This window comes from Tachypleus tridentatus, chromosome 7 (assembly GCF_004210375.1).
Source record: "Tachypleus tridentatus isolate NWPU-2018 chromosome 7, ASM421037v1, whole genome shotgun sequence".
NCBI classification, from domain to species: Eukaryota; Metazoa; Arthropoda; class Merostomata; order Xiphosura; family Limulidae; genus Tachypleus; species Tachypleus tridentatus.
In genome coordinates, this window is record NC_134831.1 from 3,489,956 (window position 1) to 3,634,134 (window position 144,179).

General features: G+C 34.6%; 1 protein-coding gene and 6 non-coding genes across 10 annotated transcripts; all 7 read left to right on the forward strand.

The window, feature by feature from the left end:
- Positions 1-1,708: 1,708 nt before the first annotated feature.
- Positions 1,709-1,779, forward strand: TRNAC-GCA (transfer RNA cysteine (anticodon GCA)). Its single transcript has one exon. It is a non-coding gene; the product is annotated as a tRNA-Cys (tRNA).
- Positions 1,780-7,106: 5,327 nt separating this feature from the next.
- Positions 7,107-7,178, forward strand: TRNAC-GCA (transfer RNA cysteine (anticodon GCA)). Its single transcript has one exon. It is a non-coding gene; the product is annotated as a tRNA-Cys (tRNA).
- Positions 7,179-12,506: 5,328 nt separating this feature from the next.
- On the forward strand, positions 12,507-12,577 carry TRNAC-GCA (transfer RNA cysteine (anticodon GCA)). The gene has a single exon. It is a non-coding gene; the product is annotated as a tRNA-Cys (tRNA).
- A 5,321-nt stretch (positions 12,578-17,898) lies between these two features.
- TRNAC-GCA (transfer RNA cysteine (anticodon GCA)) lies at positions 17,899-17,969 on the forward strand. Its single transcript has one exon. It is a non-coding gene; the product is annotated as a tRNA-Cys (tRNA).
- A 5,325-nt stretch (positions 17,970-23,294) lies between these two features.
- TRNAC-GCA (transfer RNA cysteine (anticodon GCA)) lies at positions 23,295-23,365 on the forward strand. Its single transcript has one exon. It is a non-coding gene; the product is annotated as a tRNA-Cys (tRNA).
- A 5,325-nt stretch (positions 23,366-28,690) lies between these two features.
- On the forward strand, positions 28,691-28,762 carry TRNAC-GCA (transfer RNA cysteine (anticodon GCA)). Its single transcript has one exon. It is a non-coding gene; the product is annotated as a tRNA-Cys (tRNA).
- A 21,162-nt stretch (positions 28,763-49,924) lies between these two features.
- LOC143255011 (uncharacterized) lies at positions 49,925-106,153 on the forward strand. 4 transcript variants are annotated; one of them, XM_076509999.1, is made up of 4 exons: positions 49,925-50,086; positions 73,408-73,672; positions 95,967-96,150; positions 103,235-106,153. In XM_076509999.1, exons 2-4 carry the CDS (start codon positions 73,483-73,485, stop codon positions 105,780-105,782), a joined length of 2,922 nt encoding a protein of 973 aa, XP_076366114.1. In that variant the 5' UTR covers positions 49,925-50,086; positions 73,408-73,482; the 3' UTR covers positions 105,783-106,153. The 4 variants fall into 4 exon arrangements, with proteins under 4 accessions (XP_076366114.1, XP_076366116.1, XP_076366115.1 ...); XM_076510001.1 differs by having other exon boundaries at positions 103,238-106,153; XM_076510000.1 differs by having other exon boundaries at positions 95,970-96,150.
- The last annotated feature ends 38,026 nt before the right edge of the window (positions 106,154-144,179 follow it).

A 144,179-nucleotide genomic window follows, 5' to 3' on the forward strand; every position in this document is an offset into this window, starting at 1 on the left:
TGACAAGGTTGCAGGATTCAGATCTACAGAACACACACTTACTTGTTTCAATCACATTAACTCTATACATCCCAACATTAATTTCACATGTGAACAGGAAGAAAGCAATCAAATATGTTTTCTTAACCTCAAAATTACAAGAACCGATACACAATTTAAAAGAGAAATCCACCGAAAAATCACCCATACTGGACTACACATTCCTTGGGACTCAGCACATGAAACAAAACAAAAACTCAACATACTAAGAAACCAAATAAACGCAACCATAGAACTGTGCTCACCAGATAAAATTAACGATGAATTAACTAAAATAAAACAATACTTCATCAACATCAATAAGATTCCTCCACAAACCGTAGAAAACTTTACACGCACACACCTAGACAGAAAGCAAAATCAACCAACAAAAGTAAATATATCTCACGAATCAAAAAATTTCGAAACCATATACTGCTACATACCATATATTCCCGACATCAGCAGACAAATAGCCAACATCTGGCAAAAACTAGTAACAAAATATGACATTCCAGTTAATACCAAATTTATTCAAAAACCAGGCACAAAACTGAGTTCTATACTATGTGAAAGCTACACTGACAAAGACCACACCAACATTATTTATAAAATACAATGTGATAACTGCCACGACTTCTATGTTGGAGGAACAAGTAGTAAAATGGAAACCAGATTCAAAGAACATAAAAAATTCATCTTCACACGTTCTCGAACACTGGAAATGAAATAAACACAACATACCCATAGAAAACGCCCAAATACTAAATAAAGAAACAAACATAAACAAACGCAAAATTAAAGAAGTCTTACTAATTCAACAACTCAAGCCCAAGATAAACCAATACAAAGTAAAACCTTTACACTTATTTTAAAAATAATATAATAAACAATAATAATAAAATAAATAAGATAAACTTATATATTCAAACATCTGAGCACGTCCTCTACATTCCGACACTCAGTTGCACAACCCCTTTCAAACATGTGGTCAGTTTCCGGTCAGTTACCTCTTCCTTTCTTTGTGAACCTGACGATGACAGAAGAATATCGAAACGTTGTTCGCTCCTCTACGTAAAAATTTTTCTAAACCAAAACGAGCCGTTTTTACATATATATGAAAGGGCGACTATTTTGGGTGTGACGGAGATTCGATTCCGCAACTATCAGATTGCAAGTGGAGTCCCCTAAATTTCTGGCCTCTGACACCATATACAAAATAAAATGTTTGATGGCACTTCCTAAAAAACCCGTGGCCTCTCCTTCCCAAATGTACGAATAGAGATAATCGAAACACCGTCACGTGATTTCGTTTAATTCAGTTTCTGTTGATTACTTGTTATTATATATACGTATGTCAACAAATCAGGTGGCATTGGACTTTATACTCATAGGTCGAAAGTATTACAAACGCGAAAACAAAGAGTCACAGTATGATATCTTCCTGAGACCAATAAATATTAAGTGTCAAGTAAATCATGTAACATTTGCATGTTATGTTATGTACTAAACATTATGATAAGCCTACTTGTTCAGTTGAATGTCATCTCTGTAAGAACTTTCAAGGAACTTCCTTCATAGGTACCACTTGAAATAATTTCAAACGTTCATCACTACGAAGGAAAAAAATCTCAAGAATATGGTTTCAAATTCATGTACTTTATCTTAACTGTTAGAAATAAATAATCGAGGGGGTGTAGCTCAGTGGTAGAGCATTCGACTGCAGATCGAGAGGTCCCTGGTTCAATCCCGGCGCCCCTATGTGTGTTCATTTGTCTAGTGTGCCAACATCATAAACGGTGACTGAGATTGTTAACATAATTTTACGTTGGAGGGGGAAAAAAAGATAATTCACAATTTTTTTTCGAAATTACTTGAATGCTTGTCTCGAATCTGTGATTCAAATATCGAAAAGTGGAATTTCTTCTCAACTAAATACGTAAAACTCTAGTCACTGGAAACTAATCAAGTTAAATGAATCTTAATAATTATATAATTTGGAATTAATTGAAGACAAGCCACTGGAACACACTTCTCACGATGTTTTATTCGTGCATTTTACAAAATTTTTGTCTCTGCGTTACATAGTTTTCTCTATGCACTGTTCCAAATAAAGAAATAGCCATACCTGTTTGTTAGTGACGCTGTACAATAAAACTTTTCATACTCGTCAAGCTTTTCGTTCGAAATATCGCGGAGTTTCATAACTCAAAACTGGCCAGTTCAAATCCTCGTATCGTTCAAATGGTTGTTTCGATGTGTACTTATTATGTACAAATTTTCTTAAAGTTTGTAAAACTGTGACAATATCATGTTGTGTGTGTGAGTTAGTAAATCAGGGTACACGAATAGTGTTTCTTTTTGTTCACTGAGTGTATACGACCATATCCGCGCCACGTCACTGTTAGATTGTTTGGAGGGTAGTGATAGTAGGCCTAACCTAAGAGGGCATTCTTATTTTCACTTGCGTCGCTTGATTTGCAGTGTCGAATGTAAAACAACGTCTTTAAGAAATTCTAGTCCATTACTATATTAAATTAAAGGGACTTGTTACATCACAGCTACATGAGGACATTTAAGTATTTCAGTATGTTTGGCGAAAATAATACAAAAGATAAAGTAACGAACGATGGTTCAAATACAGATGATATAGTATTTAAGCGAAAACGAATATTTCTCTTATTTTGGTAATTAGTGGTCTGATATATTATTACAAGCATACAGGTTTCAATTGGCCTTCTGGAGGATGTGAATTTCAATGCTGGTGATTCGCGTTAGATTTTAAACAATACCACATAATATTTCTTGCACATTAAGTTTTGGTTGTATTGTATCAGCAACAGTGAATCTTCTGGCGTGTGCTGTCGTACTAGAATGACTAATTTACAGAAACACATTTTAAAAGTCATTTCTAAGGAACTTCACGCAAAAATGGAACATTTTCTGGAATACAAAAAAAGTTTCCTACTTTTTTATACACAGATTTAGGGTTCGAATCTCCGCCTCACCACGCAGAATCTTCCTTTCAGCAGTGGGGACAGTATAAAGTGACGGTCAATTCCACTATTCAGCGCTTAAAGAGTAGCCTAAGAGTTGGCGGTAAGTAGTGAGGACTAACTGCCTTTCCTCTAGTCATTCACTGCTAAATTACGAAAGGGTAGAACAGACAACCTTGATGTCGCTTTGCGCGAAATTCATAACAAACCAAACCACAATCCTAAGAGAACTTGGTACAGTATTGTAGGAGAACCTACTTAACAACCAATAAGAACACATAAGATAGTACATTACTACACATCACAATTCTAAAACAGCCTGGTACAGTATTATAGGAGAACCTAATTAACAACCAATAAGAACACTTATAAAACAATACTCAACTACATTTCACAATTCTAAAACAGCCTGGTACAGTATTATAGGAGAACCTAATTAACAACCAATAACACACCTATCAGATAATACTTTACCACATTTCACAATTTTAAGACAACGTGGTACAGTATTGTAGGATAATTTAATTAACAACCAATAAGAACAACTATAAGATACTACCTTATTAAATTTCACAATTCTAAAACAACTTGGTACAATATTATAGGAGAAACTATTTAACAACCAATAACAACACTTACAAGACAAATTTCAACAACAATTAACAATTCTAAAACAGCCTGGTACAGTGTTATAGGAGAACCTAATTAACAACCAATAAGAACACTTATAAGATAGTTCATTACTAAATTTCGCAATCCTAAGACACCCTGGTAAAGTATTATAGGAGAACCCAATTAACAACCAATAAGAACAGCTATCAGATAATACTTTACTACATTTCACAATTTTAAGACAGCGTGGTACATTATTATAGGATAATTTAATTAACAATCAATAAAAATACTTCTTCTAAGGTTGCAATTTACTACTTTTCACAATTCCTAGCATTTCACACCAAACGTGAAGAATTTTGAAATCAAACTTTTCTCCCTAGTGAAGAAAGTACATCATTTTATTCATAGCTTGTTATAATTTCATATAGTATTCTTTTATTCCGATTGTTACCAAATAAAAGACAAGTTTCTAAGTGGAGTTTTAATTCTTTTCCAAGTATTTGGCAAACGTTGAAACTTAATAATCATAAACGAAATAAAATGAATCTGGTCGCTTTCTTTACGCACACTTTAAACTTTGAAGACTATTTTACTTTCCTATTTCAGTCTCCTTGTCTATAAATTCTAACCCCATGTTCTGTTTATTCAGTCCTCGAATATATAAGTCAAGACTTACAGCATTCGTGTTCGACTATTAGTGACGTAAATTGCTTTCATAATGTTTATAATAATACGGATCTGAAATAACTAGGATACTATTACCATATTTATTATGGTTATAATACACTTCTGTAGTCTTTCGTATATTTTTTTCCTCTAGATTCAGAGAACTAAGATCCATTTCTTTTTTGTTTCATGTGTGTGTGACACGGAATTGAATGGTCTCGAAATTATAAGTTGGTAACCAACTAGAAATACCAAGTTTGGATTAACCTAGAAAAGGCGTAAGATAAATTAGATAAGTCTTAAGCAAAGAAAAACGCTATAGTATTGGTTTCATTTTGTGTTACGTGACTGCTTACGTCACAGTGGAATAGTCTCGAAATCAGAAGTTAGTAACTAACTGGAAATGTCACGCACGCCCCAGAAAACCGTTAGCGGAAGTGAGGTAGGAGTTAGCTGTGAAAATATGACTGTATTTTCTTTGAAAATTTCTAGCCGAATTTTCGTGACATTGAATCGCGTCAAAACTTACAGTTTCAAAATGTCTGTCAGTAGTTATAGAAATGTACTTTTTATATTAAGCTTATGCTGACATAGAAATATAACTTTATCACTGGTGGACTAATTTTGGTCATCTGTCAGTCAAGGCAACAATGGAATATTCATATATATGTAAAAACGGCTCGTTTGCGTTGAGAAAATTTTTTAAGTAGAGGAGCGAACAACGTTTCGACCTTCTTCGGTCATCGTAAGGTTCACAAAGAAAGGAAGAGGTAACTGACCGGAGGCTAATCACATGTTTGAAAGGGGTTGTGTAACTGAGTGTTGGAATGTCGAGGGTGTGCTTAGATGTTTGAATATATAATTTTATATTATTTATTATTTATCTATAGACATTCCCAACAACCAATTAGCAACCCTCATAGAATTCACCACGATGAAGACAAACTTCATGTTCAACAACCACATCTATATACAAACAAATGGCCTATGCATGGGCAAGGCAGTATCACCAGCTCTGATCAATACTTTTATGACACAAATTGAAACACAAGCAATTAACACAGCATTACATCCACCACTATACTGGTACAGACAAATATGTAGATGACAAGGTTGCAGGATTCAGATCTACAGAACACACACTTACTTGTTTCAATCACATTAACTCTATACATCCCAACATTAATTTCACATGTGAACAGGAAGAAAGCAATCAAATATGTTTTCTTAACCTCAAAATTACAAGAACCGATACACAATTTAAAAGAGAAATCCACCGAAAAATCACCCATACTGGACTACACATTCCTTGGGACTCAGCACATGAAACAAAACAAAAACTCAACATACTAAGAAACCAAATAAACGCAACCATAGAACTGTGCTCACCAGATAAAATTAACGATGAATTAACTAAAATAAAACAATACTTCATCAACATCAATAAGATTCCTCCACAAACCGTAGAAAACTTTACACGCACACACCTAGACAGAAAGCAAAATCAACCAACAAAAGTAAATATATCTCACGAATCAAAAATTTCGAAACCATATACTGCTACATACCATATATTCCCGACATCAGCAGACAAATAGCCAACATCTGGCAAAAACTAGTAACAAAATATGACATTCCAGTTAATACCAAATTTATTCAAAAACCAGGCACAAAACTGAGTTCTATACTATGTGAAAGCTACACTGACAAAGACCACACCAACATTATTTATAAAATACAATGTGATAACTGCCACGACTTCTATGTTGGAGGAACAAGTAGTAAAATGGAAACCAGATTCAAAGAACATAAAAATTCATCTTCACACGTTCTCGAACACTGGAAATGAAATAAACACAACATACCCATAGAAAACGCCCAAATACTAAATAAAGAAACAAACATAAACAAACGCAAAATTAAAGAAGTCTTACTAATTCAACAACTCAAGCCCAAGATAAACCAATACAAAGTAAAACCTTTACACTTATTTTAAAAATAATATAATAAACAATAATAATAAAATAAATAAGATAAACTTATATATTCAAACATCTGAGCACGTCCTCTACATTCCGACACTCAGTTGCACAACCCCTTTCAAACATGTGGTCAGTTTCCGGTCAGTTACCTCTTCCTTTCTTTGTGAACCTGACGATGACAGAAGAATATCGAAACGTTGTTCGCTCCTCTACGTAAAAATTTTTCTAAACCAAAACGAGCCGTTTTTACATATATATGAAAGGGCGACTATTTTGGGTGTGACGGAGATTCGATTCCGCAACTATCAGATTGCAAGTGGAGTCCCCTAAATTTCTGGCCTCTGACACCATATACAAAATAAAATGTTTGATGGCACTTCCTAAAAAACCCGTGGCCTCTCCTTCCCAAATGTACGAATAGAGATAATCGAAACACCGTCACGTGATTTCGTTTAATTCAGTTTCTGTTGATTACTTGTTATTATATATACGTATGTCAACAAATCAGGTGGCATTGGACTTTATACTCATAGGTCGAAAGTATTACAAACGCGAAAACAAAGAGTCACAGTATGATATCTTCCTGAGACCAATAAATATTAAGTGTCAAGTAAATCATGTAACATTTGCATGTTATGTTATGTACTAAACATTATGATAAGCCTACTTGTTCAGTTGAATGTCATCTCTGTAAGAACTTTCAAGGAACTTCCTTCATAGGTACCACTTGAAATAATTTCAAACGTTCATCACTACGAAGGAAAAAAATCTCAAGAATATGGTTTCAAATTCATGTACTTTATCTTAACTGTTAGAAATAAATAATGGAGGGGGTGTAGCTCAGTGGTAGAGCATTCGACTGCAGATCGAGAGGTCCCTGGTTCAATCCCGGGCGCCCCCTATGTGTGTTCATTTGTCTAGTGTGCCAACATCATAAACGGTGACTGAGATTGTTAACATAATTTTACGTTGGAGGGGGAAAAAAAGATAATTCACAATTTTTTTTCGAAATTACTTGAATGCTTGTCTCGAATCTGTGATTCAAATATCGAAAAGTGGAATTTCTTCTCAACTAAATACGTAAAACTCTAGTCACTGGAAACTAATCAAGTTAAATGAATCTTAATAATTATATAATTTGGAATTAATTGAAGACAAGCCACTGGAACACACTTCTCACGATGTTTTATTCGTGCATTTTACAAAATTTTTGTCTCTGCGTTACATAGTTTTATCTATGCACTGTTCCAAATAAAGAAATAGCCATACCTGTCTGTTAGTGACGCTGTACAATAAAACTTTTCATACTCGTTAAGCTTTTCGTTCGAAATATCGCGGAGTTTCATAACTCAAAACTGGCCAGTTCAAATCCTCGTATCGTTCAAATGGTTGTTTCGATGTGTACTTATTATGTACAAATTTTCTTAAAGTTTGTAAAACTGTGACAATATCATGTTGTGTGTGTGAGTTAGTAAATCAGGGTACACGAATAGTGTTTCTTTTTGTTCACTGAGTGTATACGACCATATCCGCGCCACGTCACTGTTAGATTGTTTGGAGGGTAGTGATAGTAGGCCTAACCTAAGAGGGCATTCTTATTTTCACTTGCGTCGCTTGATTTGCAGTGTCGAATGTAAAACAACGTCTTTAAGAAATTCTAGTCCATTACTATATTAAATTAAAGGACTTGTTACATCACAGCTACATGAGGACATTTAAGTATTTCAGTATGTTTGGCGAAAATAATACAAAAGATAAAGTAACGAACGATGGTTCAAATACAGATGATATAGTATTTAAGCGAAAACGAATATTTCTCTTATTTTGGTAATTAGTGGTCTGATATATTATTACAAGCATACAGGTTTCAATTGGCCTTCTGGAGGATGTGAATTTCAATGCTGGTGATTCGCGTTAGATTTTAAACAATACCACATAATATTTCTTGCACATTAAGTTTTGGTTGTATTGTATCAGCAACAGTGAATCTTCTAGCGTGTGCTGTCGTACTAGAATGACTAATTTACAGAAACACATTTTAAAAGTCATTTCTAAGGAACTTCACGCAAAAATGGAACATTTTCTGGAATACAAAAAAAATTTCCTACTTTTTTATACACAGATTTAGGGTTCGAATCTCCGCCTCACCACGCAGAATCTTCCTTTCAGCAGTGGGGACAGTATAAAGTGACGGTCAATTCCACTATTCAGCGCTTAAAGAGTAGCCTAAGAGTTGGCGGTAAGTAGTGAGGACTAACTGCCTTTCCTCTAGTCATTCACTGCTAAATTACGAAAGGGTAGAACAGACAACCTTGATGTCGCTTTGCGCGAAATTCATAACAAACCAAACCACAATCCTAAGAGAACTTGGTACAGTATTGTAGGAGAACCTACTTAACAACCAATAAGAACACATTAGATAGTACATTACTACACATCACAATTCTAAAACAGCCTGGTACAGTATTATAGGAGAACCTAATTAACAACCAATAAGAACACTTATAAAACAATACTCAACTACATTTCACAATTCTAAAACAGCCTGGTACAGTATTATAGGAGAACCTAATTAACAACCAATAACACACCTATCAGATAATACTTTACCACATTTCACAATTTTAAGACAACGTGGTACAGTATTGTAGGATAATTTAATTAACAACCAATAAGAACAACTATAAGATACTACCTTATTAAATTTCACAATTCTAAAACAACTTGGTACAATATTATAGGAGAAACTATTTAACAACCAATAACAACACTTACAAGACAAGTTTCAACAACAATTAACAATTCTAAAACAGCCTGGTACAGTGTTATAGGAGAACCTAATTAACAACCAATAAGAACACTTATAAGATAGTTCATTACTAAATTTCGCAATCCTAAGACACCCTGGTAAAGTATTATAGGAGAACCCAATTAACAACCAATAAGAACAGCTATCAGATAATACTTTACTACATTTCACAATTTTAAGACAGCGTGGTACATTATTATAGGATAATTTAATTAACAATCAATAAAAATACTTCTTCTAAGGTTGCAATTTACTACTTTTCACAATTCCTAGCATTTCACACCAAACGTGAAGAATTTTGAAATCAAACTTTTCTCCCCTAGTGAAGAAAGTACATCATTTTATTCATAGCTTGTTATAATTTCATATAGTATTCTTTTATTCCGATTGTTACCAAATAAAAAGACAAGTTTCTAAGTGGAGTTTTAATTCTTTTCCAAGTATTTGGCAAACGTTGAAACTTAATAATCATAAACGAAATAAAATGAATCTGGTCGCTTTCTTTACGCACACTTTAAACTTTGAAGACTATTTTACTTTCCTATTTCAGTCTCCTTGTCTATAAATTCTAACCCCATGTTCTGTTTATTCAGTCCTCGAATATATAAGTCAAGACTTACAGCATTCGTGTTCGACTATTAGTGACGTAAATTGCTTTCATAATGTTTATAATAATACGGATCTGAAATAACTAGGATACTATTACCATATTTATTATGGTTATAATACACTTCTGTAGTCTTTCGTATATTTTTTTCCTCTAGATTCAGAGAACTAAGATCCATTTCTTTTTTGTTTCATGTGTGTGTGACACGGAATTGAATGGTCTCGAAATTATAAGTTGGTAACCAACTAGAAATACCAAGTTTGGATTAACCTAGAAAAGGCGTAAGATAAATTAGATAAGTCTTAAGCAAAGAAAAACGCTATAGTATTGGTTTCATTTTGTGTTACGTGACTGCTTACGTCACAGTGGAATAGTCTCGAAATCAGAAGTTAGTAACTAACTGGAAATGTCACGCACGCCCCAGAAAACCGTTAGCGGAAGTGAGGTAGGAGTTAGCTGTGAAAATATGACTGTATTTTCTTTGAAAATTTCTAGCCGAATTTTCGTGACATTGAATCGCGTCAAAACTTACAGTTTCAAAATGTCTGTCAGTAGTTATAGAAATGTACTTTTTATATTAAGCTTATGCTGACATAGAAATATAACTTTATCACTGGTGGACTAATTTTGGTCATCTGTCAGTCAAGGCAACAATGGAATATTCATATATATGTAAAAACGGCTCGTTTGCGTTGAGAAAATTTTTTAAGTAGAGGAGCGAACAACGTTTCGACCTTCTTCGGTCATCGTAAGGTTCACAAAGAAAGGAAGAGGTAACTGACCGGAGGCTAATCACATGTTTGAAAGGGGTTGTGTAACTGAGTGTTGGAATGTAGAGGGTGTGCTTAGATGTTTGAATATATAATTTTATATTATTTATTATTTATCTATAGACATTCCCAACAACCAATTAGCAACCCTCATAGAATTCACCACGATGAAGACAAACTTCATGTTCAACAACCACATCTATATACAAACAAATGGCCTATGCATGGGCAAGGCAGTATCACCAGCTCTGGTCAATACTTTTATGACACAAATTGAAACACAAGCAATTAACACAGCATTACATCCACCACTATACTGGTACAGACAAATATGTAGATGACAAGGTTGCAGGATTCAGATCTACAGAACACACACTTACTTGTTTCAATCACATTAACTCTATACATCCCAACATTAACTTCACATGTGAACAGGAAGAAAGCAATCAAATATGTTTTCTTAACCTCAAAATTACAAGAACCGATACACAATTTAAAAGAGAAATCCACCGAAAAATCACCCATACTGGACTACACATTCCTTGGGACTCAGCACATGAAACAAAACAAAACTCAACATACTAAGAAACCAAATAAACGCAACCATAGAACTGTGCTCACCAGATAAAATTAACGATGAATTAACTAAAATAAAACAATACTTCATCAACATCAATAAGATTCCTCCACAAACCGTAGAAAACTTTACACGCACACACCTAGACAGAAAGCAAAATCAACCAACAAAAGTAAATATATCTCACGAATCAAAAAATTTCGAAACCATATACTGCTACATACCATATATTCCCGACATCAGCAGACAAATAGCCAACATCTGGCAAAAACTAGTAACAAAATATGACATTCCAGTTAATACCAAATTTATTCAAAAACCAGGCACAAAACTGAGTTCTATACTATGTGAAAGCTACACTGACAAAGACCACACCAACATTATTTATAAAATACAATGTGATAACTGCCACGACTTCTATGTTGGAGGAACAAGTAGTAAAATGGAAACCAGATTCAAAGAACATAAAAATTCATCTTCACACGTTCTCGAACACTGGAAATGAAATAAACACAACTTACCCATAGAAAACGCCCAAATACTAAATAAAGAAACAAACATAAACAAACGCAAAATTAAAGAAGTCTTACTAATTCAACAACTCAAGCCCAAGATAAACCAATACAAAGTAAAACCTTTACACTTATTTTAAAAATAATATAATAAACAATAATAATAAAATAAATAAGATAAACTTATATATTCAAACATCTGAGCACGTCCTCTACATTCCGACACTCAGTTGCACAACCCCTTTCAAACATGTGGTCAGTTTCCGGTCAGTTACCTCTTCCTTTCTTTGTGAACCTGACGATGACAGAAGAATATCGAAACGTTGTTCGCTCCTCTACGTAAAAATTTTTCTAAACCAAAACGAGCCGTTTTTACATATATATGAAAGGGCGACTATTTTGGGTGTGACGGAGATTCGATTCCGCAACTATCAGATTGCAAGTGGAGTCCCCTAAATTTCTGGCCTCTGACACCATATAGAAAATAAAATGTTTGATGGCACTTCCTAAAAACCCGTGGCCTCTCCTTCCCAAATGTACGAATAGAGATAATCGAAACACCGTCACGTGATTTCGTTTAATTCAGTTTCTGTTGATTACTTGTTATTATATATACGTATGTCAACAAATCAGGTGGCATTGGACTTTATACTCATAGGTCGAAAGTATTACAAACGCGAAAACAAAGAGTCACAGTATGATATCTTCCTGAGACCAATAAATATTAAGTGTCAAGTAAATCATGTAACATTTGCATGTTATGTTATGTACTAAACATTATGATAAGCCTACTTGTTCAGTTGAATGTCATCTCTGTAAGAACTTTCAAGGAACTTCCTTCATAGGTACCACTTGAAATAATTTCAAACGTTCATCACTACCAAGGAAAAAAATCTCAAGAATATGGTTTCAAATTCATGTACTTTATCTTAACTGTTAGAAATAAATAATCGAGGGGGTGTAGCTCAGTGGTAGAGCATTCGACTGCAGATCGAGAGGTCCCTGGTTCAATCCCGGCGCCCCTATGTGTGTTCATTTGTCTAGTGTGCCAACATCATAAACGGTGACTGAGATTGTTAACATAATTTTACGTTGGAGGGGGAAAAAAAGATAATTCACAATTTTTTTTCGAAATTACTTGAATGCTTGTCTCGAATCTGTGATTCAAATATCGAAAAGTGGAATTTCTTCTCAACTAAATACGTAAAACTCTAGTCACTGGAAACTAATCAAGTTAAATGAATCTTAATAATTATATAATTTGGAATTAATTGAAGACAAGCCACTGGAACACACTTCTCACGATGTTTTATTCGTGCATTTTACAAAATTTTGTCTCTGCGTTACATAGTTTTCTCTATGCACTGTTCCAAATAAAGAAATAGCCATACCTGTTTGTTAGTGACGCTGTACAATAAAACTTTTCATACTCGTCAAGCTTTTCGTTCGAAATATCGCGGAGTTTCATAACTCAAAACTGGCCAGTTCAAATCCTCGTATCGTTCAAATGGTTGTTTCGATGTGTACTTATTATGTACAAATTTTCTTAAAGTTTGTAAAACTGTGACAATATCATGTTGTGTGTGTGAGTTAGTAAATCAGGGTACACGAATAGTGTTTCTTTTTGTTCACTGAGTGTATACGACCATATCCGCGCCACGTCACTGTTAGTTTGTTTGGAGGGTAGTGATAGTAGGCCTAACCTAAGAGGGCATTCTTATTTTCACTTGCGTCGCTTGATTTGCAGTGTCGAATGTAAAACAACGTCTTTAAGAAATTCTAGTCCATTACTATATTAAATTAAAGGACTTGTTACATCACAGCTACATGAGAACATTTAAGTATTTCAGTATGTTTGGCGAAAATAATACAAAAGATAAAGTAACGAACGATGGTTCAAATACAGATGATATAGTATTTAAGCGAAAACGAATATTTCTCTTATTTTGGTAATTAGTGGTCTGATATATTATTACAAGCATACAGGTTTCAATTGGCCTTCTGGAGGATGTGAATTTCAATGCTGGTGATTCGCGTTAGATTTTAAACAATACCACATAATATTTCTTGCACATTAAGTTTTGGTTGTATTGTATCAGCAACAGTGAATCTTCTAGCGTGTGCTGTCGTACTAGAATGACTAATTTACAGAAACACATTTTAAAAGTCATTTCTAAGAAACTTCACGCAAAAATGGAACATTTTCTGGAATACAAAAAAATTTCCTACTTTTTTTATACACAGATTTAGGGTTCGAATCTCCGCCTCACCACGCAGAATCTTCCTTTCAGCAGTGGGGACAGTATAAAGTGACGGTCAATTCCACTATTCAGCGCTTAAAGAGTAGCCTAAGAGTTGGCGGTAAGTAGTGAGGACTAACTGCCTTTCCTCTAGTCATTCACTGCTAAATTACGAAAGGGTAGAACAGACAACCTTGATGTCGCTTTGCGCGAAATTCATAACAAACCAAACCACAATCCTAAGAGAGCTTGGTACAGTATTGTAGGAGAACCTACTTAACAACCAATAAGAACACATTAGATAGTACATTACTACACATCACAATTCTAAAACGGCCTGGTACAGTATTATAGGAGAAGCTAATTAACAACCAATAAGAACACTTATAAAACAATACTCAACTACATTTCACAATTCTAAAACAGCCTGGTACAGTATTATAGGAGAACCTAATTAACAACCAATAACACACCTATCAGATAATACTTTACCACATTTCACAATTTTAAGACAACGTGGTACAGTATTGTAGGATAATTTAATTAACAACCAATAAGAACAACTATAAGATACTACCTTATTAAATTTCACAATTCTAAAACAACTTGGTACAATATTATAGGAGAAACTATTTAACAACCAATAACAACACTTACAAGACAAGTTTCAACAACAATTAACAATTCTAAAACAGCCTGGTACAGTGTTATAGGAGAACCTAATTAACAACCAATAAGAACACTTATAAGATAGTTCATTACTAAATTTCGCAATCCTAAGACACCCTGGTAAAGTATTATAGGAGAACCCAATTAACAACCAATAAGAACAGCTATCAGATAATACTTTACTACATTTCACAATTTTAAGACAGCGTGGTACATTATTATAGGATAATTTAATTAACAATCAATAAAAATACTTCTTCTAAGGTTGCAATTTACTACTATTCACAATTCCTAGCATTTCACACCAAACGTGAAGAATTTTGAAATCAAACTTTTCTCCCTAGTGAAGAAAGTACATCATTTTATTCATAGCTTGTTATAATTTCATATAGTATTCTTTTATTCCGATTGTTACCAAATAAAAGACAAGTTTCTAAGTGGAGTTTTAATTCTTTTCCAAGTATTTGGCAAACGTTGAAACTTAATAATCATAAACGAAATAAAATGAATCTGGTCGCTTTCTTTACGCACACTTTAAACTTTGAAGACTATTTTACTTTCCTATTTCAGTCTCCTTGTCTATAAATTCTAACCCCATGTTCTGTTTATTCAGTCCTCGAATATATAAGTCAAGACTTACAGCATTCGTGTTCGACTATTAGTGACGTAAATTGCTTTCATAATGTTTATAATAATACGGATCTGAAATAACTAGGATACTATTACCATATTTATTATGGTTATAATACACTTCTGTAGTCTTTCGTATATTTTTTTCCTCTAGATTCAGAGAACTAAGATCCATTTCTTTTTTGTTTCATGTGTGTGTGACACGGAATTGAATGGTCTCGAAATTATAAGTTGGTAACCAACTAGAAATACCAAGTTTGGATTAACCTAGAAAAGGCGTAAGATAAATTAGATAAGTCTTAAGCAAAGAAAAACGCTATAGTATTGGTTTCATTTTGTGTTACGTGACTGCTTACGTCACAGTGGAATAGTCTCGAAATCAGAAGTTAGTAACTAACTGGAAATGTCACGCACGCCCCAGAAAACCGTTAGCGGAAGTGAGGTAGGAGTTAGCTGTGAAAATATGACTGTATTTTCTTTGAAAATTTCTAGCCGAATTTTCGTGACATTGAATCGCGTCAAAACTTACAGTTTCAAAATGTCTGTCAGTAGTTATAGAAATATACTTTTATATTAAGCTTATGCTGACATAGAAATATAACTTTATCACTGGTGGACTAATTTTGGTCATCTGTCAGTCAAGGCAACAATGGAATATTCATATATATGTAAAACGGCTCGTTTGCGTTGAGAAAATTTTTTTAAGTAGAGGAGCGAACAACGTTTCGACCTTCTTCGGTCATCGTAAGGTTCACAAAGAAAGGAAGAGGTAACTGACCGGAGGCTAATCACATGTTTGAAAGGGGTTGTGTAACTGAGTGTTGGAATGTAGAGGGTGTGCTTAGATGTTTGAATATATAATTTTATATTATTTATTATTTATCTATAGACATTCCCAACAACCAATTAGCAACCCTCATAGAATTCACCACGATGAAGACAAACTTCATGTTCAACAACCACATCTATATACAAACAAATGGCCTATGCATGGGCAAGGCAGTATCACCAGCTCTGGTCAATACTTTTATGACACAAATTGAAACACAAGCAATTAACACAGCATTACATCCACCACTATACTGGTACAGACAAATATGTAGATGACAAGGTTGCAGGATTCAGAGCTACAGAACACACACTTACTTGTTTCAATCACATTAACTCTATACATCCCAACATTAATTTCACATGTGAACAGGAAGAAAGCAATCAAATATGTTTTCTTAACCTCAAAATTACAAGAACCGATACACAATTTAAAAGAGAAATCCACCGAAAAATCACCCATACTGGACTACACATTCCTTGGGACTCAGCACATGAAACAAAACAAAACTCAACATACTAAGAAACCAAATAAACACAACCATAGAACTGTGCTCACCAGATAAAATTAACGATGAATTAACTAAAATAAAACAATACTTCATCAACATCAATAAGATTCCTCCACAAACCGTAGAAAACTTTACACGCACACACCTAGACAGAAAGCAAAATCAACCAACAAAAGTAAATATATCTCACGAATCAAAAATTTCGAAACCATATACTGCTACATACCATATATTCCCGACATCAGCAGACAAATAGCCAACATCTGGCAAAACTAGTAACAAAATATGACATTCCAGTTAATACCAAATTTATTCAAAAACCAGGCACAAAACTGAGTTCTATACTATGTGAAAGCTACACTGACAAAGACCACACCAACATTATTTATAAAATACAATGTGATAACTGCCACGACTTCTATGTTGGAGGAACAAGTAGTAAAATGGAAACCAGATTCAAAGAACATAAAAATTCATCTTCACACGTTCTCGAACACTGGAAATGAAATAAACACAACTTACCCATAGAAAACGCCCAAATACTAAATAAAGAAACAAACATAAACAAACGCAAAATTAAAGAAGTCTTACTAATTCAACAACTCAAGCCCAAGATAAACCAATACAAAGTAAAACCTTTACACTTATTTTAAAAATAATATAATAAACAATAATAATAAAATAAATAAGATAAACTTATATATTCAAACATCTGAGCACGTCCTCTACATTCCGACACTCAGTTGCACAACCCCTTTCAAACATGTGGTCAGTTTCCGGTCAGTTACCTCTTCCTTTCTTTGTGAACCTGACGATGACAGAAGAATATCGAAACGTTGTTCGCTCCTCTACGTAAAAATTTTTCTAAACCAAAACGAGCCGTTTTTACATATATATGAAAGGGCGACTATTTTGGGTGTGACGGAGATTCGATTCCGCAACTATCAGATTGCAAGTGGAGTCCCCTAAATTTCTGGCCTCTGACACCATATACAAAATAAAATGTTTGATGGCACTTCCTAAAAACCCGTGGCCTCTCCTTCCCAAATGTACGAATAGAGATAATCGAAACACCGTCACGTGATTTCGTTTAATTCAGTTTCTGTTGATTACTTGTTATTATATATACGTATGTCAACAAATCAGGTGGCATTGGACTTTATACTCATAGGTCGAAAGTATTACAAACGCGAAAACAAAGAGTCACAGTATGATATCTTCCTGAGACCAATAAATATTAAGTGTCAAGTAAATCATGTAACATTTGCATGTTATGTTATGTACTAAACATTATGATAAGCCTACTTGTTCAGTTGAATGTCATCTCTGTAAGAACTTTCAAGGAACTTCCTTCATAGGTACCACTTGAAATAATTTCAAACGTTCATCACTACCAAGGAAAAAAATCTCAAGAATATGGTTTCAAATTCATGTACTTTATCTTAACTGTTAGAAATAAATAATCGAGGGGGTGTAGCTCAGTGGTAGAGCATTCGACTGCAGATCGAGAGGTCCCTGGTTCAATCCCGGCGCCCCTATGTGTGTTCATTTGTCTAGTGTGCCAACATCATAAACGGTGACTGAGATTGTTAACATAATTTTACGTTGGAGGGGAAAAAAGATAATTCACAATTTTTTTTCGAAATTACTTGAATGCTTGTCTCGAATCTGTGATTCAAATATCGAAAAGTGGAATTTCTTCTCAACTAAATACGTAAAACTCTAGTCACTGGAAACTAATCAAGTTAAATGAATCTTAATAATTATATAATTTGGAATTAATTGAAGACAAGCCACTGGAACACACTTCTCACGATGTTTTATTCGTGCATTTTACAAAATTTTTGTCTCTGCGTTACATAGTTTTATCTATGCACTGTTCCAAATAAAGAAATAGCCATACCTGTCTGTTAGTGACGCTGTACAATAAAACTTTTCATACTCGTTAAGCTTTTCGTTCGAAATATCGCGGAGTTTCATAACTCAAAACTGGCCAGTTCAAATCCTCGTATCGTTCAAATGGTTGTTTCGATGTGTACTTATTATGTACAAATTTTCTTAAAGTTTGTAAAACTGTGACAATATCATGTTGTGTGTGTGAGTTAGTAAATCAGGGTACACGAATAGTGTTTCTTTTTGTTCACTGAGTGTATACGACCATATCCGCGCCACGTCACTGTTAGATTGTTTGGAGGGTAGTGATAGTAGGCCTAACCTAAGAGGGCATTCTTATTTTCACTTGCGTCGCTTGATTTGCAGTGTCGAATGTAAAACAACGTCTTTAAGAAATTCTAGTCCATTACTATATTAAATTAAAGGGACTTGTTACATCACAGCTACATGAGGACATTTAAGTATTTCAGTATGTTTGGCGAAAATAATACAAAAGATAAAGTAACGAACGATGGTTCAAATACAGATGATATAGTATTTAAGCGAAAACGAATATTTCTCTTATTTTGGTAATTAGTGGTCTGATATATTATTACAAGCATACAGGTTTCAATTGGCCTTCTGGAGGATGTGAATTTCAATGCTGGTGATTCGCGTTAGATTTTAAACAATACCACATAATATTTCTTGCACATTAAGTTTTGGTTGTATTGTATCAGCAACAGTGAATCTTCTAGCGTGTGCTGTCGTACTAGAATGACTAATTTACAGAAACACATTTTAAAAGTCATTTCTAAGGAACTTCACGCAAAAATGGAACATTTTCTGGAATACAAAAAAGTTTCCTACTTTTTTTATACACAGATTTAGGGTTCGAATCTCCGCCTCACCACGCAGAATCTTCCTTTCAGCAGAGGGGACAGTATAAAGTGACGGTCAATTCCACTATTCAGCGCTTAAAGAGTAGCCTAAGAGTTGGCGGTAAGTAGTGAGGACTAACTGCCTTTCCTCTAGTCATTCACTGCTAAATTACGAAAGGGTAGAACAGACAACCTTGATGTCGCTTTGCGCGAAATTCATAACAAACCAAACCACAATCCTAAGAGAACTTGGTACAGTATTGTAGGAGAACCTACTTAACAACCAATAAGAACACATTAGATAGTACATTACTACACATCACAATTCTAAAACGGCCTGGTACAGTATTATAGGAAAAGCTAATTAACAACCAATAAGAACACTTATAAAACAATACTCAACTACATTTCACAATTCTAAAACAGCCTGGTACAGTATTATAGGAGAACCTAATTAACAACCAATAACACACCTATCAGATAATACTTTACCACATTTCACAATTTTAAGACAACGTGGTACAGTATTGTAGGATAATTTAATTAACAACCAATAAGAACAACTATAAGATACTACCTTATTAAATTTCACAATTCTAAAACAACTTGGTACAATATTATAGGAGAAACTATTTAACAACCAATAACAACACTTACAAGACAAATTTCAACAACAATTAACAATTCTAAAACAGCCTGGTACAGTGTTATAGGAGAACCTAATTAACAACCAATAAGAACACTTATAAGATAGTTCATTACTAAATTTCGCAATCCTAAGACACCCTGGTAAAGTATTATAGGAGAACCCAATTAACAACCAATAAGAACAGCTATCAGATAATACTTTACTACATTTCACAATTTTAAGACAGCGTGGTACATTATTATAGGATAATTTAATTAACAATCAATAAAAATACTTCTTCTAAGGTTGCAATTTACTACTTTTCACAATTCCTAGCATTTCACACCAAACGTGAAGAATTTTGAAATCAAACTTTTCTCCCCTAGTGAAGAAAGTACATCATTTTATTCATAGCTTGTTATAATTTCATATAGTATTCTTTTATTCCGATTGTTACCAAATAAAAAGACAAGTTTCTAAGTGGAGTTTTTAATTCTTTTCCAAGTATTTGGCAAACGTTGAAACTTAATAATCATAAACGAAATAAAATGAATCTGGTCGCTTTCTTTACGCACACTTTAAACTTTGAAGACTATTTTACTTTCCTATTTCAGTCTCCTTGTCTATAAATTCTAACCCCATGTTCTGTTTATTCAGTCCTCGAATATATAAGTCAAGACTTACAGCATTCGTGTTCGACTATTAGTGACGTAAATTGCTTTCATAATGTTTATAATAATACGGATCTGAAATAACTAGGATACTATTACCATATTTATTATGGTTATAATACACTTCTGTAGTCTTTCGTATATTTTTTCCTCTAGATTCAGAGAACTAAGATCCATTTCTTTTTTGTTTCATGTGTGTGTGACACGGAATTGAATGGTCTCGAAATTATAAGTTGGTAACCAACTAGAAATACCAAGTTTGGATTAACCTAGAAAAGGCGTAAGATAAATTAGATAAGTCTTAAGCAAAGAAAAACGCTATAGTATTGGTTTCATTTTGTGTTACGTGACTGCTTACGTCACAGTGGAATAGTCTCGAAATCAGAAGTTAGTAACTAACTGGAAATGTCACGCACGCCCCAGAAAACCGTTAGCGGAAGTGAGGTAGGAGTTAGCTGTGAAAATATGACTGTATTTTCTTTGAAAATTTCTAGCCGAATTTTCGTGACATTGAATCGCGTCAAAACTTACAGTTTCAAAATGTCTGTCAGTAGTTATAGAAATATACTTTTATATTAAGCTTATGCTGACATAGAAATATAACTTTATCACTGGTGGACTAATTTTGGTCATCTGTCAGTCAAGGCAACAATGGAATATTCATATATATGTAAAACGGCTCGTTTGCGTTGAGAAAATTTTTTAAGTAGAGGAGCGAACAACGTTTCGACCTTCTTCGGTCATCGTAAGGTTCACAAAGAAAGGAAGAGGTAACTGACCGGAGGCTAATCACATGTTTGAAAGGGGTTGTGTAACTGAGTGTTGGAATGTAGAGGGTGTGCTTAGATGTTTGAATATATAATTTTATATTATTTATTATTTATCTATAGACATTCCCAACAACCAATTAGCAACCCTCATAGAATTCACCACGATGAAGACAAACTTCATGTTCAACAACCACATCTATATACAAACAAATGGCCTATGCATGGGCAAGGCAGTATCACCAGCTCTGGTCAATACTTTTATGACACAAATTGAAACACAAGCAATTAACACAGCATTACATCCACCACTATACTGGTACAGACAAATATGTAGATGACAAGGTTGCAGGATTCAGATCTACAGAACACACACTTACTTGTTTCAATCACATTAACTCTATACATCCCAACATTAATTTCACATGTGAACAGGAAGAAAGCAATCAAATATGTTTTCTTAACCTCAAAATTACAAGAACCGATACACAATTTAAAAGAGAAATCCACCGAAAAATCACCCATACTGGACTACACATTCCTTGGGACTCAGCACATGAAACAAAACAAAAACTCAACATACTAAGAAACCAAATAAACACAACCATAGAACTGTGCTCACCAGATAAAATTAACGATGTATTAAATAAAATAAAACAATACTTCATCATTATCAATAAGATTCCTCCACAAACCGTAGAAAACTTTACACGCACACACCTAGACAGAAAGCAAAATCAACCAACAAAAGTAAATATATCTCACGAATCAAAAAATTTCGAAACCATATACTGCTACATACCATATATTCCCGACATCAGCAGACAAATAGCCAACATCTGGCAAAAACTAGTAACAAAATATGACATTCCAGTTAATACCAAATTTATTCAAAAACCAGGCACAAAACTGAGTTCTATACTATGTGAAAGCTACACTGACAAAGACCACACCAACATTATTTATAAAATACAATGTGATAACTGCCACGACTTCTATGTTGGAGGAACAAGTAGTAAAATGGAAACCAGATTCAAAGAACATAAAAATTCATCTTCACACGTTCTCGAACACTGGAAATGAAATAAACACAACATACCCATAGAAAACGCCCAAATACTAAATAAAGAAACAAACATAAACAAACGCAAAATTAAAGAAGTCTTACTAATTCAACAACTCAAGCCCAAGATAAACCAATACAAAGTAAAACCTTTACACTTATTTTAAAAATAATATAATAAACAATAATAATAAAATAAATAAGATAAACTTATATATTCAAACATCTGAGCACGTCCTCTACATTCCGACACTCAGTTGCACAACCCCTTTCAAACATGTGGTCAGTTTCCGGTCAGTTACCTCTTCCTTTCTTTGTGAACCTGACGATGACAGAAGAATATCGAAACGTTGTTCGCTCCTCTACGTAAAAATTTTTCTAAACCAAAACGAGCCGTTTTTACATATATATGAAAGGGCGACTATTTTGGGTGTGACGGAGATTCGATTCCGCAACTATCAGATTGCAAGTGGAGTCCCCTAAATTTCTGGCCTCTGACACCATATACAAAATAAAATGTTTGATGGCACTTCCTAAAAACCCGTGGCCTCTCCTTCCCAAATGTACGAATAGAGATAATCGAAACACCGTCACGTGATTTCGTTTAATTCAGTTTCTGTTGATTACTTGTTATTATATATACGTATGTCAACAAATCAGGTGGCATTGGACTTTATACTCATAGGTCGAAAGTATTACAAACGCGAAAACAAAGAGTCACAGTATGATATCTTCCTGAGACCAATAAATATTAAGTGTCAAGTAAATCATGTAACATTTGCATGTTATGTTATGTACTAAACATTATGATAAGCCTACTTGTTCAGTTGAATGTCATCTCTGTAAGAACTTTCAAGGAACTTCCTTCATAGGTACCACTTGAAATAATTTCAAACGTTCATCACTACCAAGGAAAAAAATCTCAAGAATATGGTTTCAAATTCATGTACTTTATCTTAACTGTTAGAAATAAATAATCGAGGGGGTGTAGCTCAGTGGTAGAGCATTCGACTGCAGATCGAGAGGTCCCTGGTTCAATCCCGGCGCCCCTATGTGTGTTCATTTGTCTAGTGTGCCAACATCATAAACGGTGACTGAGATTGTTAACATAATTTTACGTTGGAGGGGAAAAAAGATAATTCACAATTTTTTTTCGAAATTACTTGAATGCTTGTCTCGAATCTGTGATTCAAATATCGAAAAGTGGAATTTCTTCTCAACTAAATACGTAAAACTCTAGTCACTGGAAACTAATCAAGTTAAATGAATCTTAATAATTATATAATTTGGAATTAATTGAAGACAAGCCACTGGAACACACTTCTCACGATGTTTTATTCGTGCATTTTACAAAATTTTTGTCTCTGCGTTACATAGTTTTATCTATGCACTGTTCCAAATAAAGAAATAGCCATACCTGTCTGTTAGTGACGCTGTACAATAAAACTTTTCATACTCGTTAAGCTTTTCGTTCGAAATATCGCGGAGTTTCATAACTCAAAACTGGCCAGTTCAAATCCTCGTATCGTTCAAATGGTTGTTTCGATGTGTACTTATTATGTACAAATTTTCTTAAAGTTTGTAAAACTGTGACAATATCATGTTGTGTGTGTGAGTTAGTAAATCAGGGTACACGAATGGTGTTTCTTTTTGTTCACTGAGTGTATACGACCATATCCGCGCCACGTCACTGTTAGTTTGTTTGGAGGGTAGTGATAGTAGGCCTAACCTAAGAGGGCATTCTTATTTTCACTTGCGTCGCTTGATTTGCAGTGTCGAATGTAAAACAACGTCTTTAAGAAATTCTAGTCCATTACTATATTAAATTAAAGGGACTTGTTACATCACAGCTACATGAGGACATTTAAGTATTTCAGTATGTTTGGCGAAAATAATACAAAAGATAAAGTAACGAACGATGGTTCAAATACAGATGATATAGTATTTAAGCGAAAACGAATATTTCTCTTATTTTGGTAATTAGTGGTCTGATATATTATTACAAGCATACAGGTTTCAATTGGCCTTCTGGAGGATGTGAATTTCAATGCTGGTGATTCGCGTTAGATTTTAAACAATACCACATAATATTTCTTGCACATTAAGTTTTGGTTGTATTGTATCAGCAACAGTGAATCTTCTAGCGTGTGCTGTCGTACTAGAATGACTAATTTACAGAAACACATTTTAAAAGTCATTTCTAAGAAACTTCACGCAAAAATGGAACATTTTCTGGAATACAAAAAAAATTTCCTACTTTTTTATACACAGATTTAGGGTTCGAATCTCCGCCTCACCACGCAGAATCTTCCTTTCAGCAGTGGGGATAGTGTAAAGTGACGGTCAATTCCACTATTCAGCGCTTAAAGAGTAGCCTAAGAGTTGGCGGTAAGTAGTGAGGACTAACTGCCTTTCCTCTAGTCATTCACTGCTAAATTACGAAAGGGTAGAACAGACAACCTTGATGTCGCTTTGCGCGAAATTCATAACAAACCAAACCACAATCCTAAGAGAGCTTGGTACAGTATTGTAGGAGAACCTACTTAACAACCAATAAGAACACATAAGATAGTACATTACTACACATCACAATTCTAAAACAGCCTGGTACAGTATTATAGGAGAACCTAATTAACAACCAATAAGAACACTTATAAAACAATACTCAACTACATTTCACAATTCTAAAACAGCCTGGTACAGTATTATAGGAGAACCTAATTAACAACCAATAACACACCTATCAGATAATACTTTACCACATTTCACAATTTTAAGACAACGTGGTACAGTATTGTAGGATAATTTAATTAACAACCAATAAGAACAACTATAAGATACTACCTTATTAAATTTCACAATTCTAAAACAACTTGGTACAATATTATAGGAGAAACTATTTAACAACCAATAACAACACTTACAAGACAAATTTCAACAACAATTAACAATTCTAAAACAGCCTGGTACAGTGTTATAGGAGAACCTAATTAACAACCAATAAGAACACTTATAAGATAGTTCATTACTAAATTTCGCAATCCTAAGACACCCTGGTAAAGTATTATAGGAGAACCCAATTAACAACCAATAAGAACAGCTATCAGATAATACTTTACTACATTTCACAATTTTAAGACAGCGTGGTACATTATTATAGGATAATTTAATTAACAATCAATAAAAATACTTCTTCTAAGGTTGCAATTTACTACTTTTCACAATTCCTAGCATTTCACACCAAACGTGAAGAATTTTGAAATCAAACTTTTCTCCCTAGTGAAGAAAGTACATCATTTTATTCATAGCTTGTTATAATTTCATATAGTATTCTTTTATTCCGATTGTTACCAAATAAAAGACAAGTTTCTAAGTGGAGTTTTAATTCTTTTCCAAGTATTTGGCAAACGTTGAAACTTAATAATCATAAACGAAATAAAATGAATCTGGTCGCTTTCTTTACGCACACTTTAAACTTTGAAGACTATTTTACTTTCCTATTTCAGTCTCCTTGTCTATAAATTCTAACCCCATGTTCTGTTTATTCAGTCCTCGAATATATAAGTCAAGACTTACAGCATTCGTGTTCGACTATTAGTGACGTAAATTGCTTTCATAATGTTTATAATAATACGGATCTGAAATAACTAGGATACTATTACCATATTTATTATGGTTATAATACACTTCTGTAGTCTTTCGTATATTTTTTTCCTCTAGATTCAGAGAACTAAGATCCATTTCTTTTTTGTTTCATGTGTGTGTGACACGGAATTGAATGGTCTCGAAATTATAAGTTGGTAACCAACTAGAAATACCAAGTTTGGATTAACCTAGAAAAGGCGTAAGATAAATTAGATAAGTCTTAAGCAAAGAAAAACGCTATAGTATTGGTTTCATTTTGTGTTACGTGACTGCTTACGTCACAGTGGAATAGTCTCGAAATCAGAAGTTAGTAACTAACTGGAAATGTCACGCACGCCCCAGAAAACCGTTAGCGGAAGTGAGGTAGGAGTTAGCTGTGAAAATATGACTGTATTTTCTTTGAAAATTTCTAGCCGAATTTTCGTGACATTGAATCGCGTCAAAACTTACAGTTTCAAAATGTCTGTCAGTAGTTATAGAAATATACTTTTATATTAAGCTTATGCTGACATAGAAATATAACTTTATCACTGGTGGACTAATTTTGGTCATCTGTCAGTCAAGGCAACAATGGAATATTCATATATATGTAAAACGGCTCGTTTGCGTTGAGAAAATTTTTTAAGTAGAGGAGCGAACAACGTTTCGACCTTCTTCGGTCATCGTAAGGTTCACAAAGAAAGGAAGAGGTAACTGACCGGAGGCTAATCACATGTTTGAAAGGGGTTGTGTAACTGAGTGTTGGAATGTAGAGGGTGTGCTTAGATGTTTGAATATATAATTTTATATTATTTATTATTTATCTATAGACATTCCCAACAACCAATTAGCAACCCTCATAGAATTCACCACGATGAAGACAAACTTCATGTTCAACAACCACATCTATATACAAACAAATGGCCTATGCATGGGCAAGGCAGTATCACCAGCTCTGGTCAATACTTTTATGACACAAATTGAAACACAAGCAATTAACACAGCATTACATCCACCACTATACTGGTACAGACAAATATGTAGATGACAAGGTTGCAGGATTCAGATCTACAGAACACACACTTACTTGTTTCAATCACATTAACTCTATACATCCCAACATTAATTTCACATGTGAACAGGAAGAAAGCAATCAAATATGTTTTCTTAACCTCAAAATTACAAGAACCGATACACAATTTAAAAGAGAAATCCACCGAAAAATCACCCATACTGGACTACACATTCCTTGGGACTCAGCACATGAAACAAAACAAAAACTCAACATACTAAGAAACCAAATAAACACAACCATAGAACTGTGCTCACCAGATAAAATTAACGATGTATTAAATAAAATAAAACAATACTTCATCATTATCAGTAAGATTCCTCCACAAACCGTAGAAAACTTTACACGCACACACCTAGACAGAAAGCAAAATCAACCAACAAAAGTAAATATATCTCACGAATCAAAAAATTTCGAAACCATATACTGCTACATACCATATATTCCCGACATCAGCAGACAAATAGCCAACATCTGGCAAAAAACTAGTAACAAAATATGACATTCCAGTTAATACCAAATTTATTCAAAAACCAGGCACAAAACTGAGTTCTATACTATGTGAAAGCTACACTGACAAAGACCACACCAACATTATTTATAAAATACAATGTGATAACTGCCACGACTTCTATGTTGGAGGAACAAGTAGTAAAATGGAAACCAGATTCAAAGAACATAAAAAATTCATCTTCACACGTTCTCGAACACTGGAAATGAAATAAACACAACATACCCATAGAAAACGCCCAAATACTAAATAAAGAAACAAACATAAACAAACGCAAAATTAAAGAAGTCTTACTAATTCAACAACTCAAGCCCAAGATAAACCAATACAAAGTAAAACCTTTACACTTATTTTAAAAATAATATAATAAACAATAATAATAAAATAAATAAGATAAACTTATATATTCAAACATCTGAGCACGTCCTCTACATTCCGACACTCAGTTGCACAACCCCTTTCAAACATGTGGTCAGTTTCCGGTCAGTTACCTCTTCCTTTCTTTGTGAACCTGACGATGACAGAAGAATATCGAAACGTTGTTCGCTCCTCTACGTAAAAATTTTTCTAAACCAAAACGAGCCGTTTTTACATATATATGAAAGGGCGACTATTTTGGGTGTGACGGAGATTCGATTCCGCAACTATCAGATTGCAAGTGGAGTCCCCTAAATTTCTGGCCTCTGACACCATATACAAAATAAAATGTTTGATGGCACTTCCTAAAAACCCGTGGCCTCTCCTTCCCAAATGTACGAATAGAGATAATCGAAACACCGTCACGTGATTTCGTTTAATTCAGTTTCTGTTGATTACTTGTTATTATATATACGTATGTCAACAAATCAGGTGGCATTGGACTTTATACTCATAGGTCGAAAGTATTACAAACGCGAAAACAAAGAGTCACAGTATGATATCTTCCTGAGACCAATAAATATTAAGTGTCAAGTAAATCATGTAACATTTGCATGTTATGTTATGTACTAAACATTATGATAAGCCTACTTGTTCAGTTGAATGTCATCTCTGTAAGAACTTTCAAGGAACTTCCTTCATAGGTACCACTTGAAATAATTTCAAACGTTCATCACTACCAAGGAAAAAAATCTCAAGAATATGGTTTCAAATTCATGTACTTTATCTTAACTGTTAGAAATAAATAATCGAGGGGGTGTAGCTCAGTGGTAGAGCATTCGACTGCAGATCGAGAGGTCCCTGGTTCAATCCCGGGCGCCCCCTATGTGTGTTCCTTTGTCTAGTGTGCCAACATCATAAACGGTGACTGAGATTGTTAACATAATTTTACGTTGGAGGGGGAAAAAAAGATAATTCACAATTTTTTTTCGAAATTACTTGAATGCTTGTCTCGAATCTGTGATTCAAATATCGAAAAGTGGAATTTCTTCTCAACTAAATACGTAAAACTCTAGTCACTGGAAACTAATCAAGTTAAATGAATCTTAATAATTATATAATTTGGAATTAATTGAAGACAAGCCACTGGAACACACTTCTCACGATGTTTTATTCGTGCATTTTACAAAATTTTTGTCTCTGCGTTACATAGTTTTCTCTATGCACTGTTCCAAATAAAGAAATAGCCATACCTGTTTGTTAGTGACGCTGTACAATAAAACTTTTCATACTCGTCAAGCTTTTCGTTCGAAATATCGCGGAGTTTCATAACTCAAAACTGGCCAGTTCAAATCCTCGTATCGTTCAAATGGTTGTTTCGATGTGTACTTATTATGTACAAATTTTCTTAAAGTTTGTAAAACTGTGACAATATCATGTTGTGTGTGTGAGTTAGTAAATCAGGGTACACGAATAGTGTTTCTTTTTGTTCACTGAGTGTATACGACCATATCCGCGCCACGTCACTGTTAGTTTGTTTGGAGGGTAGTGATAGTAGGCCTAACCTAAGAGGGCATTCTTATTTTCACTTGCGTCGCTTGATTTGCAGTGTCGAATGTAAAACAACGTCTTTAAGAAATTCTAGTCCATTACTATATTAAATTAAAGGACTTGTTACATCACAGCTACATGAGGACATTTAAGTATTTCAGTATGTTTGGCGAAAATAATACAAAAGATAAAGTAACGAACGATGGTTCAAATACAGATGATATAGTATTTAAGCGAAAACGAATATTTCTCTTATTTTGGTAATTAGTGGTCTGATATATTATTACAAGCATACAGGTTTCAATTGGCCTTCTGGAGGATGTGAATTTCAATGCTGGTGATTCGCGTTAGATTTTAAACAATACCACATAATATTTCTTGCACATTAAGTTTTGGTTGTATTGTATCAGCAACAGTGAATCTTCTAGCGTGTGCTGTCGTACTAGAATGACTAATTTACAGAAACACATTTTAAAAGTCATTTCTAAGAAACTTCACGCAAAAATGGAACATTTTCTGGAATACAAAAAAAATTTCCTACTTTTTTTATACACAGATTTAGGGTTCGAATCTCCGCCTCACCACGCAGAATCTTCCTTTCAGCAGTGGGGACAGTATAAAGTGACGGTCAATTCCACTATTCAGCGCTTAAAGAGTAGCCTAAGAGTTGGCGGTAAGTAATGAGGACTAACTGCCTTTCCTCTAGTCATTCACTGCTAAATTACGAAAGGGTAGAACAGACAACCTTGATGTCGCTTTGCGCGAAATTCATAACAAACCAAACCACAATCCTAAGAGAACTTGGTACAGTATTGTAGGAGAACCTACTTAACAACCAATAAGAACACATTAGATAGTACATTACTACACATCACAATTCTAAAACGGCCTGGTACAGTATTATAGGAGAAGCTAATTAACAACCAATAAGAACACTTATAAAACAATACTCAACTACATTTCACAATTCTAAAACAGCCTGGTACAGTATTATAGGAGAACCTAATTAACAACCAATAACACACCTATCAGATAATACTTTACCACATTTCACAATTTTAAGACAACGTGGTACAGTATTGTAGGATAATTTAATTAACAACCAATAAGAACAACTATAAGATACTACCTTATTAAATTTCACAATTCTAAAACAACTTGGTACAATATTATAGGAGAAACTATTTAACAACCAATAACAACACTTACAAGACAAATTTCAACAACAATTAACAATTCTAAAACAGCCTGGTACAGTGTTATAGGAGAACCTAATTAACAACCAATAAGAACACTTATAAGATAGTTCATTACTAAATTTCGCAATCCTAAGACACCCTGGTAAAGTATTATAGGAGAACCCAATTAACAACCAATAAGAACAGCTATCAGAAAATACTTTACTACATTTCACAATTTTAAGACAGCGTGGTACATTATTATAGGATAATTTAATTAACAATCAATAAAAATACTTCTTGTAAGGTTGCAATTTACTACTATTCACAATTCCTAGCATTTCACACCAAACGTGAAGAATTTTGAAATCAAACTTTTCTCCCTAGTGAAGAAAGTACATCATTTTATTCATAGCTTGTTATAATTTCATATAGTATTCTTTTATTCCGATTGTTACCAAATAAAAAGACAAGTTTCTAAGTGGAGTTTTTAATTCTTTTCCAAGTATTTGGCAAACGTTGAAACTTAATAATCATAAACGAAATAAAATGAATCTGGTCGCTTTCTTTACGCACACTTTAAACTTTGAAGACTATTTTACTTTCCTATTTCAGTCTCCTTGTCTATAAATTCTAACCCCATGTTCTGTTTATTCAGTCCTCGAATATATAAGTCAAGACTTACAGCATTCGTGTTCGCTTATTAGTGACGTAAATTGCTTTCATAATGTTTATAATAATACGGATCTGAAATAACTAGGATACTATTACCATATTTATTATGGTTATAATACACTTCTGTAGTCTTTCGTATGTTTTTTTCCTCTAGAATCAGAGAACTAAGATCCATTTCTTTTTTGTTTCATGTGTGTGTGACACGGAATTGAATGGTGTCGAAATTATAAGTTGGTAACCAACTAGAAATACCAAGTTTGGATTAACCTAGAAAAGGCGTAAGATAAATTAGATAAGTCTTAAGCAAAGAAAAACGCTATAGTATTGGTTTCATTTTGTGTTACGTGACTGCTTACGTCACAGTGGAATAGTCTCGAAATCAGAAGTTAGTAACTAACTGGAAATGTCACGCACGCCCCAGAAAACCGTTAGCGGAAGTGAGGTAGGAGTTAGCTGTGAAAATATGACTGTATTTTCTTTGAAAATTTCTAGCCGAATTTTCGTGACATTGAATCGCGTCAAAACTTACAATTTCAAAATGTCTGTCAGTAGTTATAGAAATATACTTTTTTATATTAAGCTTATGCTGACATAGAAATATAACTTTATCACTGGTGGACTAATTTTGGTCATCTGTCAGTCAAGGCAACAATGGAATATTCATATATATGTAAAAACGGCTCGTTTGCGTTGAGAAAATTTTTTAAGTAGAGGAGCGAACAACGTTTCGACCTTCTTCGGTCATCGTAAGGTTCACAAAGAAAGGAAGAGGTAACTGACCGGAGGCTAATCACATGTTTGAAAGGGGTTGTGTAACTGAGTGTTGGAATGTAGAGGGTGTGCTTAGATGTTTGAATATATAATTTTATATTATTTATTATTTATCTATAGACATTCCCAACAACCAATTAGCAACCCTCATAGAATTCACCACGATGAAGACAAACTTCATGTTCAACAACCACATCTATATACAAACAAATGGCCTATGCATGGGCAAGGCAGTATCACCAGCTCTGGTCAATACTTTTATGACACAAATTGAAACACAAGCAATTAACACAGCATTACATCCACCACTATACTGGTACAGACAAATATGTAGATGACAAGGTTGCAGGATTCAGATCTACAGAACACACACTTACTTGTTTCAATCACATTAACTCTATACATCCCAACATTAATTTCACATGTGAACAGGAAGAAAGCAATCAAATATGTTTTCTTAACCTCAAAATTACAAGAACCGATACACAATTTAAAACAGAAATCCACCGAAAAATCACCCATACTGGACTACACATTCCTTGGGACTCAGCACATGAAACAAAACAAAAACTCAACATACTAAGAAACCAAATAAACACAACCATAGAACTGTGCTCACCAGATAAAATTAACGATGTATTAAATAAAATAAAACAATACTTCATCATTATCAGTAAGATTCCTCCACAAACCGTAGAAAACTTTACACGCACACACCTAGACAGAAAGCAAAATCAACCAACAAAAGTAAATATATCTCACGAATCAAAAAATTTCGAAACCATATACTGCTACATACCATATATTCCCGACATCAGCAGACAAATAGCCAACATCTGGCAAAAACTAGTAACAAAATATGACATTCCAGTTAATACCAAATTTATTCAAAAACCAGGCACAAAACTGAGTTCTATACTATGTGAAAGCTACACTGACAAAGACCACACCAACATTATTTATAAAATACAATGTGATAACTGCCACGACTTCTATGTTGGAGGAACAAGTAGTAAAATGGAAACCAGATTCAAAGAACATAAAAATTCATCTTCACACGTTCTCGAACACTGGAAATGAAATAAACACAACATACCCATAGAAAACGCCCAAATACTAAATAAAGAAACAAACATAAACAAACGCAAAATTAAAGAAGTCTTACTAATTCAACAACTCAAGCCAAAGATAAACCTTTACACTTATTTTAAAAATAATATAATAAACAATAATAATAAAATAAATAAGATAAACTTATATATTCAAACATCTAAGCACGTCCTCCACAACGTTTCGATATTCTTCGGTCATCGTCAGGTTCACAAAGAAAGGAAGAGGTAACTGACCGGAAGCTGACCACATATATATATATATATTTTTTTTCTCTAGAAGTGGGTTTTCTTGACATCAGTGAATGGAATATTCAAATGTACAAATTAGGGAAATGTTATTTGATGTTTATAACCTACAATTTTTTCATTAAAGACTCTTTATTGTTGGAATATGATTATAATAATTATAAAATGGTAAAGAGGGTTATTTTTGTTGGTTAAAACTATCTTAACAATACGAAGATTTATGTCTTGTGCTTGATACGAAATCTTAGTTTCTTAGGTGACGTAACTTTTCATTCTGAAACTGCAAATTCGAATACTCACATTTTGATTTTTGATTTTCATTATATGTTTTTCTTTAACAAAAAAGAGTTAGAGGGTATGTGATTGAGGTTTTTAATATTGTTAAGGAATTGCTAGTGTTAATTAATCAATTTTTCTTTCTTATTTAATGCTGAAAATGGTAAGACTAGAGTACACAGGATCGGAGACATCTTCAATTAAGACAGCTTTGCTTCATGTTTTTAACAGGATGATTTGTCCTTGCTATGGGCTGCCTTCGAATGTGGTAGATGCAGTTGATTTAAGGGCTTGTTTTGGTTTAACTTGTTTTGAATTTTGCGTAAAGCTACGCGAATGTTATTTGCACTAGCCGCCCCTAATTTAGAAGTGATAGACTGGGGGGAAGGTAGCCAGTCAACATCATCCACCGCTAATTTTTGAATTACTTTTTACCAATAAATAGTGGAATTGACTGCAGATTATAACACCTCCACGGCCTCTAGGGTAAGAATGCTCGAAGAGAGGGTTCATAATTTGTATTATTTGTTTTTAAAATTATTTTAAATAAAGTATTTCAATAAGTGCTTTCTTAGCAAACGTGCTCTTAGAAGAGTGACAGTCAGAACTTAAAATTAGGAACAAATAAACATGAACACTAAGGGCCTTTGACATGGCCCTTTATCCCATATGCGACTAAGATTCAGATTAGGTTGCAAATTCCATTTATTTTCAATTATTTATACTATATACTGTCCACATAATGCATTTTAAAACGTATTTTCTCACAACACGATTCTTGTAATCGGTAGCTGTTCTGACACAATGTTAGTACTCGTATTTTGTCCTTTAATTTTTAGACATCAGTGTAGAAACTTGTCACAGCAAACTTAGAGGTATGTTTGTAATTCGGATGTTTCTTGCCCTCTGGCGGCGTGGTTGGCAACAAGCTTTCTAACTAACTACTACTTACGTTGAGTGGCCCAGCATGGCCAGGTAGTTAAGGCACTCGACTCGTAATCCTAGGGTAACGGGTTCGAATCCCCGTCACACCAAACATGCTCGCTCTTTAAGCCGTTGGGACGTTATAATGTAACGGTCAATCCCACTATTCGCTGGCGGTGGGTGGTGATGACTAGCTGCCTTCCCCCTAGTCTTACACTGCTACATTAGGGACGGCTAGTGCAGATAGTCCTCGTATAGCTTTGAGCAAAATTCAAAATAAACCAAAACCAAAAACTTATGCTGAAAGTATGTTTTGTTTTGAGAAACTCTATCGTCTCGTGTTTATCTCTCCGAAAGTTTATGTCAAGGTAATAAAATCAAAGAAATCAAACAAAAAAACCAATTATTGTTTGCTTCTACTGAGTTTTTGCGCAAATATGGACAAGGTTATCTGTGCATAGTCCCTAATATTAAACTGATAGATTAAAAAGAAAGCAGCTAGTCAACAGTATTCGCAGTCATCTCTTGTACTTTTCGTGTCTGATCTAATTACTTAATTTTTCTGTCCCTCTTATGACGCACCCACTGTTCCGAAATTTTGCAATAACGAGACGTGAACTGAAAACTCGGATTGATAGATCTGACACAATAGCCTCTAGACCACGTCTGTATCTTTAAACTGAAACCCAAGAAAAATTACCGCGCAGTTCGACGACAACGTGTAGGTGGTGCATAGTACAATTCAATGACGTGTAGGTGATATATGTTATTTGTCTCTAGTAGTAAAACTCGTTAACAACAGAGCGTTCAGCACCTATAACAGCACTAATATATTTCCGTCTTTTATGGTGACTTTCTTATCTGCAGAATTTGAGCTTTCCGAGTGCTTAAAAATAAACGTTCCAGAGTGGCATGCTGCGTGAGAGACATAGGAGACTTATACTGTGCTCTTTAGAATGACATGTTTCTGAGCTTATACGACAACATTTCCAATTTTTAATGTTAAACAAAAGTTGAGTATAAGGGATGTTGGAAGGACAGAATTCCAGATCACGCCTCGAACATTTACTGTAATAGATTTCAAGCTTGAACGATCCTGGAGCGAGCCGAGCGACCATCGTCTTCTAGAGAATGCAGCACAATGCCAGGTTTCAAATTATGGACTTTATGTCGATTCAGGCTTCACTGCTATGTGATGAAATTCCCTGGGAAACGTTTATGCATTTACTAAATCAGTAGACAAAGGAAACCCGAATTCATAAAAGCACGCTTTTTTTTTTCTGCAAAGAAAATCTTAACTGTCTCCCCACATCGAAGGACAGAGGCGTTTTATTTCCTTTTATCTAAACAGAAATTGGTAGTTTAAGGGTTAGGCTTAGCATCCCCCTTATTTGCTTTACGAACGAGAACAGCACCTCAGACCTGTGATAGGTAGGAAGTTCACTGATTCAGAACATACTAGAAATAAACAACAACAAACCAACTGATATTGTAAAATAAAATAAAAATGTTAGATTTTTTTAATATGAATAACTATAAAAAACTGGATTAATATGTAAAAAAAAACACCTAAAGAAACTGTTCCTAACAAAAAATGGAATGAAAATAATGTCATTTACAGAAATTCAAAATGAAATTACGCTAGAAAAAAATTTCAAACTTTGAAAGGTGATTTGTCATTTATATGAACTATCAAACTTTGTCAAGTTTTTTAAAAAAATGACGAGATTTTCAAATTTACTACTTATATCTTGAAGCAAACAAATTTGAACAATGAGCCTCTGAAAGTCTTTTTTGTTCTTAAAAGGGATGAATAGTTATGCAAAAAATACAATTGTATTTTCGGTCCAAACACACATCTCTTCAGTATAGCTATTAACCAATCAGAATCGAAGGACTCTTCCAGCTTTTCAACAGTCTCTTATCCCCACACTGAGTTTTTAGTTGGCATTTTAAAAGTTTTTAAATTTATCTTTCGAAAACAATACCACAGAAGAGAATACGATCAGAGTTTAATAAACACATTTTGTTTTATAGTTTCAGTGCTAAATTTTTACATCTCTCTGTTACCTGTCCCTTGTGTTTCGCTGAAATAAAATAATTTAATTTTGTGAAAATTGGTTTGATTTGATTTTTGCTGAGCACAGTGCTATACAATGGACTATCTGTTCTCTGCCTATTTTTTAGCATAGTAAGTTTCTAAACTTATTGTTTATTTTGTGTAGAAGAGTTTAATTAAATTGGATAGATAAGTTACACGTTTATGATCTAGAGTCAAATATGAAATAGGAAATAAGTAAAAATTCGTTGAACGCAATAGGTTGTTGTATTTAAAAAAATTAAAAACAACTAAAATAGAAATGAACACAACAATTTGTTATATTGGAAAATCAAAAAAACTGTTTTGTTTGGTTACTTTGTATTAAGCATAAATTAATGAAAGAGCTATCTGTACTGTTCCTACTGCAGGTATCGGAACCCGGTATTTAGTGTTGTAAGTTGAGACACTGGCAGGCCTTAGAGAAAGAACGAGCACAAATGTTTGTTGTCACACTAAACAAGGACAACATAAGTTCCAAAGCTATACACTAAGCTGTCCGTACACTGTCTACCGCGGGAAAATAAACCTGAATTTTAGAGTTGTAAGTTCGAAAATCTACCACTGACCCACCGGGGGCATTAGAGTAACAATCAGGAAAAAAAGCAACATAATAATTTGTTGTATAGAATAAAAAACAAAAACAATTATTATTACAATAGCTTGTTGTACTTAAAAAAAGTAACAACCAGGAAAACAATAAACACAGTATTGTATTTTAAACTGCTTTATTATCACCATAAGTGAAGCTATGTTAATAGAAGATTTGAAGAATATATAGCAACATTTTTATTATTGTGTTTCATTCAACAAATACGTTGTGTGAGAGATTAGTATTAAACTTCAAGCTTAATACGAATTACTATTAAGAATTATCGGTAGTTGAATTTGAAGTTTCGTTAATTGCACTTCTAGAGTTATTTTGAGCTTAGTTTGATATATGTACGAGGCATCAACTACGAAACAGGGGCTATCGGCCCGGCATAGCCAAGCGCGTTAAGGCGTGCGACTCGTAATCCGAGGGTCGCGGGTTCGCATCCCCGTCGCGCCAAACATGCTCGCCCTTTCAGCCGTGGGGGGCGTTATAATATGACGGTCAATCCCACTATTCGTTGGTAAAAGAGTAGCCCAAGAGTTGGCTGTGGGTGGTGATGACTAGCTGCCTTCCCTCTAGTCTTACACTGCTAAATTGGGGACGGCTAGCACAGATAGCCCTCGAGTAGCTTTATGCGAAATTTCAAAACAAACAAACAAGCACAGATGTGTGTGTGTGTTTTCACACACACTGATTATTAGTGTCGTTTTCTATACAGTGTCACTAGAGACGCCGTGGGTGGAATTCTGTTATTTTTTACCTCTGTAATCATAATCTACAGAGAACGAAAGAGGCTACAACTCTTCTCTGTGTCTAACGAGCATCCACTACTATAACTCTCTTCAAGAATCACAACACGAATATCCTGGAAATCATATATTCTGAAAGAGCGAGAAATATAGTACGTGAATTATTTATGACGTAAAACTTGAGCACGAGAGACTCCCCGAGGTTTAAATATGTAACTGTAACAGATGAAGGCAACGTATCGCTATAACGTTGACTGTTGAAGTCTCTGTTTAAATTATGGAGTTGGTTGGAAAGTGTGCTACTTCGAGCCATGACTATGTTCTACAAACAACGACGTAATTCCAGTACACAAACATTTTGTACACTTGTGTTTTTTTTTCTTTCCGTCTGATGAACGTTTATATTGTTGTTGTTAATTATATAGCTCAGTCTTCTATTCCTGGTCCCAGCATGGCCAGGTGGTTAGGATCCTCGACTCGTAATCTGAGGGACGCGAGTTCGAATCCCCATCACACCAAACATGCTCGCTCTCTCAGCCGTAAGGGCGTTATAATGTGAAGGTCAATCCCATTATTCGTTGGTAAAAGAGTAGCTCAAGAGTTGGCTGTGGGTGGTGATGACTAACTGCCTTCCCTCCAGTTTTATACTGCTAAATTAGGGACGGCTAGCGCAGATAGCCCTCGTGCAGCTTTGTGCGAAATTCAAAAACAAACAAATAATCTATTCGTGGTCTATGAGATAACGATTTAATGAAAGCTTTAGTAAAGTTATCGATAATTTTCAAACAAATTATATGTTCGTCTATCTACCAGCTTTAGGAACTTTATTATGATTATTCTTTTATCAAATGTTCCAAAATCCTTCTTTCAGTCTGGCTCACAACAAAGAACTAAGTAAACATTAAAGTGAAACAAAATTTATCTATTTTATATCCAGAAACCATTGCCTGTCCTTATGCACGCTCTTGGCTGCTGACAATTCTCGCATGATGGTACATTGTTGAAAACAAAATGAGAAAAAGCATAGATATTAAAGACTTATGCAATTTTTTTTTTTCGTGAGGTTTGGTTTGATTGTTTGTTTTAATTCCGCACAAAGCTACACGAGGGCTATCTGCGCTAGCCGTCCCTAATTAACAGTGTAAGGCTAGAGAGAAAGCAGCTAGTCATCACCACCCACCGCTAACTCTCGAGCTACTTTTTTACCAACGAATAGTGGGAGTGACTGTCACTTTATAACGCACCCACGGCTGAAAGGGCGAGCATTTTTGTGTGATGGGGTTTGAACCCGCGACTTTCGGATTACGAGTCGAGTGCCTTAACCACTTGGCCATGCCGGGCCTTCCACAGGATGAACAATTTATTCAGCACCGGATTATTTTCATGAACAATGATTTTAATTTTCTTTCAATATCATTAATTATTCCATATGTATAATACTAGTTTATAGCAATGCTCATAAAGCTAATTTTAATGTTAAGTTTTAACACCGTCACCAGGGGGCAGGGGAAGGAGAATGTTTTTTTTTTTCCTTTCTGTGTTGCTGCTGGCAGATTCTGGATACAAAATAGACAATGAAGCGAAGCAGTCCTAAAACTGCTTTTAATATATCAAAAAATCTCCTTTCAGATAAAGAAAAACAAATCCAGAAAGTACTTTGCTGTACTTGAAAATTATTTAAACATAATTTCAATAAATACATTAAAAATATATATAACTTAGACGATACTTGACGTTCAGAGGTAAGCGTGAAGACTAATAATAATCAACATCAGGTTTCGATACCCGCTGTGGGCGGAACCGTTGTGTATTTTCGTGTTTAAGAAGAAACATACCGAATACATTAATACAGTTTTAGTTGCGCATGATTTACAATTTAAATCATTCATGGTAAGAATTCGAACACAAGAGTAGGAGGAAACTGTTATTGTTCTGTTTATTCATTTGTTCTCGGCTGCCGGGCATCAGCCAATGGTTAGCGTGCTTGGACTGTGCACTTGATGATTCAAGATTTGAGTCTTGTTCCCTGGAAAACTGTTATTGTTCTGTTTATTCACTTGTTCTCGGCTGCCGGACATCAGCCAATAGTTAGTGTGCTTGGACTGTGCACTTGATGATTCAAGATTTGAGTCTTGTTCCCTGGAAAACTGTTATTGTTCTGTTTATTCACTTGTTCTCGGCTGCCGGACATCAGCCAATAGTTAGTGTGCTTGGACTGTGCACTTGATGATTCAAGATTTGTGTCTCGTTCCCTGGAAAACTGTTATTGTTTTGTTTACTCATTTGTTCTCGGCTGCCGGGCATCAGCCAATGGTTAGCGTGCTTGGACTGTGCACTTGATGATTCAAGATTTGTGTCTCGTTCCCTGGAAAACTGTTATTATTCTGTTTATTCATTTGTTCTCGGCTGCCGGGCATCAGCCAATGGTTAGCGTGCTTGGACTGTGCACTTGATGATTCAAGATTTGAGTCTTGTTCCCTGGAAAACTGTTATTGTTCTGTTTATTCACTTGTTCTCGGCTGTCGGACATCAGCCAATAGTTAGTGTGCTTGGACTGTGCACTTGATGATTCAAGATTTGTGTCTCGTTCCCTGGAAAACTGTTATTGTTTTGTTTACTCATTTGTTCTCGGCTGCCGGGCATCAGCCAATGGTTAGCGTGCTTGGACTGTGCACTTGATGATTCAAGACTTGTGTTTCGTTCCCTGGAAAACTCGCTTCGCAATTTAGAGTTGTGAGAGCGCTATAAAAGAGACGGTCAGATAAGAACAGTCCAGGAAACGGCTGTAAGTGTTGTTGTTAGCTGCCTTCTATCTAGTCCGTAAGTTGAAAATTACCAACTAGACTCTTTAGTTAACGTGTCTGGCTGTGAATTTGAAGTATCTGAGGTTCGCGTCCCGTTAACGCTCCTTTTCCCAAACAAATAATAACAATCACCCTCTGTACTTTAGGGGTTGTAAGAGCGTTATAATAGTGACAGTCAGATTCTATTATTTGGTCTCACCAGAACAGAGCAAGTATTGTCCGTGTGTGTTGCCTTCTTTGTCTAGTCTGTAACTTCAAAATTAGAGATTGCTAGCGGCAGTGACCTTTTGTGTAGATTTATACGAGATGCAACAAATGATCAGTTCAAAATTAGAGACGGCTGAGTGCATTGAGATAACCCTTTGTGTAGCTCTGAATGAAAATTGTGAAAGAGATAAACAGTTTTTCGTTAATGGGTTAACTTGTGAGATGTGTACTTCAAAGCTCTGTTAATTTTTATGTGGAACTGTTTGGGCTTTGATATATTAATAAAGTTAGAATTTGTAGACCTAAAATTATCATTTTCCACGTTCAACTAATAAAATAATACTTTAAACACAGTTCCGTGAACTCTTTTGATTCTTTCTTATTCAAAGACATTAAAATAAAAAAAAGCTGCTACCATTTCTGTTATATCGTTTCGCACGTTATGAGGCGAGTTCTTGAGAAAAGATTCGAAAAACATGACAACTAAACTTTCTTTGAAACCGCGTATAGCTAGAGGTGACAAGTGTTTTACTCACGTGAAAATAAAATAAAATGGTTCGCTAAGCCTTTTATTAGTTATTAATAAGTTCTCTATAGTTTAATAGCCGTGTAGTAATATATTAATGTGTAAAGAAAAAACTCTTTCAGATGTGAGAAAAGAAAACATTAATTGGATCTACACTGATGAAAACCCATCGTTTCAATGGGTTGAAACATAATTTTAATCATTATGTGGTTGTTTTAAATTCAGATATTTAATTATATATATATTTTTAAAATTCATAAAATATTAATGGTTTTTCTGGTAGTTCCAGAAATATGTTACTAACTACAGACTGTCGTTATAGTTTTTCGTTACTAACTACAGACTGTCGTTATAGTTTTTCGTTACTAACTACAGACTCGTTATAGTTTTTCGTTACTAACTACAGACTGTCGTTATAGTTTTTCGTTACTAACTACAGACTGTCGTTATAGTTTCTCGTTACTAACTACAGACTGTCGTTATAGTTTTTCGTTACTAACTACAGACTGTCGTTATAGTTTTTCGTTACTAACTACAGACTGTCGTTATAGTTTTTCGTTACTAACTACAGACTCGTTATAGTTTTCGTTACTAACTACAGACTGTCGTTATAGTTTTTCGTTACTAACTACAGACTGTCGTTATAGTTTTTCGTTACTAACTACAGACTGTCGTTATAGTTTTTCGTTACTAACTACAGACTGTCGTTATAGTTTTTCGTTACTAACTACAGACTCGTTATAGTTTTTCGTTACTAACTACAGACTGTCGTTATAGTTTTTCGTTACTAACTACAGACTGTCGTTATAGTTTTTCGTTACTAACTACAGACTGTCGTTATAGTTTTTCGACTTTTGGTATGTGTTGGGTGCCCCCTACTGGCACAGCGGCATGTCTGCAGACTCACACCGCTGGAAACCGGGTTTCGATACGTGTGGTGAGCAGAGTATAGACAGCCCAATGTGCAGCTTTGTGCTTTATTCCAAGTAAACGAACAAGCAATCAAACTGGTATGTTTTGGTTCTTTCTTTGTAAATGATAATAGTAAATGAAGATTTTATGACACATTTGTGTTTGAAAAGGAAAGATTCTAGCTGAACGTCGTCTAGTACTTAGGGAGCCGGATGTTCACATCCCGTTGCTAAAAAAATCACTCTCAACATTTTGGACTTGTGGATTCATTATAAGAGTGACTGTCATATCCCAAGAGTTAGCTATGGGTGCTGTTGACTATCTGTTTAGTCTATCAATTCGAAATTTTGGAAGGTTAATGCAATTAACTTCTTTTTTTAACTTTACACGAATATCCGAAACAAACAGTCCTTAGGGAAACAAAATGTAGTGCCTTCTGATTGCCGAACGGATATTGAATTTGTTTGTTATTAAATGCAAGGTTACACATTGGGCAACCTGTTTTGTGGACGCAATAAGTTTTGAAATTTGTTATTTAGCCCTATAAGCTTTCAGACTTACAGTGAACTCCTACAGAAAGGCGTTATCTAGACAGCTGAATTACTTGGGTCTCTATTTAATAATAAAAGCATACAAAAGTGTACTATATAAATAAAACACCCACCGAGCCATTTTACACTCCTAAAGCCATAACATTTTTTACAGCATAAAAACCCTTCTAGTATTACTGACAAGAGCTGACAGTTTTCGAAACTTTAGCCTTTGTGGGCTTTTCTTTTCTTTACGTGTAAACCTCTTTTCTTCTTATCTTAGTGTGTTGGAGTTTATTGCTTCTGTCACAACCTACTTAGAGAACAAATTATTTTATGTACTGATTTTGTTTTGGAGAAATTAAATATACTGACTTTTTTACGTGTAGGCCTTTTTTATCTTAGTATGTTGGACATAACGACTTGTATCTGACCTATTCAGAGAACAAATTATTTCATGTACCGATTTTGTTTTGTAGAAATGAAACACTCTGGCTCTTTTCAGTAAAGGTAAAGATACTACAACACTATTTCCAATAATAAAGATAAAGTAAAAGTAAAGATACTACAACGCTATTTCCAATAATAAAGTAAAGGGAAAAATACTGCGACACTATTTCCAATAATAAAGATAAATTAAAGGTAAATATATTACAACACTATTTCCAATAATAAAGATAAAGTAAAGGTAAAGATACTACAACGCCATTTCCAATAATAAAGATAAAGTAAAGGTAAGGATACTACAACGCCATTTCCAATAATAAAGATAAAGTAAAGGTAAAGATACTAAAACACTATTTCCAATAATGAAGATAAGATAAAGGTAAAGATACTAAAACACTATTTCCAATAGTAAAGGTAAGATAAAGGTAAAGATACTACGACACTATTTCCAATAATGAAGGTAAGATAAAGGTAAAGATACTACAACACTATTTCTAATAATATCCGAGTTAATAAACTTCATCATGAACTTCAATGATGCTCTTCCCAGCAGTAGTTGAGCTTATAAAATAGGGTCGAACTTAATGACTGCCAACATGACGAATTCCTTGCCTCTGGCTGAAACAGTCGACAGTGGCTTTTTGTTTAATTAAACTACCAAACGATTCTGCTAACGACAATTTCTGAACGAAGCCAGTTATTAGCTTTCATCAATTCGCTCAAAGTTTCACAGCTACAATTTTTATTTCAATCTTTTTTGTTTGGTTATTCATTGTTAAGCCGTACATAATACATTGTCTGTGTTGTGTCTATTTCAGGTATTGAACCTCAAACTGTAGCATTGTATTTGTATGTTATTAAGTACAAAGCTACACAAGTGGTTATCAGTTATTGTCATAAGTATTTTAAGGCACTGAGCCCTCAAACTTATTGTTTAGTAACTGGGCGAGGACTTTTGCTCTTTACAAAGCAGAAGCAGGAGACACGTGTGTCAAGTTTGGCCAAATTTTTAAGCGTTCAAAGGTCGTCACATAAAGAAGTCATATTCAAAAATAATTATCTTTTACAATGGTGGGAGTCAAGATATGTTAACTCTGAATATCATTTCATTTTGATAATGAAAGAATCAGTTATGTGCTATTATTTTGCAATTATTCAGCCACATACACTGTTTAAAATGTTGAAAGGTAAAATCCAATACATCATTCGACTTACCGCTTTTTTGTTGTTGTTGTTTTTGAATTTCGCACAAAGCTACACAAGGACTATCTGCACTAGCAATCCCTAATTTAGCAGTGTAAGACTAGAGGGAAGGCAGCTAGTCATCACTAACCACCGCCAACTCTTGGGCTACTCTTTTACCAACGACTAGTGGGATTGACCTTCACATTATAACTCCCCCACGGCTGAGAGGGCAAGCATGTTTGGTGCGACGGGGATTCGAAACCACGAATTTTGATCAGAAAGCGAATAAACAAAATATTGAATAATTCTTATTACGAGAAATTTTCTAATAATATAAACATAGATAATGTAATATAATTAACATTGTTACTGGATACCAACGAATAGTGAGATTGACCATCACATTATAACGCCCCACACGGTTGAAAGGGCAAGCATGCTCGGTGTGACGGGGATTCGAACCCGCGACCATAGGATTACGAGTTCCTTAACCACCTGGTCATGCCGGGCCCTTATCACTTTTAACTTCATATTGTAACTTTTAACTCAGTTATATGGACTGAGTTTTTGAAATTCCTATGTAATGATAGAATCGGTATGCAAGTAAGTCTCGTAGATATAAAACACATCTCATCACTATATGAAGTCCTTTCTAGGGTCACTGAAGAATCTTCATAAAAGCCATGCACATCATGAACGGCTTTGTTAAATACGAGAAACTGTCCTTCGTTCGTTTTATTTCCTGATATCCTCACAGCTTCTTATATTTTAAAGCAATTCCACCAATTAGCTCTATATAAAAAATTCCTCTACGATAAATTTAGGTGTCATCCAATCTTAATTCAGCTTTCAATTCCAATTTATGGATAGAAGCTGATGAGGGTTGATATTTGGCCCAAACGCATAAACATAATACCAACTGATTTGAAAGATTAGACTTCAGAGGTATCTATTTCAAGTCAGTAGTTTAGTATATAATTTAGCTGTTTTTTTTTTTTTTGTAAAGGTATATGGTTATGTTCTAAAAACGCATAAAGTTGAAAAAAATCATATTTATTACGTAGGCGCTGTGAATCTTTGTTTTTTGTTGTTACAAACAATATTTTAAACACGTTCGTCTTAAAAACGTCCATCCAAAGATAAGAGAAAAAGGAAGAAATTAGAGGTGTAGCGAACAAGTATTCAAACATGTCAAGTTTCTTAGACACTCCGTGATGCTTCTGAGACAAAGTAGTAAAAAGATAAAATAAAACTCTGACAAGTACTGACAAACTACAAGCTTGAAAGAAAACCTAATTGTATCAGACTATCTGATAAGTAAACACAATCACAGAAAACAGTCAAACTAATATAAAGATTATAAGAAGCTAAATATTTTGATAGAATAAAAACGATACAAGTGTTTACTGGAACGTTCTGTTTAATGTTCTTGTTATGAAATATCTTATAATTAGCTTAAACCTTATACATTTATTAAATGTAACCGAACATTCGACAAAACCAATGGAAAATACCTTTATCACAGTAACTTAGTATATGTTTCTCTTTGTTAACTTAAGCAGACCTTTTGGGCCCGGCATGGCCAGGTGGTTAAGGCACTCGACTCGTAATCCGAAAGTCGCGGGTTCAAACCCCCGTCACACAAAAAATGCTCGCCCTTTCAGCAGTGGGGGCGTTAGAATATGACGGTCACTCCCACTATTCGTTGGTAAAAAGTAGCTCGAGAGTTAGCGGTGGGTGGTGATGACTAGCTGCTTTCTCTCTAGTCTTACACTGCTAAATTAGGGACGGCTAGCGCAGATAGCCCTCGTGTAGCTTTGCGCGAAATTAAAAAAAAACAAACACACAGACCTTTCATATGTTCATTAAAACTTCAAAAATTTATTTTATTTTTGTTTGTGTCATAGAAAATAAGAATGTCATGGATTATCGTAAATACGGGCGTAACTGTATTCCAAGAGTTATTGGTGTTTTCAACTTAAACAGCATCTTGCGACTAAACACTTAGATCATAGAATTATAAGATTCAGGTTCAGACATCCCCAAGTCAGAAACGTTAACTAGTAAGTAAAAACTATAAAATCGTTTTTTCTGGCAGACAATTCATGATTAATTTGTTTTCTGCTAAACCACGCGACATCAAGTTTATAACCAAACTGTTGTATTGTAAATAATTCGTCAGCAGTGAATAAGTTGTTGTTGTTTTGAATTAAGCACAAAGCTACACAATGGGCTATCTGTACTATGTCAACCATGGGTATCGAAACCCGGTTTTTAGCATTGTAAGTCCAGAGACATACCGCTGAACCACTGGAGGTAAGTGAAGAAGTAATACTTGAAATATAATTTATAATAAATAAATTATTTTTAATTTTTAAATCATGTAAGTAAAACATGATACCAGGAGTAACACTGCGAACAAATTATTCAAATAAACAAACTAATAATACCAGGCTACCCCAGGGAGCCGCCAAAAATGAGCCGAAAATATAGATGCTGAATTAATTTTAATTATAAACAAAGAATAAACCAATAAAAATTATTTTGGATTTTTTTAAAAGATAGAGTAAGTCGAAAGGAGATGTTATTGTTTTTAATACAACACTGTTATGCAATCACCATGTTAAAGTTATTGGTTTGGAAGGCCTCGAACTTTTCTATTGACATCAGGGGAGCCACAAACTTAGAGTCTGTTTTGAGTAATCTTGACAGACAGCGGAAGCAACTTGAAAAGTAAGCTGTGTTACGTTTACAAATGATACAAATAATTTTATTCTTAAAAACAGCGTTTTACATTAGGTTAAAATTAACGTTTTGTGTAGAATCAAATAATAAATTAAAAATTTCAAGTTTGTCTTCTGGCAGCGTTAGTTATGTTTCTTATCACTAGGTAGCGATGTGTTCTACAAATCAAATATATTTTCATATGAAAGTTAGTTTCTTCGAGGAATAATACAAATTCAGGTTTATTACTTTTAAAATAAGAAGAAAAACAAAGAGAAGATTTAATTCAGAAGATATGACTGAATAACTGACAAACAAACAGAAGTCATGTAAATATCAACAAGCATTTTATGGCCAAACGCAGTAGTGAAGCAAGAAATTCCGCTGTTAGCACTAAAACTGCTCACGTGATCACACAGCAAGAATTTATGTTATAAACTGTTCATAAGACTCAAATACTTTGACAGCTAGAGCCGATAAGGTTATTCACTTATGCATTTATCGTGTGTCATATAATTGTGTTTTTTTTTCACCGCGTATCAACACAACGATGCTCAATAATACGTTCTTATGTGTGTACAAATGTAAAATAATAATATCTATGCGCTTTAACAGACTTAGAGAGATTCCTGCATTACTCTTAGAAGAACGTCATTCTTGATAACAGAAGTTAACATTACCCTTAGAAGAACGACATTCTAGATAACAGAATGTAACATTACCCTAAGAAGAACGACATTCTAGATAACAGAATGTAACATTACTCTTAGAAGAACGACATTCTAGATAACAGAATGTAACATTACCCTAAGAAGAACGACATTCTAGATAACAGAATGTAACATTACTCTTAGAAGAACGACATTCTAGATAACAGAAATTAACAACTTTCTTAGATCACACACCACTTTGTTTGTGTAGCATGAGCTTCAGTGACGTCACACGACAACAGGTAGATTAATCTAAAGTTCAGTCAATGTTTTTCAAGTTGGATAAAGTATTCATTCCACCATACGGTACTCACGGGTGTGTGAAAGAACTATTTAGTCACGTTTAAAGTCACATTGTGACTTTCAATTCTTCTTCATAGTATATAGTATATGTTTAAATAGGCGAACTTGATATTTATTATTGCTGAAAGATACAGCGACGAAGATATAACCTTAGGCCTAATGTTTCTTAGCATTGTATAATTAGTGTACATTTAAGTTCTTCGTTTCAATGAAGATTCCTATGAGAATAGGGCCCTGGCATGGCCAGGTTGTTAGGGCACTCGACTCGTAATCCGAGAGTTGCAGGTTCGAATCCTCGTCACACCAAACATGCTCGCTTTTCCAGCCGTGGGGGCGTTATAAAGTGACGGTCAATCCCACTATATGTTGGTAAAAGAGTAGCCCAAGAGTTGGCGGTGGGTGGTGATGACTAACTGCCTTCCCACTAGTCTTACACTACTAAATTAGGGATGGCTAGCGTAGATAGCTCTTGTGTAGCTTTGCGCGAAATTCAAAACAAACTAAACCAATGAGAATTTATTTTTTTATTGATTTCAGAAATAACTAAACGTACGAAAGATTTGAAGAAACGAAAAGAGGAACGAAACAAACTTTCGTGACCCAACCAATAAGTTTGGCATCTTCATGTGACAATAAGTACATTTTAATATGCAATACAACTACATTTGTGTAAATGTAATTACACAACACATTGAATTCACGTGTTATAGATGCAAGAAAGGTTAAATAATTGGAACGTAAATATACTGTATTTAACCCTAGCAACCGTTAATGAGTCACGTGACTATACGTTTTCCATTAAAAGAGAGTTCGAATTTCCGACGCTGAGGACTAATTCTCCTTGACAACCAGACAGTTGAGTCGTACTGTAAAATTAATACTAGTTAGGAATCCCAACTAGATAGAAACGTGCTTTTTGCCTTAAGTTAATAATAGCTTTGATTAGTTAAGTATAGATATTTCACCTTTAAAATTTTAAGATGATAGTACTATATATATGTATATATATACATATTTATTATAATGTATGCTTGTTTTTTTTTGTTTGCTTATATTTACGCACAATGCTACAAAGTGGACTATCGCTGGAGTTTTTACCACGGGTTTCGAAGGCCAATTTTTAGCGTTATAAGTCTGCTATGCCACTGGAGGTTTGGGACAAATAGCCCTAAGAGGTACGTGTTTTGTGTCACAGGAAAATAAAAAAAAAATATCCAAAATAAAACAGGAAACACAGTTTGAAATATTATGTGAGATTCAGAGAATAATATTAAAAAACCAAACACCCAACAGAATTTGTAATGGAAAAAAAAAATCGTAGAACCATAGCAGTCATTCGATACGTAAACACCTAACTCGTGAAAACAACCTGTATTACATAGAGTATGTAGTTGAAACTAGATGGCGCGTCAAGAACATTGCTTTCCCGAGCACTCTGAAAATGAATTGATGACAGGCGCGTGTGCTCCAAGTCTCGCTATAAAAACGGTTGGATGATTCGATGTTGTTTCACAGTATGTTTAGAGTGTGAACGGGAGATTGGTCGGGATGATACGAACCGCTACTTACTCCATAACTGCATTTATGAACTCGTATCCTAATTTGTTCATGAGAGTGGCAACTGATAACAGTCAGTAAGGATGGAAATCTTACGATGTGGGTTAACTATGTTCGGGTGTTCACAAGGTAAGAATTTAAACTTCAGTATCTCTTGACAACAACCAATTTTATGTGTTTGAGCGGAAATCACAGAGGGAAGGGATAAGGGCTGCATTATAACCGCTAATCAGAGAAGGAAGGGATAAGGGCTGCATTACAACCGCTGATCACAGAGGAAAGGGATAAGGGCTGCATTACAACCGCTGATCAGAGAGGGAAGGGATAAGGGCTGCATTACAACTGCTGATCACAGAGGGAAGGGATAAGGGCTGCATTACAACCGCTGATCACAGAGAGAAGGGATAAGGACTGCATTACAACCGCTGATCAGAGAGGGAATGGATAAGGGCTGCATTACAACCGCTGATCAGAGAGGGAATGGATAAGGGCTGTATTACAACCGTTGATCACAGAGGGAAGGGATAAGGGCTGTATTACGACCGTTGATCACAGAGGGAAGGGATAAGGGCTGTATTACAACCGCTGATCACAGAGAGAAGGGATAAGGACTGCATTACAACCGCTGATCAGAGAGGGAATGGATAAGGGCTGCATTACAACCGCTGATCAGAGAGGGAATGGATAAGGGCTGTATTACAACCGTTGATCACAGAGGGAAGGGATAAGGGCTGTATTACGACCGTTGATCACAGAGGGAAGGGATAAGGGCTGTATTACAACCGCTGATCACAGAGGGAATGGATAAGGGCTGCATTACAACCGCTAATCAGAGAGAGAATGGATAAGGGCTGCATTACAACCGCTGATCAGAGAGGGAATGGATAAGGGCTGCATTACAACCGCTGATCACAGAGGGAAGGGATAAGGGCTGTGTGATAGTTTAGTTTAGGAGAGCTTATGGAAACGTAGAGTTTTGTGTGGAAGTTTAGTTGTATTAAAGACATTTATAATACATGTTGTCCGTGTTGCTTGCTGGTTTCAGGTGGAGTAAACATAAAACAAAAATAGGAGGCTAAGTCCTTATGTAACGTTAATATAAGCACATAAGTCCTAACATTTTCTTTAAGTTTCACGCTTACAGTGATATCACTGTAAACATGAGAATTAAAGAGAACGTTAGGACATTATGTGACATCACTGTAAACATGAGAGTTAAAGAGAAAGTTAGGACATTATGTGACATCACTGTAAACATGAGAATTAAAGAGAAGGTGAGGACATTATTGACATCACTGTAAACAAGAGAGTTAAAGAGAAGGTTAAAACATTATGTGACATCACTGTAAACAAGAGAGTTAAACAGAAGGTTAGAACATTATGTGACATCACTATAAACATGAAAGTTAAAGAGAAGGTTAGAACATTATTGACATCACTGTAAACATGAGAGTTAAAGAGAAAGTTAGGACATTATGTGGCATCACTATAAACATGAGAGTTAAAGAGAAGATTAGAACATTATGTGACATCACTGTAAACATGAGAGTTAAAGAGAAGGTTAGGGCATTATTGACATCATTGTAAACAAGAGAGTGAAACAGAAGGTTAGAACATTATTGACATCACTGTAAACATGAGAGTTAAACAGAAAGTTAGAACATTATGTGACATCACTGTAAACATGAGAGTTAAAGAGAAGGTTAGGACATTATGTGGCATCACTATAAACATGAGAGTTAAAGAGGTTAAAAGTTTATGTAACATCGTTGGTAAAATAGAAGAAAAGATTCAATAAATCTCCTACGTTACAATGTAACAAGTTACATTAACAGTCCCATCCAATCGCAACGGTTAAAGTCAGAGCAGTAACTTGGCCATTTAGCTACCAAGTCTGGTCATCAGTGTCATGTTGGGTCCTTTTTTGGCCTCAATTTATAACACCAATATGCAAAAACGATACAATACAATAAAAGAGAGCGTCTTTAGGGAATTTCTGCTGACTCTGGAATATAGACTGTAATCCAAGAGATTACTAAAGGTATATTTTTGTTATCCATACGCGTTTTTTTTAAATTAAAATGATTAAAGATAGAATATGTTTATTTATAAAGAGTGTTGGAGATAAAATTTTCAAACTATCTTAAATGCGAAAAGTGTATATTTTTGTGCGTGCATTTCTTTCTGTGTTACCACACTTGATAATGTGTGAATAAATATATATATTTCTATGAACAAATATCTTTATGTGATGGTATATATGTGTTATAGAGAAGTTAATAGATTATTATCTTTTATAACAGTAGTCTGTAGTGTCTTATTTCAATGTTAAGAAAACGTGTATATATTAATTGGTGTCGTTATGAGAACCTTTAATAACCACAACAAAATTACAAACGTTGCATAGGACTATTTCATTAATCACACTAGATGGCGCTACAACTGAACGACTCTTAAATCTAATTAAAATCACCCGAGGTGTGAAAAGAAGGTGCGATAAAAAAAAAAAAAAAAAGAGAGAGAAAAAGGATTGAGCTTTTCTTTCTGTCGATTTTGGTCCTTATAGATCTGGGTGAGTGAGGTCCAATACGACCGCTGTGGTTTTGCTTACAGATTAATGTTTATGGTGATATAACACGAGGGTCGGAGTTAACCATACTTCCTCCGACCCCTTTCATGGCAATGGCCATGTAAGATATCTGTGTTAACACTTGTTTCTTGTGCTTAACGTTTCTCGCATTTAACAAACAGTTAATTATATACAAATAACACATTTCGTTTGCTTTAAAACTAACAAAATAACATTTGATATATATAACCCTTTCTTAATGTTTTTATTTTAGTCTGAAACTTGTGTGGGTTTTATGGTCCAGTATTAAATGGCCTTATTAAATTTCTGTTTTTAAAATACGTGTAAACAGGAGAGAAGTACTTAGGCCTACTTTAATCATGTATATAGTAGCGATGAAATTCACAAAAGAACGACCTGCTTTAAGGAAACTGATTTCGAAAAGTATGCACGAGTCTGTCGGTAACGGTTTGAATGTTTTCTTAGTTATGCATAAAGTTTGATGATATGCTACAAGGGACTTCAGTAGCTGTAGTAATTAGATAGTTTTGTATTGATTGTAATTTATATATGTGTTTAGGTGCTATGTTTATCTATGCATATTCGATTATGGGGCGTATATAAGTTTTGTATATTTTTATGACATCATCTAGTGTGGTTTCATGGTTTTTACTGGTTAGACTTTTTGCATAGTTTGTACGTTTCCATATTCTTATTAGTATACTTTTGTGTGTTTTATCCACATTAGCTCAGTCAAAGGTTAAATCTAAAACCTTTTCCGAGGTTGTGGTCTGGAGAAATGTTCCATTCGTATATAATTTAGGTAGGTTTTCTTATGTTTTATGAAAGCTAGTAATTGGTTTTTGGGAACATTTATTTTTATATAATATGTTTTCACAGTATTATTCTATATTATTTAACAACGGTTGAAAATTTATCGCTGTTACGGATGGGAGGGGGACCACTTTTCGAGACCGCAACATCATTCAAAAATTGTGATGCAGACCCAAAGTTTGGATCTTTTACGGGTGTTTGCTCACATATATAATGAGTAGAGTAGAACTAACTACCTCTCCTTGAGGGACACCTGCTTGTGGGGTAAATGATTTAGAGAAGGTTTCTCTAACATTTATTTTATAACTTCTATTTTCCAAGGAGTTGGATAGCCACCAAATAATTCCTCGCGGTAGTTCCATTTCTGTTACGCGAAACCTAAGACCACACAGTGTCGAAAGCTTTCTCGACATCAAGAAAGCAGGCGACAGTGCATCTGTTTCTGTTGAAACTATCTACAATTGTTTGTTTTAATCTGACCAAATAGTCTGTTTAGATTTTCTAAATCCATTTTAAATTTCTGGTAATTTTAAAGTTGCTCTTCAGAAATTTTAGAGTTTATTGTTTGTTATTCTTTAAATAATTTTTCCCATACAGCTGATTGGGTGGTAGTTTATTTAGCTTATTTGCTGTATTTCCTTCTTTATGGAACGTAAAAACAATTACTTGCTTCCAAGAATCCGGGAGGTGTCCAGAACTTAGTGATGGGTTAAGGTGTTGTCATGTGTTCATACAGTTTCTAAGTGCCATTTTTGAGGAGGATAACTTATACGCCATTTTCTTTTTGTGCTTTGCTTTTGTAGATTCTATAGCTAGTTTTACTTCCGACAAATTTTACTTCCATTTCTCTGTATGCAAAAGATCTAAATATTCTCCTTCCTACACGTGTCTTACGGATACAACTGGAACAGTCTCATTTTATCCAATTAATCTTAATATTCTGATGTGTTGTTTGTTTTTGTTAGTTTATATTTAACCAATATGCCAAGTTCCAGGACTAAATGTCCTAGGACACAGTAAGATTTCCAATGTGTTCAACGTTATTTGGTCTACGTGGACAAGAAATGTGGATGTAGTCAACTTTGAAAGGATATATGTTGAGATGTGAATTTCATTAAGATGCAACAGCTAAACAGAAGAAACATACTGGTAAGCCTTCAGCCATCATCTTAAGAACTCTGATAACCCTTCAGCCATCATTTTAAGGACACTGACAACCCTTCAGCCATCATTTTAAGAATTTCATAATGTCTTGTACAACTAAATTTGTTTAGAGTTTTAGAAAATTGTCACAGATTTATAGTCGTGTTGGCAATTTTTTTGGCTAGATTCCCAGTAAAAAATATCTATTTTCGTTTCGGAAAATCAGTCTGAGCGTTTTGGTAAATATTTGGAAGGATTGAGCGTGCGACTTAAGGAATGAAGCTTCCCCAGTGGTGAGCAGAGCACAGATAGCCCATTGTGTAGCTTTGTGTTTAATTCTAAACAAAAAACAAAACAGTAAAGCAATAAATATTTAAAACACACGAATATTGTCAAAGCAAAAGCAAACAGAACAAACACAGGAACAGAAATGTCAAAACAAAAACAGACAGAACAAACACATGAACAGAAATGCCAAAACAAAAGTGATTGAATACTTCCTGACATTTAAACTAAATTGAAAAACACTTAAACTGCAGAAAGAAAGAAGCAAAGTAGGAATATTATATATTATCATAAACTTCCTCAAAAGATTTTATGATATAATTATGACAAATATTCCTCATGGTTTATGGTATAATATGATTATGGAGAATATTCCTCATGGCTCACATATAAAGGATTGTTTATTTGTTGTTTTTTTAAATTTTGCGCAAAGCTACTCGAGGGCTATCTGCGCTAGCCGTACCTGATTTAGCAGTTTAAGATTAGATGGAAGGCAGCTAGTCATCACCACCCACCGCTAACTCTTGGGCTACTTTTTTACCAATGAATAGTGGGATTGACCGTCACATTATAACACCTCCACGGCTGAAAAGGCGAGCATGTTTGGTGTGACGGGGATGCGAAACCGCGACCTTCAGATTTCGAGTCGCACGCCTTAACCCACCTGGCTATGCCGGTCCATCATATAAAGGAAATAGGCATGCTCTTCAAATTAAAATGGAATTTATGCTGAAGTGAATACTGCTACCAGCTAAGAAACTGAATGAGTTAATTTATGGTGGAAACCCATCATTTTCTGATTATTACAGAGAAAAAAATGTATAGTTTTTCTAACATGAAAGTCGCGGGACTGAAGTTAGTTGTCCAGAGATTGCGGCTGCATCAGTGCCATGCAAATATAAAGCATCCGGGTCGTTTTCTTTCGCTTTGACGGAATAAAATATGTAGGAATATCGTGCTTTTTGCTGTCTTCAGGGTAAAAGACTGGTAGTGGACATGTATTATGTACGCTGACAGATATGATGAAACAAACTGTGAGACAGGCTGGAATTTCTCAGAAAGAAGAAGAAAAACAAAAGACGACGTTAAGAAATAGAAGGAAATTAAATGTAAAATTAGAAAGAACTGTTTTGGATATGTTAAAACACAGAATGGAAAATAATGAACAAACGATTGAAAGGTAAGTAAACATAGTTTGTTTTTTGGTCTGAATTCCGTTCAAAGCTCCTCGATGGCCATCTGCTATTGATAGACTATAGGAAAGGCAGCTAGTCAAAACTACCTGCCGCCAACTCTTGGGTTATTCTTTACCACTGAATAGTGGGATTGATCCATACTTATAACGGCTCCTCCCCCACACAATTGAAAGGACGAGCACGTGTGGTGATGTGATTAAAACCTGCGACCCCAATACTCTATCCAACAGGCCATGCCAGGCTAAGTAAAAATAACACTTGTATTGTACAGCCTTTCTTTTGTCTTGTACTCAAATTAAAGATAACACTTGTATTCTACAGTCTTTCTTTTGTCTTGTACTCAAACTAAAGATAACACTTGTATTGTACAGCCTTTCTTTTGTCTTGTACTCAAATTATTGAGCCTGATTTCACTAGTTTGGTTATGAGAGGGAAATTACACCATCTCAAGTATAACATTTGTTTCGAATACAGTTATTTCAAAAGGCGCATGCGTTATCTGACATGCACCTGTTTGAACATGTTCACGTGATTTAACATACCTTACTGTGCAAAAATACTAGGAAAACGTCAAAAATTACATTTTAGTTTACATTCAGAGAACAGTGGAAGGTAAATCACAGGTAAAGCATCAACATTTTATTAATATTCATATTTAGTACAACAGAAACTCAGTGGAAGTGCATGAGTTCAGTAAATAGTTAATAACTGCGGACAGTCATTTAAGGGCCTGGCATGGCCAGATGGTTAAGGCACCTAATCTGAGAGTTGCAGATTCGAATCCTCGTCACACCAAGTATGCTCGCCTTTTCAGCCGTGGGGGCGTTATTATGTCACTGTCAATTCCACTATTCGATGATAAAAGAGTAGCTCAAGAGTTGGCGGTGGGTAGTGATCACTAGCTGCCTTCTCTCTAGTCTTACACTGCTAAATTAGTGACGGCTAGCGCAGATAACCCTCGTGTAGCTTTGCACGAAATTCAAACCAAAACCAAACCACTCTTTTAGGCATTTTTTCAACATATTCATTTAAAGTATCCTTTGGTATTTTACTCCAGATGTCTCTAATACACTCCCATAAATTATCTTTGGAAATAACTTTTGATTTGTCAGATTTTTGATCTATCAAATCGCAGATCTGTTCAACCAGGTTAAGATCGGGCCTCTGTGAGGGCCATTGCATCATTTGAATGACTCCAACAGCTTCTGTCTTAGCTAAGTAATTTCTGCGTATGTTGGTTGAGTGTTTGGAGTCATTACCTTCTTGGTAGTAACTAACGGATCAGTATCTGATGGTACTTGCGCTGACTTATTATTTCATCTATTTTGAAATACTCCTGCTGCCTTAACAGAAAAAACACCCCAAACCATCACACTGCCTTCCACATGGACTATAGTAAATACTATGTATTGAGATAATTATCTTTCACCTCTCTTCCGCCGGACCTACAACCTACGCTTTGAACAAAATATTTCAAACTTGGACTTATCCAATCATAACACCCTTTTTAATCATCAACAGTCCAAATTTTTTACTTTTTAAACAAATTTCAATCTTTTGAAAATATTTGAAGATCGCAGTAAAGGTTTTATTAACTGCTACATAACCAAATATTGCATTCTCGTTGAGTCTTTTTGATACTGTAGATCTGGACACTTTTCTGTCGTTTGGTAAATGGTATTTTATATCACGCTTAAGATGAATGGCAGCGTTCCTTCTGTTCTAAATGCTGCATACACGAAGATGCTTAACCTCAGTATCACTGAGTTTAGGATGTCTTGCCTCTTTCTTTTCTATTTTAAAATGTACCTATCTCAGTCTCACTATCTAGGATGTACTTGACATTGTTTGAGGAACATTCAGGTCTGCAGTAATTTGTCAGAGTCCAACCAGCATCATGTAAAGCTTTTATGCGAACTCACTGCTTTACTGACAATTATATACACTTTTTTTTTTAGTCGTGGCATGGCAACAAAACTTAATATGTACTGTTAAGTCTTGTTTTTATTAGGAGTTATTTGTGGAGTGGTATTCAATTGTTTTATTTTACCACGTGCTAGCTTCTATCTATATAGTTAAGACACATTACATAAGGAACCACGACAGTTATTTCAGACCCTAAATTGATCATCATGTTCATTCAGGCACAACTCTTATAACATGCCCTTGGTACAAGTATATTGGAATACACCCTGGTTCATTCATTTGTCAACACGAATTAGTGAATAATTACCATAATGTTGAAATTTACATTCTGTAATGGCATGGAATAATTAGCCACATAAAATGGAAATAATGATAAAATATTCTCTTGTCTTAACACTCTTACAGTGATGTATGTTACACTCTTACACAGTGATGTATGTTACACTCTTACACAGTGATGCATGTTACACTCTTACACAGTGATGTATGTTACAGTCTTACACAGTGATGTATGTTACACTCTTACACAGTGATGTATGTTACACTCTTACACAGTGATGTATGTTACACTCTTACACAGTACTGTATGTTACACTCTTACACAGTGATGTATGTTACACTCTTACACAGTGATGTATGTTACACTCTTACACAGTGATGTACGTTAACTCTTACACAGTACTGTATGTTACACTCTTACACAGTGATGTATGTTACACTCTTACACAGTGATGTATGTTACACTCTTACACAGTGATGTATGTTACACTCTTACACAGTACTGTATGTTACACTCTTACACAGTGATGTATGTTACACTCTTACACAGTGATGTATGTTACACTCTTACACAGTGATGTATGTTACACTCTTACACAGTGATGTATGTTACACTCTTACACAGTGATGTATGTTACACTCTTACACAGTACTGTATGTTACACTCTTACACAGTACTGTATGTTACACTCTTACACAGTGATGTATGTTACACTCTTACACAGTGATGTATGTTACACTCTTACGCAGTGATGTACGTTAACTCTTACACAGTACTGTATGTTACACTCTTACACAGTACTGTATGTTACACTCTTACACAGTGATGTATGTTACACTCTTACACAGTGATGTATGTTACACTCTTACACAGTGATGTATGTTACACTCTTACACAGTACTGTATGTTACACTCTTACACAGTGATGTATGTTACACTCTTACACAGTGATGTATGTTACACTCTTACACAGTACTGTATGTTACACTCTTACACAGTACTATATGTTACACTCTTACACAGTGATGTATGTTACACTCTTACACAGTGATATATGTTACAAATTCAACGTGACTGAAATATTAGTTCTGTGCTTTACATGTAATTACTGAGCTATAATTGTAAACAGGCTATTTGTGTTTCAATACTTTTTATTTGTACAAGTAACTCAGTTACATGAAGGAAACACAATAACATCACTGGCATTTGTAAAAACCTGTTATATATATATACATCAGGTTTACATCTGTATTTGATAGCAAGCAGACAATAGAAATTAGTTAGTTTCAGAGCTGTATGTATATCAGGTTTGATCAGATTTTATATGTATATTGGGAAAAGACAAAAAACGATTTTCTTCAACTAAAATTACAGGCGTTTGTTACTCAACGCGTTATTGAACGTTATCACCAATTTCGCTGTGTGTAACTTCGTGTTTATAGCCGAGAGAAGATGAAATTGATGCCCAAGAAAGAAAATTTCTTTGAGATACAAGAATCATAAAACCGTGCAATCACTTGTAGAGCTCAGTGGCTCGTGAAACAAGTATCCATGCATGTATAAATGTATACATTAACCTGGACTTTGTATCCTGCATGTGTTTATATTTTCAGAATAAAACAACAACTTTTGATTGAAGAAATGTAAAGAAGAAATAAATTCAGTATTTGGATCAGTGAAAAAAATAGTGGCCTTCCTTTCTCGCATTGGAAAGTAGATTATTGGTTTCAAGCGTTGTTGTAGACGATGGTTCTAGTGATGTGGTTATGGAAGAACCGTGAAAGAAAAAAGAAAAGAAAAGAAGTTGCCAGTCACGCAGTCAATTGCTTTATTAAGTATTTTATGACAATTTAAAGGAATCTAGTGAAAACACGAGAATTCCAAGTTGTTCTTGTATATAGATGACGAAAAGGCCTGTAAGAGAGACTATTTCAATACTATCAGTGATGGCTTGTTAGGCATAGGATGACCCAAGTATGCTGAGAATCTGACACTTGCTGAAGTTCCATGTTATTATTTGTCAATCATCAGCCAATGAGCATACAAATGATATTCTTTATGTTACCTTCACTGGATAATCCATTGTGATATTCAACACACAGTTTTATTGACATATGTTTACAGGTATTTTTCATTATAGCTTGTTTCATCCAGTAGGCTTGTTGAAGATTAGACCGACTTTTGCTGATTTACATATTGTAAACGTTTGCATTTAACGTGTGCTTTCTAATTTGAACATATGTAATAATTATAAGTTTTTTAAGGGAGTCCTAAGGTCGCCTGGAGAGGTTACTTGTTTTAACTACTCACACCGTTATACCGTAGTGGGTTGTTTGCCAGTCAGTCATTATACACTCAACTGACGTCACATAATGTTGTAGCTTGCAGCGTCGTGACGTCAGTAAAAAGTGTGCATGCTATGAATCACGAGAAGTATTATGTACTCGGTCAGCTACAACACAGCTTGACATATGAACATCTAAAGCAAGAAATAACAATATGGAAAGCAAGGATTTGGAGACACACATCAAACATACTATACTTTGTAACAACTGCTATTCACATATGATATTGTGTAACACATCTATTTTTGGTTTTGGAGTATTCTTTTGTATGGCTTGATGTTCATGAAAGGAGTTAGAGTTGTTTTATAAAATCAATGTACTCAAAATTTATAAATTATCTAAAAACCGATCATATATAAACAATTAAACATACTTTTTTCATCCTACATTCGTGTAAGTTTGGAAATATGTTTAGTCAGTGCAGAAAAATTATGCTTATTACTTTATCATAAATAATAGACTTTGCGACGAAGCTCAAAAGTGCCTCATCAAAAGACCAAATGAGTTTAAAGCGTATGTTAGAATGTACTCTCTTGTAGCGTTCAGCTTCTTGGAGGAATCTTTATGGTATTCTGATGTAACATACATAACTTAATAATGGCTTTCTGCCAAATAAATTTATTCCCTTTAGAAATATAAGCACAAGTAAATACGCATTTGAGTATGTATTACATATGTCCAACATACAGTAATAAGTACTCCAGGAAGATGTACAAGTATCAATACAGTTCTTCGTAAATAATTTTATAAAGAGTGAAAGAAGATTAATTATGGACTCGACAGTCTTGGAAACGCTCTGTTCAGTCTAAACGATGTTTCTTAAGATTGTTAGAGTTTATGGACTTTTTGAACCACCAACTATCCTTCATCAAGATGATGCTTCAAGGCTGTTGGAGTCCATGAACTTCTTTGGACCACTGAATATCTCTTATTAGAGGATGCTTTCAAAGCTTTTGGAATCCATGGATTTCTCTATTTCTCTGGACAACTAACCATCTCTTATAGAAAATATTTCTAAGGTTCATGGAGTCCGCTATCAACCTTTTCTAATCATATGCATACAGTCTAAACCATCCGCTCACTTCAAAAAACAAAAACAAGGAGAAATAAACATTTAGTTTCATTAGTAAATTTGATACAAAATATACGGTTGTGAATATTGTCATTCAAGCTTAGGAAGAAAAATGTCATGTTTAAGTTTACTTGACAGTATTTTGAGTAATTAGTCTAATTTGATCCAGATTCAGTGACATTAAAAATATAAAATTCGAAGATATATATGGAAACTAGTGAAACACTCACTAGGGTGCGCATCTTCTACACGCAGGGTTAATTTTATTCAGCTGCTATAAAAAAAACAACAAAACTTAAATGTGTTGTCCCGTCCGTCCTTTCTAACGGAGCGGACCATTTTTGGCTATATATGTCCATCAAATTTTACCAAAATCCAATCACCTTTTGTTCAAATTCTCTCTTTTGTTTTCGAGAAATTTTGCTGACAAACACACACACAAACAAACACACGTACAAATATGGGGTGAAAACATAACCTACGATGGTGAAGGTAATAAAACGATCGATTGTTAACTGAACAAAAGTTCAGTAAGGTGTTATCCAGGGGCTCTTATATGGCCTTCGTAGAATACATCAAGAACTGTTCATTAAGATTTATTGTTTTAAATATTGGGAACTGTAATCACGTTTTAGTTTAGTTGTTTTTGTAAAGGAGCATGTTACAATTGAATATACTTTTTAAAGATGCTTTAGAATTTTCCATCGAAACTCAAATGTGAAGTTTTATTGTGATAGTAATTGAGCCGTTTTTGCATATATATTTCTCTACAAGTAGGTTTTCTCGACATCACTGAGCTGTTTTTGATTGCAGGTTCATACCTATCAAGATTTTGGAGTGTGATGTGGTATGCTGGTTAGGGTTCCCAATCTCGTCTCCGAAAATGCTCGTCCTTTCAGTTGTAAGGACGTTTTATGTAATGTTCTATCTCAATTTTTGTTAGCTAAAAAGTACCCCAAGAGTTGGGTGATGGGTGATGTTGACAAGTTACCTTTTCTCTCTTTCTGATCTTTCATTTGTCAATTGGAGATGACAAGCGCAGATATCTCTTGTTTAGCTCTACGCGCAAATACAAACAACACACACAAAAATACTAAGATTCTATTGGAAGAAACGATCCAGACAGGCTTTTCAAATAAAGTCAGTGTGAGGTTTGTAGGCCTACATTGACCGGGAAGTATACATAGAGTGAGTTTATAATTATTATTTTTTAACTTTGTTAACAAAAAACCAACAACAACTATTTCTGTTCTCAGTAATTACTATGTTGTTTGGCGTATTAGGCTTAGTGTTTTATTTAACACCCTCGCTTAAAGGATATTTCCTCCAAGAAAAGTTTTAATACTTGTTATTATATTCTTTTGCTTGAACAGCAGAACCCAACCATAAAAGCTTGATTTATCGTGCTACAATAAGTAACGCAAATATTTTCATTCTGAGTTGATATAACTAGTGGTTTTATACCAACTAATCCAGTTCATCAGACAGAATTTAGCGTGTAATATACGTTGTCGCGTGTGTTTATACTCATAAATTAATGTCACAAAATGACATTTTATCATGACTGTATGACTTGAGGAAACCGAAATGTATTTAATCTCTGAACAAACTATGTTTTTCAAGGCGTGTTTGAGATCGACATGTCATAAAAAATTGTTCTTTATGAATACTTGGTGAACGTTACCACATAACATCCGGTACTGTGAGTTTGTTCTTTTGTCCAATGTGTAAATATTCGTAGCAACCAAAGAGTAGTTGTGCGCATCAATCAGCCACTTAGCGGTTTATTTTCGAAAAAAAAAAGAAGTAAGATTTTCTTTTGTAATTTCGCGTAAAGCTACACGAGGGCTATCTGCACTAGCCGTCCCTAATTTAGCAGTGTAAGATTAGAGGGAAGGTAACTAGTCATCACCACCCACCGCCAACTCTTGGGTTACTCTTTTACCAACGAATAGTGGGATTCAGCGTCACATTATAAAGCCTTCACGGCTGAAAGGGCGAGCATGTCTGGTGCGACGACGATTCGAACCCGCGACCCTCAAATTAGGAGTTGAGCGCCTTAACCACCTGTCCATGCCAGGGCCATTATAGTAAGACAAGACAGAATAATATATGTTCTTGTTTGTTTTGAACTTTTCGCGGAAAAGTACCACAAGGGCCTTCTGTATATAACCTTTCTTAATGCTGAACTGATATATGTATGTGCTAGAGCAAGGGCTGTTAGTCAAAAGTACCATCCACCAATCTTATTGCACGCCCTTATAGTGAGGAGCATGTTCTCATGGTAACAGCACACTATGAAATTCAGATTCATAGATTCCCACGAAGCCATGCCTTGCCCATAATTTCTGAAACATTAAAATTTCCTGTCTATATCTTTATTTGGGTTGGTGGATTTCATCTCTTCAATAACACAAGACAAGGTATCACTTTTACTATTTCATCAGAACAAAATAGCTCACCCCACCCCTCTGCAGCTCAGCGATAAGTCTCATGGCTTACGATGTTAAAACTCGGATTTCGATACCTGTGTTGGACACATTACAGGTAGGCTCTTGTGTAGCTTTGTCCTGACGAACAAACAAATACAACGGATAAAGATGTGTCTTTTATCGGTTCGTCAGAACAGCACAAGATGTGTTTCTTACTGTTTAGTAAGACCACAGATGAAGAAAATATTTTGATTTATGCATTAACGAATATATGAAAGTTTACTCAACATTTAGATTAATTAGTAATTAGATTCTAGTTATCCATACAAATACCTACTTATGCATCTATCAACACTTTAATTAGATATCATTATAATAAGTGCACGTGTAAGGTATATATATATATATATATTTGGTCAGGTGGCAACGACACTATTTCCGTATATTGTTTGTATTAATGGTTTTAGTCCCAAACAAATACGTTATATAATATGTCTGTTTTGATATAACAAAACCACATCTGGCTATCTGCTGAGTCCGCCGAGGGGAATTGAACCCTTGATTTTAGCAATGTAAATCCGTAGACTTACCACTGTACTAACGGGAGACGTTATATAATATGTAATGAAACTACGTGTAGCGTGTAACAAACAAGAAAAAATCTTTGTATGTAACTTTCAATGGGGTGTAGTATAATAATATATACAGAGGGATAGTGTAAGATCATCATATATACAGAAAAATATTTATTTTATTGAATAATAAAAAAATCTGTCATTTTAAAAATATTTTAACTTGATCACATTTTTGACGATTTTGGTACTAAGGCTAGTAACATTTTTAACGACTTTGGTAATAAGCCTATAACGTTTGCAATACTAAGAGTAGTAACGTTTTAACGATTTTGGTACTGAACTTAGTAACGTTTTTAATACTAAGAGTAGTAACATTTTTAACGATTTTGGCACTAAGCCAATAACGTTTTTAATATTAAGAGTAGTAACGTTTTTAAAGAGTTTGGTACTAAGCCTAGTATCATTAGCGCAGGATCATATTTACTTGACTCAATGTTGTAAAGGATGAACTTTGAATTTTTGAAAGGAGTAAACCACATAGTATGTTATCTGTTATTCACTAGTTTTATACTTTTTGATGTGTAAGACTTTCACGACTTCTTACATTTTAATAAAAGACTTATATTATGTTGAATATAAACTATAGTGGGAAAATTCCGAGAGTAACATGAGAACGTTATGGTTTGTTCGATCTTACGTTGTTATTGTTCAGTATTGTCGTGCTATACGAGGAGTTAACTGATTTGACACAAAAAATGCTGATGTGTTTTGATCTACCAATTTACTGATGTCGAAACTGTGGTTCGATATGTAATAAGAGAGAAAACAACAACAGAAAAACATAGTACTTTCAGGCTTACTGAATTTTGTTTCTAGATGACGATGCAACCGCTGCTTTGTTCACTATTTGGTTCTCTAATAAAACAAAATATTTTGGTTCCATCTACCAGAGGCGCTAGCTATGAGATTTTTAATCGTAATAGGCTTGTAATCCTTTTTTATTCATCGGGATTTGGTCTGTGTTTTGGACCAGAGAGGGTCAGGTTCAGGGTTGATCTTGTATTTTTGAACATTTGGGATATAATATAGTCCTATGTTTGAATATTTATTGTAGGATACAGCCCTATGTTTGACACTTGTGACAGGACATAACCCTAGATTTGGATACTTGTGACAGGACACTACTCTGTATTTGAATATTTGTAACAGGACACATCTTTATGTTTGGAATATAATATAATGTGACATGACACAGTCCTATGTTTGGATACTTGCGACGTCACATAACTCTATATTTGGATATTTGTGGCATGACATAGCCCTATGTTTAGTGACTTATAATCCACTATCTGCACTAACCATCCATAATTTAGCAGTGAAAGATTGGAGGGAAGATAGATAGTCTTCACCACCCATCGCCAAATCTTGGGTTCCGAAAAAAAAAAGTCATTTCCATGTTTCCACTAAGTTTAAATTGACTTTTCATGTGTCTGAGATTAAACTCATGAATGACTAACTGTAATATTTATCATAATTCGTGAAATGTTTAAAAATATCCATTTATATTAAAAAATTTCAAAAACGATGGTGTTTACTTTCTCTTAAAAATGATGGTAGTGATAATGAAAACATGTTTTTATCATTTTACGAGTAACAAGGCTATCGCAGTGTTTTGGGCTGTTATCATTGGTTCGGTGAATTCAACAGACACCCCGATGTGACTTTGTTATAAGAAAACACGCACACATTTACCATTGGTTGAATAATTTATTGTTAAAGAGCTCAAACTAAAATTCCTGAATGAAATAAATTCGTAAAAGAGTGGTTGGACTCCATTCTAAGGCGATTTGGAAAATGGACAGCCAAGAACGGTGTTTACACTAATCTAATGAATAATTAGGGTTTTGTAGGTTTATTAAAAACAAACAACAAGAAACGTTCTGACAAAGAAATGACTTGTTTGTTTTAACATAAAGCTATAGTTGGCCATCTTTATTCCGTACATTGCGGGAATCGAAACTCAGTTTATGGTATTATAAGTTTGTTAACCCAAAGGCGGACCGAATAAAATGAAATTAAATTTGAATTTTCAACCTGCACAACACCTAATGCACCCACAAGTAGTTCCGTAGGAGCATCCGCCCCCAAAAGAAGCTTTTGTTGGCCTTTTCAATTAAATAAAAGATTGACTGTCACTTTTATAACACACACGCAGCTGAAAGAGCGGACCGTGTCTCGAACCCTTGATTTTTCGATACACAGCCCGTTATGCTAACCACTAGACCAAAGTGTGAAATTACGTAAATTTATACGGACCACATGTAGTGAGTGACATGCGTATCGTCATAGTCTTAACACAGTTACGTTAAGCAGAATGCTTCGTTTTATTAATAATAAAAGTTTCACTCTTGGTCTTGGTTTAGGAGGCCTGGCATGGCCAAGCGCGTAAGGCGTGCGATTCGTAATCCGAGGGTCGCGGGTTCTCGCCCGCGTCGCGCTTAACATGCTCGCCCTCCCAGCCGTGGGGGTGTATAATGTGACGGTCAATCCCACTATTCGTTGGTAAAAGAGTAGCCCAAGAGTTGGTGGTGGGTGGTGATGACTAGCTGCCTTCCCTCTAGTCTTACACTGCTAAATTAGGGACGGCTAGCACAGATAGCCCTAGAGTAGCTTTGTGCGAAATTCCAAAAAACAAACAAAGTTGGTTTAGGTTTCAACGTATTTAGAAATTTGTTTTTATTGAGATTATTTAGTTTTAATATTAAACATAAAAACTCGAAAGCTCACATATACCATGTTATATGTTAACACATCACCAATGTAATAGTTACACATCACTGTAACGTTACAAACTACGTTAAAAGTTATACAACACTAATAGTTACACACCACTGCAATAGTTACACGTCACTGTAATGGTTACACATTACTGTAATAATCACAAATTACTATTATGGTTATACACCACTATAATAGTTTCTGGAAGTTTTGTCTTGAGACTCACGTGCACACGTTCTTTGAATTATGTAACATTATTAATAAGATTTTCTTCATCTTTCTGTTATGTAAACTGAAATCCTGTTGTAATAGTTACTATTGTCCATTTAGATTTTTCTATAAAAAATGTAAAGCTCGTTTCATTCACTAATAAAAAAATATTTTATTTTTTCGATTACAAGTTCAACTCGCTTCACGAACTATGTGAATGTAATTTATGGCTTAAGCAAAAACCAGTTACTTACTCGTTTTATATGACACTTCTTACAATAATCGCTAAGCTTCTGGAATAGACTCAATAAATAATCTTTTTTGGGCTCATTTAATTCGTGTTTAATATCGTTAGTTAAGCTTTCAAGAAAATTTTAGTCATTTTGCCACGCGCTCATCGTAGTTTTAAAAGCTCCCTGTAGCCCAAAGCAATACATACGTTTAAATTAAAGTAAATGTAGTCTACAGCATTAAGAAACAGCCCCACTCACAATGGATAGAAATATTACACGAGCATCTAACGCCTGTAGGTTCGATGAAAAGTGTTCTCACCAGGTTGATGAAAGAAAATGTCATTGCTTTTGAACCACGACTGCTCTAGAATCACATCGTCAACTAGAAACTTAGCATGAATTATCTAACCTAAAATTGTTTGTTTCTAATAAATGTTCAAAGCTATATAAAGGGTTATTTCCGCTATCCACCCTTAATTTTGAACTGATGACCTAAAGAAAGCCATCTAACGAACAGTATCCACTGTCCCTAAGTATGAAGCGCGAAATTTTAGCAACTGGAGCCCTAGACTCCCAGATTTACCGTGTAGCACGCTAACTACTAGGTACCTATACGTAAGAAAGACGGCTATATTAGAATAAGTGTATTATTACCATTTATAAACATCATGAGAAATATTAAAAGATAATATTAATTAAAGCAGTACATAAAATAAACAGTCGCTCAAAAAAAAAGTCAGAGGACACTTAAGAGAAATGTACATTATTCTGTCGTTTTTTGCTGTTCATATTTCAAAACTAGTTGAAGTTCGAACGATAACAATAAGACGATAACATTCATTCTACGATGACCTCACTGTGCTTGACCTTTTCTCGCCGTTTAGAGAACTAAAACTGTAAATCGCACGTGTGGGAACGACTGAGCGTTATCCATAAAAGGCAGATTATATTTCGGTGAAAGCTGAGACATGAGGCCTGCTGTAATACGCAAACCTTCTCTAGTTCTATGTTCACCGACCTTGTAAGGTTTATGAAGGTATACGTTGAACCTCCTCTCCATTTAGGCCCGGCATGGTCAGGTGGTTGGGGCGCTCTACTCGTAATCTGAGGGTCGCAGGTTCGAGTCCCCCTCGAATCAAACATGCACGCCTTCTCAGTCGTGGCGACGTTATAATGTGATGGTCAATCCCACTATTCGTTTGAAAAAGAGTAACCTAAGAGTTGGCGGTGGGTGGTGATGACTAACTACCTTTCCTCTAGTTTTACACTGCTAAATTAGGGACGGCTAGCGCAGATAGCCTTCGTGAAGTTTTGTGCGAAATTCAAAAACAGACAAACAAACATATCCTTTTATTGGCGGGAAAACATTTAGTTTATACAGTTCTTCGCGAACGTGTATTGAGTAATGTTATTATGACTGTGAAGAGAAGCAAAACTAAAACCTATTTTATATAAACATTCTAGTAGTCGTAAAGTAACGAAAGAAAGAGAAGCCAAAAACGCCAGTGTGATTTTTATAAATGTTATGTTTGTTTGTTTTTAAGACAAAGTTACATAATGGACTATCTGTGTTGCACCTCTCATGGGTATCAAAAATCTCGTGTATGGCGTTATAAGTCGTCAGACGTACCGATGAACTTCTGGAGAGAGGGCGAGCTCTAGCGATTTTTTAAAAAAACAAAATAGCCTCCTGTTTCTTTGTTTTTCTCTCTTGCACAGTGATGGATAAATTTGTTTCCGGTTTCTACACTGATTGTACACAAACATAAACATTCACAGAGGGGAGACTCACAAACAAAGTTTTATGCATGTAACACAATTTTTTCTGATTATATCTGAAGTATATAAAAATATAGAGGCTGATTTATATTTCGTAAAGGTGGAATCTATACCTTTGAAACAAACAATTAAATTTATTAACAACCTTCTAGTCTAAGGAAGAAATTTGACGGTTATCGATCATAAATGGAGTAGACTTGAGTTAGCGGTCAGAATGTCAGGTTGCAGGTAAGACGGGCTAAGGTTTGAGCCTCGACAATGATGAACACATACCTTACTTTCAGCTGTTATAAAAGCAACAGGCAAAACTTATGGGACGACATACTGCAGACTCATTATGTTACACTTGATCAAAATTTTAAACTTAATGATGGCTCTAGTTAACCCTAGAGATCCCTGACCTGTTCGTTTTGTCCACCTGCCAATAAGACATGCCACGCCAAACATAAATAATTACCGACAACTGCCCAAGAGCATGCCTAAGGCCGAAGGTTTGCTACTTTATTTCGTTATTTAGGGTTAGAGGTTAAGGACATCCAATGCGTGATTTATTTTATGTTGGTTAAACACGTGTATAAATACATTGAGAAGAGAGCGCTAAACTAATCCAGCTAACCTAACTACAAGGTGATTATTTAAACTGCGATAAATACTGTTAAACACGTTCTGTACTTTATTCGAGGTATTCATTTTAGGAAAGTGTAAAATGACGTGTTTTAAACCGATACCTTTGTTCAATTATTTACCAACTTGTGATTTATTTCGATATAACAATTAATTTAATTTTGTTTTATGCAATTTACAAGTCTTTGTGCATCGGTCCTTTAAATCTCCCCGGTGGGATTGCGGTACGTTGACAGACGTACAATATTATAATTCGAGGTTCGATTCCCCGCAGTGGACACAGCAGGGAGACCAGTGTGACTTGGCTCTAAAAACAACAGCAAAGAAATAAGCAATAGATCTCTTAAGTTTCCCAAGCAAAGTTAAGCATAGGGGCTTACAACACTAAAATCCAGGGTTTGATCCCCGCGTGAACACAACACATAGTTCATTGGAACTCTGCCAAATGAGTGGTATCCATTTTATTAACTAAATAATTTATGTATTTTTAGGTGAAACTAGAAATTATAAGTTATTTCTAAACTGAAAAAAAAGAAACAGTCAATAACACATCTTCATCGATAACAAAGTAAGAATGAAGTCGGTTTTAACCCTAAATTAACAGTGGAAACATTGTTGTCTTTTCAATAATCGTATTTCTCTAAGCTATTTATATACTAAATTGGTGGTAAGTTCTTGGTTGTGTTGGTTACATTTTCCCTTACAACAAGTGAACCGTACACAAGAATGTAAGCGAAAATACCAGCAATACCGTAATTAACCCAATTACTTACCGTATTTTACATAAAAAAATAACCATGTCCACTCAAATGTTTGGTCAGGTCTCTGCATCGAATGTTACAACTAGCAAAAACAAAACACTAACGCACGATTACTCTTTATGATATGTATGAAGTCCATAGGAAGCGAACGATGAACAATTCATTCAGTTATTTTACTATTAAAATACTCATATTAATACAAAAAATTATATTTATTTAGTATGCATAATGATTTTCAATATTCCATATAAGAGAAATAAATAACTGACTGGATAGAATTTTAATCTTTTGGACTTTTAACTGGTCAAAGCATTATTAGTCGACTGAAAAATACCATCAATAACTCGAATTTACTTATTTCGCCACCAGGTGGTTTTTGCCATTGTAGAGCTGATTTACTCGGAGAAGTACAGTAATTCTATTTAATATTAACATCACCAGGTGACTTCTGATTTTACTTTAAGAAAACTGCTAGTAACATCGGGTATCTTCGTCATCATTTAGCTTCTCACCAATGGACTGATAATTATATTCTTTGTGGTAAGATTAACTGTAGTCAAGATTGATTCCTTAAACGCTGATTGGCTTTTTATTAACCGGTGGATGATTTTGCGCCTTCAAAGAGACCCATTCATCATGAGTGTGATATAAAAACTCACAGACCTCCCTACATGCATCACTAAGCAAACTGTTCGCTTCACTTGATGTACTTCCTACTTTAAAAGAGTTAGAGAAGCCACATGTCACATTAATTTTACTTAATTATTCAACAACAACAGGAAAATAATAATGATAAAACTTATATTTCGATTCGTTTTTTCACGTCTGGAGTCCATAATATGTTTACTACTATAATATTTTAGACTAGTTTTGAAAGTACGTTTACGATACGTTTCTTTACAAAAGACGTGCTCCCAAGCGGTATGTCTGCGGACTCAAACCGCTAGAAACCAGGTTACCGATACCCATGGTAGGCAGAGCAACGATAGATCCATTGTGCAGCTTTGTTCTTAATTTCAAAAAACAAAACAAACTTAATTTCAAAAAACAAAACAAACTATAACTTAATAATAGAGTTTCTTATCACTCCTTCACTGATTGAATGACTCATTCCTTACTTTTATTAATAATCGATCAATTAATAACTCACTCTGATGCTTTATACAATGCTGCATGTTTAGGTATACAAGGTGCGTTTGGTATATATACTAGTAGGTTTAGGGATACAAGGTGTGTTTGGTATATATATCAGTATATTTAAGTATACCAGGTGTGTTTGGTATACACACAGTATGTTTATGTATACAAGATGTGTTTGGTTTGTTTGTTGTTGTTGTTTGTTTTTTTTTTAATTTCGCACAAAGCTACTCGAGGGCTATCTGTGCTAGCCGTCCCTAATTTACTAGTGTACGACTAGAGGGAAGGCAGGTAGTCATCACCACCCACCACCAACTCTTCGACTACTATTTTACCAACGAATAGTGGGATTGACCGTCACATTATAATGCCCCACAAGGTGTGTTTGGTATATCTAACAGTATGTTTAGGCACACAAGGTGTGTTTGGTGTATCTAAGAGCATGTTTGGTTGTACAGGATGTGTTTAGTGTATTTAACAATGTATTTAATTGTACAGGATGTATGCAGTGTATTTAACAATGTATTTAATTGTACAGGATGTATGCAGTGTATTTAACAATGTATTTAATTATACAGGATGTATGCAGTGTATTTAACAATGTATTTAATTCTACAGGATGTATGCAGTGTATTTCACTTATGTATTATGAGAATTGTTTCGAGATGTTCCATTTCATTTCCATGCATTCTTTTGTAGTCAGTAAGAATTTAATAAGTTAGTGTTAAGTACTGTAAAATGGTGGACATTGAACAAGTTTCTAACTATTCAGTCATTTTACTTCGTTTGATTGAGAAAGTTTTTAATTCTACAATCACTTAACTTGGCTTGCTTGAAAAAATATTCTAATAGTTCAGTCACTTTACTAGGCCTGACTGGAGAACCTTCTAATATTTCAGTCACATTACAAGATTTGTTTGAAAAAGTTTTTAATTTTACACTAACTTCACTAGGACTGATTCAAAAAGTTTCAACTGTTCAGTCAATTTACTAGGTTTAGTTAAAAATGTTTCGATTTTCCAGTCGCTTCACTAGGCTTAACTAAACAAGCTTTTATCTGCTCAACCATTTCACCGTGCTTGGTTGAATAAGTTTCTAACTGTCCAGTCACTTTACCAAACTAGAAACCGTGACTTTAAGGCTAGTATTAAACACGAACAGAGGTGGAGATCCAGTTTCTCTAAAATATTAAATTCGTTTTACGGTAGACAAAATTATTAATACGGTGAATGATAGGTTTTGTGAATAAACGTTTCCTTTCATTTTCAAAGAATTTCTGGAGCTCCACCAATGACCGTGGGGGAAGCCACAAAGTACCACAAGACAGAACGAGGAGTAATGACACAATGACGACGTCATGCACGTACACCCTTCTGCTTGCTTTCGTCATCTCCGAATTGAAGGCGCCAATGTCTTCTGCGTTGTGTGGAGTTTCAGAATTTTCCTGCGATAATGGCAAATGCGTACGGCAGAACATGTATTGTAACGGCCGGGAAGACTGTGGCGACGGCAGTGACGAGCCCCGTGGATGTGTAGGTAAGAACGACGTTATATAGATCAATACAACAACAAAAACACAGAACAATAAATATCAAATAAAAATAAATAGTTCTCTTTATTTACTGAGAAATGAAACTGTTTCTAATATACTGCATTATTTCTACTTACAAGATGGATGGGTTATTAAAACGTGAGATAAAAATATTAACAGATAAGTGTGTTTTCATATAGCATAGCCACATCGGGTAATCTGATGAGTCCGCCGAGGGAAATAAAACCCCTGATTTTAGCTATTTGAATCCGTAGACTTACCGTTGCATCAGCGGGGAACTAACACATTACTGATAAAGCATAATTGTTTCATCTAAGTGGAATATGAGAAAGGTAACATAAGGATCACCCCAAGAGGCAAATGGTTTGGTTTGTTTTGAATTTCGCGCAAAGCTACTCGAGGACTATCTGCGCTACCCGTCCCTAATTTAGTATTGTAATACCAGAGAGAAGGCAGCTAGTCATCACTACCCACTGCCAACTCTTGGGCTACTCTTTTACGAAGGCGAAACGTTTTCATTCACCTCTTGAGGTCCGGTATGGTCAGGTGGTTAAGGCAGTCTACCCGTAATCCGATAGTCATGGGTTCGAATCCCCATTACACCAAATATGCTTGTTCTTTCAGCTGCTGGGGCGCTATAAAGTGACGGTAAATGCCATTATTCCTTGGCGGTGGGTGGTGATGACTAGTTGCCTTTTCTCTAGTCTTACACTACTAAATTAGAGATGGCTAGCGCAGATAGCCCTTGTGTAGCTTTGCACCAAACAAATAAAACGTTTCGCCTATGTGATAGATAAAACTAAGTAGTTTTATAATTTTAGAATAACGTAGGAAGTAAGTAAAACCTTTTCGTCTATATACAGTTTTAGGTGGGTAAAATTGATTCACGGCATTTAACATTAATTGTTTTTAAATATTGCGTAAACGAGTATATTTTATCCTAGTTACTCTTAGAAATAAGAAAATGTGTTAACATGTTTAACAAATAAGTAACTGGAAAGGCGGAGTGGTTGAGTTTTAAACACATCTTACTTTCCTTGGTTCTGATGCTGGAGAGACAGAAAAGTCACGTGGTCCGAAAATACGTAGGATTTTCACGTAATATCGTTATTTTGTTGTTTCTGGAACCTCTTTGTAGCCCGACATGGCCAGGTGGTTAAGGCACTCTACTCGCAATACGAGATTCGCACGAAACATATTCGCCTTTTCAGCCGTGGGGACGTTATAATATACGGCCAATCCCATTCTTCGTTGGTAAAATAGTAGCCCAAGAGTTGGCGGTGGGTGGTGGTGACTAGCTAAATTAGGGATGGCTAGCTCAGATAACCCTCGTGTAGCTTTGCGCGAAATTCAAGAAACCAAACCATATGGTGTTTCAAAGTCAGAGATAGTTATGCTTGAGTGTTAAAGATCTTTGACCTGAATAATTGTCCATATAATATCATTTATTGTTGAAAACACTGAATACTAACTTATTGTTATCTTTATTGTTTTAGTATTGATAGATATTAAGATGTTTAAATACTTCAAAACAATATTTATGTATTTACGACATTTTTGAGAGGTTTAAGATAAATAGTGTACTCCCTTATACCTCTTTAATAAGTCAAACAAAGACAAAAACAAACACGAATACCCTCGTTGCATGCAGGCAAGGTAGAGCCTCGTCTACTACAATGGTATTTTGCAGTTAAAGTCGAAACATCCCTTGGCAACGTGAACAAGAGAACTCATACAAATTTAGTGTGATCAAAAATCACACGTATTCATAAATTTCTCCCGAAGTATATTTGGAAAGGAGCGACAAACCAATTGAAGTATGTTGTTGTATTAGACAAAACACACGTATTATCATGTATCAAAAATACGTACAGTAGTAATGAAACAGCATGGAATGTGTTTCTTAAGTAGATGTATAGTGTTTACAAGTTACAGATAGAATGGTTAATTACATTTCAGGAAAGTAAAATCTCCATGGTAAATATGGTGGAAGCACCACAATGTAGGGAAGTAGTCATGGTGAACATGATGGTTTCTTAGCAAGATTCAAGTACAAACGGAAATTCATGCTGGTTGTACCATCTGCTTTCATTTTTCACTCACTTCTAAGCGTTTGGTTTGGTCAAAATATCATCAGAACCGGTAGACTGCGCACAACTAATGGACTTTGGAGAGCATGTTAACTTACGTGTTATTAGGCTTATGTTTTATCACGGGACGTCACTTTGATAAAATATGCTTATAATATTAGATTTGAAGTTAAGGAGATATCTAGTTGGTAAAACAGTATTCCCATTGCGCGTGTTTATTGTTAGGCTTAGAGTACCTAATACCTAAACTTTGGTAAAACATGTTCCTGATTGTTTGTTTTTGAAATTAAGTATAAAACTATACAACGGAACATCGGTGTTCTTCCTACCACGGGTATCGAAATTAAGTTTCTTGCTGTGCGTGTCCGCAGACATGCGGTTGTGCTAGTGGGGGACATGTTTCTGGTATCGCGTATTTAATGTTAGGTTTCGAGTACCTATTACCTAAATTTGGTAAAACATGGTTCTCATATCTCCTGTTTATTGTTAAGTTCAGAGTACCTAATAACTAAATTTGATAAACGTGTTTCTGATATCGTGCTTTATTGTTAGGCTTAGAGAACATAATACTCAAAGTTGTAAAAACGTGATTTCAATATGACGTGTGCCCGGCTTATGCCTAACATATGGGTTAGTGCGTTCGACTCGTAATCTGAGGGTCGCGGGTTCGAATCTCCTTTGCACCAAACATGCTCACCCTTTCAGCTGTGGGGGCGTTATAATATGACGGTCAATCCCACTATTCGTTGGTAAAAGAGTAGCCCAAGAGTTGGCGGTGGATGGTGATGATTAGCTGCTTTCCCTTTAGTCTTACACTGCTAAATTAAGGACGGCTAGCGCAAATAGCCCTGGAGTAGCTTTGCGCGAAATTCAAAATACAAACAAACAGTATGACGTGTTTATTATTAGATTTTAACTATATGATATATCTCTTTGGTAAGACAGTTGTAACGTTATATGTTTATTGTTAGGCTGAGAGCAGTTAATACTTAACTTTGGCAAAACATTTTTGTTGAGTTTGAAGTTCGATGTATTTTACTTCGACACGACATTTTCCTAATATAATACGCTTATTGGTAGGCTTAGCTTACATATTACTACATACGTAATTTTGTTAGGCCTTAAATGCTTGGAATCCAATTTCGAACTTGTTTTTGCCATAATATACTTATAAAGAAACACGTAATATTTTTTGATTACTTTGAACTTTAAAAATTATACAAGGTTTTCAGTTAAGTCGCTTGAAATGTTTTTTAGTAACCCACACCCCTACGGTTTGAAATACAAGAAAAAATGCTTTCATTGGGCTGCAAACGTGTGTCCCATAAACAGTTTGAAATTATTATTCAAATAGATCAAATATTTATATTTATCCCAAGTATAAAGCTTTTTACAGTTTTATTGATTGTAGTCTAATATTATTTGACTAAATTATTATGTCTGTAATGTTAACGCCAGTTGTTGTCTAACATCAATAAAGTAAAATTATTAACAATTAACTTTTATTTTATCATAACCGTATATTACTCAGTTTTATCCAACGTTTCGTTTTTAATCAGGAAAGTCTCGAATAGAACTGTTTTCTGTATTGGTATTAGCTAGAATTCGATTTTGGGTTTTCTTGATGGAAATGTTCGTATTTTAGCCACTATATGACCCCGCTGATTGATAATATAGGCTACTAACCATTACAACGATCGCCGCAACCTTATCGCAAGTTGTTACTTGTTAATTTTTGCATTGAACGATTCGAGAAATACCTGCCCTGACTGTCCCTAATTTTTTAACTACTCAACTCTACTTACTGTCAACTCGTAGGCTACTCTAATCGAATAGGGGACTTGACCGTTGCTCTAACCCACCCACAGCCCCAACGTACGTAGCGCAATTCTATTTATTTTCCAGCAAATCCTCGGATCCACAGTCTGGCACGCTAATCACTGGGCCACGCTTGACCCTTACCATAAACACTTAGCAACAATCATATGAGTTGTTAAACTGGCATGGTGTATTTAACAGTTATGTTACATGTAAGTGATTCGTACAACTGGAAAATAAAGAGAGTTGATGTAAAAAGAAAAGTATTAGTAATTTGTTATCGAAACTCAGTTTCTAGCATTGTAAGTCCGCTGATATACCGCTGTGCCACGGGGGGGAAGGCTTCGTAAATAATGACTTTTATCGTGTGTCTTTGAATTACTTTAACGGATAATTGGTTTGTTTTTATGAACATCGTTCGTTGCTTAAATACCACAAAAATAACGTAATTAAAAGGCCCATTAATATTAAAGCTTTTCTGGAATTTACTTAATGAACTGATTACAAATTACTGAAGTTTAAGAGAAAAAAATATAAAAGGCCAACTCATTAGTAACCATATTGATTAACTGGCTGATGTTTTCATTAATGTTGTTTAGAATTTTACATTTTACTAAGAGTTAACATATTGTTCAATTAGGTATTTTAATGCGTTTTGTTAGCGAGTCATAAATCACCAGAAACTGTGCCATTCGTACATTCTCTTTTAAAAGTTTGTTTACTTTATTAATTTCGCGCAAAGTACGAGAGCTATCTGCGTTAGCTGTCCCTAATTTAGCCGTGTAAGACTAGATTGAAGGCAGTTAGTCATCACCACCCTCCGTAAACTCTTGGACTACTATTTTAAAAACGAATAGTGGGATTGACTGTCACATTATAACGCCCCCACGGCTGAAAGGGCGAGCATGTTTGGTGTGACAGGGATTCGAGTCCGCAGCCCTCAGATAACGAGTCTAACATCCCCAACCACCTGGAAATGTCGGGCTTATGTCCAGTTATTTATTCACAGTAATAATTAAATTTAAACAGCAAACTTAATGTATGTTTATTTCTTATTAAGCGCAAATTATATATATATGGTGGGCTGTCTATTTTCTGCCTATTTTTAATATTGAACTTAAAGGAGGATTACTGGCAGAAAAGTAGTATTTATCAAAAGTTTTTTCAAATTACACAAGAACCTCAAGAAGTAATTGTCGTTACTTTCGAGTCGTAATGATGTCAGTAGCAGTTTGAATATAGTGAAGATTAGGCTTATTTTAAAAATGGATCGAGGCTATTGTGTGATACGTAGTTTGTGGAGGACTTTTAGAAGAGTACTTTGAATTTGTCGTTTCGGTTACGTTGCGCACCGAAGAACGAATTTAAAAAAAGGTCAAATTTTAACAATTCTTTAAACTTTTGTTAAAAATATTAATTTAACATTCAATTAGTGTAGATTAAAACACATTTTATTTTTCTATAATGAAGATATATGAAGAATAGAAATACATAGCTAATTAAACTACAAGGATTTGCTTCACAAAAGAATTTCCGAAACGTATGTTTTTTTACTGTTTAACTTAAAGAAATATTTAAACATTAATGAATTTTCTGATACATCAACAGCTGACACTGATGATATCGTTAGATTAATAAAAAAAATTATTACCTTAAATTTTCATGTCTATATTGACGATGTTAGCAATTTTCTGCACTTATTTAGATAAGGTTTCGTTATGTAGTTTGTAATTATTAGACCACCTTAAGGGCTACTTTATTTTTCTTTTTTAGACTAATAGGAAAATCAGCACGAATTACATTATATTCTCTGTGTTTTGTTTCGTTGACGATTTGTTTGTTCATTCATAAGCTCAGGAAATGAAATTAATGTACTATGAAGAAAAAACCCAACAACAAACAATTTTATTTAATTCCAATTAAACTCATTAGGGTTAACAAATGTAATGAAAATCGCATTTGACGGCAGCTGTTAGGCCTAATGAGGTTTCTTGTTAAGCCTAATTTAGGTGTTCCACATCATTATATTAATTACAGTTATTCTTTTCCTTATCTATGGGATAATTCAAAATAACAATACTAACAACGTTTACGTTAGTTATATGTTGGTATGGTTCTAGTCATTAATCATTCAACTCAACGATAAGATGTTATCGAATAAAAGCAAGCATTTTCAACAGCTTCCTAATTGTACAATTATTCTTTTACTACTTTCCTTGTATATTTCAAAAAACGAAACTTTAAAAGCCTAAAACAACTGAGAATCATCGCATGAAAATGACAACAAACATTAAATTTAATTTCAAGTTCGGAATACGTAAAGAAACAGCCAGTATTAAAGTAATTTTCTCGATTCGTCTTTTTTATTTTTAAACATTCTAGTAGATGTCTCTGCTCAACAGCAGATTTTGAAGCGAAAGAATAGAAGTGAGACATCTAACTAGTAAAAAAAAACACTCATTGACCGACAGGGGCGTAGATTTTTTACACCCGATGGGGGGATGATTTTTGCAACCACTTATGTGGAATGTTCAATTTGCAAATTGGTAATCTCTGATTACGTGAACCTGAAAGCTATAAACATGCAGTCACAAAGTAATCCTGTTGCCACGATAGTTGGATGTATACTTAGGCCTACTGACTGATACTTACGAAGTTACGAACTATATATAACTTAGATCGAAAAGCTTAGAAGCATGCCTATATTAAAGATGTATATTTTGGCTACTGAAAAAGCCTACATCTAGGCCTAATTATGTAATTCGATTGATAAGAACACGAGAACCACAAGAACAAACATACAATTTGTAAGCTTGTGATACAATAAAATAATTCAACAGACCAAACTATAGGGGGGATGATTGTATGCACCATACCCCCACCTAAAATGAAGAGGGGATGTATACCCTCCATCCTCCCCCCAGGATCTATGCCCCTGTTGACCGATAACTTTTAGGTGAACACTACTGTCAGATTGATTACTGGGATATGACTGTCACTCTCATAAAGCATCCATAGTCCTAGAATACGAAGTATGATATCTTCTTTGTTTGTGGCGGTGAATAACAAGGTGCGAACCACAGATGCATCGTCTCCTACCCTAACGCCCCCAGCCCAGCATGGCCTGGTGGTTAGGGCGGTTGACTCGCAGTCGGAGGATCGCGGTTAAGAAACCCTGTAATATCAACATGCTCGCCTTTTCAGCTGTGGGGGCGTTATAATTTTACGGTCAATCCCATCATTTGTTAATAAAAGAGTTGGCGGTGAGTGGTGCTGACTAGCTGCCTTCCCTATAGTCTTACACTGCTAAATTAGGAACAGCTAGCACAGATAGCCCTCGTGTAGCTTTGCGCGAAATTCAAAATAAACAAACAAACAAATGAACGCCTCTACCCCAGTGGTATGTCTGTGGTCAGACACTTCTAAAACCAGATTTCGATACCTGTGGTGGGCACAGCACAGATAGCCCATTGTTTAGTTTTGTGCTTAATCCCAAATAAACTAAATAAGTAAACCATCCTACAGACTGCCAGGACTTGGCCGCCTCCTTTCTTTTATATATTTTTTATTCAAGTTAAACAGCCAAATTTTACTTTTAACCTAGTTTTATTTTGTAACTAAGTACAAAGCTACACAATTGGCTATCTGTGCTCTGCCCTCCACGGCTATTAAAACTCGGTTTTATTCTAATGTTGTAAGTCTGAAGACATACCGCGGTGCCATTGGGGACTCACTTTTGTTAAAAAGTTAAAACCAATTAACTTTATTCAGTAGTAGACCAAGTCTGACTTACAGTTCTTATGTATATTTGTAGCACGTGATTTTGTCACAAACATCCTAGAAACAATTATATCCATGTATGACTGTCTCTAGAACTGGCAGACAGCAGGATGTTGCTGTGGTAGAACTCTGGATTTTGGAGCTGTTGAACCGAGTTTAAATCCGTGTGATACTACAGAACATTTATTTTAATTCGAGTTGTAGGTACATTAAAAGAGTGGCAGGCGATCTCTTGTTGTGAGTATTAGGGTGCCTGCTGACTGGTTTCAAAAGTAGGGACTGCGGGAGATAGGATGAGTAGCTTTTCGTTATTAATTCATGTGTTTAATAGCTGTTATTTGTTCCTTTCGTTATGACTAATCAGAAACAAACATTCTCTTCTCCACTCAGAAAGCGGTAGACAAAGCATCTGTTTCTTGCAGAGATTACAATTTTGTAAAGTTTACATAGAAATAATATGGAAGCAGTTTATTACTGTACTAGCTTTGTTTGTTCTTAAGTACAAACAATGTGTTTGTCTGCTCTGCCTTCTACGAGTACCGAAATCCAGTTTTTGATCGTCGTAAGCCTATAAACTTACATTAAAGGTTTGTTAATGTATGGGTGGTGATAAATACATTATACACGCACGCATATATTTAATTCGTTGCTTGCAAAGTTTACATAGTTTGAGAGCCATTCCGAGATCTACTAGTTTGTAATTACATCCTTTATTGTAGCATGTCTAACCCAAGGGATTAAGTCTAAGTTTGTTTTGAATTTCGCGCAAAGCTAAACGAGGGCTTTCTGCGATAGCCGTCCCTAATTTAGCAGTGTAAGACTAAAGGGAAGGCAGCTAGTCATCACCACCCACTGCTAACTCTTGGGCTATTCTTTTATCAATGAACAGTCGGATTGACCGTCACATTATAACGCCCCCACGGCTGAAAGGGCGAGCATGTTTGATGCGACGGGGATTCAAACCTTCGACTCTCAAATTACGAGTCGAGTGCCTTAACTACCTGGCCATACCAGACATTAAGTCTAAGCAAGACATCAATAAAATTTGTTATTTAATATTATTCTCGAAAAAAATAGTTAGTTACAGAAACTGGTATACTGTACAGGGTATTTGGGACAGAATTTGGGTCTATCTTTTAAGCCCATGCTGTTTAAAATACAACACAAAAATTGAAAGACTGAATTTTACATTTTAAAATGTTTTCAAAGACTACATGTCAAATATTATATCCACAATAAAAATATTTTCACTAGAATATACATCTGGCTTCCAAGTGGCTCAGTGGTAAACCAGAAAGCTTATAATACTTTTAACCAAGAATCGATACCCGTGGTTGGCATATCACGGATGGTCTATTGTTTACGTTTGTGCTGAACAACAAACAAACAAAACTAAAATATACATTCAGATTACTGTTGTAAAAGCGGAACTCAATCTTTTTAAATAGCTTAGTGTCTCAGATCTGCTTAGAAAAAAATAAAAAAATGCAGATTCTGAGCAATTGGGTGTAAAGGAAAAAACTTTACTGTTGTTCATTCGTTTTACTACTCATACAACTGTGAAGCGAAGATTTACTATTGATAAAAACGTGTCAATAATGGCTGTATACAACTGTGAAACGAAGAGTTACTATTTATAAAAACGTGTCAATAATGGCTGTATACAACTGTGAAACGAAGAGTTACTATTTATAAAAACGTGTCAATAATGGCTGTATACAACTGTGAAACAAAGAGTTACTATTAATAAAAACGTGTCAATAATGGCTGTATACAACTGTGAAACGAAGAGTTACTATTGATAAAAACGTGTCAATAACGGCTGTATACAACTGTGAAACGAAGAGTTACTATTGATAAAAACGTGTCAATAATGGCTGTATACAACTGTGAAACGAAGAGTTACTATTGATAAAAACGTGTCAATAATGGCTGTATACAACTGTGAAACAAAGAGTTACTATTGATAAAAACGTGTCAATAATGGCTGTATACAACTGTGAAACGAAGAGTTACTATTGATAAAAACGTGTCAATAATGGCTGTATACAACTGTGAAACGAAGAGTTACTATTGATAAAAACGTGTCAATAATGGCTGTATACAACTGTGAAACGAAAAGTTACTATTGATAAAAACGTGTCAATAATGGCTGTATACAACTGTGCAACGAAGAGTTACTATTGATAAAAACGTGTCAATAATGGCTGTATACAACTGTGCAACGAAGAGTTACTATTGATAAAAACGTGTCAATAATGGCTGTATAAAACTATGAAACGAAGAGTTACTATTGATAAAAACGTGTCAATAATGGCTGTATACAACTGTGAAACGAAGAGTTACTATTGATAAAAACGTGTCAACAATGGCTGTATACAACTGTGAAACGAAGAGTTACTATTGATAAAAACGTGTCAACAATGGCTGTATACAACTATGAAACAAAGAGTTACTATTGATAAAAACGTGTCAATAATGACTGTATACAACTGTGAAACGAAGAGTTACTATTGATAAAAACGTGTCAATAATGGCTGTATACAACTGTGAAACGAAGAGTTACTATTTATAAAAACGTGTCAATAATGGCTTTATACAACTGTGAAACGAAGAGTTACTATTGATAAAAACGTGTCAATAATGGCTGTAAGATATTCTCTTTCAGAATCAACTCTTAAAACCGATATTTATTAGTTTATTAAAAATATAGGTTCCATTTTTTGAAATATAGCATAACATTTTATTTCGAACACTTTTCATATTGTCTTTCCTAAACAGGCTGGCTACTAGTAATACTACACGAAACAATATTAAAATAAAAAAATCCCCATAAGGTTTTATACAAAACACTAAACAAAAAATATTGTCTCGACAACTATTATTACACAAGTCTATCAATTTATTTATCTTATTTCCGATAAAAAAAAAAAAGAGAACATTGTACTGTTTGTTCTTGAAACGTTGACGATGTGACGGTAATCTTAGGGTAACTTAATAACTAATAGTAGTTGACACCCGCCTCTTTACCCTACGAAATTCATGTTTCCTACTGTTGCAGTGTAACTACGGAATACATAGGAAGAATAAAACGAGAAGAGAAGAAACTATATTTTATTAGTCCAGACAGAACTGACATACGAGGCTGAACGTGTTTTGTTACAGATTTTTTCTCCGCTACACACTGTAAAGTATAACAGATACGATCTTATGGGGAGTGGCTTGAGGAAAATAATATATATTTTGATAGTGCAGAGAAGCAGGTTTTAAACCTTCGCTTCAAGCTACTAAGTCTGTTTAGATAAGCAGAAGATGGTGTTGAGAGTATATAAAGCAAGCCGGTTTACGAGTTGTTCCCTGACGTGTCTGTTTTATTACCGATCGGAATACATCGACATCAACTTGTTTTTCTTCTACAATGAGATGATCATTATATGTCATGCGGAAATTGCGTGCGAAATATTCCATACGGCACGAGTATTCATGTCTCTCACGAATTCTGACCGTTAATTTTCAGTGTCGGTTAATTTTAAGAATGAAATTGCTGATAGTTTTATTATAATTTCCTCACCCACACATTACCTCATCCTTGGTTTACAATCTATACTTTATCGCTATGTGTAATACAATACAGCTTTTTCAGACGTCATAAAACCTCTAAGTTGACGGGTATTAGAGTCATAAGTATATCTAACAACTTCTAGACACGAAAAATCTACTGTAATAGTTATTAATATCACAAAATCTATATAAATAAACGTTAATATGTGTGTGTGTCTGTGTATCCGTTCCTCATGCGTTTTCACACTTCTTGACCAATCAGCATTAAACTTGACACAGTGAAACAAAATGATATAAGGAGAATCTTGATGGGGGGCTTAGCCCCTCACCTAACTGCATATCTAATTTTGGAAGAATTACCAGCTCCAGTTAGTATATCATAAGAGTTATTGACACCATATAAAATCTATCATGGTACTTGTGAATAGCATAAAGCATACCATTAAAGTTACTGATATAATGTCACAGGACTTTATGTCCGCCATGAAAACTATACATAAGTAAAGAGTATAGCATGGCAGAATAAACGATAGCTACACGAGGGCTATCTGCGCTAGCCATTTTTAATTTAGCAGTGAAAGACTAGAGGAAGGCAACTATTTTATCACCACCAGCCTCCATCTCTGGGACGCTTTTGTGCCAACGAATAAGGGGATTAACCGTAACATCATAACGCACCTGCAGATAGAGGGGAATGCATATCTTATGCAATCACATGAACATTCCCATGTAGATTTTTTCATTGCAGAGCGTTGATTGAAGAGAGGTGCTCTGAATGATTTAATTAATACAACAATACGTCAATAGCTACAAATAGGACATGACCCAAAGATGAAAAACTGCAACATTCTTCCACACCTTACCAAAACATATACAGCTAAATCTGGGAATTGAAGTAAAGATAACAACTGTAACGTTTGGACAAGTTGTGTATTCTCTAAAAATTGTACAACTACAAATTAAATGACTTTAAATAAATGGATAATCTTTAAGAGATAAGAGTTCAACATTTCGGCAAGTTAGTTTTGTGAGAAATGACCACAACGTATTGTAAAGGGCTTAAAGCGGGAAATGATATAAGGATAAAAATTATGACGTTTCAGTAAGATTCTATAAGCGACAACAAATCAATAAACACCTCTTGTGAGAGAAAGAAACAGTGACGTTCTGATATACTGAAATATTTTAGGGTGAGTAATGGGAGAATATAAAGCATTACCTCAGTAAGGAAGCACATTATGCTAATACTTTAACGATAAAGTAGCAACGAACGATTTTCTAGGCATAATGAAGAAACTTATTGTTATGGAAACACACTACTTCTTTTTCATAATACACTGTATTGATTTCTCTGCTGTCACAATAGTTAGTACGTTCCCCTCTAAAATATATCACTTCACTATGGTTATAAATTATTGTTTACAAACTCATTATTATTACTGGATAATTAATGATAGAATGTTTATTATTTCTTATTGGACATGTTCTTTAATTTTCTACTTATAGATAATATGTTTGTTTGTCATTAACAACAAACTTCCCCGTGGTGCAGCGGTATGTCTGTGGACTCATATAACGGTAGAAACTGGGTTTCGATACCCACGGTGTACAGAGCACAGCTAGCCCATTGTGTAGCTTTGTGCTTAATTCCAAACAAACACTAACCACAAACCTACACAACTGGATATCTGTGCTGTGCCCACCACGGGAATCTAAACACGGATTTTAACATGATAAGCCCGACAAACGTGCCACTAGAGGGCAGCACCAAATATGGAAATAGTAGACGATCGCATGAAAAGGTGCTAGGCTTTCTTGTTTCTCCTATATGATAACCAGAGCAGTTTGAATACTTAACTTCAAATAATATTAGGAATATAATTATTATAACTTTTTTTAGTTAAAAAAGTTCTCAGGTGTCTTACCTGAAATATAATTCAAGTTTTTGTTATTGAAATATGAAACACGAATCATTACTCCAGTGAACCCTTTAGAATAGAATGTACATAGAATGTTTTCTCGGTGGGTCAGCCTTTCAGCCGTAGAGGCGTTATTATGTGACCATTCGTTGGAATAAAAGAAACTCAAGAGTTAGCGGTGGATGGTAGTGACAAGCTGCATTCCCTATAGTATTACATTCGTACATTAGAGACGGCTATCGCAGGTAGTCCTCGAGTAACTTTGCGCGAAATTCAAACTAAACCAAGCCTTTAATTCGTGGGTGATGGCGGTGCTCAGTTTGCTGTGGCTGTGGCTTTGAAATGCTTGATTATACAGCAACAAAACACCTTGAGCAGTATGTTTAGTCAAACACTAAACAAAACCCCTTCAGTGGTATGTTTAGTCAAACAGCAACAAAACACCTGAAGTAAATGGTATATTTTATCATAAAAACGATCTTGAGTATTAAGCCAAATAGCAACAAAATGTCTCATTTGAAATGTTAATTGTTAAGAGTAAAGAACTGGGTTTAAATATAAGAGAAATGAAGGCAGTCCCTAGTAAAATACTTCAGTAAATAAAAGTTGGTTTTCATATGTTATTTGAAGAAGTATTTTCGTGATCTTAAAGGAAAAGAAAAAAGTAAAAAAACTTAAAACACCGTGTAATGGAAATTTGAGTGAAAAAAAACTAGATTCGTCACTACAGGAAACGAAAATGTCAAGTTTATAAGTTTGAATTTGAAGAAAGAAGGAATTTCAATGTGGAAGAAAAAAGAACAACACATGTTTTTTAGCCAAACTGGTGTTTGGCGATAACCTGAAAAAATATTTTCGTTTCTTTAGAAGAAATGTGAACGCCTGAAAGATTATAACGCTAAAATCAACAACCTGATAACCTGAAAAAATATTTTCTTTTCTTTAGAAGAAATGTGAAAGCCTGAAAGATTACAACGCTAAAATCCAAGTTTCGATCACCCCTTAGGTAGCTTTGCGCCTAACAAAAGCCAAACCTTAAAGAATTGTAACTGGTATGAGAGCACACCAATGAGAGCCAATATCAATTCTCTTAGCAATAGGATTACAAACAAAAAGAAAACACCATATATTTTCTCTTTATGCAAGGATTCCTGAATCTTTAGATAAACCTATTAGTAGCCTTGATGTTAAGTTGTGAGCTTAAAGGAAGGAGCGATCATTACGGCGGTGCTTTCTATACTGTACTGTTGACTCCAGAAACGTACGGTAAAGATAAATTCAGATTTGGGTCTCCTCTAAAAAGAAAGATGGATCGACAAAGCATTTATAATAGTGACGTAGAAGTTTTAATAAATGTTATGTCGTAAATGGAAGGAAGAACCCGTGTTATCTACACAGTACTAATAGGTCGTAATACATTCACGTTTGTATGCGAACGTTTAGTTACGTGAACGCAATTCCCAGTTTTATGTAAACAGAAAAAGGGTTTTTATGTCTGACAATTCTTGAGCGACTAATAACATTTTCCAACCCATATTTTCAATTCTATTATTTGTATACAATAAAAATACACAAAAACAACAATGACTACGTTTTAAATCGTCAACAATATCTGAAAATTGAAACAACAACAATGATAATTTTCATAAAACAATAAAAAAGATAAAAATTCATTACAGGTTGGCAAATACTTATTTTTACATAAAGTAGTGTAAATAACTAGGATAGCGAGAGAATTGGATACAGAAATATTCTGAGAACCACGAGAAAAAAATATTAAAAAATAATAGATGAAACGTAGTATTTGAAGGATGTAAAAATATAATATATTTTAAAAATGAAAAATGTACTATTTTGTTAATTAAATACAATTTAAAATTTGAAAAAATAGAAAATTTTAATTACCTGTGGAATTATATAGCATATTAGTTCAGAAAAAATGTGAAATTATTTTAACTACCTGTGAAATTACGAAATATACAAAATTAGAGCTGTTGAAACTTTTAACTGTTAGTGGAATTATGGAAAATGTAAGACATGAATAATTTATTTTTTAATTACATGTGGAATTATGAAATATATAAGATCAGAATAATTTATTTTTTAATTATATGTGGAATTATGAAAAATGTTAGAGTGTGTGTGTGTTTTGTTATAGCAAAGTCACATTAGGCTATCTGCTTACTCCACCGAGGGAATCGAACCCCTGATTTTAGCGTTGTAAATCCAGGAGACAAAAATATTAGACCTGCACAATTTATTTATTAATTACTTGTGGAATTATGAAAATTATAAGATCTGAATAACTTACTTTTTAATTACATGTGAAATTACGATAAATGTAAAGTCTGAATAAGGTAAACTTTTAATTTGCTTATCACTTATTTATGTAAGTTTTTCAATATATTTCTTAATTAATGTGTGTGGTCAAGAGGGAAAAGACCAACCACAAGTACAGCGGTATGTCTACAGATTTACAACGCTAAAATCAGTGGTTCGATTCCCGTCGGAAGACTCAGTAGATAGTCCGATGTGGCTTTGCAATGAGAAAACACACAAGACGGACCAATAGAGTGCGCTCCGTGTGTTAGAATAGTGTTGTTTTTGTTATTTGTATTCAACACATGAACATGCACAGAAGATTTGTTTAACATTTCTTTTTGATATGGTACAACCAAATGTAACCAGAATAGTTATTGAAAAACACACAGACTTTAACCATATAACAGTTTTTTTTAACATATCTTAGACGATTGAATGAAATGGACAACTGTCCTCTCGTTGTGCCAAAACTCAATATCATATGACGTCTATACCAGTACTTGACCGTCACTCTTATAACACACGTTTGGTCGCAAAGTAAAGAGCACGTTATTTTCGTTAATGAGTCATGAACCATGGGTCTTTGAATTCACAACCCGGGCATATTAACAACTTGGTCACACACAGATCATTTAGCAGAGGAACTGATAAAAATGATAGAATAAGCTTTAGGAGAAGAAGATAATGCTATTTTTATATAATGTTAAAGGTCAAGAATAAGCTAAGGCTAAAAAAATCACCAGTAAGTATAAGATAGTGAGAAATAACAACTTGAATTATAAGATGAAATAAAATATGTTATATTCAGTATCTAGACCTAGAATGATGTTTCTAAAATCTTAGTAAATTTAAAACCAGGAAGGAAGTACTGGAAGTCATGCATTTGGGTATAATTCTAATAATATTTCTTCGTATATTTTTACATGTCTTGTCTATTATATTGTGTGCCTGAAATAGCCTAGTTATTATGGCGCTCCACTCGCAATCTGCGGGTCGTAGGTTTGAATCCTCTTTATAAGCACGATAAGTCTTCCAGTTTTTGGCATGAGAATAGCCCAAGAGTTGATGGTTTTGAGTAACTGCTTTCCCACTAGTTTATAATTATTAAATTAGGGACGGCTAGTGGAGATAGCCTTTAAGTAGTTTTGCAGAAAATTTAAAGCAAACAAACCAATATTGTGACTCTCGTCTGCCCCAGTGGCTCAGCGGTATGTCTGCGGACTTACGACGCTAAAAACCTGGTTTCGATACCCGTGATGGGCAGAACACAGATAGTCCATTGTGTAGCTTTGTGCTTAATTCAAAACAACAACAACGACTCTCGTCTGCTGATTGTTTCCACTGTCATCTGGTGGAATTCTAAGGAGTGGGAGTAATGCTGATAATAACTAAAATAAAAATGAAAAGAGCCACTTTGGATGTTGATTAAATTTTGTTGAAATTGTATATTATGAATATATGTATATATATGCGTATCCTCACATTCATAAATAAATGTGTATTTAAACTACCGTATAGTGCGTTACCAAAAAAAATATAAACGTCGCTTGATAGAAACGATTTTATAAATTCAATTAAATATGTCTCGACACGTTCTACGACATCTCAGAACTTAAAGTGTTTTCTTACTTTCTGTGAACTTTGTTATTTCTCATGCTAGACAGTCTCTACAACGTAGCTAGCCAGCTGTAATGTAATTTGTTCCTCACCCAACTCCAGTGGCACAACGATATGTCCGCGGAAACATAAGGCTAGTAACCGGGTTTCGATACGCGTGGTGAGCAGGGTATAAACGTACCATTGTGTAGCTTTGCGCTAACCAAAAATTGTAATGGAATTTAATATATGTATAATTTTCATCAATCCTACACAAGCAAACACATTTAAGTTCTTAATTCTGCACGAGTTGGCATTTTAAATATAAAATATTATGGTGTATTTCAGCACTAACATAACATTTAACTGAATTTTCCAAAGGCAAAGCATATTCTTCTGTGTGGAAAAGTATACATGTATAAATATTTTTTTATATATAAAATCGGAAACATGATTGTTTGTTTTTGAATTTTGCGCAAAACTACATGAGGTCTATTTGCGCTAGCCGTCCCAAATTTAGCAGTGTATAACTAGAAGGAAGGCAGCTAGTCATCACCACCCACCGCAAACTCTTAGGCGACTCTTTTACCAACGAATAGTGGGATTGACCGTCACGTTAAAACGCCTTAACGGCTGAAAAGACGATCATGTTTGGTGTGACGGGGATTCGAACTCCCGGCCTTTAGATTACGAGTCAAGTGTCTTAACTACCTGGCCATGCCTCGAAAAACATAATAAATTACTAAACATTCAGAAGTTTATAAGGTATAATATCATACATGAGTGGATCATATACTTTGTTTCTGTGAAACGTAAGTTAGAGTAGACAACATCAGTTTTGATAACATTAATCGATTGCAACTGCTGGTTAAATAAAAAAAATAAAAAATGGACGACGTTTTTATAATGAAGCCTCCTTAACATGCTTTGTTCCCCATCATTCCCCTCAACTTCGTCCTTAAGTTGGTTATTAAAATATTAACAGCAAAAGACAAGCCTTAATGTAAACAGCCAATTAAAACTGCTGATCGTCGATACTAGCGCCCCCTATTTTCAATTACAAAGAAAATTCTAGGAGCAGCCTCGTTTTATTCCTGTGGTATCATCCCTCTAACCCAGTGGTTCTTAACCTTTTTCATCGTCTTACCCCCTGAGACTCTCCAGGGTATTACCGTGACCCCTATAATAATTTTTGTAATGGTGAACTTTGCGTAAAGGTAGAATAAAACAAAACTATATAAAAATCCTAATTTATTGAAAATGTTATAAATAAATGACCTTGAAAAAGGCTACAAGTGCTAAACAAATACAAAATCCATGGAATTACTGAACATCATACAAAATCTACTTATTCACTCAGTGTGAGGGTTGATATAATATAAATAAAGAGAAAATATGCTAAATACGATGGAAACTTTGATATTTAAATTTTAAATTTGATGCATTAATATTATATAGTTAAAAATCTAGGCAATTCAAAACGTTGTAATATATGAAATTTTTACTCAAAATTAGACAGGTGGTTGCGCAACAAGCATCTCGACGCGGTTCAACTGCCGCACTTCAGCGTGTTTCTCATTGGTGGGCAGTAGTTACAGACACTTGCCACAAAAACTACAAACTGTTCCCTGACTTCCCTAATAATTTCCAAGCCTTCCGTGACCCCCGAGAAACTTCAAACGACCCCACAGGGGCCATGACCCCCAGGTTAAGAACCACTAAAGTCTAATCCATTTCATCGATATCTTCATAGAATATTTTGTAGCCAGAATACAAAGGACGAATACATTTTAAAGAACCAAATGTAGTGTGTCATTTGATTGAACTATAACTACACCGCAACAGTAAACATTTTGACCACTTAAACTTTGTCATAAAGGGTGCCAGTCTCTGCTGGATATTCTCTGCATGTTTTGGATGTGATTTAAATCAACATCATCAGGGGAAGCCTGATTTGACTTCTAATGAAATGTATATAGAACTGTCAAAATGGGTTTGACATCCTTTCTCATAAAGTTGTATTCTGCAAAATATTTAAAGATGGCTGTGGTTTTTAGTCGCCGAATTAATTTATGCACAAGTATCGTTTAATCTTATTTACAATAAGCCACATTAAGCCATGTCATGTCTTTTTTTAGTGATTACTGTGTAGGCTGTGGATAGTACAAACCAAGGTTCGAACCGTGATTCCGCTGAAAACACTTCCAGTGACAGTCAATCTCGTTAATCGGTTCAAAGAGCCAGACAAAACCTTCGAGGCGGTGTGTTCTGTTGACTGGTTGTCCCTCTTTTGGTGAATAATTCTGAATTAGGGTTAGGTATTTATTAAACATTATATTAAATACGTTGAACCCACACCACTTCCTTCTTTTGTTTTACAGTATATCTTTAAAGTTTTATTAAATCTAAAAACCAACTTTAAGGTTAAATTTTTTCCCCGTAAATCATGTTAGGCAATAATATTGCATTTTTAACAATTTTTATACAGTGACGGAATTTTTATTTCTCATAAGGTTAGATGTTACATTTTATTACTGTTTCTAATAGTATTAGAATTTTATTTGTCACAAACTAATGTATTAAAGTAATTTTTTCTAACACTACTGTAAGTTTTCATTTCCCTCGAATATCGAACATACCTTATTTTACAACAGAAATCTTATATCGCTGATAAATACTGCACGAACTGTATCATTTCCTGTAAGTATAGAACAATAATATTTTTATCACATTTTTATATCGAATACATTTGTTGTTAGAAGTAATTGATTTTGGATTTCTTCCACGTATCTATATTTTCTAATTCAGTTTTTTGAAAGAACAGTTTCCTGTTAGTTAGTGTAGAAGTGTTTTTAAATAAAACATATGAATTTTATTATCGGTTCTAAGGCCATGTGCTGAAGAAGCGAAACTCGGAAGACTTTGGAAAGACTACACATAGTTTTTACTGTATATTTGATTAACGTCAACACATTTTTCTGTTAACACTTAATAGTTTTGATTGTTGAGATTCTTAGTTCAGCATTAACCTGTTGACTGCCAAGTATTTCAGCTGCTACAATACAACTGTAATGCTTTTTCATTTTGTAACTTTTTCGTGACGCCATTTTGGATCGAAAGTGAAACAGTTTGTAAGTAGGTCAAATGCATGTGTGGTGCTGACATCTAGCGTTGAAGTTAGTTATTTTTGAGAACGAATTAACTCATCCGTGGCACTGTGTTATCGATCAGCTTGGACGAGTTATCTCGTCTACGGCACTGAACAGGTTAAATAAACACTTCGATATCGTAATATGTATAATAAAACATCTGGCAACCGCATTTTTCAGTTATGGTAAATTTTAAAGATTCGAATGTATCCAGTGTCTTTTCATCACTATGTTATTGTTATTACAGCTTATGTATTTTGTGTTGTGAAGTTCTACTCTATATAATCTGTGCTCTGCTCACTGCTGATATCGAAACCCAATTTTTAGCTTTATAAGCTCTTAGACTTACTGCTGAGTCACTAGAGGGCTGACTATTACAAAAAAGTATATTTATTTTGAATTTCGAGCAAAACTACACGAGGGCTGTTTGCGCTAATCGTTCCGAATTTAACAAGATAAGACTAAAGGGAAAGCAGCTAGTCATCACCACCCAGCACTAACCCTGGGGCTACTCTTTTATCAACGACTAGTGGGATTAACTGCCATTATAATGCCCCCATGACTGAAAGGATGAGCATGTTTAGTATGACCGGGATTCGAACCCGCGACCCTTGGAATACGAGTTGAGCGCTCTAACCACCTGGCTCTTACAAATATTTGTACAACCACATATGTTGAAATGAATCGAAATTTTACTTTTTGTTTCCATGTTTGACCGGAAGAATCGAACCAGATAACAAACACAGAAAATTAGTGTGTCATAAAAATAACAACAGGTTAAAAATAGCCTGCGTAAAATAGTAAGTTATAGGGAACATTAGTGTTTATATTTTGTGTTAGTTGCACGGTTGGCCATCTGCGCTCTTTTCATAGGAAGGAATCGAGCTCCAGGTTCTAGCGTTGTGAGCCCATAAATTTACCACTGACCCACTGGATACTTACATTCCCTGACGTCAATATATTTATTTCATGTTGTTCAAAAGTAACACGTCTGGTCTAGTTTAAAGTTAATTTTATTCTTACATGAAAATCTTTTATTTCAGTCTTCTGGATCATGAAAGTAAAACCAACCATCTGCTAAACTACGTAACTTTGGGAGGTGCTATATTGTAGAGTGTCTGTGCAAAGTTGTGAAATTGAGTTATGTAAAGTGTATAGGTCTGTGGAAGATGTGAAATTGAGTTACGTAAAGTGTATAGGTCTGTGGAAGATGTGAATTTAGGTTATGTAAAGTGTATAGGTCTGTGGAAGATGTGAATTTAGGTTATGTAAAGTGTATAGGTCTGTGGAAGATGTGAATTTGAGTTATGTAAAGTATATAGGTCTGTGGAAGATGTGAAATTGAGTTATGTAAAGTGTATAGGTCTGTGGAAGATGTGAAATTGAGTTATGTAAAGTGTATAGGTCTGTGGAAGATGTAAATTTAGGTTATGTAAAGTGTATAGGTCTGTGAAAGATGTGAATTTGAATTATGTAAAGTGTATAGGTCTGTGGAAGATGTAAATTTAGGTTATGTAAAGTGTATAGGTCTGTGGAAGATGTGAATTTGAATTATGTAAAGTGTATAGGTCTGTGGAAGATGTGAATGCATTATAGAAGTTTATGGAAAGTTTATGGTGTAAGTTTAATCTCCCCCTTCTTCATATACATTTGTTACAATGAAAATTATAGTATCGGGATATGCTGGATAGTCGTGGCCACCAGATGGAGCATGAATGAATGGGTTCAAAGTGCAGTTGGGTAAACTTTTATAGAGTAAGATTTGCTCTCAGTATAAACATGTTTGTATACACTTGATAATGCTAAAAGTAACCAAAATCAAAGGGACAATTTTGGGGAAGAGACAGTGAATGTTTTTTTTTTGTAAACTTTTTATTATGGTGATATATCTTTCTGAATTTTCTTCCTCTGTCATTTTTGGTTTGGCCAGTGAACTTTATTGTAAGCAAAGTTCTGTAACTCTTGTAAGTATTATCTTATTGTTGGTACTAATGAGGTTATAAAAGAGTGAAAACACTTCTGGCTATAGAATTTCTCTGTTAGCAGCTTGCAACAGGACCTTCAATGGAGAAGTCAACGTAAAGTACAGACTTCACATCAGCGAGCCCTTCCATCGCCATATTCCCTTTTTATGTATAGTAAGCTTTGTTACTGATGGTGCCCAATATGGCGACTACGTAGAACTCCAGTTCCTTTCGTTCAACGTTGGATCGCTTGAGAAAGGGAGGTAATCTAAGTCAAAAATCACGTTTATTGGTGCAACTGTAGCCAAAGGTTTGAATCACCTTAGAATTAACTAATGTTGCTTCATGAAGCTGAATGAAACCTTTTTTAACATTGGCGTGGTTAAAGATTACACGGATCAGCAGTTTTCGAGCTTGAATAACTCCAGGACACCTTTTAATTTAAGTGTTTTTCGCGGACTCCCAAACCTATAGATGTTTTTTTGTTTTGAGAAAAAAAAATCCCATTTTGATGAAAATCGCTGCATTCCACAATTAAAGATAAATATAATTTTAAGAAAAATATTTTTTTAAAAAAGGAATTCTTATAAAATTTTGGACATGACACGCGGATCCAAGTTTAGGGGACGCTGACCTTAAAGAGGATTCAATCCTCACTGAACCTTTGCTTGAGATGACTACGTCTTAAAAACCCATCGATTGCACTGAAAGGCGTAAGTCACGCTATTACAATGTACTTTCACTGTAACATTCTGTTGGTTCTTTGATTAAATAACATTAAATAAAAAATTTAAAATATATTAACATGTTTTAAAATTGTCTCATTTCCAAAATTTTAAGGTGATGCAAATTTTCTGGCCATAAATCTGTGTCAACCTCAAAGCGTGAATATAAAAAATGTTTTTCTAGAGTACCATATCAGTATTTTTTAATTTTTAAGCTGAAAATTGTGAAGTTTTTACATTCTGGAATAAAATATTAAACTGTATTGAAATATTTGATAAAAACCTGAAAATTTTATTACACAAATCGACAAAAAATATTCAAGTTGAACAAAGATTTCCCTTATGACGTCATAACGCTCGGTAAACAGCTTTTACATTTTCCTCATTGCTACGGAAAGGAATGTATACACGTTCTAGTAATATAATATTAGGCTTCTTAATTCTAAAAACAAGTTGATATCTTTTATATACAAGTTTTACCTATCACACCAAAACAGTCTGTCTGTCATTTATATACACACATAGATATACAGATGTAACATAAGATGTATGATTTTAGACGTGTATATATGTATGTATCAGTTACAAATGTTTTATGTAGGCCAAAATCTTAAGACCAATGAACATAAAGAAAAAATATGCATTTTGTGTTGTTAGACTCAACCACTTATTTGAGAAGAGCTGTGAAAGATGAAAACGAGAAAAGGGGAAAAAAAAACATTTTTAACATTTAATAGGGAAAATGTGAACACTATGAAATTAGTCTAAATACTAGCTGGTCAAAAGTTTAAGACCATACTGAAACAAAGCGTTAATCGGTAAGCACGTAACGAAATTTAATCATTTTTGTTCAAGCTTTAGCGTTGTCAACATTTCCCACTGACATCTCCTGTGTTACATTGGATAAAAACATGGCAAAGGCTAAAAAGTTGACAGAGTTTGAACGTGGCAGAATTGTCGAGCTGCAAAAGCAAGGTTTCTCTCAACGTGCCATCGCTGGTGAGACTGGGCGTAGTAAAACTGCTGTTGCAAATTTCCTGAAAGACCCTGAGGGATACAGAACGAGAATTTCAAGCGGTCGGCCCAAGAAAATTTCGCCGGTGTTCAGCAGGAACATTCGACGGGTTGACCCGGCAAGACACCAACCGATCGTCGAACCAGATGAAAGCCCTTACGGACGCAAAATGCAGCTCAAGAACAATAAGGCTGCATCTACGAGAGAAAGGCTTTAAAAACCGTAAATGTCTTCAAAGGCCACGCCTCCTTCCACACAACAAAACAGTACGGTTAAACTTAGAAAAGTGGACGAAGGTTATGTTCTCTATTGAGAAACAAGTTAACCTGGTTGGTCCAGATGGCTTCCAACGTTACTGGCACGATAAGGATATCCCACCGAGACATTTACTACACGATACAGTGGAGGAGGTTCCATCATGATCTGGGGTGTTTTCTCCTTCCATGGAACAATGGAGCTTCAATTTATGCAGAGGCGTCAAACAGCAGTTGGTACATTGGAATGTTGGAGAGAGCATTCTTATTGATTGAAGGCCCTTGCTTATGTCGAGGATCTATCAGCAAGATAACGTTGCAATCCACAATGCCCGCAGGAGAAAGGACTTTTTCATGGCGAATAACGTGATTTTTTTGGGCCATCTAGCGTGTTCGCCCAAACTGAACCCCATTGAAAATGTTTGGAGGTGGATGGCAAGGGAAGTCTATAGAAATGGACGTCAATTCCAAACAGTGCATGATCTTCGTGAAGCCATCTTCACCACTTGGAATAATATTCCAGCCAGCCTTCTGCAAACGCTTATATCGACCATGCCAAAGTGAATGTTTGATGTTATTCGCAATGACGGCCGTGTAACTCACTACTGAGACCTCTTGTTGGGCATTTCCTACCCTGTTTAGGACTTTGTTTTGGTATGGTCTTAAACTTTTGACCAGCTAGTATTTAGGCTAATTTCATAGTGTTCACATTTTCCCTATTAAATGCTAAAAAAGTTTTTTATTTTCCCTTTTCTTATTTTCATATTTCAAATTTCTACTCAAATAAGTGGTTGAGTCTAACAACGCAAAATACATATTTTTTTCTTTATGCTTATTGGTCTTAAGATTTTGGCCAGCAGTGTATCTGTGAAACACACTGTAACCTCCACAAAGTGTCTAATAATACGCGTCTTAATAAGATGTTTCACTTAAAGTAAGGTCTAGAATGACCTGGTGGTTAGGGTTCCAATCTCTTTTTTAAATATACCAGCCTTTTCCAACGATAGGAGCGTCATAATATGCCGGTTAAATCCATATTTATTTGGCACAAAGAGTAGTAAAACGGTTTGCGGTTGGTGGGTTTGACTAGCTGCCTGGCTTGTAGTCTCTCTTCAAAATTAGGGACTGATAGCTTAGATAGTCCTCGAGTAACTTTGAATGAAATTCAAAAACACACAAACAAACATTTAAAATAACATCATTTATACATTTTTCGTTTTTATGGGCTTGGCATGGCCAGGTGGTTAAGACACTCGACTCGTACTCCGAGATTCGCGGGTTTGAATTCCCGTCACACCAAACATACTCGCCCTTTCAGCCTATTATATTATATTATTATATTAACCTACGTGCTTTCTGAAGATTAAAGCAATTTACCTACATTATTTTTTCTGCCTGTCTTGTTTTAGGAGAGATTATCTCTATTTTGTTTCAGTAAAAGGTCTTTTTTAGCCGCAATATAGTGGCTCATAGAATGACTCTTAGTTTTTCAAGTACAAGTTTTAAGCTGATAGCTCCGTCACCTCTTGATCGATTTGAGATCTAATTGCAGTTTCTCTCTCAGGAGGTTAAACCTCATCACGCTCAAGGCCTCATAGATTAATTTACTTTAATTCTGCCTAAAATAATTTCAAATGCCGCGGCTACTGAGGATTCTCTGTTGTTAAAGTTGAAATTCGCACAGTTTATTTAACTATTTGTACAACAATTGCTTCGCGTTTGTTTGTTTTATAAGCTAAACAGCTTCCTGCTTATACTTATCTCTCTGTTTTGCGGCATTAAGAGTTCGACGCGAATTTTCTGAAATGTTCAGAAATGGGGCCATATATTTAATAATTGATCCATTAATTACGGAAGATTGTCGTAGTTTCGAAATTCAAACGAAAAGATTTAATTATAGGTTGATATTTAAATAAGCAAAGAATAATTGTAGTTTATCAAGGCATTTTTATTTCGACAATATATCAACAAAATTTCCGATGTTGAAGCGGTCCATATGTGAATTAGTTCTGAAAATATCTACCAGGGGAAAATAACTGAAGCTTGTAAACGTGGAAACTTTTCACAACACCTGAAATATTTCGGAAAACTTCATCCATTCTATGAAACCAGTCAAACGTTTCAAGCTATATTTTATGAATAAGAAACGAACGGATTTTAGACCTGCAAAGAAAACAAAAATAACTGAATCACGACCAAAATACTTGTTTTAATGTTATATTTCAATTAGTAAAAAAAATTCCAATCCATTTTGACTGGCTCTCTCTTTCAGACAATATTTTTTACAAAACGTATTCTTAAGATGTTTTAATTTCATTTGGTATCTGGTTAATTCGAAAACTTCTATATCAAACTAGCTTAAAATATATATCACATTGGTTAGCGGTATGAAGTAATGATACTTTTGTACGAGTTTTATTTAAAAAGTCACACTGAGCTCTCTGCTGTGGCCACTGTGGAGAATCAAACCTCAGTTTTTTGCGTTGTCTGTAAATACACGGTTGACTCCCCGGGGGAGTTTAATCATGCTTAAAACACGTTATGCTCAACTTTTCAGCATTGCTGTGATTTGTAGATGACCCTCCAGTGGCAGAGCGACATATATGTCTGCGGACTACAATGCTAAAAACCGGGTTTCGATATCTGTAGTGGGCAGAACACAGATAGCTCATTGTGTAGCTTTGTGTTTAATTCAATACAATAAGAACAACAATTTGTGGATTGCAGTAAGTAATCCTTGTGGACAAAATCTTAAATATTAAAAAGAAATCGATTTATTATTTAACGATAGCGAACTGATGAAGTGTACTGATGGTGGTAGGTAGTGTTTGTTTTTTAGTACAAAACTACACAAATAGCTATCTGTGCTCTGTCCGTCGCAGAGAATCGAACTCCGTATTTTGGAGACATAGTTACCAAGACTTACCGCTGACACAACAAAGGACAATTATACAGATAAGTAAAAAATATTTATTACCAATCGCGTTGTACAACGGGTATATATGTATATATGCGTTGTGCCACTGTTGAGATCGAACCTCTAACTTTAGCATTATAATTTATAAATCTTTCCACTGAACCACCAGGCACAAAGGGCAAAAACAAACTTAACTGTTCCAAACAACATACAGAACTAAGACTATTTATTGATTTTTTTCATTTTTCAGAAGACCATTAGATGTCGCTAAAAGCAGAAAGACATTTTACACGCATATTGTTATAAGATGTTCTTAACATCCGTACACTGTGATAAGTGTTGGTAAAGCACTAACTTATACTGTACTTAAAGTTTATATCACTATTATTCGAGCCACTTCATTAAAAAGCTTTATTCGATTTATTCACCAATATTCATCTAATGTTTACAAATCAATTTACTTTTAAATTTAAAGTTTAATGAGTACTAATTTAGACAGGAATAATAAAATGTTTAGGTCATTAATGCCTTTGGAAATCGTATTACACACCTAGTGTTATTAAGAGTTTAAAACTGCCGTTGTTAATATGGCAAGATAAAAGTTTTTAAGTTGAGCATGTAGTTGTCGGGCCTTTAGTTTCAGGACAACTTATGGTGTTCGGGTTTCAGGGCACTTTGTGATACTGTGTTTTTCAGGGCAACTTGTGGTGTTATGATGGTTCATCATCCAGTACATCGCAAAGCCTGATAGTATGATAACTAAACGTTGTTACTATAGATACTATTAACCAGAATAGTTGTTTTGATGTTGCTTGTTTTTTCTAGAACAAAGCCACATTGGATTGGCTGCTGTGTTTACCACGAGGAATCGAACCCCAAATTTTAGCGTTGTAAGTCCATAAACTTACAGCTGCTTCCCGGGGAACGATATTTATCTAAATAGTAAACATTAAAACCTATAGTTTACACCTTTTTTTCTTTTTTGTACAGCACATATCTTGACGCACGGACACAGTTTTTAAATCTCGATTAATAAATAATGTTCAATAAATAAAATCAGTACGTAGTTACACTTAAACTTATCATTATAATAAAAATGTTCAAATAAAACCGTTTGGTAATATGTATCTAACATATATAAAAGTCTGGGTGTTGCGTCATGTCACGCCTAATTTCTCGATATAGGAGTCATAAAACCCACAATGCATTTATTCATATAGAATAAGTACGATTACTATCTTCTAATTGTGATTTTAGTAACTGGAATGCAAGGGGGTCGTATGGGTGTGTGTGTCGTAAAATCTTATAACTGTTTGTTTTTAAATTTCGGTCAAGGCTAAATGAGGGCTATCTGCGCTAGCCGTTCCTAATTTAGCAGTGTGAGGTTTGAGGGAAGGCAGCTGATCATTGCCAGTCACCGCCAACTCTTGGACTACTCTTTTACCAACGAATAGTAGGATTGACTGTCACATTATAACGCCCCCACGGCTAAAAGGGCGAGCATGTTTGACGCGATGGGGATGCGCACCTGCGACCCTCAGATTAGGAGTCGCACGCCTTAATACGCTTGGCCTTGCCGAGCCGAGAAGCAATAAGAATTATACAAACATAACATTCGATAACAATAACTGACCAACCTAGAAAGAGACATTTTAGCCATCTTATCACTTTATTGATTTTGAAACGAATTTCTCTATATTTATTCTGACAACATTTGTTGTGAAAAATGTTCGAATATTATATTAGTTACAAACCTTGCAGAAAGTTAATTGAAAATTAATGTACAGACGAAATAGTTCAAATAGTCACTCTTCTAAAATTACTTAAAGCCGCTCACCAAAAACGTTTGATGTTTTTCTTTCTGCTATAATTGTTTTTAACGTTAGTTCAAGAAAAACACCTTCACTCCAAGAATACTGATCAATTTTACACCTGAACTCCAACAATACTAATCCAGTTTTACATTTCAACTCCAAGAATACTGATCCATTTTTACACCTCAACTCCTAGAATACTGATCCAGTTTTACACCTCAACTCCAGAATACTGATCGATTTTTACACCTCATTTCCAAGAATACTAGTCCATTTTTGCTCAACTCCAAAAATACTGATCTAGTTTTACACCTCAACTCCAAAAATACTGATGCATTCTTTCTCATTGTGTTGTTGTTACTGTAAACCAAAATGTTTCTATTGTTTTAAAGACAGGTTAAATAGATTAGAATAAAGCTGGTATAAGTATTTTGTTTATTTCTAGATTTAATAGCTTGTGATCCATTTAATAAACATATTCATCATATTGTAGATGAAACAAAAAATAAATGTTTAAACCTTGTTTGACATCATTGTTATGTTTAAAGAACTTACAGTTTGTAATTTTATCTATTTCTCAATGGTTAACTGGTGTTAATGACGTTTCTTCTTTCCTTACCAGTAGCTCCAGCCCCACGTGCTACGGAGGCCACCTTCAGGTTATTGACTATAAGAGCACAGAAGGAGATATCAATCACCAACAAACACGTGGTCTCAGTCAACTCGTCTCTGCAATCAAACAGACTAACGGAATGTTGCCCAACTTGTATAACCTCACAGGAAGAAACACACCCCATTTTGGATTTTTTTGTGGCCAGATGGCAGGTCAAAGTGTCAACTATTTCTCAAGCGGAAACAACGTCACGTTGGCCATTTTTATGCCAAGTCGGACATCTTGGCGCTCCCAGTCTTTTAACGTCTTCCTTACATATAAATTTATGACAAAGAGGACAAACCTAGAAGTTCGGAAAGATGACATCAAGGATTTTGGGAAATCAATACCAAATTCTTTTTGTAATGTAGAATACCAAGACTGCGCCAATAAAATATGTGTTATTAGGTCTCCCAATTTTCCTGGCACGTTTTTACCAAATTTCACGTGTCTCTACCTAATCAAACAGAGAAATATTCCCAAAGGACTGCAGGCGCAGATTGTCCTGAGACAGGATAATGAATATAAAATTTCTATTGATAATGGACACTCAGGTATTGGGGCAATATCCAGTAGTTTACTAACTACTGATTGTTCCCAAGATATGGTGCGTGTCTTTGATGGTTCCACATCTACATCAACAATACTTACAGAGTTCTGTGGTTCGGGTCCTCTTCCACCAATAATATCTAGCCACTCCAGCGTTCTGATACAGCTGATCAGCGCCCCCTATCAACGCCTACATGATTCCAGACTTGAGATTGAAGCTCAAGTTAGATTTGTTAAGAGTCCCCTCTGGCGGATCTCGGGAAATAACTGTAAATTTTTATTGGATGGATCACACAAGACTTCGGGAATTATTCGGAACCCTCAACACACGGTATCACCCCAAACTACGTGCACTTACATTCTGAGAGGAAGAAATCCGTCTGATCGTGTGTGGATGTATCTAATGTCATATATGGTGGAGGACAAACATCCGTGGTCACTCACAGAACATTGCGACACTGGTCGTATGGAGATTTTAGGTTCAGCTTCTCCAGATTATTTTGGAATTTCCGAATTCAATTCCGTTAAGAATAATCATACTTACTGTGAGAAAAGCTTCCCACGACTATGTGCCCGTGCCACAGATGCCCCCAATTTAATCCCCCTCCATCCCTGTCGTTTTCCAGAAGAAAGCTACTTTTCCAAGGGACCACAGCTGGTGCTGCGACTACATTATCCGAAGACATCAGGAATCCCAGCTGTTCAACCTTTATTTATGGCTAGATATGAATTTGTAGATACGCGCCAACCGGGTGTGGCGGTTCCATCCTCACTTTGTGATCGGATTGTGAAGAGCCAGAGTTCAAGTAAAGGTAACATATTTTCCCCGCGGAATGTCTTATATTTTGGGAGAGGTGGTCGTAGCGACGTTTCTTGTCGGTATAATCTTCAAGGAAAAGGCTCAAGTAGAGTTAAACTTGCCTTTCAAAGCCTGCAACTCTTTTCATCATCGTGTAAAACAGTAGTAGATAACGTGTCTCATGAAAGAACTTGTGAAATCATCAAAACTCACAATGGGCCTCTTTCTTTCATAAAAGTTGTTGAAAACTGGCAGGGAGTTGAGCTGTCGATCGGCTGTTTCTGTAACATAAGTTTGACACCATTAGTCCATAATCCAGTCGAACTGACGTCTCTTGGTAACAATGTTTCAGTGATTTTTACTGTAAAAGGCATGAATTCTCTACAGGACTTTCGAAATTTTAATTTTGAGGCAAACTTTGAATTCTTCTTTTTTCCAGTCTGTGACGCAACATCAAATGAAAGACACGGTTCTAAAGGAATACTCACTTTTACTGTTTCCAGCTCAATGTTACTGAAATATGGCCAGTTTCGTTGTAGATGGACTTTGACAACTAGTGTGGGGAAACATTTTTACCTGACGTTCAGAGGAACGAACGGGTCAACGAAATGTGGCTCGAGTAACGTGCTCAAAGCTTACTCGGAGGTCAGTAATATGGCGGACTCAACAATATGTATTAACGAAAATGCTACAGAACGTAAAGTATTCTTGCCTTCCAGGTATATCGAAGGCGTAGTGTCTCACTCACGTGATCTCTTGGCACAAGAACCAAGTCATATCATTCTTGAAGCTTTCATTAAAGAACCCCAGACAGTGCGCGTGGAATGGGACGAGGTGACAAAACCCTTCATGAAGAGAAATACGGGACAGTCCTTAAGAAAGATCAACTGCCTCTTCAGGTGCCCAGAGATAAACGCCTGCATCAGCCCTGACCTCTGGTGTGATGGGAAAGAACACTGTCCGGCAGGTTACGACGAGGCAGCCGAACACTGTCACCGGTTTCCTTTGTTGTACGTCGCTGCCGGAGGTGGCGTCACTCTATTTCTCCTGGTATTGGTTCTTTTGGCGGTTATTGTCAGGTGCCAGAAGCACGAGCATCACGAAACCGTTGATCACTTTGAAATGGGCAACCGGTGTCGAGCCCAAGACGACCAGTATTTAAAGTACTAACCTGTAAACATATTTTCTCCAGTTCTTGGATTTCCACTAACTGTGATAAAAGTCGTACTTTAGTTCTGTTTTACGTTATGAAATAACTTTGCCTCAGCGACTGTCTTAAATTATCGATAATCTATTTCGTAAGAGGTTTGTCGTTTAACGTTCGTATATCAGAGCTCAAAGAAAGTGTTGATATCTTGTCTCACATAGTTGCATGAAAACAAACAGACGTTAAACGTGATGACCGTCTTGTAACCAGACTAGTAATATTATGCGCCACCACTGAATGTATATATATATATATATATCTTCATATTTTACTTTATTATAAACCACAGTTTCTATTTTAACTGTTTAGTACTGATAATAAAGTAAAACAAATATCTGCCATGCATTTTTGTCCCCACCCCCATGATGGGACAGTAATACATTTACGAACTTACAACGCTAAACACCGGGTGTCGATTCCCTGCGGAGGACATAGCAGAGAACCTAACGCGACTTTGGTATAAAAACAAAACGATAAAGCAGTATATTTAAGGCAATGTATCGGTTTTATATAGATAATTGTGTATCCAGTATGAAAGACAAGATATGAGGTCGCAGGTATTTCAAAGTCAAATATACTAAACAAATAATATTGTGTTTATTCACCTTTTTTCGACGTAAGTTGTCAGGTTAAACACATAACAAAAATATTGGTGTTCGTTTACAGTATTTATACAGCTCCATCTATAATCTCACAAATTTGATACGGTAAAGTGAACATATTAGGGCTGAGTTTTACAAGAAACACAAGTATAAAGTTTGGTAAAACTTTAACGTTAACTACAGAACTAGTTAGGGTTAAAATATATCTCAGAACGGATGGTATGGGTATTAACACTTTTACTAATAAAGCAGAGAACTACGTTTCGACCTTCTTAGGTCATCTTCAGGTCAAAACCTTGTTCTGTGCTTTGTTAGTAAAAGTGTAATACCCATACCAGCCGTCCTGAGATATATTTTTACTTCAAGTGGGTTTCTCGTCATCATGAATTAGTTAGGGTTAAGTCAACATGATATCTCCTGATACGCATCGTGCTTTACGTTGTTAAATACCGCTCCCATTAACAAACCGACCAAACTATTGTTACCATTGTCAGGAAAATAGTTTTACTAATAATCTTCTTGTAGTACAGTACAAATAACAATAATAGCAAAGTGTGGAATGTCTCGTCACACAAGAAATACAAACACGTGTACAAATGTAAGCAGTTCTACTTTGAGACTAACACAAACGCATCTAAATATTGCAACAACGAGAAAAATTGAAGCACACAAACATAAATGTAAGTGCTAAGACGTAAACACTTCAACGTTTGTGCTAACTTACAGAATACTAAATTTTTGTGACGCGTGGATTCACTCATAATAAACTGCTCTTGTTCATATTGGTCTATGTTAAGAATTTAAAATCTTAAATGGTAAGCCACTCCAAGCCGATCTGTATTTTTGTGCCATATTTGTATGTTAACTTCTGTGGCTGGTAAACATTTATAAGCTGATGAGTAATATTCGTTATTTTAAACTTGCAAAATATTGATTTCTATATTTCTAGTTGGATATACACCCGAGATGGATGTTTGGGGTTAGCTTCACAAAAAACTAGTTCTTTACAAACACAGAAAGATGTTCACGACCTTTGATAATAACCTGCATATTCAATCACCTTGTCTTTGGCCATCACCGTTTAGGAATATTGAATTTATAGAAATAAAAAAAAATACTAGTTAGAAATTATTTTTCCTAAGAACAAACTCGTACTGCTAATTCTTCACGTGCGAAGTAAAACGTCTGCTTCATCTAGAAACTATGGGGTGTGAAAACTACTGGCAAAGATTGTTTATTTTTGTTTCGTTTTTCGCGAAAAGCTACACGAGGACTATCTGCGTCAACCGTCCCTAATTTAGCAGTGTAAGACTAAAGCTATTCATCACCACCCACAGCCAACTCCTGGGTTACTCTTTTACCAACCAATAGTGGGATTAACCACACATTATAACGCCCCCATGACTGCGAGCATGTTTGGTGTGACGGGGATTCGAACCCGCGACCTTCGGATTATGAATTGAGTGCTTTGACCGCCTGGCCATGCCGACCCGACTGGTAAAGAATCGAGGAAATTGAAAGTTCTTGTTTTCAAAATGTATTTTAGTGCTGTGGTAATAAAACACAAACAACATCGCATATATTTCAGCATTGAAATGAATATACACTTAGGCCTAAATATATTTGTTTGTTGTCTCAAAAATCAAAGGCTGTAAAACTAAACAAACTGTGTGTGTGTGTTTTTTTCTTATGGGAAAGCTACATCAGGCTATCTGCTGAGTCCTTAAGCAAACTATGACTAGCGAAAGTAAAGACAGGCAAATTTATCTACAGGATAGGCCACTGGTTATAAAACTAACAAAAGTTATCAGAATATGGCTTGTTATTATTATACCAAACTTGAAAATGACCAAATTAAACAAACGGTAAAGATGGCCAAGTTTAACTCCAGGATAAGTAAATGGTTACTGTACTGGTCTAAATTATAAAAAGATGATTTAACATCATATCAAATTAGAGGATGGCCAAACTTAAACCACACTACTAAACACAAACTGACTGTCACACTAAACGTGAAGGCGACCAAACTCAATCAAACTGTTAAAAATTGACTGCCACACATTAGACTTGAAAGTGACCAAATTAAACTTCTGCAGAAAAAGTATACTGTACTGATAAAATGAATGAAACGAGTCTCGTGAACTTATCACTGAAACATATAATAATATTTGAAAGGTGCTTTACCCTTGCACATCTATTTACACTCAATATACCACGCTGTCTATAAATAACACACACTTTATAATTTTAAAAAAATATTTTATAATGTTAAATAATAATATGTGTCATTGCGTTACACTGGCTAGGAAAATTGACCTCTAAAGATATGATTACCAAAAAGGTTTTGCTAAGAGAAGTAAAAATAAAAACTTGGTTATGAGTTTTGAAAGTTCGATGTTAATGATATTTGTTTGTAGTTAAGCACATAGCTACACAATAGGCTATCTGTGTTATTTTAGTGGTAAAGAAATATTTAAGATTTTAAGAAGTATTTAAGTGTTAAGTTTATAAACAGATTTCTGAATTATTCATTAATTAATTTGTTTGCAGGTCTATGACAATTTTTGGCTACAAGGACCCTTCAATTATAATAATACAGAGTTATGTAAAAAATTGTTAAATAACGATGATCAATATTGTAATTATTTAAGCAATTGTTGCTGAGGGACTCTATTGTCTATAAAATAATGTGAATGGTTTAATTCAGCGGTTCTGATAAGTATTTTTTTTACATTATATGTTTTTAAGGTCAGGATATAAGATTACTTCCTATGAGGCCCGGCATGGCCTGGTGGTTAAGGCACTCCATTCGAAATCTGAGGATCGCGGGTTCGAATCCTACCGCACCAAACATGCTCGCTCTTTCATCCGTGGGGGCGTTATAATGAGATGGTCCATTCCACTATTCGTTGGTAAAAGAGTAGCCCAACAGTTAGCGGTGGGTAGTGATGACTAGCTGCCTTCCTTCTAGTCTTACACTGCTAAATTAGGGACGGCTAGCGCAGATAGCCCTCGTGTAGCTTTGCGCAAATTTCAAAAACAAACTTCCTATAGAAAGTAACGTGTGCCGAGGTAAGTAGGTGATATGAGAATAAAACAATATCTTAACCCTAAGTGACAATTTCTGTACCTGATTCACTGATTAATAACTGTTTTATTGTTGTTGTTTTAGACAAATTTAGCGAGAAAAATAGATACAAAAAATATATGACGTCAACATGACACTCAATTTATTATATTAATATATAATATAAATATAAATTAATATAATACGATTTATTATATTAATAAATTGAGAGAAAAACCCGAATAATAGACAAAATTTCAGTATGAGTACTAATAAAACAAAGAAAACAAATTTTGTAAAATGATGGAGGGATGGCAGTGTCAAAATTAATGAAAAGAAGAACACAGAGATGTGAGTAATAATATTTAATATTATGTGTGTACTGGGTTTTTACACGCCTTCTCTTCGTGCATAATAGAACGGTTAGTTTTCTGAAGAGATCGACTGAATAGTGTAAAAAGCAATGAGTATTTTACATGTTACATTGTCTAATATTCATTTATTATTGTTTTTTAACTTCTGATTCATTTTGTACATAAGTTTTTTAACAAAACACCAGATATCGGGACAGAAGCCAACTACAAGGGGTAAAAAATAATAACGTTGTTTACATTACAATTACGATTTCTTTTAATTACTACTAGTTATTACGACTAAGCGATGACACCGTAAACTGCCCATAAGCAGAGTGGATTTAGGCTTAAACTGGTGCTAGAGACAAAACAGTTGTAGAGGTATCTCGACTAAAACAAGAAGAAACATGAATAGTTTGGTTGGCTGGTCATTCTCTGGTTTGGTATCTTAGCGATGGTTTCTAACCTCGTTTTCAGGCTTCTTGGGCATAGAAACAACTGAAAGTGAGTGGCAACCATCTTAAAGTAAAACTCTCTGTCACTGTTAGTTTATACTGTGCATTTTTGTGTTTAGCCTATTGCATACCTTGGCCATCTCTACATATAGAGTCTACCGAGGAATTATTAATGATGAGAGAGAAAAGGACAGTGTGTTAAATCAACATAACAAAATTAAAATTCCACGGCGACTGATTTAATTTTATAAAAAATGTTTTAAGTTAATTAAAAGAACTAAAATCCTTTAAAATATTACGCTTCATTTCAATCATGTTTGAATATTTCAGAAAACGTTAGTTGTTCGGTTAAAATAATATATTTATTTGAATCAACAACGTACAAGAAGAAAGGTTAATATATAGCTACTACAACACACTATAAATTATAAAAGGTTAACTTATATTAATGTGTAGTTACTACAACACACTATAAATTATAAAAGGTTAACTTAAATTAATGAATAGTTACTACAACACACTATAAATTATAAAAGGCTAACATATATTAGTGTATAGCTGCTACGACACACTATAAATTATAAAAGGTTAACTTATATTAATGTATAGCTACTACAACACTATAACTTTATAAATGCATAGCTACTAATATAAATTATAAAAGGCTAATGCATAGCTACTACAACACACTATAAATTATAAAAGGTTAACTTATATTAATGCTTAGCTATTACGACACACTATAAATTATACAAGGTTAACTTATGCTAATGCATAGCTACTACAACTTATAAAAGGTTAACTTCTGTTAATATATAGCTACTACAACACACTATAAATTATAAAAGGTTAACTTATATTAATGTGTAGTTACTACAACACACTATAAATTATAAAAGGTTAACTTAAATTAATGAATAGTTACTACAACACACTATAAATTATAAAAGGTTAACTTAAATTAATGAATAGTTACTACAACACACTATAAATTATAAAAGGTTAACTTAAATTAATGAATAGTTACTACAACACACTATAAATTATAATGTTTTAATTTCTTGTGTCGATCAACTTGTATGAAAACGCGTTATTCAAGACTTTTTTTTCCTTTCTTTTAAAAAAAGGTACAGAAGAGAATAAGACACAAAGCTACCACAAGATGAAGCTACTCACGTACACCTGTAACTATAGAAACAATCAGGAAAGTTCATTGTGTTTTTCATGGATGCTCATAATCGTTGGTATTATCTGCTGGTATCAAGCTAAATACATCTAAAGATGTATGGATGCTTGCAGAATGAAGTACGCTATATCAAACCCTACATAATGGTTGGTGGTTATTTATTATTAAACCACATATATTAGGTCTGTGGATGCTCATATAAGATAAAACCCAAATCAAATCCAATATAACTTTGGCTTTTTATTATTAAATCACAGACATTAGATGTATAGATACTCATATCAAATTTAGAAGGCAATACACTTCATCTGTTCCAAAATAAAGGTCCTTGTTTATTATTAAACCAAAGGCATTTAGCTAGAATTTTAACCTGAAAAAAAACACTTTATATTTAAAAGGATCAGAGATAGAAATGAAGTAAGTTTCCTTCTGCTCTGAGTTCAACTTGTGATAGCTTTTTATCTAAGACTAAATGATTCTTAGCGTTTCTAACCTTCCATGTTTATTGTAAGTGTGAATGTGTTTTTATTCAATAAATATATCACAAATAATGTATCTACGTAGTTAACAATATTTTCAATTACTCAGATACATTCTTGTGTGTTGAAAACAGAAACACTGCTTCTACATAGGTAACAATATTTTTGAATACTCAGATACGTTCTTGTCTATTGAAGACAAAAACACTGCTTCTACATAGTTAACAATATTTTCGATTACTCATATACATTATTGTGTGTTGAAAACAAAAACACTGTTGTAATTCCTTCTCAGCTCATCCTCCCACAAGTGGATTAATTAATTTAATTTTTATTTACATTTATACATCCATTTGTTTTCAGGAGTTTTTCTCGTTAGGTCCGAGAATGTGAGTCTGCTGGAAGCGAGGATTAATTAATCAAGTTTGTACAGGCGTGATGTCATTAGGTTTACTATCGAATACTCTTAACACCAGAACAAAAGCAAGTTATTGGCTAAAGAGCATTTCTGCATGGAAAGAGTTTAGTTTTTATTTTAAACGAAACAACAGGTGTTTAATTTAGGTAAAACTAACTTCCTGTAAATAAACCAAACAGAGATTTTATGATCCTGCGTAGTTTTATCATTCAGTTTCTCGTCGGAAGTATGGAATTCGACTCAGGTACTCGTTTGATGTTCGAAATATCTGACAAAATAAATCGTTGAGTTTTAGTAAATGAGAAACATTTTACAGAACTTTGTTTGGCGATTTTCGTACAAAATACTCCCTAATTAAAGTCCTAATTTTGATTGGTAAATTAGCAGAATAATGGAGCTAGTTATCAGGGTAAAATGAGTTACTTGTCTCAGATATGATAATGGGATTTTTGTGACCTCAACCTCAAGGGCATTTTATTTTGTGGACGCAAACCAGGAATTTTCTCATTCATAGTTAGGAACGTTAATCATTATTCCACAATTAGCTCTTTTTAAAATTGTAGAGGAAGCTGTGTTGTATTTTAGAATTGATAACAAAATCGAAGGTTCAATCAGATATGATAAAGCGTCCACTGAGTCATAATGAAGTGCAGAATTTTTATTTTTAGTGCAGTTTACGAAAACAAATTAAACAATAATATTTTAGTAATCAATTGTAGTGAATGTGATTAATCAAAACATGCAATTATAGGTGAAACAAATACTGTTTTTTTAAGTACCATTATAGTCTTTCAATCAACTTTTTATTTACCACCAAAAATAATATATACTCTTCAAAAAAAAAGAAACGCAAAAGGCAAAATATGAGACACATTGTTAACAAGTTTATTCCGGGTAGTTCTGTATGACATGTGTGAAACTTTGCACATTCACTGCTGAACATCCAAAGTCTGCAAAGGCGAAGTCCACGCTCACTAGGTAAAGGTTAACGTCACCCAACGTCAATAACGAGTATGCTCCCGAGAGCATCAATAACTGCTTGGCATCTCCTGGCCATGGAAGCGATGAGATGACGAATCACATCCTGTGGAATGGCTGTCCACTCAGCCTGCAAAGCTGCTGCAAGCTGAGGTAGAGTCTGCGGTTGAGGTTGTTGCCGTCGCAGACGTCGGTCCAACTCGTCCCAAAGGTGTTCGATGGGGTTTAAATCTGGTGATCTGGAGGGCCAGGGAAGAACGTTGATGTTGTTGTGTCTCAAGAAGACAGTGCTGAATCGGGCTGTGTGAGGACGGGCGTTGTCATGTTGAAAAACGTCGTTGACGTTCACCATGATGGGTTGCACATAGGGCCTAAGAATCTCGTCGACGGTTGCATACGGTCTGATCGGAAATCCTACGCAGCTCTGGTATGGTTGAGGCAGTAGACGTCGCAGTGGTGGTCCTATCCCGAAGGTGACGTAACTGGATGTTGCGATCTTGTGCGGGCGTGGTCACACGAGGTCTGCCAGATCGTGGACGGTCACGAGTTGATCCATGTTGTTGGTAACGATTCCATAGCCTTGTGATGGTGCTTGGGTGGACATTCACAGCTCTGGAACATCTGATCGAGATTCGCCTGCTTCCAAGCGACCAATGACGTTGTTGCGTTTTGCTTCAGTCAGTCTTGGCGTAACTGTATTGCGTGTCGGTGACTTAACACTGAGCTATGGAAACCGAGAACCCGTCACTTTTATAGGGAATTTGCACATGTTGCACTTGCAGAACATGCAGATCTCTCAAACAAATGTATTGGACACGCATGCGTTTTGGCGAAAAATCCGATGTTTTCCTCCGTTTTCAAAGTGCACAACTTTTATTGTCATTTTGGTCTAACAATCAGTGCCTTAACACGTGTAATATCACATACTCTGAGCTTGTAACGTTATTACATATATTTCTCTTTAAAATAACAAAAATATCCCTTTTGCGTCTCTTTTTTTGAAGAGTATAAATTGTTTTATCGTGCAGAATGTAGCTTATAGTAGTAGTGTATGGGTGCCATGGTTCGAATCTTTAAAAGTCCAATGCATAACGTCACTGGTGCTTGTTTAATTTGATTGTAAACGGCCAAGTAGTGTTTTGATTAACCTCAATATTGCCTATGTATATTGACTGTAAACTGCAAAGCAACGCTCGGAGACTGGCAGAATGAGTAGAGATAGCCATATTTTTATTTTTTAAAACACAGATGATATACATTAACGGTTTTTTACCAGTTTAAATATAAATACTGAAATAAGATTAATGAACATTTGGTTTATTTCAATGTACAAGTTAACTTAAGACCAGTGAATTGTTGCTTTGTTTCAATATGCAAGTTAACTTAAGACCAGTGAATGGTTGGTTTGTTTTTATAAAGGAGTTTTGCAAAGAACAATGAGTGACTTATTTTTTAAATAAACGAGCATCAGATAAATGTTAATACGATAAATTGCTCAAGAAGTTTAATCTAATTTTATCGTGTAATAAAGAATTGGCAATTTTATTTTGAACCTTAATTATGCCCTATCCATACGTGGGTTAATGGACCCGATGTATTGGGGTTGGATATGGACTCGATGTATTCGGGTATAACTGTCTCGGGGGGGGGGGGGGGGGGGCTAAATGACCCATACAGTGCAGGGATATAGGCCTATTCAGTCTATCATCAACACCATCTACCGTTATGATTTTGTCCAAATAACTGGATTGTATGTACTTTGTGTAATGCCTCTACAACTGAAATTGCGTTCAGCGGCATCACGTATTAAATCCTGGACCTTCTTATCTGCAGCCCGACATGTTAACCTCTAGGCCTTGTCCGGCTCTCGTAAGATATAAAAATAAAAAGAGAAGTTTTATTTCATCAAGTATATAACATACACACACAAAATGGAATAAAAATAAAATAAAAAAGTTTTACTCAGCAACCACACCTACATGTACAAAACTTACAATACATTTGGTAGTATTTTTATTGTCTATTTTAGAGAACAAAGATAAAAATTAAAATAACTTTTAAATAAAACAGCCCAATAAATAAACAAAAAATAGATAAAATCTGTAAAGAATTAGATACATTTTCTCTTTCTTAAGCACTCTCTCCCCAGTAGTTCAGCTGAGGGTTCTCACAGCTATAAATCAGGTTTCGACACTAGTGGTGGGCATATCACAGACAGCCCATTGTGTAACTTTGTGTCTAACAACAAAAACAGTATCTTTCGAAAGTATATAGTAACGTCACCACTTAGTGTTGCAGTAAGTTATCCAAACATTAGAATAACTGAAGCCACGTTTATCGTTATCTGATTTGATCTCAGGCAGTAGTCGAAGGAGTTCTTGTGACAGTTGATTCACCCCTTTTAACCAACTCTAAATAACACATCGAGTTTTATTGATCCAGCCTGTCCCAAGGGAATGTTGCCTGTTAAGGGGATATTGCCTGTTCCACAGTGTTTATCTTAGCAAACATTTACATAGAAACCAACAATCAGAGCAAACGCCCATGGTGTTTTGTGGCACACTATAATACAGTGCGTGTCCATTCTTACCACACTGCATTAAGGAAAACTTTCCTTTCCATCTGTTTACTGCACCAAGGAAAGCCTTACCTTCCCGATTGTTTGCACTTCTTTTCATGTTTCTTAATTATTTAAAACCAAAGTTACTTTTTGGAAAGATATTTTGAGTTGTAAATTTCTGATGTAAAAAGTAGAAACTGTATCTATTTTATTTCAGAAACTCAGAAAAATCTTCTTCTCCGTATACTCAGGTTACTTAACAGTAATTATTTAAATTGAGGATTTAAGAATTCGGAAGACTAAACTTAAACTTATTCTACTCTTTAAGATTTTTAAACGGTATTTATTTGAAGTTTCTCTACACTTTTACGAGCAAACAAATTTCTCGTTGACGAAACTCAGTTGAATGTTTGATTTTTAATTAAGCACAAAGCTACACAATCTGTGCTCTGCCCATCACGGGTATTGAAACTAGGATTTTAGCTTTGTAAGTCCGCATATATTGCTGTGCCACTAGGGTGCCTTTATTGAATGACCGGCGATTGCCTCTTGTAGAAATACAAGTGTAGCAGAAAATGTTTCGAAAGTCTTTAACATTTCGTTTAATCATAAATATTCTGTCCAAACGACCTTAAAGAGAAAACTTTCACGTTGTCGTAAAATGAGAATAGTCAAGATATTTCAACATATTGAATTAATATATTGAGAAGAAGACAATATTAAGTTCAGCTGTGAACAGGAAAAAAACTAACCAAATAGCATTTCTCAACCTTAAGATTACAAGAATCGATACACAATTCAAAACAGAAATCCACAGAAAATCACCCATACTGGATTATACATTCCCTGGGAACTCAGCACATGAAACAAAACAAAAAACTCAACATATTAAGAAACCAAATAAACACAACCACAAAACTATGCTCACCCGATAAAATTAACGATGAAATAAACAAAATAAAACAACACTTTATCAACAACAACAAATTTCCTCCAAAACCCGTTGAAAAAATTATACAGTAAACTACAAAACCTTACACTACTGCATACCATATATTTCCAGCATCAGCGAAAAATAACCAACATTTGGAAAAAAAAATTTATAACAAATCAGAACATTCCAGTAAACACCAAATTTATTCAAAAAACCAGGTACAAAACTAAAGTCCATACTATATGAAAACTACACTGACAAAAACAACACTAACATAATTTATTAAATACAATGCAACAACTGCCACGACTTCTGTATTGGAGAAAAAAAATCAGAATAAATAGTTGGAGTCTGTATGTGTTTTCTTATAGCAAAGCTACCTCGGGCTATCTGTTGAGCCCACCGAGGAGAATCGCACCCCTAATTTTAGCGTTGTAAATCCGTCGACTTATCGCTGCACTAGCGAGGGGTAGAAAAAGCGTAAACCAGATTCAAAGAACATAAAAAACACCTTCACACGTTTTTTGAACACTGCAAAACACATAAACACAACATAACCATAGAAAACACCCAGATATTAAGTATGGAAACAAATATAAACAAACACAAAATCAAAGAAGCACTACTTATACAACAACTAAAACCAAAATTGAACCAATTTTAAGGAACATCTAATTAATAACCTAACATCCAATAACATCCAACTGCAACACCCCCTACAATCCCGTACCCGTTTATCTCTCTTCCCTAAGACGTATGCCCTGCAGCGGTCAGTTGTAAACTCTTTTTATTAACGTGAAGATGACCTAAGATGGCCGAAACGTTGTTCTCTATTTTATTTTTATAAAGAGATTTAATAGATTTCTATCGATTGTCACATTGAAAAGGAAAATATAGAACTGCAGGATTTAATAAAATTAATCAGAATCAAAAATCGATAGATTTTTGGTTTGTTATCTTTAGAATATAAGGTAAAGATTGTTGTAGTTAAAACACATCTTATATAATTTAAGATTTTCTTAAACATAATATATTTTGTTTATTAACCTAATAGGTTTTTGTTCCAGAGAAGTGTAAGAGAGTACAAGGGATAATAATATTCAATATCGATAACAGGTTCAATTTTGAAAATTAATTCTACGTTTACCTTTATTTTATTTTCAAGTGTGATTATTAAATCAATTTACTATTCGTTATTGAAAGCTAAAAATCAGGAGCTCGATTCCTCTCGGTTGATTCAGCCGATAGCCCGATAAGAAACACAAACACTCGTTATTGAAAATGAAGTTGTTTGAGCAAATATAAAAACTTACGTGAAAACTTTAGTCCGATTCCCTTCTCCCAGTGACTCAGCGATATGTCTGAAGTGTTTATAACGTTAAAACCGGGTTTCGATACCCGTGGTGGGTACCTAACGCTGGTAGCTCATTGTGAACGTAACTTTGTACTTTACTCAACTACACATCAAGAAACGCCCTGTCGATAAACGAATTATTTTAAACATAATTCAATAATAAGATCTTTAGCGATGTGTTTTTTCATATCCTATGCTAACCGAACTTTCCGATTTGTTTCGAATTTCTCATAGGTCATCCTCTCGAGACCACTTTTAAAGTAACCACGTGACGTTACTCTGTTCTTCCAGAAGGATTTCTTTCTACTAAATGTTGAATAAAAAAACAAACAACAGAATTTCGTCAGCGTAGGATACTTTAGACCCGGCATGGCCAGGTGGTTAAGGCGTTTGACTCATTATCTGAGGGTTGGTGGTTCAAATCCCCGTAACACCAAATATGCTTGCCCTTTCATCCGTGGGAGCGTTATAATGTCACAGTTAATCCTACTATTCGTCGGTAAAAGAGTAGCCCAAGAGTTGTCGGTAGATGGTGATGGCTAGCTGCTTTCCCTCTAATCTTTCGCTACTAAAGTAGGGACGGCTTGCACTGTCAGCCCTCGTGTAGCTTTGCGCGAAATTCCAAACAAACCAAAACCTCTATATGTAATTCCACGACTTTCTTCTCTCCTTCACAATCGCAAAAGGTTATTAAATTTTTTTCTATAGCTCGACCTGTGCTGCTTTCTTGTGTTATGGAAATAACATGTTCATGTTCGTGTGTTAAAATATGTCTTGTTTAAAGGATGACTTGGTTACAATACAGCATATAAAAATAAAGAGTGAATCTACACAGTACAGCTAAATTACACCTTTTATTTTATTACTTTTTCTTCTGAATTTCGCAGGTGGCGTCTCGGGTTTGAATACGTGCGATAGCACGGAATGTTTTACCCTCCCGCTTTCAGCTTGGGGCGCATTATAAGAGTGAAAGTCAGTCTCTTAGCGTCCATGATTGTTCTGTTGACTTTATCATCTTTGCATAAATCTGAAAACGGATATTATAGGGTTAAATGTACAAGGTAGTGACGTTTAAAACATACACTGACTCCTTGTTAAAGAATGCTAGTTGCTGGTAGTGACGTTTAAAACATACACTGACTCCTTGTTAAAGAATGCTAGTTGCTGGTAGTGACGTTTAAAACATACACTGACTCCTTGTTAAAGAATGCTAGTTGCTGGTAGTGACGTTTAAAACATACACTGACTCCTTGTTAAAGAATGCTAGTTGCTGGAACCAACCATTTGATCATCGTCATTTATTTCAAGTAATTTTAAAATCCATGTAAGTGATTTCTTGTTTCAAAGCAACTCGTTTTTAGAACGAAACCATATGTAACACAAAGAGTAGTGAAACGTTTTAGTTTAGAATTAAATGTGTAACACAATGCACATACGAAGACACAAATAAATGTATATATATATGTAACAGAATCAATAAATGAACACACACTCATATACATTACATAAGGGAATCTATATATGAACACACAAGCACGCATTTATATATAACAGAATAAATATATGAATACACACGTAACAAGAATCTATATATGAACACACAAGCATATATATATAATAATAAAATGTATATACAAACACGCTCACCTCTCTCTCTTTCTATAAATATATACATATATCTATGACAAAATCTATACATGAATACACACACACACACATATGTAACAGGACTTTATTCCTATCTGTTCCCATATATAAAACAGGTTTTTTTATAAATCTTGAGCTCAATTTTTTTTATTTCAACTAAGTATTACAAACTGAATAAAACTATTCTACAAACTCTGTTTAGTTCATCTTTAATTCTGTGTAATTCATGCAGTTCGTACAGAACACGATATAAAATGTCTGCTACAGTAATATAAAGGAGGATGAACAAAAGATAGCTGTACAATACAGTGGATATGTACAACCATCTTAGAGATGGATGTACAATACATTGGGTCTATACAACCGGCCGATAGATAGCTGTATAAAACAGTGAATATGTACAAACAACCTAAAGATAACTGTACAATACAGTGGATATGTACAACCATCTTAGAGATGGATGTACAATACATTGGGTCTATACAACCGGCCTATAGACAGCTGTAAAGAACAGTGGGTATATACAACTAGTCTAAAGATAGTTGTACAATACAGTGAATGCACACAGCTAACCAACTTCTGGCAGTTGACCATTAGGATAATAGACTCATCAAAGTGCACGTTTAGTGTTTCTTCTCAGGTCACAAAAGAACAGCGTATAGCATCAGGATGCCGATATTTCATCCCGTGAGATCGTTTTTCCGAAATGAAAAATGATATCACGAGGAAACTGGATGTAGATTATCTTGGATAGAAACACCAGGAAGAAAGGGATGTAGGATTCACTCTCTATTTAAATGAGAGTAAAAGTACACCTGACCACTTGGACACATGCCAAACTAATGCCTTCCTTTTCGTCTCTCAGAGAGTTAAATAAATTTATCTCTCCTTACGAAAGGAGAGTTCAAAGACTATGAATACGAAAAACAAACTGCAGTGCACGTAACAACGTATTTTTTTCCCCATAATGTTAAAAGAGACACGTGTTTGACCTTTCGTCGGTATCAATTTCCCCTTCAGCATGATTTATAAACTGTGAATGCGACCCGATAAGCAGTATCCTAGAAACGTTTCTAGCGTTTCTTTCTTCCTTTTTTTTATTTGTCAGTTGTTCTTCTTCTCGGAGTTATTATTAATTCTTTGTTCTTTAACGTGATTGGTTTTTATTTCTTCGGTGATTTTTAATACGAGTGGCTCTTTGTTGTCATTAAATAATTTACAGTTTCTTTGCACTTTAACTTATACTGTCCCTTGTTTTCCTTGCTATAAAACAGTTAATTTTCGGATTCATGGAGATATCGGATCCTGTGAGACGAATGACATAAATTAATGATCACATTTTGTACTGTCGAAAATTTGTAATTAACTTTTTATCTCTCGGGAATTCATCAGTCCCATTTATAGGAAATATAATAATGATTTATTGTATAAATTGTCAGAATTATCCGCATCTTCGTGATTCAAAGCCATGCGAACTCATTTTTAATGAAAGACGTCAGAAAAAAAACCCTGCAAATTTGTGCACTTAATATTTTAGTTTCTTTTAAAGATAAAACACGAGTGATGAAAATTTAATAAACAGTTACATGAAGTTATCTCCCAGTTGTCCAAACATCTGTGAAGGCAGAAATCGAAACGTATTTTTTTCGTGCGTCAATAACTAATTCAGCGAAACCTTATTAGCACGTGCTGTTACGCCAAGCTAAACATGTGGTTAAACATACGATGTTAACTTTATCTTTTTTTATGGTAGGTATACTGAGCTAAGATTTTATTTGCATAAGCGTAACTGTTATCTACAATATCATAGCGTACAACGATATACTCATTACAGAGTTTGTTAGTTTTAGAACAAAGCCACGTTGGGCAATATGCTGAGTCCACCGCGGAGAATCGAACTCTGGATTTTAGCGTTATTAATCCGGAGACTTTCCACTTTCCAGCTGAGGTTGGGGACTCATTGTTGAGTGTTTTATTCTGTGATGCCACTTAAACACTAGCCAGTTCCAGGAAGTGTTTTCATCTGTGAAACTGTAATATGGAGAATCACGGAATTTTTAAATCTTACTCTCCAAAACAAATCGCTGGGCAGTTCAAACCCCCGTCTTTCTTGACCTTGATATAATTTTGACTTTTTAAAAAAATTATAGTAAACAATAAGATTTTAATCTAACAAAATATGGAAATTATAAAATTATGTATCGTCCTTAAGGTAAAAACCATTTTTCTTTGGTATGGATGCACTACACTCATTAGGATTATACTATAGCGCTTTCTGTAACACTAGTAGAAGTTATAACATAGATTATATACTCATTAATTGTTATTCCAGAAACTAATGGAATTAGACACATTATATATCCATTAGTATTGCTTCCAATAGCAACAGTAATTTTTATTATAAACCGAAGCTTTCTCCGGGATAAATAACGTGTGTTTTTTACGGCAAACGGTTTTTTCGAAAGTTCAGTTCAGTAAGATTAGTCTTAAGGTACTTCAAAACCAGATAAATACTATCTATTATAGACATAATTATGAAGCACCTTCGTCATCTCCACTGTATAAAGGTTTTTACATTATAGAACTCAACAACAGAAAAAAATCGTTCTTTGATTCGATATCGAAAACGTATCCTACCCATTCAGATGAATCTGAGTCAATTTAACTTTTGTTCAATCTGTGACGTGGATCATAGGTTTGGAAGAAACATTCCACATAGTAATGACGAGATTATTTTAAGTAACTGTATTCTATAATTAAATAATCTTAATTTTGTTTAAATGACATGTAATTATAATAAATTATCTTTAATTATTTTATAAACAGGGCCAAGTGGTTAAAGCACTCGACTCGTAATCTGAGGGTCAAGGGTTCGAATCCCCATCGCGCCAAACATGCTTGCCCTTTCAGCCGTGGGGGCGTTATAATGTGACAGTCAATCCCACTATACGTTAGCAAAAGCGTAGCCCAAGTGTTGGCGGTGGGTGGTGATGACTAGCTGCCTTCCCTCTAGTCTTACACTGCTAAATTAGGGACGGCTAGCACAGATAGCCCTCGAGTAGCTTTGTGCGAAATTCAAAAACAAACAAACAAACAATCGAAACAAATACACTGATGATTCTTCCCGTCGCTGGATTTATTTTCCTGTACACATACGTGAGAGGTTTTAGTTTTGTTTGTGAGCGTAACGAGAACGTAGAAAACAAATACACCAAAACTACTTTAAAGTCGCCGAATCACAATAAACCGAGACATCAGTTAAAGTTATGTTCTGAACACATGACTGTTTTATTTCTAACTTTATATAATGAAAGAGAGGCTCCTGGATATAAAATTGAAAAATCTTATATTTTTATGTCTGATAGAAGATCAATTTAAGAAAATAAATAAATAAACAAGGCTTCTGTCAATGAAGACAGATAATGTTTTTAAAGGTGAAGTAAATTTCGCTTGTACAAAATAAGAGGACGACGAACGTGCTCGGTAAATGCAACTTTGAAATAGTGTTTGATTTCCTAAGTAAAATAATGAACTGTGTTTGATTTCTCGTGTTCATCGAAATATACACCTGCATCTTACACTGTTAAAACGATGTAGTTTCATTGTTCTATTGGACAAGACAACCTCTGATGGTGAAATACTTGTTTATAAAACTAGAAGGCAACGGTCTTGTTTCGAGGAACAACCTGATATACAAAGTTATTAGTTCGAAACTCGATTGCTAATCTTCAATAACCTAGAACAGATATAAGTAATATATCAGTTCTCGCAAATCCAGGTAAACGTAGTTGTTAGGTTTACCTTAGATACATACTTTACTACAGTTACGGGCATTAAAAATCTGTAATAGAAACTAATAAAAACAGCAACGATGTTTCAATATTTCGTGATCACCATTTATGTTAACCTGAAGATGACCCAAGTAGGCCGAAACTCTACTTTATTTTAATAAAAGTTTTAATACTCATACCAGCCGTCTTGAGATACAATATTTCATAATACTAAGAAATTAGATAAATCATACAATAAAAAATCCAATAACGAGAGCGCTTTCTAAAGGGGTGAAATTATCTCCATAAAAGGAGGATACGTGTATCTAAATCGCTCGGGTTATTGAATTATATTTTATAGTTTGATCAGTATTGGTTTGTTTGAAGTGAAGCACAAAAAACAGACTGGGCTATGTGTGCTCTGCTCACCATGGGTATCGAAACCCATATTATAGCGTTGTAAGTCCGCAGACATACCGCCGTGCCATTGGGGGGGCGATTAACATTAGTACCCTAGTCGCTATTAAACTTGCAACTGGTAAAATTAAGATTGTGATTCTAATAATATAACTTATTAATAAAGTTAAGATTGTGATTCTAATAATACAACCTGTTAATATAGTTAATACCAGAGAATAAGAATCACACGAACATTTTTTCAGACAGTGAACATTACTTACTTTATTTATACAGAAGAGCTGGACGAACGCATCAGTTTCACAAGTGTTCGAATTTAATTGATTTAATACAGCTGATGAAGGACCACATCCTGGTTTCGGCTTCTCAGTAATGCAAGTGATATTACCTGTTTAAAACTTTTACAAATGTAATTTCTATCAACATCCTACTTTTGGGATTAAACATATATTTTTTTTTGTGTTGCAAAGCGTATGTTATTAAAAATAAACAGTGAGAAACAAGAATTAGCAAGGCATTTGTAATGTTATTATATGCTACAACATAAGAGAAGTTAGGCTTAATAATTGGTAATTGTTAAACGGCTTTATTTCTCTTTGTTTAGCTCTAAATGTTATGCTATTTTGATTTTAAGATAACTTAACATGAAACATTAACCAAACACAAGAAACCGAAGTTATATTACGCTGTTGCACTGTGTAACTTTTTCCACCCTATATTCTAAAAGGACGAATTAGAAAGTTAAAAAATAAACTCTATCCCATTCTTCTATGGACTACACTTGTTGGACTACATTTGTTTTAGAGTTCTTCAATTGAATTCAGTTTTTCCATCTTAAGAAATAATCCAAAAAACTTTCTATTTTAAAAAGAGTTTTTCATTTGAAACATCTTTACGTTTTTACGTAGAATGAAACATCACGTATTTGTTTTGAGGGTAACGAGACTGAGATACTTACATTATGCTATGTAGTAACCTTCGTGACAACATCCATGATACTCGTATTTTAACGTGTGACACCTGAGATGTTTAATTTTTAACATGTGGTAACAATCGTGATAAGTAATGAGATATCTGTATTTGATCACGTAATGACTATCGCGACAATACCCAAGATACTTTTTTTTTAACATGTGGTAACCATCGTTACTATAACAGAGATACTTCTGGTGACCATATAGAGAGTGAAATGTACAAACCTTTTATCTTTAACTTTTGATTATGAAGTACTTTAAATACTTATACAATCCACGTGCATTAAATTTATAAAATCACAAAAGGGTCAGTTAGCCATTTTTAAATGCAAGGAACAAGATTAGAACAACACGAGTACATTACGTACGTCTGCGATCTGTTTCTGACGTCAAGGTGTTATGATCATTTCCGATCGGAGTCAAAAATTGAACCTCATTACGAAGTATACTCCCGCCACCAAATATAGGACTTGTAATCAGGCGTACACGAATCTTCGAACCCTCGTATACTATCGTCAGAGACACAGGTTGAGATAAGACTGTGATTGACGTCACGATTTTCTGTGGGTCATTCTTTATCTTTGTTCTTTAAAGTGGGAAGCATTATGAAAGGTAATCGGATAAAACATAAACTACGGAAACTGTCTTCAGCAGATCCAACTTTCTAATGAAGTTTAAAATTTTGATGGGCAAGTAATCCTACATCTATATTGAAGAATTAAACAAATGAAAATATAATATTTTTTAATATAGTGTGGACCGATAGTCTCATATATATATGTTCGTAACAGTAAAACCCTTTTCTTAACGTTTGTTTCCTTGTGTATTATTAACCATAATGAGCTATCTGCGTTAGGTCACTGCGGGTATCGAAACCCAGTTTTTAGCATTGTAAACCACCGGGTTTATCGTTGAGCCACTCAGGGGGGAGACTAGAACATTTCATAAGATAACAGTAGATAATGTCGTTTTTCAACGTCCTCTACAGCGCTTATTATATCGAGTTAGAGAAACTAAACAATCTATTTTGGATTTTCATACGTTTCTTGTTAATTATTGTAAACCTATTTCAACTAGCCTTGTTCTCGTGGGATACATTGTGACATCGCCTTTACTCTAGGCAATTGCATTTTCAAGTTGAAATGAAATCTGTATTAGAATAGCGACTTTTCACAACTTGTCACAAGCTGTTGTATAGAAAGTTCTCGACACTTTTATTATCGAGATAGACTCCTGGTTAATTTATTGATATACATAATTCTAAATTACAAACAATTGAGATTATTGTGGTAAATTCAGTTAAAGTTTTATTTTCTTTTGGTATCACATATCCTGGTAATTAGGACATTTAAACAGCAATTTGTGGATTGTTGGTTCTAGTCCTGTCCCTGAATATGCTCGCAATTTCTGACGTTGAGCATTATAATGTGACAGTCGATTCTACTGATGGCTGATGAGGACTAACCAAAGAGTTGACGGCGGATGGTGCTGATTAAGCTGCCTTTCCTTTAATATATCACTTCAACATTTGAGACTGCCAAGGGAGATAGCCCTCGAGTAGCTTCGCACGAAATTAGAAAACAACAATAATTTGTCTTGTGCAAATTGTTTATAAATCTAACACTAGAGTCTCACTTGCATAGCAAAACTTCTATAAAAGTGTAAATTTAGTTTTTTATTTTGTCAGTTTAAGTACTCCATATAACAGATAAAACCATGCTGTAACAGTGTATAAACATAAATGCCTTTGTTAATATAAAAGTGTTACTAATTGGACAAAGACTCGTTTCAGTAGCTTATTCAGAGCGTGCATTACTGACATATGGCAAGTTATACTAAAAACATTTATGAAGCATTTAAACACATCTGTTATATTGTAAGTTATTGATATTGTCATATTTTCTTCAGTAATATTTTTTCTCTATCAAGTTACCCTCAAAACACATGACTGTATTCTTCATGTGCACCTCGCGTATTTCTTGTGGTAACTTATTTTAACATAAGTAAGATAATGCATAAATTAGAAGTCTCTACTCACACCATTATTCTTACCTTGAAAGTCTCTATTCACCCATTATTCTTACCTTGAAAGTCTCTACTCACACCATTATTCTTACCTTGAAAGTCTCTACTCACACCATTATTCTTACCTTGAAAGTCTCTACTCACACCATTATTCTTACTTACCTTAAAAGTCTTAAAAGTACTTACCTTAGAAACTGAATATTTAATTACGAATTTATAAATTAACGAGAGAATAGGTGAACACTTGAAATTATGATAACGTTATGATACAGACAGGGCGCTCTTCAAGTCTTTTACATATGGAACAATGTTTGAGTGTTAAACCAGTGTTTAAAATGATACTGGTAACAGTGAAGTATTTAACAATGAAACCACGGGTGCAAAAATGCTACCGAACAAACAGTGTAAAGAATGAATTATTATGATAAGTTTCAAACAGGGATCTTCCATGCAATTCTTAAAAAAGCGAATAATAGAAGTTATTTTTTATCCTTTTACGATAATCGTAAGTGATCCAATTTGTCCAAACCCGCCCTCAGTTGGTCAAAATACCGTTTACCTAAAGTTCCTGTACTGGTTTCTCTCAAGGACCGAGATGCTTAAATGCACTCAGAGAAATTACAACTTTCACTAAGTGTGACGCCGATCTATTTCGCAGAAAATAGAAATGACTTTTGACACTAAAAGTGCTACATTACAGTATCGTACTCTAATAGACTATGTTAGTTTGAGAAACGTTTGAAACTATTTGGTGACAGTAAAAAAAACAAAAAACTCTCAACTTTTCATTTTCCTAAAGATTTTTGAGCTTGGTTTGTTTGTTTGTTTTTTGAATTTCGCGCAAAGCTACTCAAGGGCTATCTGCACTAGCCGTCCCTAGTTTAGCAGTGTAAGTCTAGAGGGAAGGCAGCTAGTCATCACCGCCAACTCTTGGGCTACTCTTTTACCAACGAATAGTGGGATTGACCGTCACATTATAACGCCCTCACGGCTGAAAGGGCGAGCATTTTTGGTGCGACGGGTTTCAAACCCGGACCTTCAGATTACGAGTCGAACGCCTTAACCCACCTGGCCATGCCGGGCATTTTTGAGCTTGCAAAATAATTTGTAAATAAGAAAGAAAATCAGTAATGTAACCTTTTTTGTACATAACTATTAAAACATTCGTATTGCTTGGAGCTATTTAAACTTTTGTAAATTTTTTGTGTTATTTCTTGTGTTCAAACAATCAATCGTAACATCGATTTTTTTTTTTTTCAGTGGAATAAGTATATAGGAATAGTACTTGATTATTTACCATGGGCTACTCTGTTGTGAAATGAATTCTAGTGTTAAGGGTGGAGTGCAGCGAATCTCTTAGTAACCCTTAAACTATTTTCTGTCTTAAAGACATTTCTCGTCGAAGCTACGCTAATATTTGTCTTCCCTATGTACAGGTGGAAATTAATTTCACACCTGCATTGTTTGACGGCCGTCTGTATTTAATTAACCCCGTGTAAAGTGTACTGCATGAAATACTTTGTCAAAATCACCACTCAGAAATAATCGAACTTAATGCTCAACGAGTTTTTTGTTTTAAATAGAATTCAAGACGAATTAATTAAACTAAAAGAAAATGAGTTGTTCCTTTTAATATGTATAATTTGTTAGGCTACCTTTCACCGAAAGCAAAGCAAATTTAATTTGTACGTGGAAACAAAGATATATCCAGAAACGCACAGTTTTTATCTTTAAAATTTAAACTGCTTTAAAAATTAAGATATGGATTATAATTTTGTTCGACTTTATTTGTTCCCAGTTGTTTGTTTTTTAACTTTTAACTCACGTCTTCATTTATATTCTTTAACTCAAATGAACAAATATTTTATAGTTTTATTGAAAGCAGATTCGATATTTATGTGTATTTTCAAATTTATATTAAAAACAAGCAACGTTACGGAACTAATAAAAAACTGGTTAATGGTGTATTTTTATTGATCAATTTAATTTTTATTTTCATTTTAATAGTTTAAATTTTCCATTAATTATTTACTAGCTTCAGTTTTATTGTTATTTATAGTTAATTTAAATTTTACTCTAGTTTGAAATTATTGCAATTTTTTTACTTAATTTTTCTCATCAGTGGTTTTATCAAAAATGTTTGTCGTTCAGCCCCCTAAGATTACTGAGTTGCTCTGAGCTGAAAGAAGACGTTTAATGGTGAGTTAAATTTACTCGCTGATTGACCTTATTTAACCTAAAGTTCGTGCATAGGTCAAGGAAGGATGTTATTTTATTTATTTTCATATTTCAAAGTAGAGATGACAGTGTACATTGAAATCGTTCTTATCTTTTATATCATGTCGTGTTCCCGACAAATTTGTAGCACGAGAAATTAACGAGTGCTGGCCTTTTTTTAACGGTAACTTCACCACCTACATGGATATCCTATAAGCTTGCTGTAACAAGCTGAGAGAAGATCAGAAAGTATAAGTAACGTGGAAAACAGTGGTTATAATTCTGATGTTTGTAACTGGTGAATTAATAAAACAACAACGAAAAACAGGATTTATATATATATACACACATATATACACAAAATGTAGTATGTACTCACAGGGAAAACAACCAATCAACAGCGCCCTAGCATCCATAATTTATGTTAAAAGATTGACTTCTACTCTTATAATGCATTCAATGCTTAAAGTACAAGTAGAATTCGTACTCGGCTCTCCAGCTCCGACATATACAGTTCTTTCACAGAGCCGTGCCCGACATATTAAATTAAATGAAAATTGGAAAGTTGTCTGCTAGGGAGAATTATAAAAACAAACGAAAGTCTTATGAGTGAAATATAATTCTTTTAAACCTTATCGAATGAGCACTTTCCAGATTCTTTAAAAAATTCGATATTAACACAAATTAAAACATTCCGTTTCAATAAGTAAAGCGAAGGTTATTCGGACAAGCGCTTTATTAAGGCTGCTTTCTGAATTCGTTAGTTATGCAAACAGTTAGTGCGTAAATTCACGAACGTAATTTCCAACGCAAGAGAAAATGTTTTTTTCTTTCCTATTTCGATTATAAGGTACACTTATACACATATTAAAATTGTTAAAGTTGCTCAGAAAAAATAAGTTATTTCGGTTTGAACGTTAAATTTTCTCATCCTAAAAAACTCTCTCTTTCTATATATATATATACATATAACCACAGTATTCTTTAAAAATATTATTTCAGTATTAAAGAATGCAGTGGAACTATTTAAAATATATTAGATTTAGACGACGTTCAACACTTCGGACAAGCTAAATAGAAATAATAATAAAAATTCCCCTTAAAATTAAGATATAATGAAATGTTTGATGCAACTGTGTTTATATACAGTACTATAATCAGGGTTTCAATTCCCCTGGTGGATAAAGCACACAGTCCAATGTGGTTTTGCAATAAGAAAAGACACACACGCAATCCTCTTTAATTGCAACAATTATTTTTACTTTAGATTCGCGAAAAAAAACGCAAAAAAGATGGGAAGAGTAACCAAACATATTGTGATAAAAACTACTTTCTTTTTGGGAATTATACCTGTAAGAAAGTTGTTTTTTATCCTTCAAATGACTATTGGTAAAATGCATTGTGATTTGTAAAAGGGGAAAAAAAAACTACACTCATAATAAGAGCTGAGACTGGCAGTAGTCTGTTTCCATGAAGTCTCTAGTTTATGAAGCTACCTATTCATCCATCTGTCAATTTCTTTATCAGAAAAGTACAACGAATAAAAGATTAATATGAAGGCTCCTATCACCATTTGAAGTCTCTTCAAACTGGTCGACGTTTATCTTTAAAAGCGGAACCAAAGTAAAAATAAAGGTATATATTTAGTCACTTCATCCATGAAACGTGAATAAATTAGCTCGACTACTAAACCAAGCCTCCAAATCATTTCGAGCTTTCACAGAAGATGTCATTTTGCTAACGATCATTATAAAAGAATTAATATAATTGCTTTTATTCTTTATGACTGCCTTAAAAATCTGAAATGTACTGTTTCTGCACCGCTGAACCTCGTAAAAAAATGTATGTAATGTATTGCTACCGGATTCTAATATATAAATATATATATTAGTCTAATTGCTTAACGTTTACTAAACGAGTTAAAAATAGAAAGAAAAGACTAAAAGGTTTTTAAACTATCTGAAGTTTAATTAAAGTGGTAAGACCATCGGACTGAAACACACTGTATCTACTGTAGTAATTATTTTGCAATATGGCGAGATTGAATTTCTTTTCTTTTAAATGAGCTTATGAAATACTTTGTTTTGTATCTATTGTGTTACTTTCAATTCGTTTAAAAAATTTCAGGCCTAAAACGTTTATTAAATTACTTTAAAATCAACATCAGTTTTTTAGTTGCAAAGTTAGAGACTGAAACTCAACCATCAAGAAGTTAAAGTCTGTATTTAATTGTTTTGAGGACTAAGTTTTTAACTCATCTTTCATTACTGCTTATCTCGCGTTTGGAATTAAAGCATGTAATTCTTAGTAAATGAAATATATACATAAATTCTGTAGGAAAATACAGTTAGTTACCGAGTTAGCCAATTTAATATTTCGCTAAATTTGTTTGTGTTTTAAAGGCGCGAAAAGGGGCTCAGATGTAAATGATGAAATCAAACCAGAGATGGCAGATTCACGTGTAATAGTTATGTTACATGTAATTCTCGCACGCACAATAATGACACGATATTTTTCCCACATGCAGTGTAAGTTATAATAAATACAGCAATGAATTGTTTTAAGACCTCACTTAATAGTTATTTCCCTAACATGCTTCTATACAAAGGTTTTATCCAAAATTTCCTTGTTGCAGCTTATAAAAAATTTCGCTCTTGTAATTTTCCACTCTTTTAACTTTTTCTTGTTTTTTCCCACAAATTGATACAGTTGTGGGCATTTTTTAAACTTTCATGACTAAGTCAACTTTATCTCTAGCTTGTTTTATTTTCTCCATTTTATTTGACTATGAACAAGGATGACTTACAAAACAGAAACTATTCTGTTCTTAGCAGAACACTAAGCCCACCAAGAGTGGTTTCCACATATTCAACCAGTATGAGTTGTTCTTTAGTTATCGATTTAGACTAGACCTACGTTCTTTTAAGACACGAGCAAGCTATGAGTCTATGAAGTATTTTTTTGTGAAGCAAAGCAAAATGAAGATGACCAAAGAGATAAGAATTTGTATCTATGTCAGACCTACCAAGGTTATTTGTATATATGTCAGACCTACAAAAACTATTTGTATCTATGGCAAACCTGTCAAGGTTATTTGTATCTACGTCAGACCTACAAAAGCTAGTTGTATCTATGGCTGACTTACAAAGGTTATTTGTATCTATGACAAACCTATCAAGGTTATTTGATGCAGTTTTTAATTTTGGGCTACTGACTGAGGGTAAGAGCCACCAGTCTGCACCATTATACTACTAATTATTCATGTTATTGACTGCCTCTCTTTTAACGTAGACATAGTTTAAAGTGCGGATAATAACTTGTGGTATCGGAAAATAAACATGCATAATCTTTTGAAACTTTTTTATTAATTCGAGTTTGAAGAGATTTTCATACTTGAATAAAAAGATTTTTGAACGCTTTGTTTACCATTAAAACACATGGCTAATAAAAGATGAACTTGGAACTCGTGATGAGTAGATAGACTTTATGCACATTGCCAATATACTGAAATAATACAGTGTATTTAACAATGTGTTAACGATGTTTAACAAACTCTATTCACGTTGTTAATAAGCTATGATTGTACATTTAATTAATACAGTGTATTTAACTATGTGTCAACGATATTTAACAAACCATATATTTTATTCATAACTTTGTGCTTAACAACAAACAAAGATCACTCTTTCACAAGAATGTAAACTGTAACTATTTAAATTTAAAGCTATTGTTGTGTCTTCCGTTGGCTCATTGGCAAATATAAGAGCTTGTAACGCTATAAATCGAGTTTCGATACTCGTCGTGAACACAGCACAGTCAGCCCATTATGAAGCTTTGTGCTTAATAACAAACTCACAAGGACTTCTGTTATGCACGAGGTTTAATTATAGGGTATTCGTGGACCTGCAGCGAAGATTGCGTTTTTTGCAGGAACAAGCTGTGAACCATGAACCCTTAAATTCAAGCTTAAAATATGCTAAGTACTAAACTGAGTTCGGCCCTTTATTTGTCTTCACGCGGTACACAATATTCCTGACATGCGCAGTTTTCCGAATAGGAGTGACGTTTCATTAAGTTTGATTTACTTATTTTCTGAAAATATCTTAGTTCTTTAGTTTCTGTTTATTTCGAGTAAACAATTCAAACATTAAGCAAAGATATTTATCATGGGATGAATTTGGCTTTTTTCTATAGAGATTATAATTTTTCACTTAAAACCTTAAAACTGCTTTGTTAGGCATAACTAATTCAAACGATAAATAAATTTAAGTTTCTTCGTATTACGAGCACATTGAACACATTAAATATTTACCTTCTGACGAAATATAATCCTCTAGGGTTTATTTTTATGATCGAAAAATATTTCACTTGTTTCATTAAATGACTTCAACAAACGTTAATTACACTAATAAGGAGTTAGTCCTAGTGTCTTTAAATTATCTGATGTAATTGCTACCTCCCCTCTCTAATTTTCGAAATAATGAAACGAAGACAATTTTTCATTTGTCGAACTGAAATGGACAAAACCCGTTTCTTAAGATAGCCTTACGGGTGGAAACGAAATTATCTTAGTAGTTTAGAGAAAAAATTCTTCTCTTGTGTCATTTGCTCTTGAGAACAATTTATGATCAGCCTGGACACGGAATGTATTAGCGTCAATTCTTTCTTTAACCAATAACTCTAAGATGATTTGCTGGACCATTAACTTCACAGAACAGGATGGTTTTCAAAGAACGGACTTTGTTTTCTCTGGAGAACTAGCTGACTCAACAGTTTAGTAAGCCAAAGAGGAAACTGGATTGATCACATGTCACTCATGTTCGTACAGACCTCTGCATCATTACCAGGGGCTAAAAATGACCGGGAGGTTCCTTAAGTTTAAAAATATGTTGCGCCTTCACTTTCTGACGTTTATATTTCTGTATTAAATCACAAAGACGTTGTTTTAATTCGATAACATCTATGCGTAAGAACAGCAATTGTTCGCGTGTAATTAAATCGATGTGTTATTAATAAATCAATCTCAAACCACCAGAACCACCACTCCACAGTTTGAATAGCGGCACTATTCACAGAAATAGCCGTTCAGCGCTATCCGTTTCACTGCACAACAACTAGGACTTCCAGTATTAATGCTACCTAAAGCGTTTCTCAGGCTATTAAATATAATTTATTGCTGTATGTAGAACATTTGGGTGTTATTTATACATCAGCCAAACGACGCACATATCTCTTGTTATTACGGTGCAGTGAATTACGGCTGGAGATTATTTTCTTATGCACACGTAGATTGCAGTACATCATAAGAATTATAATTTTTGAAAAACTCTACTGTTATAGATAAAGATACAAAAATTAAAAGTACGTGATTACGTATTCGTCTGAAAGTCCTTATCGGCCCATTTAAAGCACAAGTGAGTAATAGCACGAACGTCCTCCTAGTGGTACAGATGATCGTAAGAGGTCGAATTAATATTTTCATGCAGGTTATTGGAAATAATGTATTCTTATATTTACATAAAATATATTTCATATCAATGTTTCAAATTGTGTGAATTTTTCACCAACTAAGAACAATTAATTATTTTGGAAATTGTATATATATACGCACATACATAAGACATTTACCGTATACGTGTTTAAAGATGTGTTTTTGTCATGAGAACATTTAGTTAAGAGTACAAGTTTTCGATATACGTTTAAAAAACGGTCACTAGTTAGGTTATTAAACATTACATCTGACCAGTTAAACTATTAAAACTTAAAACATTCACCATTTTGATTATTGTGTTACTAAACATTACATCTGACTAGTTAAACTATTAGTGTTTAAAAGATTCAATAATTAGCTTACGCATTTATAAAATAATACATCCAATTGGTTAAATTGTTAGAACTGAAAATATTATCCGATTACACTGCATAAATACAAAAAAAATCCATCTGATTGATTAAACTTTAATCACATCTGACATAATCCGTTAATCATTTTAAAGCTACTGTTAACATACATTGGAGTTTTGAGAAGATAAGTGTTTATATGTGCATATGTTTTAAATGATATACTTAACATTCAACTGACATGAACACTACTCCCATAAGCATTTCCATCTCAAGTCACTCTTTGAACATGTGGAGAGCACTTTCAGGAACAAAGTTTGTTACTGTGAGAGGAAACGGCTACTATCATTCCGCTTGAAAGGGAGGGAAACTCCATTTTAAATTACATACATGCCTCAGCTTGTAAGAACCTTTCAAGACCCGTTTCAATTTTGCTGAAAGCTTAGCCTTTTCCAAACCAACGGTCGACGAATTTTCTCAATAAATCAGCTGACAGTCATCAGATGAGATTGTCCAAAAGTACAAGATTTAGTTCTGAGTACTTTGTATGAGGTTTGCTACTTGACTAAGAGTAAAAACTTTTGTCAAGTGACATCTTTAATGAAAATTATTCAATTAAATGAAGGGTTCTAATAGTGTTTTTTTTTTTTTACAAAGTTTCAACTTTCACCTAACAACATAGTGAACTTCGCCAGAATGGTTAGATGAAACAGGAACCGAAGAGATGGCCTTTTTCTTTATACAGTTACAAAGCTGACGTTGCTGGATTGGTTTATAAAACTGTTAGAACTGGTTATCGTTCTTCCGACTTTTAGAACTGGTGAGTGTATTTCCAGCTCCAAGTATTGGTGGCTGCACATGTTTATCCGACTCTCAGAACTGGTGAGACTATTTTCAACTTTCAGAACTGGAAATACTTTCACTAGTCATTTTCAACTTTTGAGATTGATGTTTATGGCTTTTTAAAGATAACTTGAAAGGTCTACACCAGTTTATTTATCTAACAAACTCCAATGTTTAGTTAATACAAAGCTTATTTTACATTTTATTTTACTTCTAGGAATTTCTATGTTATTATTTACGCGGTTATTTCTCTTGGCGTTCAGTCTACCGTGACACAAAATGTTGACAGAAGTAAATACGTTAAACAACGACATATTAAAACCAAATCTAGCTTGTATAAGATGAATGACTGGCATATTTTCCTAGCATTTTTTAATCTAGCATTTATTGGAGATTAACATAGTTAAAACGTTTTAATCGTCATAGCTTTACACGAACAATAGCCTAATAATTTAAAGTATTTAAAGACTTGACGTAATTTAATTCAGTTATGGTTAAGTCAAAATCAGATCTTCTTAGCAATATACATGTTTACTGCGGCTCACCCTTTAGTGGACTTATACGTTAGAAATCCGGTTTCGATACCGCGGCAGATATAGTACAGATTGCCCATTGGATAGTTTTGTGTTTAATAGCAATTAATTACATCCACTGTAGCCAAGAAGAAGGGCCCGGCATGGCCAGGTGGGTTAAAGTGTTCGACTCGTAATACGAGGGTCGCGGGTTCGAATCCCGGTCGCACCAGACATGCTCGCCCTTTCAGCCGTGGGGGCGTTATAATGTGGCGGTCAATCCACTATTCGTTGCTAAAAGAGTAGCCCAAGAATTGGCGGTGGCTGGTGATGACAAGCTGCGTTCCCTCTAGTTTTACACTACTAAATTAGGGAAGGTAGCACAGATAGTCCTCGAGCGCGAAATTCAAAAACCAAAACAAACCAAGAAGACAAAATACTGGAAACATCTATAAGTGTTTTTTTACAACTTAACTCGATGCCTTCAGGTTGCTCTGACCCTTATTTTATGGACTTATCACGTTAATAGATGGGTTTCGATACTCACGGTGAGGAAAACACGATCGGCGCATTGTGTAGCTTTGAGTTTAACATGAAACAAATAAAGAAAAACGTTATAATATGTTAAAATATTTTGTTATCGACAATAAGTAGTTGATTTAAGGATCATTTAGAAAGATGAAAAAACAATTACCTGTTCAACATCTTTCAATCTCCCAACAGTTTGTTCGTTTGTTTGTTTTAGAATTTTTGTAAAGTTATACGAGTGCTACCCGCGTCTGACTGTACCTTGTTTGAACTGATAGTCTAGAAGTAAAATATTCAATAACTTGCAACTACCCTCCTCCAACAAAAAAGTTTATTTGTTTTACGAATTCGAGCAAAGCTACACGAGTGCCGTTATCTTCGCGATGTTCCATATTGTGAACAGATGGACTAAAAAACAGGCAAGAAAATCAACAGCACCCACCTGAACTCTTGGGCTACTTTGTAGTCAACGAAAAGAGGGATTTGATGGTCACTCTTGAAGCGCCCCCAAGTGGGGGAGACCGATTATACGTTACATTAACTGGTGGTGAATCATGAATCTTGAAGTCCATAGTCCGAATTATTGCGGTTCGACTTTACCCCCCCCTCAATAAAAAAAGAGATATTGTTCCTAAATTGCACATTATTTTAAATGCATCTTGTATTTATAGCAAAGCTACTTAGACTATCTGCCGCCATCTCTAGACACTCGGATACCTATTGAAGAATATACATACCTTGTCTACGTAACCTATCTGATAATATTCTAGATGCTTGAATTGGATCTTATCATGACGAAACTCGACCTTATTAAGTTCAATACGTTTTAGATTAGACAGAACTAAGCCTATTCAATTTAATATCTTCTAGATTAGACAGGACTAGAACTTATTAAGTTCAATATTTTCTGAACGACACAGAAGGCTGTTTTCGCTAAAAGAAAACTATAACCTTTGTCTTCATATTAATTTTCCACTATACCATAATCCTCTAAAACCTTTAACTACAGACTAAGATAATATTGTCATTTATTTGAAACTTTTTAACTAAGCAGGACTGTTTAAATGAATGATTCCTTTTACTGTTTCACAATGTATTTCGAAAGTTGGATTTTACAAAGAAATGAAATAAGAGAAAAATTTTCGATTCGACTAAACATCATTGTTTCTTTTGTAACTTAGTTTAAGATCTGGTAGTGGGTTTTTGCAGTGACTTTGAGATATTTTTTTAACTAATCGAGTAACGTCCAATACAAACTTGAATGTATTGGACTTTTTAAGTGTCTATTCAATATTTTTACAGAAGTTATGAAACATCTGATTTATTGGACACTCCTTACCATCTTGTTAAAGCCGTGATCAAAATTACAAGTATGATAGGTTATTTAACAGCAAATTTAAATTACCTCAAAATATCAATTTCAATTATAGAAGACTGTGTTTAGAAATAACCGTTTATATATTCTTCAGTAGAGGTTAAGCTACAGAAGTTAAGTTTTAAACAATTGACTTGTTTAAAAAAAAACAAAAAACTACACAATACACCGCCAGTCTACAAACCACTACAGCTATCAGAAGCTGGTTTCTGTAGTTATGGTAACATAATTCTGTTATTTGTTATTTATCAACTGTTTATTCATTCATAACAAAATGTAAATCGATGAAATTTACACAAAAGAAATTCCACTGAAGCATCATCTTTGATTTCTCGTATCGCAGGATCTAGAACTATGGATCAACTTTATTTCACGAGCTCATTCAGCATTTTTCAGTCTCAAGAGCACTTTCTTAGAATAAAAATTTATTTCTAGTTTCCCGTGTGTCTTTCCAACTTATAAACTTCATTTGTTTCACTCCATTGAATAACATGAAAGTAAAGCTCGGGTATTGTGTGCTTTCATGATTTCCGAACAGAGGGAAGGGGGCATCTAAGACACTTCTAATGAAAACAACAACAACAACAAACAAACAACCAGAATATAGAGAACAAACAATCACCACAAACAAAGTTTTCCTGCCCTTTTGACAGCATCTACCATTGTTTTGTTTCGAACTTGGCAGCACGTGGATGTTGCTGCTCAATATAATCTATTGTATCTTAGTTTCTGGTGTCCAAGGAAACGAAAACAGTGACATCAATCAAAACTTACAATGATGAATTCTTATACTCTATCCAAGTACATGGTAGATTAATAGTGACTACAGATTATTAACGGTAATGGAAGGGATTCACACACATAGGAACTTGAGGGAACGATAGGAACAGTGGTAGTTTTAATAGCATACGACTAGAAATAATAGGTAAAACACTGATTAACAGGTGGCGCGTCATGCCATTGTAATTCCGGTACCTAAATAGGATTTATTTACGAAATCAATCCGAAACCTCGAGGAAATTTTGAAATAATTTTTTTAGGAAATTAATCTTTTAAATATCAAAAATTTGATTAATGAACAATTACATCTTTAAAGTTCTGAAAACCATTTTCTTTATTTGAATTATTACTAAGATTTTCAAGTAACTGTTTTTTGTTGTTAATTTTTAACAACAGCAATCGCAGATGCAAATATTTACTTATTTCTTTTATTTATCATTTCTTCAAAACTGAGAAGGACACATGAGAGAAAACTATCGGTGTCTTATGTACGAATGACTGTCTCGTAAGGATGACATAATTATCTCGTAGACATGACAAATATTTTTCATCTTTCTCGTTCTGTAGTATTTCAAGGCTTTGCTATTTTGTTTTATTCTAAGTACTCGGTGGGCTCAGCAGATAGCCCTATGTGGCTTTGCTATAAGAAAATACACACACTATTTATTCTAAGTATGAAAATACATCATTTGCAAGACAAGAGTGTAATTTTTTGTTGACGTCCATTGTAGTAATATTCCTATCTCATGTTCCACTCAGCCAAACAATCTTTGTAACTGCTCTTTGGGCGTGTTGCTATCTGGTTTATTAGACCTGACGACAGAGTCTCTATTTTTTTGATGATCTAGACGTAACAGAGATAACTGTTGATTTCAGCTCCACTAATTGCAACAATTCCTGTGGCTACTGTTTACTTTCTAATCCTCGTTTAGTCTATTGGTTAGGATGCTTGGATCATAGGTTTGAACCCCGTCTCTGTCGGGGGTCAGTTTCACTTTCCGTGGGTAAAACGTATTCCGAGAGATGGCATTCTTTCTACTCTATCACTTCAATATTAGGGCAGGCTAGTGAAAATAGTAGTCGAATAATATTGCGCAAAATTCTAGAAACAAGCATCTTTCCACAGAACCTAACTCTGTGTATATATATATATTTCACGTTTTCCTGGACGTAAAAATGTTGAATTTTGATTTACTGTTGTTGTTGTGCCCATCAACGGGTATTGTAGACAAACATTCTTTTTAAATCTTTCAAACATTCAGACATTTTCTACAAATACATTAAAATCAATACGAAACGAAGAGATATTATTCAGCGACTTCATTTGATTTGCGGTAGATATTCCAGTCATGTCTTTATTTTCGAGGAAACTAAATTTACGTTAAACACTTTTTATTTCGTAACGGAAACTACCGCATGTTGTTACCTTGCTTTCTTTACTTCCATAGCTGTTATTTTACCAAACTAAGAAAACAGAAACAATAACAGCTACAAGCAATAGTCTTATGAGCACGTATACCCTCATTGGTGGATTATCTCCTTAATAACAGGAAATACAAGGATGTCATTGGTAGGAAAATTAATATCATAAGAAATACATAGGTGAAAGTAAAACCAAAACATTATAAATTAGCACAACACTTTTGGTTGTTCACGTGTCGACAGCATACAAGTGTTGACCGCTATACGCAAGAAATATCTAATAAAAAAATCGAACACTGACTTTCTATTGCATGCATTATGAAAATACGGTGGTAAAAATGTTTTATTTAATTTTCTTGCGCACATGAGTCTATAATACCGACTACATTTTCTGGAAATATATTTTAGTGAATTATAAATGCGTATGTTACTTAGAAGCAACTCTGTTCAATTGAGGAACCAACAAAAATAATTCCATGGTTTATTTGCTGTTACGGCCCGGCATGACCAGGTAGTTACGGCTCTCGAATTGCAATTTTAAGGTCGCGGGTTCGAATCCTATCGCACCAAACATGCTTGCTCTTTCAGCAGTAGGAGCTTTATACTGTGACGATCAATCCTAATCGTTGGTAAAAGAGTAGCCCAAGAGTTGGTAGTGGGTGATGGTGACTAGCTACCTTCCCTCTAGTCTTACACTGCTAAACTAGGGATGGCTAGCGCAGATAGCCCTTGTGAAGCTTTGCGCGAAATTCGAAAACGAACAAACAAAGAATTTAATGTTTCATTGGGATAAGAATATCAAACAAGAAAGACAGACACACGATCGGAACTGAAACATACAAGCTCAAAACTACACTACATTTAATCTAAGCAAATACTCAAACACTGGACGTAAAATAGAACATTGTTCAGCTTTCGGATTCATGTTAATGACTGTTTTGTAAGGGCGACTAAACGTTAAAATAAAATTAATTTTTGATCAGCAAGGATGAGTAGACAAGGGAGACATAAAGATCACTTTTCTGATTAGCTAGGATGAGTATACAAGGAAAAGAAAAAATCAGTTTTCTGATCAGCTAGGATGAGTAGACACGAAAGATATAAAGGCCAGTTTTTATCAGCTAGGATGAGTAGATAAGGAAGAGATAAAGATCATTTTTTTGATCAGCTAGGATGAGTAGACAAGGAAGAGATAAAGATCGCTTTTCTGATCAACTAGGATGAGTAGACAAGGAAGAAACGAAGATCAGCTTTCTGATCAGCTCGGATGAACAGACAAAGAGGAGATAAAGATCACTTTTCTGATCAGCTAGGATAAGAAGACAAGAAAGAAATAAAGATCACTTTTTTGATCAGGTAGGATGAGTAGACAAGGAAGAGATGAAGATCAGCTTTCTGATCAGCGAGGATGAACAGACAAGGATGAGATGAAGATCAGCTTTCTGATCAGCTAGGATGAGAAGACAAGGAGGAGATAAAGATCACTTTTCTGATCAACTAGGATGAGAAGAAAAGGAGGAGATAAAGATCAGTTTTCTGACTGTATAAATTACAGTCTATTACTGGTGAGACTTACTTATCTCACTTATTAACAGGTTTCTACTTATTTAAAGCATCAATTCTAAAGAAATTAAAACTATGTTATAGTGTGTATTATCACATTAGTATTATAAGCATTAAACGATAACTTAGCGCTATTAGGTATAAATTAGCATTTACAGCACACGTTAATACTTCTAGGCCTCTGTTTGTATGTTAAGGTTCAGACAATACCTTTTATAACCAATTCGCAGTGTTTTAATTGAATTCTGATAAATCAAAACTGTATAGAAATATCATACTTTACTGCTAACAATACTTTCATTGTTTAATACACATAACGTTGTTAACACTGTTTGGTGTGAAGAGGATTCGAACCTGCGATCCTTGGATTAGGAATCGACTGCCTTAACCACCTTGAAGATAGATAGAAACTTGAAACAGCTAAGTTATTTATTATACGTATAGGTAAAAAAAAAGTTAGTTCCGTACATGAATAAATATAAAACTCTTTCTGAAAAAAAAAAATCTTAACCACAAAAAGATAAATAAAATTGATTATGTCTTTATTAAAGCAGCCTGGAAGAATTTTCGACTCACGCGCGTCCATTATTTTACATTGGAAATAATATGAAACGGCCACAGTCATACAGAAATATAGCTAATATACTTAAAATATGTTTTCACAGTTTGTCATAAATATTTTCATTGAAGTTGTATGGTTAGCACTTGTCTTGACAGAAATTATGAAAACCACATATTGTAAGTGAAAACATACGAGCGAATCCCTACTATTGATTTGTGCTAATTGTCTGTTTAGAAATAAGCACAAGTTTACACAAGGGGCTATCTGTACTCCGCCTAACAGGGCTATCGAAACCCGGTTGCTAGCTGTGTGAATCCATAAACATACTGCTGTGCCACTGGGGGACGTTTGTGCTATTATTCTGTTACAAAGTTATAGCTGTTTTTTTTTTAACGTTTATTGTCAATTTTCGTATACTGACTGTTCTTACATACACTGAAACTTCATCGCTCATTTATTTTTACTCGAACTTGTTACAAGTTTTGATCACTTTGAATACAATTTCTTGTTAAAATACCTTAATATAATACTACTTATATGGATGCCTTACGATACAACAATAGTTATACATTAACTTATTTCAGGTTAAAACTAGGAACATTAAAATGAAAGATGTACAGGAAAATATACTAAATTTATATTTGCATTACGATTATAATATAATATAACTCTAACGACTCATTTGGGATTCGAATCAGAGCCTAGAAACGAATGAACTTTATGAGTTTATTATACTTTCAATCTCTCAACAAGCCCAGCTTCCTAACATTTATAGTATGCGTACGAAATTTTAAAGTATTGTTAACAACGTTATGTGTATGAAACAATAATTGTACGATCAATCCCACTATTCGTTGGTAAAAGAGTTGCCCAAGAGTTAGCGGTGGGTGATGATGACTAGCTGCTTCTCTCTCTATTCTTACATTGCTAAATTAGGGACGACTAGCGCAGATAGCCCTCGTTTAGCATTGCGCGAAATTCCAAAAACAAACGACAAACAAACAAATGTCCGAGCTTTGATAACGCGTCCGTCCGGGTAAACTAGTACTTATTTATTTTTGTTAATGTTTATGCTACCTGTCGCTATCTAATTTTGAACTATCGACTAGAGGGAAGAAAACCGGCTGTCAACACCCACCGCTAACTGGTGGATCCCGCTTTTACCAACTAATAATAGAACTGACCGTAAAATTATAGCGTCTCCACGACTGAAAGATCTAGCATGTTCAGCTCTGGATTTCGATCCCGAGGTCTGCAAATTGCGAATCGAATGTTATCTGAAATCCGCCATATTACAAAAGGAACATGTTCTAATTATAAAGAGTGTCAATAAAACCCAAGGCTTCAGATGTTTAATTACATTTTTATTCTAAGACCTTTTCATGTGTGCCAACAAGTCTATAATAAATGATGAACATGCACTGTATAACTTAATTTACTTTATTAATCACGTTCCCCTGGTGAGACAACAGTAACTTTATCGACTTACAACGTTAAA

What these genes read in the sequence shown, in the direction of transcription:
- LOC143255011 (XM_076509999.1), top strand. Translation starts at nt 73,483, where the DNA reads ATGACGACGTCATGCACGTACACCCTTCTGCTTGCTTTCGTCATCTCC. An exon ending in CGAGCCCCGTGGATGTGTAG is followed by an intron (nt 73,673 to 95,966) that starts GTAAGAACGACG and finishes TTTCTCTGTTAG; the next exon opens with CAGCTTGCAACAGGACCTTC. An exon ending in GGATCGCTTGAGAAAGGGAG is followed by an intron (nt 96,151 to 103,234) that starts GTAATCTAAGTC and finishes TTTCCTTACCAG; the next exon opens with TAGCTCCAGCCCCACGTGCT.